The 144,179-nt window shown below is 41.2% G+C and overlaps 4 protein-coding genes across 8 annotated transcripts in view; 1 reads left to right on the top strand and 3 right to left on the bottom strand.

The window, feature by feature from the left end:
• Positions 1 to 1,346: 1,346 nt before the first annotated feature.
• On the bottom strand, positions 1,347 to 55,757 carry LOC136882276 (alpha-tocopherol transfer protein). Of its 4 annotated transcripts, XM_067154827.2 has the most exons (7): positions 55,690 to 55,757; positions 29,226 to 29,374; positions 27,641 to 27,800; positions 20,930 to 21,179; positions 10,967 to 11,077; positions 5,091 to 5,196; positions 1,347 to 1,979 (listed from the first exon to the last, which is right to left on the bottom strand). In XM_067154827.2, exons 1-7 carry the CDS (start codon positions 55,755 to 55,757, stop codon positions 1,828 to 1,830), a joined length of 996 nt encoding a protein of 331 aa, XP_067010928.2. In that variant the 3' UTR covers positions 1,347 to 1,827. The 4 variants fall into 4 exon arrangements, with proteins under 4 accessions (XP_067010928.2, XP_067010929.2, XP_067010930.2 ...); XM_067154828.2 differs by lacking the exon at positions 10,967 to 11,077; XM_067154829.2 differs by lacking the exon at positions 5,091 to 5,196.
• On the top strand, positions 38,908 to 97,533 carry LOC136882274 (solute carrier organic anion transporter family member 74D). 2 transcript variants are annotated; one of them, XM_068229543.1, is made up of 13 exons: positions 38,908 to 39,012; positions 57,415 to 57,607; positions 57,942 to 58,175; positions 58,248 to 58,439; positions 59,093 to 59,233; positions 64,034 to 64,168; positions 67,319 to 67,483; positions 74,150 to 74,345; positions 84,212 to 84,359; positions 87,969 to 88,126; positions 93,694 to 93,797; positions 96,085 to 96,186; positions 96,302 to 97,533. In XM_068229543.1, exons 2-13 carry the CDS (start codon positions 57,523 to 57,525, stop codon positions 96,448 to 96,450), a joined length of 1,809 nt encoding a protein of 602 aa, XP_068085644.1. In that variant the 5' UTR covers positions 38,908 to 39,012; positions 57,415 to 57,522; the 3' UTR covers positions 96,451 to 97,533. The 2 variants fall into 2 exon arrangements, with proteins under 2 accessions (XP_068085644.1, XP_068085643.1); XM_068229542.1 differs by lacking the exon at positions 38,908 to 39,012 and adding an exon at positions 55,725 to 55,994.
• Positions 97,534 to 104,817: 7,284 nt separating this feature from the next.
• Positions 104,818 to 119,421, bottom strand: LOC136882425 (uncharacterized protein DDB_G0282077). Its single transcript, XM_068229486.1, has 3 exons — positions 119,335 to 119,421; positions 115,174 to 115,556; positions 104,818 to 105,317 (listed from the first exon to the last, which is right to left on the bottom strand). The coding sequence occupies exons 1-3, from the start codon at positions 119,419 to 119,421 to the stop codon at positions 104,906 to 104,908; spliced, it is 882 nt and encodes a 293-aa protein (XP_068085587.1). The 3' UTR covers positions 104,818 to 104,905.
• A 19,234-nt stretch (positions 119,422 to 138,655) lies between these two features.
• LOC137496876 (UPF0757 protein YmgG-like) overlaps positions 138,656 to 144,179 on the bottom strand; it is an 11,342-nt gene continuing 5,818 nt past the window's right edge. Inside the window, exon 2 of the mRNA XM_068229314.1 lies at positions 138,656 to 139,298. Coding sequence (XP_068085415.1) covers positions 138,847 to 139,298 — 452 coding nt within the window. The 3' untranslated portion in view covers positions 138,656 to 138,846. The remainder of the gene's footprint in view (positions 139,299 to 144,179) is intronic.

The raw sequence follows: 144,179 nt of genomic DNA on the forward strand, positions 1-144,179 counted from the left end.
AATTTTCGTCCTCAGACTCACATTCACTGAAATCAGACACTTCTTCGACTGTAACATCCAATATTGACACTATGTCTGTATCAATGATCACTTTTCGCGAAAATACGTAAGAAGTACACACACGAGAAAACTGCGTCACATAGCGTATGTATTACGTAACTCCCACAAAAAGAATAAACTCAGCAGGATACTGCGGGAATTTCCCTCACCGGAAGAGTTGAGCGAACAGCTCCTGCCATCTCTGAGAATATTTGGGTGCCTCCTCGGCTAATAAACCTGCGATTTTCGAACGGAACATGTATATGTTTCCACCCGCGAAGAGCTAGAAATTAATATTAGTAATGCCATCATAATTAACAGAAACAACTACCGTTCAACTATCAAAACCAGACCCTTCCAAACATCCCTTACAGAAACTAACCATAATGAGACCAGGAAATAGTCCGAGTAACGCACAATAGTGTTCAGCAAGAAAATGAAGGAATATTGGACCAAGAGGAAAGGTCAACGGTGTTGTATGAGTTGCGCCGTGGTCATTAATCATTCTAGGAACTAGAGGTCTTGTTTGGGAATTCCACAGGGAACATGTCTTGCATTGTTGATGTGTCTCCAGACTACTTCGTTGGCAAGGAATACATGCTGATGTACAGGTCTTTACGTCCTTTTTTAGTGATACATCCTCCAACTGGATTAGACATTTAGTACTGAACCGTTCATTCAACGGTGCTTACTTTGTAAATATACAATGTAAATATTAGGTTTAAGACACTGACAAGGTTATACCGAAAATTTAAATCATGTATATAGGCATTAGTTTTCATAAGGATGACAAGGCCGAATGGCCGCTTTCTGTATTGCTAGACTTGGTTTGTTAAATAATGTCAAATCATTCAAGTAATACTTAAGCGGCTGTTTTAAGTTCAACGGAGATCGACTCAATAAGACACAATGAAACAACGCTGATAGAATGAACATTTGCGACGGAAAACTGTAAATTTCAGTTATTGTTAAAATTAAAAAAGCTTCTTCATTACGCTGATGGAACGTAGGCTTCCCATCACTGCTCCGGGGGTTAAATCTACGATCACTTTAAATAGCGTTTATGCTGGACAAAGCTGGCGTTCAAAATGTTATTTCTGATTCCTTCATATTTTTATCAGCATCACTGTTTGAAATAATTTCATTTGTCATTTATTAATCTTTTATACCCAGGGGAATGCATCAGGCCTCGCCAGGGCACACAGTTTCCTTTCTTTGGCAGTAGCTATGGTTCATTCTTGAGCCCTATCACTTCATAAGGGGTGCATGTCGGGGAAACGTAGGGTGAGACAGTTTTTTTCCTTTTTCACCGGTCATTTTTTATTCAACAAATTCGCTACATTTCATTTGCCTACCTTTAAGAACACCAGAAGCGGCAAAAATCGAAAACAACAACAGCACAGAAAAAGCAAAAGCACCATGGCCTTCACGCGGACGCGGCCCAAAGGAACTAAAATAACAACAACAACAACAACAACAACAACAACAATAATAATAATAATAATAATAATAATAATAATAATAACCAGTAACACCTGGAGAGAAGAACGCAGGAAAAAAACTCAGTGATAGGATGAAGAAATTCTGGGAGAAGAAGAAAGCAAAAAATAGAAAGTCAACTAAATGAGTTCAGCCGCACTTCTCATAACGATAAGAAAATATCTCACCACAATGCACATCCCCTCCAATATTCTCATATTTATTTAACAATTATATTCAGAATTTTAGGCAGATATTCTTCATTTTTCTGATTGTACGTCCACCAGTTGGTGATGGAGATCAATGCGCCTAGTCGACACTCAGCTGCCTGAATGATCCTTCAAAGCCGAACATGTCGTAGTGGGTGCGAGGTTTGCCCGGCCTCTTCCGCTCGTCCACCGTCTTCTTGTCGTCCTCAAGGAACCAACTTCTGTACTCCACCAGCTTCGTCCGCCATTTCTCTGTGGACAGGCACAAATTATTCACATGCTGCTCAAGCGACACTTCGAACTCTGACACAGCCGTATTCCTTCCTTAAACTTTCAATAATAATAATAATAATAATAATAATAATAATAATAATAATAATAATAATAATAATAATAATAATAATAATAATAATAATTGTACAGGGAGGTACACTTCAACCCTGTGCATTTAAATGAAGCGCCTGCAAGAACACTATCTATCACATAAAAATTGAAACAACTAATACAAGAAGTTGGGACGTTGATCAACAGATGTCATTACTAAAGTGATACAGTAATATGTTCTTTTAAGGTTTCCTAAACTGACTGAATGTCTTTTGGGGGGGGGGAGTTATCACAGTTTGCAACAACTATTTCAAAAAATTTGAACTTTTCTCCATATATGTCTCTATTAAAGAACTGATGTCAGGCACTCTGGTGCAAAGTGGAACAACTAGAAATTTAAAGAAATTTTGTGTTTATAGGTTTTCTGAACTGAATTGACTTTCCTTGATTTTGATACTTCAAGGTTTGCAACACTTCTTACTCATCCCGCCAGCTTTGGAGTCTGGCCAATCAGAAATTTTGTGTATTTATTTTTCAGCCAGTCAAACGCTTCTTGTACCTATTTTATCTGCCAATAAAGTGAGAGGGTGTGTCTGGTTTTACTCCAGAGCCTTCTCGAACCTTCCTCTCATGTATAAAAGCTGACGCCTTTTCGAGCTAACTTGTCTTATTGATCGTCGCGTTACTGAGTGTATGTGTTCAGAGAGGAGGCGGGGGTCTCAGTCTTCGACAGGCAGAACATCAGCTAAGGTGATGGCCACCATTTTTCTATCTTATTAGTTATCTGTGCAAGCTGACTCGAGGGGAAGGTTCCAATATTTAACTATGTCAATTTCTTAACTGTAAACTTTTTTCCTTCTCATGTAAAAGTTCAAGTAAGTCATAAGTACTTAAACTGAAAACCGGGGATAGAGAGTGCGTTACCCTCTCGAATTCCCCTTCTTGAGATGACTTTGATTTTGTAACTGTTTTAGCTTGTAAATTGTAACTTAACTTGTCCATCTAGTCACCTCAGTAATTTAGGATTAGCCTCTGCATCGTAGGGCCACAAGCGCAAGTAGGGTTTTAACCTCTTGATCTCAAGTAAGCAAGTGTCCGCCTGCATACATTTAGTTTTGGGGGCCAGTAATTGAATCTGTTGATTTCCATAAAGGCCCAGTAGAATGGGCACTAGATACCCCTGTGTAACAGTTCATTGATATGGTCTTGTAATTGTAGGTTGTGCCTAGAGAGGCCTGAAAGTGTGAAAGTTAATGGTTGCCCTTAGTAAGCTGTAAGGGTCTGGGAGCGTAGTCTCCTTGGTTGAATTTGTAAATCATATAAGCTCTTTCGTGTAAGGTTAACTGGGTGCCTTTGGAAGGCCGTAACTTGTAATGATTTGGAGCAAAAGTTCTCTTGATAATTGTGTAAGTTTAAATATCCTGTAAAAGAAACTTGGGAGATCTTTCTCCCTGAAGGGGTTAGAAAAGAGCCGCAGTGTTCTTGTTGAATAATTGTCAATTTAAAGAGCGATAAGCTCAGGTTCCTAATGTATACGTTTTTTAATGTTACCTACTTTCTTCCTGATCTAACTAACTAGTTCTGTAACTGAAATTCTGTACTCGCAAAGCGAGTTGATTGTAATTTTTTTTTTCTGAAAAGAAATCAAAAGAAATAAACCTTTATTTTCAAAGTTTTTTTTTTTTTTGCTAAGGGCTTTACGTCGCACCGACACAGGTAGGTCTTATGGCGACGATGCGATGGGAAAGGCCTAGGAATTGGAAGGAAGCGGCCGTGGCCTTAATTAAGGTACGGCCCCAGCATTTGCCTGGTGTGAAAATGGGAAACCACGGAAAACCATCTTCAGGGCTGCCGATAGTGGGATTCGAACCTACTATCTCCCGGATGCAAGCTCACAGCCGCGCGCCTCTACGCGCACGGCCAACTCGCCCGGTATTTTCAAAGTTTTAAATGAGTCTTCTGACTGTCAAAGATAGACCCATTCAAGCCCGCACCTTCTTTCACCTCTGCGTTCCACAGAATACCCCGGAACAACAACAACAACAACGATGATGATGATGATAATAATAGTAATAATAATAATAATAATCAGTAGAGGGAGACGAAGACGACAAAGGTTAGACTCAGTTTCTAACGATTTAAAGATGAACCAAACGGGGCCACACAATTAGTTACACATGGAGGATTGTGGCAGCGGTTAGTAAATTCACAGTGGCTTGCAGACTGAGCGCTGAAAGGCGTAACAGTCTATACTTAATACGTATATAGGCATGTATAATAATGTACGCCCCTGTGGTGTAGTGTTTAGCGTGATTAGCTGCCAACCCCGGAGGCTTGGGTTCGATTTCAGGCTCTGCCACGAAATTTTAAAAGTGGTACGAGTGCTGGAACCGGGTACACTCAGCCTCGGGACCTCAGCTGAGAAGATAGGGGTTCGATTCCCACCTCAGCCACCTTCGAAGTAGTTTTGCTTGGTTTCTCACTTCTCCTCCAGGCAAATGCCGGGATGGTACGTAATTTAAGGCCACGGTCGCTTCCTTCCCTCTTCCTTGTCTATACCTTCCTATCTTCCCATCCCCCTCCCCATAAGGCCCCTGTTCAGCATAGCAGGTGAGGCAGCCTGGACGAGGTACTTGTCCTCCTTTCCAGTTGTATCCCCGACCCAAAATCTCAAGCTCCAGGACACTGCCCTTAGCGTGGTAGAGGTGGGATCCCTCGCTGAGCCCGAGGGAGAAACCAACCCTCGATGGTAAATGGATTAAAGAAGAAAGGAAGACGGATTAAGAAAGGAAGAAAGAAAAAGAAAAAAGAATTAGGACGTGTTAGAGTGCAATAACTGTTACATAAACGCATAATTCAGCAGATATGTGTTTCAGGCCCGGTGCTGTCAGAACATTTTTTAAACATGGTTTTCTTATTATGAAAACTCATGGCTGAAATTTTGCTCGGGGGTTTCATTACACCCTGTCGTACAAATACAGTTTGTGGAATAATAATTCATATTCATTACTGTCAACGTGGCTTGTAATAATAACTTACTTTGAATGTCACGTAGGGAAATTTCTTCCCCTCCGTAGTCCACAGGGAATATGGAGCGAGGAAGTGCATCGAATAAGGAGTCAAGACCTCCCGAGTGGATGTGTATCTGTTGGCAGAGCATAACAACATACACGTGATAAATTACATCTACGGTTACGTATTAACTTTACTATATTTAACAGTTCCTAATGAGAATTTACATACATATTGTCCACCTGTTCAATACAATAAAATGTTACCACTTAAATTAAATGTCCTGTCTAATCATCTCTATATATACAACCTGTGACAATAAAGTTCGGTGAATGAAGTCAGAACAGTCGATCCGGCAACACTGGCTACATACAACGTTGCACCTGCGTAACAGCAGGTTTTGATCACCTGCTCCCAATGTTGTTCAGTTGAGCATCGTGTGTGTGCCGTGTAAGACTTGTTTGACACAGTGCGTGTTTAGTGCGTTGGTTCTGAACTGCGAACTGGAACATGAACGACCAAAAGATCAACGTACAGTTTTGTTATAAGCTTGGCAAGACACCGAAAGAAACGCATGCGATGCTGGTACGTGTTTATGAAGATCAAGCACTGTCCTTGAAGTGTGTGTACGAGTGGTTCGCCCGTTTTCGAGGAGGCCGGGAATGTGTTTCTAACAACCCCCGTAGCGGAAGACCGGCGACCACCGTCAGTGACGAAAACATTGAGAAGGTGAGGACATAAATCACGAACGATCGACGATTAACTGTGCGCATGATAGCGGATGAACTGCAGATTAACCGTGAATCCGTGCAACAAATCGTTACCCAGAAGTTAGGGAAGAGGAAAACGTGTTCTCGTCTTGTGCCACATCACTTGACTGACGATCAGAAGCAGGCACGTTTAGAGGCTTCACAGGATTTTGTCGAAACGGCGGATGCGACACCAAATTTATTGAATTGTACTGTCACTAAGGATGAAACCTGTTATCTCAGGTACGGCCCTGAAACGAAACGACAAAGCATGGAATGGCATTCTCCGGGATCCCCTCGTCGGAAAAAGTTCAGAGCCGAAAAGTCACGCATCAAAATGACGCTCATCGCCTTTTTCGATAGTCAAGACATTATCCACAAGGAATTTCTACCTGAGGGAACGACGTTGAACTCTGCACGGTACATTGAAATTTTGACCCGTTTCATGAAACGTCTACGCAGGGTATGACCCAGTAAGCACAACAAGGTTCAAGGTTTTTTTTTGTCCATTACAACGCTCGCCCACACATAGCCAATATCGTCAAATAATTCATGGCAAAAATAGGGGCTGGTGCAACTTGAACATCCCCCATACTCGCCAGATCTCATTCCTCCAGACTTCTCCTTATTTCCACGACTCAAACTCGCTTTGAAAGGAAAGAGAGTTGACGATATTCCTGACATTCAACGAAACGTGATGAGGCTTTTGAGCACCATCCCAAAGGAAGCCTTCTTGCAAAGTTTCCAGGAGATGTATCGCCAATTTCAGCAGTGCATAGTTATGGGAGGGAACTATTTCGAAGGACAGTAAGGTCATTGTCGTGCATTGTTCATCTATGTTGAGAGTACAAGACTATTTACCAAACTTTATTGTCACAGATTGTAATTTGACTGTTTTACACAAATAAAGGACTTAATGAAATAAATACTAGTTTCGTAGTAATCCTGAGATGGTGACCTTTCTATTGATGTATAATAAATAACTTAGCGCAAGGAAGTTACGAGAAATGCTACGGAAAAATTGTATAGCAAATGGTGTGCTTTTAGAACTCACGGTAAGGGAGCCATCCTCTATCAGGAATACACAACATCTCGATTCGTCTTTTATCAGTCCAACATGTGCTCGTCATTTTCCTCCAAATCCACATTTCAGTTGCTTTCAATGAACCTCTTTCCTTTTTCCCAACAGTCCAACTCTCACAACCGTAAACTAGTACACTCCAGACAAAGGAAATTACAAAAGCCTTTCTTGTTTCTAAACTTACAGGGTATTTGTTAAAAGACTTATTTTATTTTGAACGGCCTGTTTAGCAAGAGCTATTCTTCTCCTAATTTCCTGGGTGCATCTTCAAAATAATGCTTCCTAATTAACACAAATGTTGCACTTGTTCTACTTCGGAATTTCCTATTCTTATGTTTGTAATAACTCCTCTGCCAATTTGCTCAAACTAAAATATTGGTTTCCTTATTATTGATATTTAAGTTCGTGACTGAATGGGTTGCTATATTTCTAGAAAATAGAACTCAGAGAATTAGAGTAGGCGAAGCTTTATCGTCCCTGTAATAATTAAGAGGGGAATTCCTCAAGGCAGTATTATTGGACCTTTATGTTTTCTTATATATATCACTGATATGTGTAAAGAAGTGGAATCAGAGATAAGACTGTTCGCAGATGATGTTATTCTGTACAGAGTAATAAATAAGTTATAAGAGTGTGAGCAGCTGGAGGGTGAACTCAATAATATTGTGAGATGGACAGTAAGCAATGATATGATGATAAACGGGGTTAAAAGTCAGGTTGTGAGTTTCATAATTAGGAAAAGTCCTCTCAGTTTTAATTACTGCGTTGATGGGGTGAAAGTTCCTTTTGGGGATCATTATAAGTATTTAGGTGTTGATATAAGAAAAGACCTTCATTGGGGTAATCACATAAATATGATTGTTAATGAAGGGTACAGATCTCTGCACATGATTATGAGGGTATTTAGGGGTTGTAGTAAGGATGTAAACGTGAGGGCATATAAGTCTCTGGTAAGACTCCAACTAGAGTATGGTTCCAGTGTATGGGACCCTCACCAGGATTACTTGATTCAAGAACTGGAAAAAAATCCAAAAAGCAGCTCGATTTGTTCTGGGTGATTTCCGACAAAAGAGTAGCGTTACAAAAATGTTGCAAAGTTTGGGCTGGGAAGATTTGGGAGAAAGGAGACGAGCTGCTCGATTAAATGGTATGTTCCGAGCTGTCAGAGGAGAGATGGCGTGGGAGGACATCAGTAGACGAATAAGTTTGAGTGGTGTCTTTAAAAGTAGGAAAGATCACAATATGAAGATAAAGTTGGAATTCAAGAGGACAAATTGGGGCAAATATTCGTTTATAGGAAGGGGAGTCAGGGATCGGAATAACTTACCAAGGGAAATATTCAAAAATTTTCCAATGTCATTGAAATCATTTTAAAAACGGCTAGGAAAACAACAGATAGGGAATCTGCCACCTGGGCGACTGCCCTAAATGCAGATCAGTAGTGATTGATTGATTGATTGATGGATTGATTGATTGATTGATTGATTGATTGATTGATTGATTGATTGATTGATTGATGTTTCAATGTATCACATAGAACAATGAATATTCTATCTATTTCCTTCTTGGAGTCTGTTACTATGGAAATGCCATCGGCAAATCTAATACTGTGGATTCTTTTCCCAGTTATCTTTATTCCTTTAGAACTTTTCTTTAAAACATATACTGTTTCTCATTATAAATACAAGATGACTCGAAATATCGTTAACACTTGACGAGGCAACACTTACCGGAATAGTGGAGGTAGAGAGGTAGTAACCGACACACATGATTGGCATGGCATCTGGTTTTATTGACACCTAAATCAAGTACACAAAATGACCAACAGATGGCGCTGGACAGCAACACGTCAGGTGCTAATAACCACATATCCTTGACACGACATGTGTTTTACCAAATACACTATAGAGAATACGTGACACTTTGTGAGATATCGCAAGACATTGATTGCCAGCGCACCTACCGGGATGACCTTAAAACTGCAACACCGATCAGCTTATGCAGTGTGAAATGTTGATCTTGGATTTACGTTAAGAAGAAGGTTTTCGTGAAAGTTTAATTTCCCCTGTGACAAAACCTTTTGGAATTACAATCATACAAGCACTGAACCATGTTTGGCAAGGTTTGTGATGTTTTCGGCTGCAATAACTTTGATCTTGTTCATCTATCGACATCTTTCTTCCGCTTTCCTCGAGATAAAACATTGTAAGTAAATTCCAATAAATTTAAAATATTAGAGTACACATCACATTAAGTTTAACATTCAGTTGTCAACAAGCATTGTAATCTTAGATTAATTACATGAAGGAAATTAAAACAAAATACATAAAACAAAAAATATTTTTTTCTACAGCTTTTACCAGATCTGTGGGGTCGTGGGTGCGACCTATGTTGCACATTTGGATTTAGCCCTATTTCGCGGCCGGATGTCCTTCCTGACGCCAACACTATGTGGAGGGATGTAATTTTAGGGAAAAGCCTATTTTGTTCTTGAAGATAGAACTTGAAATGAAGTTGTATTTACACGTCTGATGTATTTATAATGTTAGAAACGGTGGTTCCATAGTGCCTAAAATGCCTGAATTGACGTTAGAACCTGTATTTGCCTATATTCCTATAATTCCTATTTTTATCCCTAAATCGAATAACATGCTTTCAATATATTCAGATAAAGTACAATATTTGCTGACTCGTTTTCAGTATCTTAAACAAAATCTTAAAATCGGAAAACTGTAAACCACACACCCCGGAAAGCCTTAAGAACCTCCTGTAGCGAACACTTCCACAGTCTGTCACGAGCCTGGAGACAGTATCCACTGAAAAAGCTCATTTCATTCTGCGCGCCCGTTTAGTGTGTGAATTATGCCTAAAGTATCAGGATCCAAGTCACCCTTAATTAAAAAGTTACATGAGTTTCCCCATTTCACATCCGATGATATATTCTGTGACGTTTGCAGCAAAGAGGTGAGGGGACCTTTTTTTTTTTTATATATATTTCCACCTAACGACTTATTATCAATTTAGCAAAATAAACGTGGTATATAAATTGATGCCTATTAAAATGCATAAAATTGAAGCTACCTAAAAATATTTGGGAACCTGTTTACAGCCTATTTAGGCAGCTAAATACCATTTTAACACTTAAAAATCTGTGTGGTCTAGTAATTACTATTGCATGTTTCTGTGATGGTTGGAAGTATAGTGGGTTGTCTGAATATGAAGAGAAAGTGTTACAACAAACATAAACACCCAGTCCCCGAATCAGAAGAATGAATTAGACGTGATTAAAATCCACGAACCCGCCGGGAATCGAATCCGTGACCTTCTGACCATTCAGCCATAAATTCAAACAAAACGAAATCATTATTAAGTTTCATTATTTCTATCAGTATTAAAATTCAACTTGTGTAGTTTCAATCTTGCCGCCTGATGCTTAAGGTCGGGCCACTGTCAACATATCTCACAGTTTAGTAATAAAAAAAATGGGAGAAAGCGGAAGTGTCCAGTCGTTACTTATGGTCCAGTATTGTCTATGTTGTATTTGGTTTTATTCACACCGACAACGAGTGCACAGACAGGCGAACAGGTGGCGCTGGACAGCAACACGTCAGTGATGCGGCGTGAGACCCGTGTAAGGTATAAAAGGAGCTGTCGTGAGAGAGGACATGAGATGCGCCTGCAATAGCGCCATGTTGACGTTTCCAGAAAAGGCACTGTTAGTGAAACTAGATTTACTTTATTTTGGTGTCATTAATGTGTGTCAATTATTACCTCTCTACGTCAAATATTCCGTGAAACATTGCCTTGTCAAATTTTAACCGAACTTTGGGTCATCCTGTATAATATTAGAATAGTTTACATATTACCTTATTACACTGGTTAGAAACTCATAGAAAAATAAACACATATAAAGAATTACCAGTGAAATTGGGATTAGAAATCGTGCAGTGCACAATAAATAAATAAATAAATAAATAAATAAATAAATAAATAAATAAATAAATAAATAAATAAATAAATAAATAAATAAATAAATAAATAAATAAATAAATAAATAAATAAATAATACGTACCCTGTCGATCAGCTTCTTCTTCAGAAAGGGTTTGAAGATGGATAACATTGTTTCGACGTAGGACGGGGCGTGAATTATGTGCACGGCCTTTTGCCGTATTGGATAGGCGTTCTGGAAGAGGATAAGAACCAATGAAGTATGATCTCATGTGCTGTACGCTCAAGTCTGTTTATTTCGCATGGTTTCGTGGCGTACTCCCACCACTATGGCACTAGCAATGAATAACATAGGAACCTGTCGGTGTGATTATCGGAATCAGGTGTGCATCTGTCACAATACAGTGAGTTTCTCTCATGGGTCGGCAACAGCCTGCCGTTGACTTACCACGCAACCGCGGCATAGCAACTAGCACGGCAACATCCCCACTGGACATGACATGACAATTAAAATTGTGAAGATTGTATGTGCGATGAAGGATTCCTGCACTCCCGTATCGGTTATTCTGCGTCGAAACATACCCACACAAATAGAACCATGTTTCGTCGAAGAACAGTATTAAGAGTGAATCAATTATTTCGTTATAAACGCTTCGCAACATCCATTTACAAACAACTTACCCGCTTATCATGATGAGGTGGATGTAGTTCGCGCACTGCAGTTACCTCGTATGGTTTCTGTTTTGTAGCTCGTCAAGCTGAGTTCTTCTGAACTTCGGTTTCTTGTCCAAGTCGTCGTAGGGATTTTGATATAATATATCTTATGCCTGGGAGTCATCCGAAAATTTGTGTAACCTGACGCGACACAATCTGCGAAGGAAGTGTAACCATAGCAACCGTGCAGGCTGTGATGTAAGGTATGGGTGGATACCTAGATAATGCTATCTAGTAACCGTGCAGGCTGTGATGTAAGGTACGGATGGATGGCCAGACAATGTTACCTAGTAACCGTGCAGGCTGTGATGTACGGTATGGGTGGATGCCTAGACAATGTTACCTAGCAACCGTACAGGCTGTGATGTAATGTACGGATGGATGGCCAGACAATGTTACCTAGCAACCGTGTAGGCTGTGATGTAAGGTACGGATGGATGGCCAGACAATGTTACCTAACAACCGTACAGGCTGTGATGTAAGGTACGGATGGATATCCAGACAATGTTACCTAGCAACCGTATAGGCTGTGATGTAAGGTATGGGTGGACGGTCAATGTTACCTAACAACCGTGCAGGCTGTGATGTAAGGTATGGATGGATGGCCAGACAATGTTACCTAGCAACCGTGCAGGCTGTGATGTAAGGTACGGATGGATGGCCAGACAATGTTACCTAACAACCGTGCAGGCTGTGATGTAAGGTATGGATGGATGGCCAGACAATGTTACCTAGCAACCATACAGGCTGTGATGTAAGGAACGGATGGATATCCAGACAATGTTACCTAACAACCGTGCAGGCTGTGATGTAATGTATGGTTGGATGGCCATATCCCTGAAACATATTTAGAATCATTTGATTTTCAAAAAAGGAAAATTTGGTTTCTGTTGTTGATGATGATGATGATGATGATACTTGTTTTTAAAGGGGCTTAACAGCTAGGTCATCGGCCCCAAACTTGTTTCTTCTTTTCTGCGATATAGTTTACTTTCTCCTCATTAGTACGCCTTTTTTAAATTTACCTTTTCCTTCTTATTGAGTGAAGAACCCGTTCCTCTCAATTTGACCACGAGTTACTGCATGCTATATTGATGTTGAGAGCGTATAACTGCAAAGTGTGTTATCGATCGTCTAACGACTTCCCTACAAGATTGCCCCAGGGGCTCTGAACTTTGGAGCGTGGGTTGGCGACCACGAGGCCCTCAGCTGAGTCCTGGCATTGCTTCCACTTACTTGTGCCAGGCTCCTCACTTTCATCTATCCTATCCGACCTCTCTTCGTCAACTCTTGTTATTTTCCAACCTCGATGCTATTAGGTTTGCGAGGGCTAGGGAGTCTTTCATTTTCACGCCTTTGTGGCCCTTGTCTTCCTTTGGCCGATATCATCATTTTTCGAAGTGTCGGATCCCTTCCATTTTTCAACCTGATTAGTGTTATATAGAGGATGGTTGCCTAGTTGTACTTCCTCTTAAAACAATAATCACCACCACCACAACCCTACAAGATTCTGTTTTCACATAACTGTCGTGCACAAATGCCCTTCACACTGCACTCTGTACACGTGTAGAGACATGATAAGAATTGTACACCCGAACTAAAACTTCATAACTCGAGAACAGTTGGAGCGACAGACAAACACTTGTTAAAGGTCCTAAGTCAAATGAAAAAGTAAGGGAATTGTCATCCTTGTTCCTATGCCGTGGAGTGGGGAGTGATGAGTCAACGGCAGAGAGATACCGCTCACCCGCCGCCGATCGATGAGAAAACGCACTCTAAGAGCTTTGATTTTGGGAAATTAATTTAATAAATTACTTACACAGTCGCACACAAGCTCACCGGACAAAAAATTATAGTCACCCCTGTAGAAATCATTACAAGCATCATTTAATAACGTGTGGACTTGATAACCACCTGGATACGGTTAGGAAGTGAGTCCAGAAGGTTGTGCAGGTACATCGCAACGAGGTTAAGCCACTGGCTGGGGATTTGATCGCGCAATTCCCCCAAATTGCGGGGACGCTGACGTCGGCGTTTTACGCGCTGTTACAACATGTCTCACGGGTTTTCATTAGGGTTCAAATCAGGTGATTTTGCAGGCCAATCGAGATGTAATAGGGTAGGGGGAGTGTTCATAAAACCAGTCACATATGCGTCCAGCCCGAAGAACTTTGCTGTTGTCATCTTGAAAAGTCAGGCTATCAATAGGATACTCATCATGCGGATGTTGACTGAAAGGCAACACTAGATCATTGAGAATACTTAAATAAACCTGTTGATTCATATCAATGGTTCCCTCAGCGAGCGGGTCCAGCCATGGTACGAGAAACATCCCCAAAGCATCACAGACCCATCTCCGGCTTGAACCTGACCTTACATCCGGGATGACATGTTCCATTTGGCCTTCAGTGCACTCGACGATGTGCGTCATTGGAACACAGGCAAAAACATGATTCGTCAGACCACATTACATTCTGACAGACAGCTACTGTTCACGTTCCATGATTTCTAGGCCATTGAAGACGCGATGTGAGCAATGGCGTCCTGCGAGGTAACAGACTCCCACTGTTCATTGCATGCAGTTCCCGTCGCAATGTTCTCTCGCTAACAGGTTGGGATGGACCTTCATTCACTGTCTGCGGTCATTCCTGTCGTGTTTGGAACCGATTTTGTTTGACAAGCCGTGAAACGCGTCTCGATCCCTCTCAGTCAGGATCTTTTCCAGACCACAATTCTGACGTCGTGTTTCGTGGCCATGTGTAGTACACCACAGCTGGTAGACACACTGAACAGTCCGCTGCGAAACATCAACAAATCCAGCAACTTCACGGGCACGGCCACTCTGTCACATCCTTACACCTACCCATGTTGACATACACTGTCCGTTTGAAACATCAGTGTCTCACTGATCGCTACTCCCCTATGCTTACATAGAGGCAGTGCGCGTGCGGTTGAGCACGGGACTCGTTCGCTGCGTCATCTGTACAGATTTTACGATCCTAATTTTGTGTCTGGTGAGCTTATATATTTCTGTCTCCCTCCCACAGCGATATTAGAAGAATGTTTCAACAGCTGAAATTGAGACCAGGTATAGATAGTGTTAGTAAAGGTTGGTTGTCCAGTTCTATTCCCTCTTAAAACAATAATCACTTCCACCACCATTTGTGATGAAAGACAGAGATTTTTCAGAAAACAGTCGGTAATTGGAGGTGCTGAAAGAACGCATTTAATTCTAACTTTGAATTATCATGCCCCGGAATGTTTAAACGAGCATGGTCAAAATATCTCCATGGGATGGACTCTTAGAACGACAGTTGATTTTCTTATTGTTATTATTTCTGTTAATTTCTACGTAGGTATTATATCATTACGGTACTACATTTAATAAGCTGTATGTCATTTTTTTGCATATTATGAAGTAGGCCTATATAACATATTTTATGTAAACAGAGGCGTAAAAATCATTAGACTCGACAGAGAAAAATTTCCCTAGAAATTGCCCTCACTCGAATTTGTGTCTTAAAAGTCCCCGTCGTTCAGTCAAATACTAATCCGATTAACTAAAATTTTGGTATTAAATAGTACAAACCCAAACCCCATGGCACTACAGCCCTTGAAGGGCCTTGACCTACCAAGCGACCGCTGCTCAGCCCGAAGGCCTGCAGATTGCGAGGTGTCGTGTGGTCAGCACAACGAATCCTCTCGGCCGTTATTCTTGGCTTTCTAGACCGGGGCCGCTATCTCAACGTCAGATGGCTCCTCAATTCTAATCACGTAGGCTGAGTAGACCTCGAACCAGCCCTCAGGTCCAGGTAAAAATCCCTGACCTGGCCGGGAATCGAACCCGGGGTCTCCGGGTAAGTGGCAGGCACGCTACCCCTACACCACGGGGCCGGCTAAATAGTACAAAACCGGGCGAGTTGGCCGTGCGCGTAGAGGCGCGCGGCTGTGAGCTTGCATCCGGGAGATAGTAGGTTCGAATCCCACTATCGGCAGCCCTGAAGATGGTTTTCCGTGGTTTCCCATTTTCACACCAGGCAAATGCTGGGGCTGTACCTTAATTAAGGCCACGGCCGCTTCCTTCCAACTCCTAGGCCTTTCCCATCCCATCGTCGCCAAAAGACCTATCTGTGTCGGTGCGACGTAAAGCCCATAGCAAAAAAAAAAATAGTACAAAGCACAGTGAATAATATCAGCACTGAAGTGGGCTTGAAGCAAAATATCACACAATCACTTCACGGGCGAGTTGGCCTTGCGGTTAGGAGCGCGCAGCTGTGATCTCGCATCCGGAAGATAGTGGGTCGGAACCCCACTGTCAGCAGCCCTGAAGATAGTTTTCCGTGGTTTCCCATTTTCACACCAGGAAAATGCTGGGGCTGTGGTAAGGAATGGTAAAGACCCACCTTATTATAATAGAGAAATAAAAGAGACTAAGAAGGAGGTGCAGACTGGAAAGAAATAGAGTTAGAAATGGCTGTGGAAGTAAGGAGAAATTGAAGGAACTTACTAGAAAATTGAATCTAGCAAAGAAGGCAGCTAAGGATAACATGATGGCAAGCACAATTGGCAGTCATACAAATTTTAGTGAAAAATGGAAGGGTATGTATAGGTATTTTAAGGCAGAAACAGGTTCCAAGAAGGACATTCCAGGAATAATTAATGAACAAGGGGAGTGTGTATGTGACGATCTTCAAAAGGCAGAAGTATTCAGTCAGCAGTATGTAAAGATTGTTGGTTACAAGGATAATGTCGAGATAGAGGGAAACTAAGGCCAAAAAAGTATTAAAATTTACATATGATAACAATGACATTTACAATAAGATACAAAAGTTGAAAACTAGAAAAGCGGCTGGAATTGATCAGATTTCTGGGGATATACTAAAGACAATGGGTTGGGATATAGTACCATATCTGAGGTACTTATTTGATTATTGTTTGGTCAGAGGAGCTATACCAGATGAATGGAGAGTTGCTATACTAGCCCCTGTGTATAAAGGCAAGGGTTATAGACATAAATCTGAAAATTACAGGCCAGTAAGTTTGACATGCATTGTATGTAATCTTTGGGAAGGCATTCTTTCTGATTATATTAGACATGTTTGTGAAATTAATAACTGGTTCGATAGAAGGCAGTTCGGTTTTAGGAAAGGTTATTCCACTGAAGCTCAACTTGTAGGATTCCAGCAAGATATAGCAGATATCTTGGATTCTGGAGGTCAAATGGACTGTATCGCAATTGACCTATCTAAAGCATTTGATAGGGTGGATCATGGGAGACTACTGGCAAAAATGAGTGGAATTGGACTAGACAAAAGAGTGACTGAATGGGTTGCTATATTTCTAGAAAATAGATCTCAGAGAATTAGAGTAGGTGAAGCTTTATTTGACCCTGTAATAATGAAGAGGGGAATTCCTCAAGGCAGTATTATCGGACCTTTATGTTTTCTTATATATATAAATGATATGAGTAAAGGAGTGGAATCGGAGGTAAGGCTTTTTGCGGATGATGTTATTCTCTATGGAGTGATAAATAAGGTACAAGATTGTGAGCAACTGCAGCGTGACCTCAAAAATGTTGTGAGATGGACAGCAGGCAATGGTATGATGATTAACGGGGTTAAAAGTCAGGTTGTGAGTTTCACAAATAGGAAAAGTCCTCTCAGTTTTAATTACTGCATTGATGGGGTGAAAGTTCCTTTTGGGGATCATTGTAAGTATCTAGGTGTTAATATAAGGAAAGATCTTCATTGGGGTAATCACATAAATGGGATTGTAAATAAAGGGTACAGATCTCTGCACATGGTTATGAGGGTGTTTAGGGGTTGTAGTAAGGATGTAAAGGAGAGTGCATATAAGTCTCTGGTAAGACCCCAACTAGAGTATGGTTCCAGTGTATGGGACCCTCACCAGGATTCCTTGATTCAAGAACTGGAAAAAATCCAAAGAAAAGCAGCTCGATTTGTTCTGGGCGATTTCCGCCAAAAGAGTAGCGTTACAAAAATGTTGCAAAGTTTGGGCTGGGAAAAATTGGGAGAAAGAAGAAGAGCTGCTCGACTAAGTGGTATGTATGTCTCAAGTATTATTACTATATTATAAGTCCACCTGTTCAATACAATACATATGATATCAATGACATTTACAATTGTATTGAACAGGTGGACTTACAATATAGTAATAATACTTGAGACATACGTCAACTTCAATACGGAACCAAAATGAGAATAGTTACTTGTAAGTGGTATGTTCCGAGTTGTCAGCGGAGAGATGGCGTGGAATGACATTAGTAGACGAATAAGTTTGAATGGCGTTTATAAAAGTAGGAAAGATCACAATATGAAGATAAAGTTGGAATTCAGGAGGACAAACTGGGGCAAATATTCATTTATAGGAAGGGGAGTTAGGGATTGGAATAACTTACCAAGGGAGATGTTCAATGAATTTCCAATTTCTTTGAAATCATTTAGGAAAAGGCTAGGAAAGCAACAGATAGGGAATCTGCCACCTGGGCAACTGCCCTAAATGCAGATCAGTATTGATTGATTGATTGACTGTACCTTAATTAAGGCCACGACTGCTTCCTTCCCATTCCTAGCCCTTTCCTATCCCCTCGTTGCCATAAGACCTATCTGTGTCAGTGCGACGTAAAGCAACTAGTAAAAAACCTTCACGTTTTTCTATTTCATGCAATTCACTCAAAAGAGAAATTCAAAAATACCAACAATGGACTTTGATATTGATATAGGAGTCTAAACTACGCAGAATAACATCACTGATGTAACGTAAAGTAAATATAACGTGTGTCCTATAATGTACTTTAAACAGACAACAATCCCCTGCAGTAGCAGAAAAAAAGATGTATGATTTTTTTTATTAGTTCAGGCAGTAATTAGTAATGCTACGATGGAAAATATCAAAACTTAATAATGAGTGTAATATATTTTCACACCTCCGTAGTCCAAAATTTGAGCATGGTATATAGGAATTAGGCTCAGATTTTATGTTAGTAGTGGTTAAGTTAAAGAAATAACAAATATCTCTTTCAGGCCATTACTTATTGGATGTTACTTGAAAATGCCGGAGGGCACTTTTGCAATGTGCCTGACACAAAAATGGAAGCACCCAGAAGGGGAGGAGAAAACGAAATAGAACTTCACGTGTTGAGAGGGTATTTCAGCGATTAGAAATAGAGTCAAATTTACAAAGAACTTGGGTAGCACAAGTCCACTTATATCCCCTGGTCGCTACCATACTTGCTTACGATGGTCACCCGGGGTAGTGTAGATCAAAGACTATAGTGTGGCTCAAACAGCGGTCCTCCAGCAAGCTCACAGCAGCCCCCATGAGGACTAGTTTGGCTGCGGATGGGTAGTGGAACACTTTGGGGTCTGTGCAGAACAGCTTGAATTTGAGCACTCTGCTGCCATCTGGTGTGAGCTTGGGCAGCGGATAGCAGAACCTGAAAACAAGTAAAATGGTGAGCACTGTGCACAGAATGTTCACCCTCTCTGGGATGGAAGCATCCACTATTCCTGATGGGAAAGATGTCATAAAGCAATTGCTAGCTCACAACTGTTGTAATTGGTCCTTGATAACCTGCATACTGTAAATGGGACGAAGTTGACATCCCAGCTGGTCCCACACATGTTCTACCTGGGACAGATCTGGGGATCTTGCTGGCTACGGGAGTACCTCAACATCAGGCAGAGAGTTCATAGAGACACGAGCCATGTGTGGACGAGCATTGTCCTGTTGAAAAATGGCATCACAATACTTCCGCATGTGAGGTAACACATGAGAACGCAGGATGTACGTAACGTACCGTTGTGCCGTAAAAGTTCCCTTAATCACTAACAGCCGTGACCTGAAGTCATATCCGGTAACTCCCCACACCATGACTCCCCTGTGCCTCTTCAAAACATTGGAAGAATGGGACCTCTCCGTAGGCCGCTACCATACTTGCATACGATGGTCATCCGGGGTAGTGTAGAACCGCAAGTCATCACTGAATGCTATCCACGCTTCCCGGTTACGGCACCACTCCACACACAGCCGTCTGTGTTGTGGTGTTAACGGGATTGTAATTCCCTGTCTAGTGCGGGATGACACAGAATGTTACAGGGAGTCCATTACTTGGCAGGCGCAGATGTGAAGGGGTTACGATGGGGTTGGTGCGCAGTATGGTGATCCTCTCTTGTGGTGGTCAGACGTGGTCGACCGCAACATTAACAACGATTATGCCTGCCCTCAAGTTCCTATGCAGTGCAACACCGGGCCACTGTCACATCTGGATATTGCACGATTCCAAGAGCCGGCCAAATGGAGACTCGCAATGAGGCCTCTTTCAAACTCTGCCGGGTGCTGTCAGACATTTCCGTGTCCTGCACAGTGACCACTCAACTTCTCACTCTGTTTAGGTACCTTTTATACCTCACCAGCCTTGATAACAACACTAAACACAAACACAACTCATGCACTGTGGTGGCCGTTCAACCTGTCACACAGAATTGCAACTCATAAACGGTCGTCTTGCAGTGAATGGCGTGATGCAATAAAAATGAATGCCAATGTTTCTGCTGTGCGTACTGTACCTGGCAGATCCCAGGGCAACAGCCTCTGTCGGCGTTGCCACAGAGAGTTCGAAACTCTTTCACATGTCCTGGGAGCCTGTCCACATGGTGAATTACTACGCACCTCACGCCATAATGTAGGCAGATCAATGATAGCTAACAAGGTTATAATGTCTGTGAAGAAGTACGCGGTCTCTCCAACAGAGGAAGCAACCGACGCATTGACATTATTACTTTTAAGCCATCCTGTTCTGAAGGCTTCATCATTGATCCAACAATTATATTTGAGACCAACGAAAACCAGCCAGAAGAGGTCGATGCGGAAAAAGAAGAATTTATGGAGAAACAGTGGACCGGTCTAAGCAAAAGTATAAGCTCTCATCCATCTCTGTAATCGGCTTGATGTTAGGTGCTCGAGGAACCATTACCTACAATTTTTGTCAACTTCTGCAATACCTTTGGGCTGAATAGAGTTTTCATCAATAACATCGCGATTACCACACTCAAGAAGTCCATCATGATCTTCAAGAACCATGTTTGTGGACCTCAAATAAATGTTTGACGTACCTCACTCGTTTGCCTACACTTAACATCATACGATCGCGTTATCTACTGTATAATATCAATTATTGTTGTTAAGGTACTCTTTATCCTTGGGCAACCTGCAGCTTTTGCAGGAAGATTGTATAATAATAAAATTCACATATCCGCCAATGAAGTGTGCGTGTACGAAGTTACATTGACATCCAACCATTTCTTCTGGGTGCTCCTACTTTTATTATTTTGTGAAGCCTGTACTACTGCACCTGTCCAATGTAGATGAACTTCCTGGCCAGAGGTATTTGCACGGTGGCGAGATGGCTCATGGTTATTCCTTGCAGATCAAAGACAATAGTGTGGCTCAAACAGCGGTCCTCCAGCAAGCTCACTGCAGCCACCATGAGGACTAGCTTGGCTGCGGACGGGTAGTAGAACATCTTGGGATCTGTGCAGAACAGCTTGGAAATGATCACTCTGCTGCCATCTTGTGTGAGCTTTGGCAGCGGGTAGAAGAACCTGAAAACAAGTAAACTGGTGAGCACTGTACGGACCATGAGAAAAAGGGAGAAAAAATACCTAGAAAGTTTTGAAATGTGGTGTTGGAGGAGATGGGAGAAGATAATAATTTCGTGTGGCTATTTCTAGCCGAGTGCAGCCCTTGTAAGGCAGACCCTCCGATGAGGGTGGGCGGCATCTGCCATTTGTAGGACACTGCGTGTTATTGTGGTGGAGGATAGTGTTATGTGTGGTGTGTGAGTTGCAGGGATGTTGGGGACAGCACGAACACCCAGCCCCCGGGCCACTGGAATTAACCAATGAAGGTTAAAATCCTCGACCCGGTCGGGAATCGAACCCGGGACCCTCTGAACCGAAGGCCAGTACGCTGACCATTCAGCCAACGAGACGGACGACACATCGGGTGACAAACGACGATGTATTGAGAGAGGAAAACTATTCTGAATACATTCAGAGGAACGCCAACTGGATCGGATACATACTTAAGTCACGGGGGGCTCATACACGACGTCATCGAAGGGAGGATCAAAGGAATTGCAGGACGGGGAAGAAGAAGAATTCAACATCTGGATGACGTGAAAGATGGGAGAAAGTACAGCAGACTGAAGGAAGAAGCTGAAAACAGGGAACGTTGGCGTCAGAAATCCTCCGTATGAAGACACGAACCTGCCACTAGGCAGAATAATATAACAAGTACATCATCTTAAAGCTAGTATTTCTGTTTGTTAAGTTTTGGATACCAAGCTATTATCTGGTTTTTACACTTCGGCACATATGAGTGACTCACTTTTAAATTTTGTCTGTTACAGCATCTCGGGAAAAAGGATACAAGTTTTTTCATGAAACTACGTATTTTCTTCTTCTAAACATGCCATCTCCATACGAAGGTTGTGATCCATGTAGCCAGCTGTGATCTCGACAATGAAACATTCAATTATTCATCGTAATGTTCGTACCGTTTCTTCCTGGAGATCCGACTGGGGAAATAGAAACTCCTGAAAATAATTTAGCATTGTACTGGGCAATCACTATGTGAATTTATGGGGATGTCCTTGAGGATCTTGAATGCAGTGGTTTCCCGTTGCCTTTTGCATCCTAATGCTATTGACCAAAATTTGTTTCCTCCGTCAATACCAATCACTCAACATTGATCTGCATTTAGGGCAGGTGGCAGATTCCCTATCTGATTTCCTGGCTTTTTCTTAAATGACTGCAAAGAATTTGCAAATCTATTGAACATCTACCTTGGTAATTTATTCCAATCCCTAACTCCCCTTCCTATAAATTAATATTTGCCCCAATTTGTCCTCTTGAATTCCAACTTTATCTTCATATTGTGATCTTTCCTACTTTTAAAGACACCACTCACACTTATTCGTCGACTAATGTCATTCCACGCCATCTCTCCACTGACAGCTAGGAACATAACACTTAGTCGAACAGCTCGTCGCCTTTCTCCCAAGTCTTCCCAGCCCAAACTTTGCACCATTTTCGTAACGCTACTCCTTAGTCGGAAATCACCAGAACAAATCGAGCTGCTTTTCTTTGGATTTTTTCCAGTTCTCCAATCAAGTACTCCTGATGTGGCAGCTAATCACGCTAAACACTACACTACAGAGGCGGACCATATCATGTATATGCTTAAGAAAACACTGACCACTTTACATATTAAAACTATTAATATGCTCCCACCTATGCTGCCTTCAGTGCCACTAGATGTCACTGTCGCTACTATTTACAAGTCTAACCTGTCAACGGCGACTAGATCAGCTGGTTCTATCAAAACTGAAGCCCAAAACATTGTTTTAAAGCACGATATTTAATAATTAAGTTTATATGTTTTTTGGTCTACTAATTACGCGTTTCTTAGATTAAAATATGAACTGAAATGGTTAAAAACACGTTTTCAAAATATATATTTAATAATAAATTGTTAACTATACTCCGTACGGCTCTACTCCTAAATTGACGTTTTAGCAGATTTTGGCTTCTGTCTGGTGGTTATGCGCTGAAGCATAGACATCCAACCAATCCCCAGCTGTCATTCATATCGATTTATATCGGCAGAGCGCGATCGAAACCTTGTTGCCAACTCTAATATTTACATTCGCCACGTGGTTAATCTATCTCGCTCAGCGTGTATGGTATTCGGTACGGTTCGCGATCTTTTGCATTTTCCTTCAGTAATTAGTGTGTTCTTCATATTGTTGGAGGGTTCCAGTGACTCTGAGATCAGTGGAGTGCTCCCTTTGTAGGCCATAACCTCCTTCCTGTGCCAGCCATTAGCCGCTAGTGATGTGTTATTTCCTCATTCTCTTTTATTGTTAATAATATATTCTCTTTTAGTGCCAGATATTGTTAGAAAGTGTAGTTCTTGTGAATTTGTTTTCAATCCATATTCATTCGTTTTTCTGAGTACTGTATTGCGATGTAAAAGGGCTGTTTATCGCGGTTGTATTGCATCAGCTGTTCCCGCGGCAGTAGCGCGCTGGCAACAGAGGGAAGGCGATGCTCATTTGTTTTGCGAAACTTCAATTTTATTAATTCTCAGACGCTCACGCAGACATTGTATTGAGTACTACTGCCGGGCAAACCAGTTGCTATTAGACAACGATTGTCGCCGAAATAGTTGCGCACAGAAAATAACGTAGGCCTACTCCTACCGATATCGATAGAAATGAAGCAGTGTAATCATGACTTTCCCTGTATCGGACAGCCATTCTATCCAATACAAACTGATATAAAAGAAGTGAATAAATCTACATATTTCATAGTCATACAGCATAACTATTGGATATATAAAGATTGCAGTGCAACAAAAAACACTATTTTCCATCTACCCTGAACCTCTTCCCCCCCACCCCCAAAAAATCCTTACAAAATCTATAACACTTTTTTTTTTCTTGAAAATATAACATTCTGAAATTGATAAACAATGTATATTGTGTTAAAATGTTGATTCGATCAGATAACGTGTTTTCGGAGATGCAAAGGTGCCCAAAATTTGTCCCATAGAAGTACTTTAACGTGCCAGAAAATCTATCGACGCGAGGCTGATGTATTTGAGCACCTTCAAATACCATCGGACTCAGCCAGCATCGAACCTGCCAAGTTGGGCTAAGAAGGCCAGCTTTCCATGGTCTGAACCATTGTGAGAGTGTCTTTGTCATTACAGAGACGGATTTGAAGTCGTATGTTTTGTATTAGTTGGAGTGTAATCAGAATAACTAACAAGATTAACTCCAAAAATACTCAGCTAACTGTAACTTGCAACACTCGAGCCATTGAATTTGGTGTAGCGCTGTATTCTCCCTCCCGGTGACGTCAGCTAATAGCGGCACACGACTAATGAAGAATTGCGCCAAAGTGTGGAGGAAGCCTTTCGTTCCACAACTCCTGAGATGCTCTGCAAGATGTCAATGAGGACTTGGAGACGGATAGAACTCTGCGTAAGCCATGGTGGTGCACATACAGATTCCCTGGATTCATAGGTTTTATATGTAAGTACTTCACTAAAATATGAAACGTATGAAACTAGGGGTACGGGGACTTCTCGGACATCCTGTAGAACGCAACCGCCTTATCGCAATAGTTTCGGGAACACAGCCATTGTTGAATGAAACCGTTACAAGAAAATAGCAGTTTTCAGTTGCAGAGCCGCTCCGCTATAGCGTTCTTCACCAGCACAGTTTCACAAGCGGTACGTACGTATACAAATCCGTCGTCCGCAATCGTTGTATTTCTTGAAATTGGGTTTTCCAATGTAACTCACACCTCAGGAAGGTGCTCAAATACGTCAGCCTCGTGTCGGTAGATTTACTGGCACGTAAAATAACTGCTGCGGGACTAAATTCCGGCACCTCGGCGTTTCATAAAACCATGAACGTAGTTAGTGGGGCGTAAAAACCAATAACTTTATTTGGAATCGAACCCCATTTACTCAGTTAACCTCCTGAGGCTGACTGCATCACGTTCCAGTCCTCGTAGCTCTTTTCAAATTTCGTGGCAGATCCGAGAACTGAACCCGTACCTCCGGGGTAGCAGCGAGTCCAACAAACCACTACACCACAGAGGCGGACTTGGTTTTTGAATAGGTCCTTTTATTCTTCAAGGACAGTTCCAAAACGAAGTTACTAATATCAAATGACATTCAAACATACTCAAATTTATTGTGATTTAAAATATATATTACCACTGATGTTTTACATAAATAATTAATTTATTATGAGAAGTAATACAAATTTTATTATTCATTCTTTTGGGTAAAACTTTACTAACGGGGATGGAAAGGAGAGGTCAGAGCGCACTACGCGAGGCTCCCAAGTTACAAACCTAGCTCTGGTAGCGACATGATCATTGGCCTGGAAATTAGGGACAAGCACAGTGTGTCTCAGAGGCGTCAATTCCAGTTTACAGACTAGAATCCCTGCGAAAGCAGCACATTCTACTTTATACAGTGGAAGAAACTTGAATTAATGAAGAACTATCTCCTGGGAGATCAGCGCATTGTGTTCGATGGCGGACAAAAGTTCAATGACTGAACATTGTCTTACTATCTGCGGCTGACGAGAAGTCGCGGCAACTGGTAGGTATTACACTAAGCTACAAACATCAGTCGTGATGAACAGTGCGTGAAGGAGATGCGTGTTCATTATGCAGTGAATGTGCAGTTAAAGCACAATCGCACTACCACTTTGAAACTTGACAAGAGCGCCTCATTTTGCAAGAATTACGGAACCGATGTTTATTGTCAGGCCTTGAGACTTGAGATTTGCACATGCGTAGTAGCCACGTTTACCCCTCGCACCGCTTGCCACGCATCCATTCGACGACCATAGTACGCTATTGCACTTTCAAACTACGCGGTTTCATTTTACTGATACGTATTTTATACTGTGTATGTAAAACAGAAACCATTAAATTCCACTCTCTCGCCACACGTTCTCTTTTATTTCGTTACAACACTACATTCTTTGTCGGTTTAGAGAAGGCTTTTGATACTGTACCGCATCATCTTCTTCGTTACAACACGGATAAGTACGGTATCCGCGGTTACTTTTGAAAAGAGTGTTCCGGTTGTAGAGCTGAACGGGACACTTAAATTATCACAATAGTTAAAAAATGGGATACCTCAAGGTTCTGCACTTGGTCTTCTATTAATTTCAACTTTTGCCAACGCTGTTGGCCATTCAGTAACACAGTTGAGAATACAAATATGACGTTATATGCAGACGACTTTACGTTATATGTGTGTGTGGAAGATGGTACGTGGGAATTCGTACAGCAGACTAACATCAGCACTGAAGACAATGCCAATTTGGTTAGGCGGAAAAAAATCAATACAGAATAAACTTTAGCAGTTTAGTAAGCAAACATACGTTTGCAGAGAAACGTAAAAGAAGATATAGGTCTACAGGATGGACAGAAGAACTCAGTGAACAAATTAAAAGCTATAAGCAAGAAAACAAAAGAAAACATTATACTGAATGAGTTGAAATACGCTGTTTGGTTGGAATATGCAAATAATAATAATAATAATAATAATAATAATAATAATAATAATAATAATAATAATAATAATAATAATAATAATAATAATAATAATAATAATAATAACTGAGCGAGTTGGCCATGCGATTAAGGGCGCGCAGCTTTGATCTTGCATTCGGGAGATAGTGGGTTCGAACCCCACTATCGGCAGCCCTGAAGATGTTTTTCCGTGGTTTCCCATTTACACACCAGGCAAAGGCTGGGGCTTAATTAGGGCCATGGTCGCTTCCTTCCCACTCCTAGCCCTTTCCTGTCTCATCATCGCCATAAGACCTATCTGTGTCGGTGTGACGTAAAAGCCAATTTAAAATAATAATAATAATAATAATAATAATAATAATAATAATAATAATAATAATAATAATAGTACGCCTCTCTGGTGTAGCGGTTAGTGTGATTAGCTGCCACTCCCGGAGACCCAGGTTCGATTCCCGGCTCTGTCACGAAATTTGAAGAGTCAATTGAGTAGAGAGGGTTTGATTCCCACCACAGCCACCCTCGAAGTGGTTTTCCGTGGTTTCCCACTTCTCCTCCAGGTAAATGCCGGAATGGTACCTAACTTCAGACTACGGCCGCTTGCTTCCCTCGTCATTCTCTATCCCTTCCAATTTTCACATCCTCCCGCAAGGCCCCAGTTCAGCATAGCAGGTGAGACCGCCCGGGCGAGGTACTTGACCCCCTCCCCACTTGTATCCCCGACCTAACGTCTTACGCTCCAGGACACTGTCCTTGAGGCGGTAGAGGTGGGATCCCTCGCTGAGTTCGAAAGAAAAACCAAACCTGCAGAGTAAACGCATTAATAATAATAATAATAATAATAATAATAATAATAATAATAATAATAATAATAATAATAATAATAATAATAATAATAATAACTGAATTCGACGATGGTTCGGAGAAGTACTCACAGGTTTTCCATCTCGCCCTGAAGCGCAGGATCGAAGGGATCTCTGTTGGAGAGCAACTCTGGGGCGAGGCTTTTGACGGAGTAGAACAGATCCACGGACTCCTTCACCTTTTCCAAACTGTTCTTGCGGAATATGAGAGAATTCCTTAAGAACCGGTCATCTGGAAGAGGAATATAACAATCATAATTGAGGTGTTAACATGGGAAAGGTAATAATTAAAAAAATAATTGAAAACAACAGTGCATCAAGTTATCGAGGAAACTTGGCTCAGGGGTGCATCTACTCCGCAAGATTGCCGGAAGCAGCTGGGGTGCAGACGCTAATACTCTGCGTTCTGCTGCACTCACTCTTGTGTATTCTGCTGGTGAATATTGTGCCCCTGTTTGGGAAAACAGCGCTCATACCACTAAGACCGATGTGCAACTCAATGAGACCATGCGGGTTATCACTGGTACTGTTAGATCTACTCCCAAACAGTGGCTACCAGTCCTAGCTAATATCGCTCCGCAATATCTAAGGATGAAAGCAGCTAAGGTAAGCTTGCTCAAGAAGATCACCTCTCATAAGAACTCTCCGTTGTATGATGTCATGCAAGATCCACCAACAACACGTTTGAAATCACGCAAGCCACTCTGGGTTGATTTAGAAGGTATCAATTCTTTCAACATGTCCTACAAGTAGGAACAACGTTGGAACGAACATCCACCCAACAATGCTCACCTGGTTGAAGATCCTACAAAGAAGGTAGAGGGATTCCAACTACCACGCCAAACCTGGTCGAAGCTGAACAACATTAGAACGGATCAAGGAAGAGTGCCCACTTCGTGCATTTGACGGTGGTCTGAAGACTCCACACCAAGTGACACCATGTGGTCTGGAATGGTTGTCAAATTTGGATATTTCCATTTGATTATTTGTAACCTTTTGTGTACTTGTACAACCATACGATATATATACACACCCCCATCAACGCAGTAATTAAAACTGAAAGGACTTTTCCTATTTGTGAAGCTCACAACCTGATTTTCAACCCCGTATGTCATCATACCATTGCCTACTGTCCATCTCACAACATTGCAATCAATCAATCAATCAATCAATCAATCAATCAATCAATCAATCAATCAATGTTCTACAATGTTGTAACTTATTTATTACTTACCTCTATATTCTTGTTAGTGCCAGTATTTATTTTTGTCACTAGCCTGAACAATGTTTTCCTTAGCTTACAATAGGCATTACGAATGAATGAATAAATTATTTATTAATTATTAATGAATGATTAATTAATTAATGATTAACAAGTTACGAATGAATGATCAATTCATGAATGCATGATTAATGAACAAATAAATGATTAATTAGTTGAACGTTCTCCGCCGACATCTACGGAACTCCAGGAGAAATGGTGGGAGCATTTCATGTGGATGAATGAATGATTAATTAATTAATTATTAATGTATGACCTGTATTCATGCATGCATGAAAAAAAGGTATCTGTCTCTCTCTCCCCGTCACGGATAACCACCAACTGCGAAGAGAGCTTTTATCATTTTTCAAACTAAGGTAGTCAGACTTCACTCACCAATGCCATTCGGCAGATGGGGCTGTTTGGAGATCCATTCCTTGAGGTAGGCGACGTCCCGCTCAATGGTGTCTGGGTTCATGGCCAGTTCGTCGTAGATCCGAGCAAGCTGCTCCTCTGTCGGTAGCTCTAGCGTCATCGTTACGTTCCTGATGACCACACGGCAATGTTAGAGAACATCATACACGTTAACAAATTATTCAAATCTGAAGGTTAATAAGTCGAGGGCGCATTTTGGCATATTTTCATGTTTTGCTTGTTTCAAGACAATATGCCCATAAGAAATAAAGGCGATTCATGCCGTTTGAAATAATTGCCAAAGTTTTATACTGCTTATAAATGCATCTATATACGGTGTGTATGTTTAGCCTTCAGCCCGAAGGCTGGATGGATCTTCAACAGCTCGGCCATCAGCTGTCATAGATGGCCTAGGCATCACTGAAGAGGCGTACTAGGGAAATGAAGAGTAAGGTAGTTTCCCGTTGCTTTCCTCACCGAGCCAGAAGTTGCTATTACATATCAGTCTACCAAGCCCACTGAAATGCATGCACCAACCGACCCTATGAGCAACATTTTTTCACCATTCATAGCAGGGACTGGCTGCATAAGGAATGGCATTACTAACATCACTCATACCTCAGTCACCTTCATTTTCTCAAAGCCAAGGATAAAGCTGAGACAGATCAATGAAAGTAACAAAATTGCTCTAGCCCATACCAGAAGACACAGTGCACTGTAAACACTAGGCCCCGCCAGCAAAGGCATCTATATACGGTATTCGCGCATATTCTTGACATACGTGCATATAAATGCATAATTGCAGTTTTTTAATACTCTATACTGATATTAAAATCGGTATAACAATGTAAGCTAACTTCGTTGTGTAGAGGTTAGTTTGATTAGCTGCCACCCCCGGAGGCTCTGGTTCGATTCCCGGTTCTGCCACGAAATTTGAAATGTGGTACGAGGGCTGGAACGGAGTCCACTCAGCCTCGGAAGGTCAACTGAAGAGAGGGTGGGGGGTGGGGGCTTCGATTTCTACCTCAGCCATCCTCGATGTGGTTTTCCGTGGTTTTCCCCTTCTTCTCAGGCCGCGGCCGCTTCCTTCCCTCTTCCTTGTCTATCCCTTCCAATCTTCCCATCCCCCCACAAGACCACTCTTCAGCATAGCAGGTGAGGTACTGGTCCGGCCCAAGGTCTCACGCTCCAGGAGACTGCCCTTGAGGCAGTAGAGGTGAGATTCCTCGGTGAGTCCGAGGGAAAAGCAACCCTGGAGGGTAAACGGATTAAGAAAGAAAGAAAGAAAGAAGACATGTCCCCGAACCAACGTGAGCAGTGAGCCAGTACAGCGAAGGAGCTGGACTATCTGAACTATTGCGTATTTTATGAAATTAATTGTTCCTTTAGTTTAAAAAGTTCCTTATATACAGATTTTACTTTATTTCACTGTTAAGATCTAATGATTTCACTCAACACTTTTAATCTATCGTAGACACACACGACCTAACATTTGATATTTGAAACACTTTTATAGGGAATAGGCGATGTGTCTTACCTCGAGAAATGGAGCTGCCTGCCGGACATGAACGTGCTTCAAGGCCGCCTGGAACATTGAGAACTCGTGATCCCAGACAACCAACTGGTCAAGTGCTGTCGGTATTGCTGGGGTTGACAGCAGTGTCTCTATCGACATTCACACTTAAAGTCTCTCCAGAGAAAACTGTACCGTACGTCAATGAGAATGGTTTTTTTTTTTTTTTTTTTTTTTTTTTGCTAGGGGCTTTACGTCGTACCGACACAGATAGATCTTATGGCGACGATGGGATAGGAAAGGCCTAGGTGGTCGTATTTTAAAGAAAATGTGTATGCAAAGTTGGGGAATAAGTTGCTACAATCTAGGCTGTCAATAATTGTATTCACGCTGAGAAAATGGTAGTTTAGGGGAAGGCCTAAAATGTAATTCTCAAATATTTCTTATTAGAGGTGTAATCGATGAATGCTACATAAGTAAGGTTATATAGTATTAAATTTCCTATTATTCATGTCTTATACATTGTTACCGTATTGACCATGATCACAAAGATATTCATTAATTTGGATTTTTGTTACGAAGTCCATATCAGCGCCGAGTAACGAGAAAATGGGTAAACAATATTTAATGAAAATCGGTATGTAAAGTCGGAGAATAAGAAACTACAGTTTATGGTATAAAATATTTTACAAATCACAGAGTCGAAAGAAAACTAAATGTGAAGGCCTACAATATAGAATGCTCATAACATTGATCAACAATAACATTACATTGACCATTGTTTGTCGTGATGTGCTTTGTGTCTTCTGTTACCCCTCATCTCCGGTAGACAGGATTACTGCTGCGTACAGAGTATTTTTAATTTGATTTACGTCGCACCGACATAGATAGGTTTTATGGCGACGATGGGATAGGAAAGGGCTAGGAGTGCCTTAGGCCTTAATTAAGGTACAGGCCCAGCATTTGACTGGTGTGAAAGTGGGAAACCACGGAATACCATCTTCAGCGCTGCCGACGATGGGGTTCGAATCCACTATCTCTCGGATGCAAGCTCACAGCTGCGCACCGCTAACCACACGGTCAACTCGCCCAGTCGTACAGAGTGTAACAGCCTGTCTGAATATCGATGGGATATAGCTGGGGAGTTAGATAACTTTCTTCTTTAGCATGCCATTCCCCTGGTTTATAAATTTTCTGATACTGCTGGTACGTAACACAGTGGATCATCATAGCATTCGGGCTATTCAATCCCTACTCTGAGGCACTGATTGGAATGAACAGTGTGCATATTTAGCGGAATGATGGCAGATGAGTGTTCATGGCAATCTGCGGCCTGGTCATCCCAGCTCTGGAACTTTGGACTATTAGATTGGCACCGCAATCGAACCGCAGCACTGTTCGTTAAAAGTGATAAAACGTGCGGCTTTCCATTTGATCGAGTATTTTATATATCATTGCTTTTAATCGCTACATTCATACTTACGTTTTTGTAATGACCTATGTTGATTTTAGGTTAGGAAAACCACAGTCAGTCTTTCTGAGAATCCCGTAGCGAAGCACGGGTATATCAGCTAGTCTATACATAGTAATAAAGTCCGTCCGTTTTCTCTGTCTGTTTGAAATTGCTAATCTCAACAATTACTGAACGGATTTTATTCACGTTTTCACCAATAGATAGAGTGTCTATCGAGGAACATTTATGTGTATAATGAGTTAGTACATACACACAGTGGCGGCTGGTGCAGAAAATCAGTTGTGTGCTGTAACCCATCCCCACTCCAAAAAATAAAAATATTTAGAAACATGCCGGTATGGGGTTTTCAAGAGGCTCTCCACTGAGTTTTCAACACTGAACAAACATGCAAACAACCCCAACACATATACACATTCCTCATAAAGAACTATAAAACTATATAATTAAACACACAATAACACCTGCAATGGCAAAATATTCACGATCTCAAACACTTGGTGTGAGCGCGCAAAAACAGAACTTCCCAATGTTACCAACATCATTGAAATAAAACCAGCAACGTCGTAATGCGAAATTATATGTGTTATGTTTTTATAGTGTCATTTATAAACTAGACATTTTTAATTAAAGAAAATCGCAATATCATGTCCTTATTTTGACAACATAGAAAGTACAATTTTTATAGTTCATCGATTTACAAATGTGACTATGGAATAGGCAAGTTGGTAGTATTCTATCCTCTTTGGTATTAAAAGACCTGGCGCGAACAGCTGTACAGTATTTTGTTTTCCCGTTTGCTTTGAGCGATCCCCTCTTAAATACTACGCCGAGTCAAGAGGGTGCCAGCTGCCACGTTCTCATATCGGTCGTAATGCAAGTGTGACTAGCGCTAGTGCTGCCTCTCTGTGGTCGAACGAAGAATCGCTGTTAAGCGATGTCTTGGCTGTTGTTTCCACGGCCTGTCGGAACACATTCTCTTTGTATCGGAAACGTTGGGCACGCATGCGCAAAAGGCAGAGTTCCTGGTTTCTGGCTAAAAGCTCGCTGAGCTGTGATCGCACAGCACCCGGCGTGGAGCGCACCAGTAGTTACCTGGTTGTGAGAGGAGTTGAATAATTTCCTATTCTTTGGCTGATGTCTTTATCAATGCACTGTATTTGATTGTAGATAATATTTTAAACTAATTTATTTTTGCAACAGGCAATGTGCTGCAGCACTTCAGCACATAAGGTACGGCCGCCCCTGCATATACAGAGTGTAGCCGCGATGATGGAGGATGGCAAAATGGATCACCATAGTCCAGAAACGTTAGAGTCAAAAGTTATTAATAATCCAAGTTGTTTAACGTCCATCTGTTCTTAACAGACGCCGGAGTGTCGGAATTTCGTCCCAGCCCACTTGATTTCTTCTTGTGGAGCCACGTGAAAAGCCTTGACACCTGTCAACACTGAAGAGGATCTCTTGGCAAGAATTCTCGCTGCCTGCGACAGAACTTTGTGCGACGATACCATACCTGCATTGACGCAGGGGAGACGCCATATCGAATATTTGTTGTATAACGAGCAGCTTGTGAAACTTGTGAAGGTACACGGACTTAAAGAGTAGAATTTTGCTTAACTTTTGACTCGATCGTTTCCAGAATGTGGTTCCTATCTCAAATTGATCCATTTGCAGTCCTGCATCATCGCGGATACACCCTGTAGGTTGTACGTTAACTGAGATCAAATACAGTAAAGAATACGCGACACTTACGGATTTCGCCTTGCTAAAATGGGAGACAATTCGACGGTGGCGCTCCTAGTGACTTGACCTGAACAAATCGCGCTAAATTCAAATATCAATGGAAATGTATATACGGAAGTGGATAAGTAAATTACGTCTAGAAAGAAAGTGGTATTGAGATATTAACTTCGAAGTTGCTAAAGCAATTCTGGATAAATGAATGAAGAATTATTTAAAAGGTTATTATTCTAATACTGAAATTAGACACATAAACAAGATATGAAATGGGCTGCTGTGAAATGGCTTGATCTTTCATTTATGCGTTACTTTTTTAGCTTTAGCATTCCTGCCTGAACTTTTACGGTTGGATTTGTCTTTTTTCTCATTTAAAAATATTGTATGATGACATTAAGACACTTGTCAATAAAAATATCGGCACATTCCTTACACACATGATGCAATGAATTAACATTTAAAAGCTGGACAATTTTCCTCTTAACATGAAGCCTACTATCAGAAAGAAAAAACTATAAAATTCCGGCTTTAATCTGAGAACAGGGATTAAAGAAAGAAAAGTATGAAAATGTTGTCGATAGTGATGCTTTGAGGAATACTTGCGTACAATTAGAGTAAGAATGTAACATACCCTTGGCTGTATAGTCGACGATTTTTAAAGTCGCTGGCCTGGAAATGATCTGAACAGATCTTATAATTCTTATATAAGCGTAACGTTCCTTCTTTCTTGTACACCTTATCCAAATCGCTTCTGTGACATTTCAAAACCCACAGATCACACCTACAACAACACATCGGTATTGAAGGTTAACTGCTGCACTATACAATAAAATATGCGTATTACATTTTATGCCAGTTAAAATATGGGTTGAGGCGCTGGCCTTCTGACCCCAACTTGGCAGGTTCGATCCTGGCTCAGTCCGGTGGTATTTGAAGGTGCTCAAATACGTCAGCCTCGTGTCGGTAGATTTACTGGCACGTAAAAAGAACTCCTGCGGGACTAAATTCCGGCACCTCGGCCTCTCCGAAAACCGTAAAAGAGTAAGTAGTTAGTGGGACGTAAAGCAAATAACATTAAAAATTAAAATATGGGTCGAGCAGGTCAGAAGATTATGAAGTACTATAAAAATCTCTGTCACTGGAAGAATATATATGCAAACACAATATTACTTACATGTTCTTGTCACGAGGGAACCTGAAGAACGACCGCGCATTTTTCTCTACTTCGTAATTACTGCAGCCAAACACAGCACATACCTTTCCCCTCATGTTGAGAGGAGATATCAAGGAATGACACACACTACTATTTAATTATGTCAGTTCACTGAAAACGCATAAATAACACCAAAAACTTCACACAAAAATACACGTGCTCTTATGAGAGAATCAGTACTGTTCAGGTCTATCCGCTAGAGTGAGCTCCAGTAGCTGTCCCTCGATATCTCGCTCAGTGTCGCGTATTGTCTCTACTGTATTTGATGAGATGTCACGGTTTATGTCAAGCAAGTCATATCACGGCCGACTAGATCCCTCCCTGCGCTCGGAGCTAGCTAGAGCGACGCATCAAGTCGGCCGTGGTCATATACTGTAGTTCAGAATTTGACCGCTAGCGCTGCCTACAAGACGAGATCGCACCATATGAGTTTTGTATCTGGCAGTGAATGGTCGCGCTGAGCAATAATGTAGATTGTGATAAAGTTGTTGTTCTTGTTTCCTTTGCTATTTTATCATGCTTCGACGACGTGCTAATATAGGATGCAAGACGACAAATGCTAAGAGACCGAGCTCGATAGCTGCAGTCGCTTAAGTGCGGCCAGTATCCAGTAATCGGGAGACAGTGGGTTTGAACCCCACTGTCGGTAGCCCTGAAGATGGTTTGCCGTGGTTTCCCATTACCTTAATTAAGGCCATGGCCGCTTCCTTCCCATTCCTAGGGCGTTCCTATCCCATCGTCGCCATAAGACCTATCTGTGTCGGTGCAACATAAAGCAAATAGGAAAAATAAAATGCTAAGAGACTATGCGTACTATGCAATAACGAAAGACAAGACAGTTTAGAGACTGAAAAAACAAACCAGTCTTTGCGGAAAGAGTGACTGAATGGGTGGCTATATTTCTCTGAAATTGCCACAATCACAACCTTAATCACAAGTTTTAGAAAACACACATAAAAGTGTACCTGAGTGCTTTCAAATATTAACTGTCAAACACAACCAATAAAAACGTTATTTTACCAACTATGAAGTTTTAACGACACAACACAAATGTCAAGTTCACTCAAGTGTTCATTTTATGAAAATATGTGTGTTCATGTATTTATTTATTTTTTTTTTTTTTTTTTTTTTGCTATTTGCTTTACGTCACACCGACACAGATATGTCTTATGGCGACGATGGGAGAGGAAAGGCCTGGGAATTGGAAGGAAGCGGCCGTGGTCTTAATTAAGGTACAGCCCCGGCATTTGCCTGGTGTGAAAATGGGAAACCACGGAAAACCATCTTCAGGGCTGCCGACAGTGAGGCTCGAACCCTCTATCTCCCGATTACTGGATACTGGCCGCACTTAAGCGACTGCAGCTATCGAGCTCGGTGTGTGTTCATGTAAGAGTTCCTTTTAATGTTATACGCCATTTTATGCAGCATTTTAAGTTTAATTTTAATGTTAAGGACAATGCAGCTGAAGAAGACATATTATATTATATTATATTATATTATATTATATTATATTATATTATATTATATTATATTATATTATATTATATTATATTATATTATATTATATAGGCAAAATATGTCCCGTTATTTTAACATGTAAAATCGATTTTATTTTTTAATAAATCATAACGTCTATCGAAATGGTGGACTTCTATGAGACAATTCCTTCATGAGCACGCGAAAACCTCTCACGTAGTATCTCAAAACATACATCCGTTCCCCCTATCGGTTAGTTTTTAACTGCTAGGAAAAGAAAGCAATGTATTACCTCAACGGAGAGCAGAGAGTGCAGTGGACTTGCAAGTTGAATCTACTCGCGGCTACTGACTGACTGATAATAATGCACTAGATACCAATAATCGCTGCCCTATCCATGAACTCGATATTCTGAACTTTGGGTCTTCCTGATTAGTAGAAACCACGGTGGTGCACTCGGCGGTATTTTGTTTATTATAATCTGACAGGTCGAGTGGCTCATGTAGAAGAGTGCTGGGTTCAATCTAAACCCCTTTCGATAGTATATCTTACATGGAGGATTGGCTATGGCGCTTCTATCTCAGCCTAGCATTGCTTTCACTTACTTGAAACAGTCTCATCTTTACATCATTTTCCTGTCAACCTCCCTTGACCATTTGTTGTTGTCTTCCGATCTCAACAGTATTAAAAGCTGTTATCAAAAAGATTCCGTTTAAGGGCGTTGCTGCAGCGTCATCATAGTCACAGGACCTCCAGTGTTATGTGACTGTTGATATCGTGATCATAGTCACAGTACCTCCAGTCTTATGTGACTGTTGATATCGTGATCATAGTCACAGTACCTCCAGTTGCATGTGACTGTTGATATCGTGATCATAGTCACAAGACCTCCAGTTACATGTGACTGTTGATATCGTGATCATAGCCACAGGACCTCCAGTGTTATGTGACTGTTGATATCGTGATCATAGTCACAGGACCTCCAGTTACACGTGACTGTTGATATCGTGATCATAGCCACAGGGCATCCAGTGTTATGTGACTGTTGATATCGTGATCATAGCCACAGGACCTCCAGTTACATGTGACTGTTGATATCGTGATCATAGCCACAGGACCTCCAGTTACATGTGACTGTTGATATCGTGATCATAGCCACAGGACCTCCAGTTACATGTGACTGTTGATATCGTGATCATAGTCACAGTGCCTCCAGTTACATGTGACTGTTGATATCGTGATCATAGCCACAGGACATCCAGTGTTATGTGACTGTTGATATCGTGATCATAGCCACAGGACCTCCAGTGTTATGTGACTGTTGATATCGTGATGATAGTCACAGAACCTCCAGTGTTATGTGACTGTTGATATCGTGATCATAGTCACAGGACCTCCAGTGTTATGTGACTGTTGATATCGTGATCATAGCCACAGGACCTCCAGTTACATGTGACTGTTGATATCGTGATCATAGTCACAGGACCTCCAGTGTTATGTGACTGTTGATATCGTGATCATAGTCACAGGACCTCCAGTGTTATGTGACTGTTGATATCGTGATCATAGCCACAGGACCTCCAGTTACATGTGACTGTTGATATCGTGATCATAGCCACAGGACCTCCAGTTACATGTGACTGTTGATATCGTGATGATAGCCACATGACCTCTAGTTACATGTGACTGTTGATATCGTGATCATAGTCACAGTACCTCCAGTGTTATGTGATTGTTGATATCGTGACCATAGCCACAGGACCTCCAGTGTTATGTGACTGTTGATATCGTGATCATAGCCACAGGACCTCCAGTTTTATGTGACTGTTGATATCGTGATCATAGGCACAGGACCGCCTCTTTTACTTGACCTAGTGTTTGAGATGTGCTGGGATACATGTATCCTTCTACAGGGTCTCTAAATGTCTTATCCGTTATCACGGCAATACTCTTTACATTTGAAATCAGAAAACAAGCGGAAATTTTACTGGGCTTGTCATGTATTGGTTACAGAATGCCAATGTAGTATAGCATTACAAGAATTTGCCCTTGCTGTCCAATTTGGACCAGCCAAAGCTCCATTTTCCTGGTGTTCTGTTTGATCACTCGTAGGCAAAGTAAATAGGCAGGCCGCAGACAATGGTACAGCAGATATCTGTAATATTTTACTGTGACAGGTCAATGCTTGTGCGGTAATCCTCAGCGCGACGTACGACAGTGTGTCAGTTCACCGCTTTAGTAATTGTCATTGTGCGAGTAGGACTATAAGGAGCACTATCAGTTCGACCTGGTTTTCAATGGAAGATTGAGCCGAAAGCTTGCACCCTAATAATTTGGAACTCGGGAGGGACTGCTGGTGAGTATGATTTGAAGCTGTTATCATCTAGAGGGTAAAAGCAGGAAAAAAGCTATTATTATTATTATTATTATTATTATTATTATTATTATTATTATTATTATTATTATTATTATTATTATTATTGAGGAAAGCAACGGGAAACTACCTCACTCCTCATTTCCCTAGTACGCCTCTTCAGTGACACCTAGGCCATCTATGACAGCTAATGGTGAACCTGTTGAGGATCCAACCAGCCTTTCTGGCTGAATACCCAACATACATTATTATTATTATTATTATTATTATTATTATTATTATTATTATTATTATTATTATTATTATTATTATTATTATTATTATTATTATTGTTTCGTATAGGCCAGCTAAGGACCAGGACATTCAACTATTGCATTTTGGAATGGGCTTTGATGTTTGCCCAGTAGTTACGCATCCTCAGGCTGTGTTGCTCCTTCCTCTCCTTTGTCCAAAGGGCGCTAGTCTTCTTCGTTGGTAGTCTGTCCTGGAACTTCTTATGTTTAAACATCTTCCTGAGTGCTGTCCGATCCTTTAAGATTCCTTCTGTTATTCCCAGTTCCTGTAGATCTTTATCCACTTCGATCAACCATGGTGACTTGGTCTTCCTATTTTGCCAGTAGCTGAGAATCCGGTTGGTCAATCTGGTAGGATGCATCATGTAGACGTGCTAGGCGTCTCTTCCTTGCTACACTTGTAGAGCTCTTGGTTAGGCCGTCTTTTATAACTGTCCCCTTCCTTGACTGGCCCCAGTATCTTCCTCATTATCGTTCTTTCCCGGATTTCAAGTTTTTCCATGAGTCCCTTCCTGTTGAATGTTAAACATTCTAAAGCATATAAGGCTTCGGGACGGATGACTGTCTGGTAGTGCTTCATCTTAGTATTACGAGAGAGACACTTTTTATTTTAGGTATTCTTGGTCAGTTGGTAGGCCATTTCAAGCCTGTTAACTCGAGTTGACAAAGCTGTTCCTTCAGAGAGATTGGATTCCAACCATTCTACCAAGTACTTAAACCTGTTGGTTTTCCTGATCTCTCCCTGTTCCAGATGCAACGTACAAGGAGATTCACCGATGTTCGTGATGAATTGTGTTTATTATTATTATTATTATTATTATTATTATTATTATTATTATTATTATTATTATTATTATTCGAATTAAATAAATTGCAACGAACCTTCATGCTCATACATACGAACTGTACAAGTCATTATACGCTATCTTGCACTTACATAGGTGGATATACAGTATACCGTGTTCATAAATGTATTAAATAAGTGATTGAGTATATAAATAGATATGAAAGTTGTACACCATAAAACGAAAGATTGCATGATATATCAAAAGTTAATGAAATGAATAAGGAAGAACTTAACTTAAAAGAGGAATTATTTAATAAATTAATAGGACAATTTTCTTCAGAAGCTTAATATCAACAATATAAAAAATTTTCGGGTACATATTATTTAACAAGGTATTTTCTAATAATTGTATTGTAAAGTTATTAAATAACCAGTGGATTACATAGGAAAGAACAGCAACTTTTTTTTTTGTACATATATACATCACCATACGTCTTCATTCTAGACTGTTATTCCCTTCAGCGTTCAGTGCGCGAGTTCCTAACCGCAGCTACAATCCTGTAGATAGTTTCTTGGCCTCATTAGTTATATACCTCTTATCTTTAAATAGTTAGAAACTTTCTTTTTTTTATTTTTTATTGTTTTACAATTGGTTTTACGTCGCACCGACACATATACGTCTTATGGCGACGGTGGGATAGGAAGTAGCTAGGAGTGTGCAGGAAGAGGCCGTGGCTTAATTAAGGTTCAGCCCCAGCATTTGCCTGGTGTGAGAATGGGAGACCACGGAAAATCATCTTCAGGGCTGCCGACAGTGGGGTTCTAACCCACTATCTCCCGGATGTGAACTAACAGCTGCGCGCCCCTAACCGCACGGCCAACTCGCCTCTTAGAGATAAGTAGATGGATAAGCTTGAGTGGAGCTTGTAAAAGTAGGAAAGATCATAATATGAAGATAAACTTGGAATTTAAGAGGACAGATTGGGGCAAATATTCGTTTATAGGATGAAGAATAATGGATTGAAGTAAATTATCAAGAGAAATGTTCGATAAATTTCCAAATTCGTTGAAAATTTTTAAGAAAAAGCTCGGTAAACAATTCATAGGGTACCTGTCACCTGGGCGACAGACCGAAATGCAGATCATTGATTGATTGATTGATTGATTGATTGATTGATTGATTGATTGATTGATTGATTGATTGATTGACAAGAGAGGGTCATGAACTCGCTTTGCATTAGATGCCCTAACATCATAGAGTCGGAAGAAAACAAAATGTAAAGGCTTACAATATCTAAAGCTCATAAAACTGACTAACGATAACTTTACATTGGCCATTGTTGTGATGTGATTTGTCTCTTCAGCTGCCACTCCTCTCCGATAGATGGGATCACTGCTGCGTCCCGAGTGAAAGGTGGTGGTGGTGATTATTGTTTTAAGAGGAAGTACAACTAGGCAACCATCCTCTATATAACACTAATCAGAGAGAGAATATGGAAGGGGTCCGACACTTCTAAAAATGAAGGTATCAGCCAAAGGAAGACAAGGGCCACGAAGGGCATGAAAATGAAAGACTCCCTAGGCCTCCATACGTAATACCGTCGGGGTCTGAAAAGAACAAGAGTTGACCAAGAGAGGTCGGATAGATAGATGAAAGTGAGGAGCCTGGCACAAGTAAGTGGAAGAAATGCCAGGACTCAGCTAAGGGCCCCGTGGTTGCCAACCCACGCTCCAAAGTTCAGAGCCCCTGGGGGCCCTTTTAGTCGCCTCTTACGACAGGCAGGGGATGCCGTGGGTGTTATTCTACCGCCCCCACCCACAGGGGGATTCCGAGTGAAACCGTCTGCCTGAATATTGCGGGAAAGTAGCTGGGAGTTACATTCTGTATGATTGCCTCCTCAACAACGGATACTTCACCTAGGAGTCAACAAAGTCATCGAACACAATATTATAAGTTAAACGATTTATTTTTTCTTTCACGATACGGAGCTTCCTGCCAATACATGTTTTCCGAGCGACCAACCGAGCAAAGGAGGGGTGGCCACGCCTCTGTATTCTGGAGACGGAGAGGAGCTGGTCTCCACTGTCACCAGAATGGTTTTCCGTGGTTTTCCATTCTCCTGCACTAAGGCGAATGCCGGGACAGTTCCTAGTATAGACCACGGCCGCCAGTCCCCTCACCTTCACCGTGCCAAATCTCCTGACCTGAGATTCGTCACCCTCTAGGAGGCCCGCCTCCCCCTTCAAGAATAAATATATTTTAGTAATAGTAGTAGTAGTAGGGGTAGTAGCAGTATAGTAGGCCATTTTAACAATTACAGACAACAGACTAAGGTTGTTATTATTATAACAACTTATTTATTTACATTGCGTGGTTTCCCATTTTTACACCAGGCAAATGCTGGGGCTGTACCTTAATTTAGGCCACGGCCGCTTCCTTCCCACTCCTAGACCTTTCCTGTCCCATCGTCGCCACAAGACCTATCTGTGTCGGTGCGACGTAAAGCAAATAGCAAAAAAACTATTTATTTACATTGCATTACTATAGAAGAGTATGTAGCTGCAAATATAAAAATCTGGACTATATCCACTGCTATATTTATTGAATATTTTCGTTGACTTTCACACCTGTAAATTACCGTGTTCCTGGTTTCTTGGTCATGAGCAGGTAGAAGGTAATAACATATTTTGACCGTGTAGATGGATTTGGGACGGAAAAGTTGAACTTATTATTCCTTTCTTTTTTTTTTTTTTTGCGTAATTATGTTTTTACTTTATTATCACTTGTAATGTTAAGCACTGCATATACTTAAGTTGTGTGTGAATTTGTATATGATGTTGCTTGATTTAGAATGTTAAACTAGTCGTATTTCTTGTACTATTTTATTTCCATGGAGTTGCTTGTTGTACTGTTGTTGTTGGGTAATTATGTTTTAACTTTAATATCATATTTCTGTAAGCGATCACTGCCAATCGCGATATGTTTGTTAGTAATAATAACCTACAGCCTGTTTCCAGTCGTTAGACGGGAACAGGAACAGGAATGAATGGAGCCCCTATCTAGCGGCGAGGATAAGAATTGTGCCGGCTGACGATGCTTGTCGCACTCCTCTGGGGGCAATGATTAATGACTGACTGATGAAAAAAAAATATATTGGATATTCTTGATGGAATTAAAGATGACAGGGAAAGCCAGAGTACCTGGAGAAAATCCTGTCCCGCTTCCGCATTGTCCAGTACAAATCTCACGTGGAGTGACTGGGATTTGAACCACTGAACCCAGCGGTGAAAGGCCGGCGCACTACTGTCTGAGCCGCGGAGGATCCAGAACTAGCACTATGATTGTTAAATCATGTATCGAGTTTATTCCCGTCTTGGCCGATCACTAATGGATGAAGAGTATGAGCTCACACAGGGGTTGTCAGGACAACCAGCTGATCCTCGTGTGCTGAGGCCGCGCGGCTGTGTACGTTCGTGGTAATGACACAATGTTATGTAAATCAAATATGCTCGCCTACTTCGTATTCAGAACAAAGGTTACTACAGATAACGAGCAAGTCTACGACCTCGACAGGTCAGAAAGGGAAACATAACTATTGATCTATGTTGTCGATAGAACATAAACGAGCATCAGCATTAGATTCATCAGAAGATCATCATCATCATCATCATCATCATCATCTGTTTACCCTCCAGGTTCGGTTTTTCCCTCGGACTTAGCGAGGGATCCCACCTCTACCGCCTCAGGGGCAGTGTCCTGGAGCTTCAGACTCTTGGTCGGGGGATACAACTGGGGAGTATGACCAGTACCTCGCCCAGGCGGCCTCACCTGCTATGCTGAACAGGGGCCTTGTGGTGGGATGGGAAGATTGGAAGGGATAGGCAAGGAAGAGGGAAGGAAGCGGCCGTGGCCTTAAGTTAGGTACCATCCCGGCATTCGCCTGGAGGAGAAGGGGGAAACCACGGAAAACCACTTTCAGGATGGCTGAGGTGGGAATCGAACCCACCTCTACTCAGTTGACCTCCCGAGGCTGAGTGGACTCCGTTCCAGCCCTCGTACTACTTTTCAAATTTCGTGGCAGAGCCGGAAATCGAACCCGGGCCTCCGGGGGTGGCAGCTAATCACGCTAACCACTACACCACCGATGCTAAAGATGTAGAGATTCAAGGGGGGGGGGGGGGGAAGGGATGAATACCGACAAGCAAGCATGTAATTCCAGAGTAGATAAGGAAGATAGCGAGCCGCGTTCATTATGCTGTCAGCTTCCATCCGGGAGATAGTGGGTTCGAACCCCACTGTCGGCAGACCTGAAGATGGTTCTCCGTGGTTTCCCACTTCCTCACCAGGCAAATGCCGGGGATGTACCTTAATTACGGCCGCGGTCGCTTCCTTCCCACTCTTAGCCCATCGTGGCCATAAGACATGTATGTGTCAGTGCGACGTAAAATAAATAAATAAATAAATAAATAAATAAATAAATAAATAAATAAATAAATAAATAAATAAATAAATAAATAAATAAATAAATAAATAAATAAATAAATAAATAATCTGATTTTTGAAAATTGTTCACACAGAATATAGTTATAAGGACATAAGTGCATCTCTGCATTGACTCACATTAGCGCTCGAGGCTGCTGGCAGGGACTGACCATCTAAAGCAACTGTCAGCCTCAGTAACACTAATAACTAGGGTCCGATTTTTCTTTGTTTTGCTTTTGTACGTTGAAAACATTACTTAACAAACAAAATAGAGGTCCCCATAATAATAAAAACGTAAAATTAAGCAATTTCCTCAATTGTGCTGAAAGTTAAAGGTCTCGAAAATGTTTCAAATTATGGGTCTTGGATAGCTCTACCAAACTACAAAAAAGATAATAATAAATAAATAAATAAATAAATAAAAATAAATAAATAAATAAAACAATCGAAAATCACCTCCGACCTAAATGCAGTTCCGAAAAAACATTCTAAAATCATTTCTTTCTTTATTCATCTTCTTTTTTTTTATCAAATCCTAGCTTAATTAACTCATTTACACAATTATTTCTGTAATGTGTTCCTTGATTCAATACCCTCAGGCGTTTTTTTGATTTTTGAAAAATGTTCGCACCGAATGTACTTGTAAGGGCTTCAGTGAAACTCAACGAGTTCTCAAGTGAAACAAAGCGATGACTCACATTAGCGCTCGTAGTGGTTCTCAAGTGAAACAAAGCGATGACTCACATTAGCGCTCGTAGTGGTTCTCAAGAGAAACAAAGCAATGACTCACATTAGCGCTCGTAGTGGTTCTCAAGAGAAACAAAGCAATGACTCACATTAGCGCTCGTAGTGGTTCTCAAGAGAAACAAAGCAATGACTCACATTAGCGCTCGTAGTGGTGCTTAAGTGAAACAAAGCGATGACTCATATTAGCGCTCGTAGTGGTTCTCAAGTGAAACAAAGCGATGACTCACATTAGCGCTCGTAGTGGTGCTTAAGTGAAACAAAGCAATGCCTCATATTAGCGTTCGTAGTGCTTCTCATGTGAAACAAAGCAATGACTCACATTAGCACTCGTAGTGGTTCTCAAGTGAAACAAAGCAATGACTCATATTAGCGCTCGTAGTGGTTCTCAAGTGAAACAAAACAATGACTCATATTAGCGCTCGTAGTGGTTCTTAAGTGAAACAAAGCAGTGAATCACATTAGCGCTCGTAGTAGTGCTTAAGTGAAACTCTGTATTGAGCGACTTTAACGCTCGTAGTGGTTCTCAAGTGAAACAAAGCAATGACTCACATTAGCGCTCGTAGTAGTGCTTGAGTGAAACTCTGTATTGAGCGACTTTAGCGCTCGTAGTGGTTCTCAAGTGAAACAAAGCAATGACTCACATTAGCGCTCGTAGTAGTGCTTGAGTGAAACTCTGTATTGACCGACTTTAGCGCTCGTAGTAGTTCTCAAGTGAAACAGAGCAATGACTCACATTAGCGCTCGTAGTGGTGCTTAAGTGAAACAATGTATTGACTGACATTAGCGCTTGTAGTGTTAGAAAAAGGTAAACTGCTAATGTAACGATGGAGAACGATGATTAAGAGAGACTGCAGAAGATCTTGAGAAGGTGCTGAATGGTATGGACGAAGTCTTCGATAAGGAGTACAAGATGAAAAATAAGTCCAAAACAAAAGTTATGGGGTGCAGTCGAACAAAGGCAGGTGATGCAGGAAATATTAAATTAGGAAATGAAGTCTTAAAGGAAGTAAAAGAATATTGTTACTTGGGTAGTAAAATAACTAACAATGGCAGAAGTAAGGAGGACATAAAATGCATATTAGCACAAGCAAGGAAGAGCTTTCTTAAGAAAAGAAATTTGCTCACTTCAAACATTGATATAGGAATCAGAAAGATGTTTTTGAAGACTTTCGTGTGGAGCGTGGCATTGTATGGAAGTGAAACATGGACGATAACTAGCTCAGAAAGAAAGAGAATAGAAGTATTTGAAATGTGGTGTTACAGAAGGATGCTGAAGGTGAGATGGATCGATGAAGAGATACTGAATCGAATTGGCGAGAGGAGATCGATTTGGCTAAATTTGACGAGAAGAAGAGATAGAATGATAGGACACATCTTAAGACACCCAGGACTTGTTCAGCTGGTTTTTGAAGAAAGTGTAGGTGGTAAGAACGGTAGGGGTAGACCAAGGTATGAATATGACAAGCAGATTAGAGCAAATGTGCGATGCGATAGTTACGTAGAAATGAAAAGGTTAGCACAGGACAGGGTGGCATGGAGGGCTGCATCAAACCAGTCTATGAACTGATGACTCAAACAACAACAAAGAAAAGGATAGTAATTTTTAGGAATAAATAAAGAATATATTCTGATACTTTATTACATTTTATTTACCTAAAATTCGTAGTTCATATCCCGAGGATGTTTACAACATGGAGCTGCTCGGGATTTTTCTCATAATACGTATCTTGCGAATATTTATCGCCAAAAACTGTGTTTTATCATCATCATCATCATCTGTTTATCCTCCAGGTTCGGTTTTTCCCTCGGACTCAGCGAGGGATCCCACCTCTACCGCCTCAAGGGCAGTGTCCTGGAGCTTCAGACTCTTGGTCGGGGGATACAACTGGAGAGTATGACCAGTACCTCGCCCAGGCGGCCTCACCTGCTATGCTGAACAGGGGCCTTGTGGAGGGATGGGAAGATTGGAAGGGATAGGCAAGGAAGAGGGAAGGAAGCGGCCGTGGCCTTAAGTTAGGTACCATCCCGGCATTCGCCTGGAGGAGAAGTGGGAAACCACGGAAAACCACTTCCAGGATGGCTGAGGTGGGAATCGAACCCACCTCTACTCAGTTGACCTCCCGAGGCTGAGTGGACCCCGTTCCAGCCCTCGTACCACTTTTCAAATTTCGTGGCAGAGCCGGGAATCGAACCCGGGCCTCCGGGGGTGGCAGCTAATCACGCTAACCACTACACCACAGAGGCGGACTGTGTTTTATATCAGCAACAATTTTGTTGGACGTAGATCATGTTGCTTCACTTTTCTTTCAATTTATCGGAACTCTTTTTCTCCCCTTTAGGCGGAGTCAAAGGATGCATTATCTGTACCTCCTGCATGTCGTGAGAGGCTACTAAGAGGGGAAGAAACAAAAACATATCCATGATTCTATGCTTTCCCGAGTAGTGAGCAAATTTACATTTATATTTTACCCATCTTATTTTGTAGGACACCAATCTATCTCAGATCTTTTACATTCGAACCATCACGACTTTGTCGCCTTTGGCCTTATAAAATTCTAACCTTTTTAGTCGTTTGACACATGTGCCATTTATCTTTACTTTTTAATCGACGATATTATTGTTCTAATTTGCCGTACAATTCCTATTAAATCTCAATCCATGTTAACTTACAGGGTCTCTTATATAAACAGTGTTTGTTCTCTGCGCTACGGCAGCTGCCTCGGTCGGCCGCCCTGCTTTAAGCGTGTATACAATCTTATATGAAATCTTATAAAAGATGCTGGAAGTGTCGTCCGTCCTGGGTTTGTATGTGGTAACCACATTCTGACTGACACGAGTGAGTTCTGTCACTGTAATGTTTCTGATTTCATTCGTAATGTTTTCTTTCAGCTCCTCCAATGTGTAAGGATTTGTTCGATACATTTTTTCTTTCAGTTAACCCCACAAGTAAACATCAGACACTGTTAGATAGCTGCCTCTGTGGATCCGTGGTAGAGTGTCTCGGCCTCCGGATCCCAAGATAGCGGGTTCAAACCCGGCAGAGGTAGTCGGATTTTTGAAGGGCGGAAAAAAGTCCATTCGACACTCCATGTCGTACGATGTCGGCATGTAAAAGATCTCTGGTGATACATTTGGTATTTACCCGACAAAATTAATTAAAATCTCAGCCATAGACGCCCAAGAGAGATCCGGTTTACTCTGTCTGCCATCTAACGGACCTAGAGTAAAACGGAACGTCGAAATTGACGAGCAGACAGTCAGATGGCGTCAAATCGAAATGTCTGCACACGGTAGCTGAGGCCATAGATTATTATTATTATTATTATTATTATTATTATTATTATTATTATTATTATTATTATTATTATTATTATTATTATTATTGTCCGCCTCTGTGGTGTAGTGGTTAGCGTGATTAGCCGCCACCCCCGGAGGCCCGGGTTCGATTCCCGGCTCTGCCACGAAATTTGAAAAGTGGTACGAGGGTTGGAACGGGGTCCACTCAGCCTCGGGAGGTCAACTGAGTAGAGGTGGGTTCGATTCCCACCTCAGCCATCCTGGAAGTGGTTTTCCGTGGTTTCCCACTTCTCCAGGCGAATGCCGGGATGGTACCTAACTTAAGGCCACGGCCGCTTCCTTCCCCCTTCCTTGCCTGTCCCATCCATTCTTCCCATCCCTCCACAAGGCCCCTCTTCAGCATAGCAGGTGAGGCCACCTAGGCGAGGTACTGGTCATACTCCCCAGTTGTATCCCCCGACCAAGAGTCTGAAGCTCCAGGACACTGCCCTTGAGGCGGTAGAGGTGGGATCCCTCGCTAAGTCCGAGGGAAAAACCGAACCTGGAGGGTAAACAGATGATGATGATTATTATTATTATTATTATTATTATTATTATTATTATTATTATTATTATTATTATTATTATTATTATTATTACTGTTAGATCTGGAGAACGAGGGGGAAACAGACCAGCAATGATCACTGTCTGCAAACACTTCCGAGATTGTAAGAAGGGAATCTTCTGCTGTATGAGCAGGAGCTGAATCTTGTTTGAAATCATCCACGCGATTTTTCTTTTTCCCGTTAACTGATGGAAGATTGGCGTCACAATGCCATCTTGGTGCCTCTCTGCATTTACTGTCCTCTTGGAAAAGAAATACGCCCAATTATTCGTCTTGAACTAACAGTACACCAAACATCAATCTTCCTATCATAATGAGGGACGTCATAAACATCATTAGGATTTTCTGCACACCAATAGCGAGAGTTATGACTGTTCATACGACCATTACGACGAAAATACGGTGTTGAAATGATAACTGTCTCGCCATGTTAACAGATGAGATTCAGACTGGCGACTGATGCTTGCCAGGTCAAACAGGTGCGAGCTGCGCGCGCCTCCCATACTACAGCTGCCATAGCGCAGAGTACAGACACGGTGCGTTCGGTCTGAGTTTATGTGAGAGACCATGTATTGTACCCTGATGAGATAGGCCCTAGTTTCATGATTTGATTTTGATATGAGAAATACAGATACATAGAAATATTAAATTAAATACAGTGTCAGTTTTGTGTGGACGGTAGAGTTTCAACATAACCTAGACATATCGCGACTCCCAGTCGCCACAGTAAGCTTGTCATTAAGGGGAAAATGTTTCTTGGTCAGAAGATAAGAGGATTAAATCTAGAGCTCACAACAACAGAATAATGACTACCAGGAAGTAGAAGAGTATATATTTCGGACCAAGGCCGAGCAGATGTATCACCAATACCGAGAATATGACGTGCCAGTTTTTCCACGCCCGAGGCATTTGGTGTTGTCAACGTTACAAGGAAGAGATTTCAAACTAACCGAAGCGGTGTTGACCAATGAGAAAATATGTCACAGGCCCGCAGATAAACCAACATAAGAAAAACTCAGAGTGAACTCTAGTTAGCTTCTCCGATAACAATAATTAAATTATTCCAACCACATAATTGAATAGAGGGGATTTTTGTGATATCATTCCCAGGTTGAATAATTGTAATCGTAATAAATTAAAGTAATGAATTCGTGGAAATGACCCACGCTATCTCGCCATTGGTCGAGATGAGCACGCCATCAGGGACGCCGAGTTAGCGCGCGAAAGGTGGAGGACAGAAATTAAGTGATATTTCCATGATCACCGAACGATAGGAGTTCAGAATACGACACATGAATGTGTATCACCAGTGTATTAAGTAGGATAAAGCAAGAGATCCAAATCCACCTGCATATGCCGATTTAGGATAACCAACCCCCCTCTCCAGGAGCTGACAGCGGATGACCCCGGCGGGAAATCATATCGTCCATAAAAGTCCAGAAGCGGACCTCACATCACTCAGTTCTTACCAGTCACCAGTCGTTATCGGTCACCAGTCGTGTCAGTCGTAATGAAGTAGTTGAGACTCTGACACGTTGACTCTGTAAGTCAGTACCTCGGGACGCATTCGAAGTCAGTTAGAGCTGAAAGTACGTGAATTATTAGGAGAATGAATACGAACAGTGAAATTATCAATAGTACCGAGTGTGTATAATCAGTATAATGTTGAATTTAATGAATGTCATGTGTTTAAATAATAAATAACTAACGGAACGCCGATAGTACCTTTGGAAGGCAGTGTGCGGAGCCTGAAGTAAACACCTCAAGATAGACGGTGAATAACTATCCGAGCAGGGAATTATAGGAGCTAGGCGATTATCAAGACGGCTTAGAAATAAACCAGGAAGTGCCGATTGAAGACGCGATACGCGCCGGTTCAAATGAACGACATTTCGTCGTAATGTGCCACGACGTGTGTTTCGGGCATATATGAAGATTATATTGTGCGAGTGTCAGGGGTCTAGGAGCACCTATAAATGTTTTTTTTTGTTATTAGTATTCCTGTGTAAAATAGTGTAATAAGGTATTAATCATGGGTAGTCACCCAGAAGTGTTTTATGGTGTTAAATTTGTATTGTGCGACATGATGGACGAGTAGATCACCATGGGGCCGTAAGGCCTATATCTCCTCCGCTACGAGACAATGGAATTCTACATAGGAATGAGTACACAATTTTGATATTGGGGGATGTTATCGCGACTAAACGGGGTTCAGTGTAAATTAATTATGGTCCGCTTCCCGAGTCCATGATTTTATTTTTTTGTTAGACGGACGAACTAATTTATATTAACGTAATAATGGGTTAGATTAATTAATTTGAGTATTTGTTTGTTGTATATAATGTAAATATGGGATATATTTCTTTCAATTAATGCATTCTGTTTGTAATACTTTGAATTAAGTTCATTTCAAGTGTTAAATTCTTTTTTTGTGCTAACCCATTTATTTGAATTTCATTCACTGCGGTGATCATTTGTATTTTAATTAGGAATAATTTCTATTAGACAGCCAGATTATGAAAGAGCCAGAGTATGGAAGATTTGTGTTGCGTACGGAAGGTCATTAAAATACTAATAATAATCATGTTTGTGAGTCGACAAAGGAAAGTAAAATAATAATAATAATATGCAAGTTAAAGTATAATAATAATAATGACGGTGCTTCGCGAGTTAGCCAGTGCAAATATAATAATCAAAGTGGAGATGACATGTAGCGTTAAAGACTTTCATTCGCGTAGTCAGTTTGATTTTACGTAAATTTTTGATTTTACGTTTTTGGACTTTAATTTAACCATTAAAAATTTGTTTAAAAGCGATATAGGCACGTGAATTAGAATGGTCACGATATGTTAAAAGCCCAGAATGATTTGAGCCCATATTTAGAGTTGGAAGTCATGAGGGACGAATATCCGGCATGAAATAAATTGAGCCGTATTGTTTGTAATGATGAAATAGATTAATCTCAAGGCCTAAGATGATATAAATGCATATGCCGGTGTTATTAGTGGTAGAATCCACGCACCGATGATTATTTTATGAATTAAATGTTTGAAGAGTTCCGATGAAAAGAAATGGACTTCAAATTTGAAGGAATAGTTTAGCAATCGCCGGCATTGGAGGTATTTGCCCAGCCGCGATGTGCCATAGGTTCTGAGATGTGTCTTGGGAGGACAGGTGTCCCCATATAAAATTAACGGCAGTACGAAGTTGAAGGTACGGTCCCGAATACCGGGTTGTCCCGACTAATATAAAGCAGATCTTAGTGGTTCATAACGGGATTTAACATATGTGACTAAATTCTAAAGAGTGGAAATTAAAATATCATCTTTCCATTTTTAATAATAATAATAACAATAATCATACTCCAAGTGAATCTTGTCTTAAATCAAGTGCTTAGTGCCAAGATAAATCGGAATCGTAAAAGGGGTTATGCGTTAAACATATTAAGAGTGAACTACCGTGTAACAGGCGAAATTAAGTTAAAAAAAAATAATAATAATAAAAACTAAGCTACTTTTTTTTTGAAGAATTAATTTTTTTTATATTTTGGACATAATAATGATGTTGGGAGATGAAATGAAAGATTTGAGATTTTTAACTAATAATAATAATAATAAATAAAATATTTGAAGAAGGAGAAGAAGAATAACCAATGAAGGTACTTTTTTTAATTTTATTTTTTTGATGAAAATAATAAGAGCGAGAAGTTGGAGTATTATAGCAAGGATGATTACGGGTTACGATAATCACGATTTCCACTATTAATAATAATAATAATATTATTAATAATAATAATAATAATAATAAATATTTATGAGGAAGCTGATCATTATATTGTGCGGATAAATTAGTAGGAAGAACGACCCTTCGTTTGAAACGTCGGCAAGGGTTGGCATATAATCATCCCGGATGACAAATGATAATAATCAAAAATAGGATTATAATTGAAATTAATGATAATAATAAAATTAATTGATGGTAGTCAAAGAATATGCTAATGATCAGATAAAGAATGGTAATGATATTATCTAATAATAATAGGAGGATATGCTAGGGACAGTCATCCTGTGTCGAACTGCTCTGAACCAGATGTTGGGTTTTCACGGGGAGATTGTTAGCGGTAGATACGTAAATAACCCACGGACGGCACATGTTTTCATGGTCAGAGCAGAGTAATGAACCTTTCCGTACGTCTTGTCATATTGACAAGTGTAAATATTAAAGTAGCTTTTGAGTTAATGAACTCTACCTGGTGTGTTTGTGAATCTGGAAATAATAGGCTAGAGTTTGTCCGTATTATAAATTCCCGTTTTTTCGAGGCGATAACATTCTTCAAGGTGGGTGTCCGGCTCACCAGAATGTACATACCGGAAGTGTCTCATGTCCAAACGGAACGAGGAGACGACAGTAAAAAGTTACTGTCGTGCCTTCGTCTCCGAAAGAAGATCTCCAGCGGTGAAACGTCCAATCATAAGGATGTGAATTCGATCCCCAGTAACCAATTGGGGCGAATTCACCAGATGTTTTACACTACCAGAGTAGTGAGGTAAAATCCAAGTATTATGTCATTTATTTTTCAGGATTAAAGTGTCCCAATGTAAATTTGTCATCATGTGTAGTATGCAAAATAAGTGAATAAATTGCTCCTCATTGCAATTTCAATAGGAAACAGCTTCCATATCTTTTCATTGTAGTTAGTCCAGTATGCCCATGGAATTTAAGTTGTCACTTCCCAGTCCTATTGTGGAGTCAAAAATTTGTATCCATGAATGAGTCGTCCCCCGTAACCTTAAATTTTCATGCCCCGTTCATCCCTGTGTTCATTTGATGCGCCGATATATAATTTTTTTGATTTTCTTTATATAATTTTTTTTTATCGTTTTCGAACTGATCACCCCTGAGATAAATGCTAGTCTGGGACTCAGGAGGTGGGCGGGTGCAGTATGTGTTGCCTAAAATAGGTCGTAGTACAATGCAGTCCCTTTTTTGCTACCTGACCGAGTTTTGTCTCTCCATTCATTGTCAAATTTCAGAAGCATAATTACAGTTGAACCTAACTTATACGCATATCGAGGGGAAGAGAAGAGACTACTTTTAACTCAGAATTACTTAGAAATCAGACTTACACAATACATCACATATTTACTGAAAAAAACAATGGAATAGACCTACGTGTGTAAATCCTTGCAAATATTAAATAAATTAAGACAGAAAATATTATTTTGAACTTGGTCCAGCCTTAAAGAAATCAGATAGTTTGGCTTGTTTCACTTTTCTTGCAGTAAGAATATAAATCTCCTTTAGCAATCTTAGTAATGAATTCAAAGCATTTTCACTACAAAACTTCGCACTGATGTAACGCCTACACACTTCGATTGCACTTAACACTTCACTCAGTTTAGGTCTCAAGATTCAAGCGCCGCGTTGTTGGCATAGATCAGCAATAATCTCTTCATCCGGTAGTTCTCCACATACAGCCAGATTATCATCGAAAAGCACAAAAGTATCGAATTCTATGCCCTCCGGTAGTGTTACCTCATTGTTAGACAAAACTTCGTCCCCATAATAATCATCAGAGGCAGCCTCTTCTGGTGAGACACCGGATTTGCGGAAACAGTTGCTGGTTGTGGAGGATGAGACCTGCTTCCAGGTAGCCGAAATAAAATCCATGGCTTGTAGGTTCATTTCCTGCATCACTCAGTGTTATTAAATGTTGAACCAGCATTTTTCTGTAATGCACTTTGAATTTTCTTTTGCAAGTTGCTTTACGTCGCACCGACAATGATAGGTCTTATGGCGACGATACTTTGAAATTTGCTGTTGTTCCCACGAAATAAATTCTCATATTCAAACAAATTTACTGCATTTTATGTTGGTTCCGCACCAAAACTGCCCACTGTACTTATCATGTATCTCAATCTTTGGCGGCGTGTCAAAAACAATGAAGGTAGTTGGGGGAGCGAATGGGACTCGCCTTTGATAAGCCGCCAGTAAGTAAGTGTCAACAATTGTCACTCGGCGAAACTCTTTGTGTTCTGTTTCAGCACCGAAACCCGATCGCTCTACTTCCACCTACGCCGGCAAAGAGGAAACTTCGTAAGTACAGTACCGTAGTTTCTTTTTAAGAAGTACATTCTCATTGCAATTACGCAAAACTCAGTTATATTTCACTGACACTTAATACGTATAACAGCGAATTACGTATAAACGGATTACGTATAAATAAGGTTTAATTAACACGCTTTTATATTATATTTTGCCGGGACCTAAAGGAAATTACGTACAAATACGAATTACGTAGAACAGAGTTACGTATAAAGCAGGTTCAACTGTATATAATTATGGTTTAACAACATTAATATTAAGTCATGATTTTCATACTTTACTTTGATAAAGTAAAGAAAGCGTGGACACACCATCGTGATTTGTGAGATCTGGCTGTACTTACTGGTTTCTTCTCTTGTCAGCTGATGTGGTTACGTCATGAGTGGACAAGATGACCTCAGTCTGGGGCATGAACGGACTGAAAATTCCAGTGGTTATGTGAAAGCTGACCGGACTGATAAGAGAGGGGAATGTCAGATTACCGAGGACAGTGGCGTGTTCGAGAATTCGACACTTGAAGAAGAAGAAGATGAGAACATCACTCGTAATTCCACTAAACTGTGCCTAGCTGCCGCTTCCAGTCCATCCTCTGAGGAAGACCCTCCAGAAGAACATGAACTGCTGTCAGACGACACCTCAAAGTACCAGGTAAGTGGTAGACTTCTTTTAGACTTAGTTTCTACGACACGGGTACATGGGAAGAAAAATTGTAAGACTCTTTTAGTGTTTGGGTAGAACGCATGCATCACTGAGAGCATGTAACTGAAGATTATGTTTAATGTCTCAGTTGACAGATAAAAGAGGCGGATACCTGTTGTAAGAAACGAACTGAAAATCTGAAACGTACTTTTCATGAAATAGCGCTTCAAAATTTTGCTAAATATGTGACGTCACCACACACACTCTGTTACAAGATGGCGCTGTGTTGACTCGCGCGCTCAGTTGGAGGTTAGCTGTCGTTGTGAGCACATTGTGGTCAGTTGTATAGAATGACAAATTCAATAATGGAAAAAATTCCGCAAAAACATTCAAAAGTAGGAGTTGAAAAGAGAAAAGTGAATGATGAAGGGAAAAATAGAAATGAAACTAAAAAAGCGTAATAGGCGTTATTATGAGAAATTAAAACAGCAAAAAAAATTATGAGTACATCTACGGAACGCTCAAAACGCTGCGGTCATTACAAAAGTGAAATCCTACCGCCAATGTTTTCCTTAGCGTTGACATTAAACTGGTAAAGAAGAAATGAGCGAGGGGTGTGTTGAAGGCAGGTCACAGGTCATTGGCTATCACGTGGCTCTCGCCTGGATGAGCCGAGTTTAAGTCCCGTTGCAGAGCATTACACTGCAAATCCAGGAAATTCCAAATGTTCTTGAATGTACGCAGCGTTTAGATAAAATGGCCACACAAATACAGGGGACGGCATTTGACGATGTGCTGGAAGAAGTGTTCTTCGTTTAGAAATACTGATACTAATACTAATACTAGAAATACTAATTCATAAAAGAAATCTTATTGTGAACAAGACCAGCGCTCTCTCCCCCTACCACAGTCCCAACGACAAGTTTCCGCTAGCCCAGGCATGAATGACAACTCTGAGTGCATGAGAAACAGCTGTTGCGAACGCTACCCCAGAACATTATCAGACAGCGCAAGCCGTCCAATACATGTATATGTCGCAGGATAATTCAGCCGTTTAAAAAAAAGAAAGCTAGTCTATTTACAATCAGCGGCCCTTTTGTACAAAAATGTCAATTGCTATCCAGTAACGCATGCTTCCTTCGCTAAGGCAGCTACGTATTCATTATGCTGTATTCTGATGTGGGCAGAGATCCATACCGTACGAAGTTTACTCTGGAACCGCATCTTTGGAGTTCATGGGGAAAAGACTTGCGCCCGCGTGCACATGTATTTCGAGCACTGCGCTTACGGCTGGCAATCTTTGACACCCGTGCGCTAACCCTGCGTGGATTTCGATGTAAGGCAATTAGCAGGTGAACGGCCCTCGTATAACCGAATTCGTGGTTGTTTTATCAGTGTCTCAGTTTGTGTGTTGTTGCTTTGTTGGCAGGACGATGACCTGGACGAGACGAGGTGCGGGCTGGGGCCCTTCAAGCCAGCTTGGCTGCAGAAACTGGCCAGCAAGAAGACCTACGTCCTGCTGCACGGCCTCATCGGGATGAACATGTTCGCTCTGGGCTCCTACTTCGTAGGCACCATCAGCACCATGGAGAAGAGGTTCAAGATTCCGAGCCGCACTTCAGGTAAATACAGTGTATTTTAGTAGAGATCCAGCTGTGAGCTTGCTTTAGTCAGATAGTGGGTTCGAACCCCGCTGTCGGCAGCCCTGCGTTCCCATTTTCACACCAGGCAAATGCTGGGGCTGTACCTTAATTAAGACAACAGTCGCTTCCTTCCCACTGCATTAGCCTTCAGTTTCACTTGTATAGAACTATACACATCCCAAATACTTGAGACGATCTACTTGTTCCAGTTTTGTATTCCTGATTCCAACCTACCACCCCACCCCTCCTCCTACTGATATCAAGGTCACTGCATCTTTCTTTTAAGTTCCAAGGTATTTACTTGCTGTTGCAGGAATTATTTCCTCAGCCTGGGACATCGGCTCCTTCTTCTCCCTCCTGGTGTTTGCTTACCTGGGCAGCAGAGGGCACAAGACGAGGTACGTGGCGGCCGGCACCTTCGCCATAGGATTGTCCTGCTTTCTGCGACTCGTCCCACACCTATTATTCGGTCCAGGACAGGACGCCGTGGAGCTCACCGAGGAGTATGGCGCCAGCTTGGTTCTGCTCAACGAGTCCAGTAGAGAAGGTAGTAGGATCGAGTGTGCTGTGAATTCGCTCTGACCTCCTTCCTCCAGTTCACAGCTGCCACGTGTTCCAGATGGTGTCGCCCTCTGCGGGAAGCCCTTCACTGGCCAGGAGGACTGCTCCGATAGCGGAGCCATCTCCATGCCGGCGATCATCCTCTTCATGGCCCACATCATCCTGGGGATCGGCGGATCCATGTACTACACCTTGGGCATGGCCTACTTGGACGACAACACCAAGAGAAGCAAAGCCCCCGTCTACTTGGGTAACATTCTTATCTTTGACAAGAACTCTCTATAACACTTTTTCCCTTTTACAAAGCAGTCATAAGCGAACTGTTGATACGATATAGTCCGCACTTCATGAATGAGATCAGAAGGAGGGATCGCTAGAGAAAGAGGCGGAGATGGTTGTGATGATCGTTTAGCTGCCTGATCAGCAGTCTCATTCCCCATGATACCAGAGTGACTGGGAACCCAAACCAGAGTTACGTAAACACCAGAACGGTAAGGATATATAAGAGATTGGACTGACCAGAGCTATTCCAGTGAAGTGATAATGAATTATTGTATTAATAGCATGTTCGTCTGTATACAATTAAAAATAACCAAGATTTCATACTACATACTACTTTAGCTTCCATTTAAACGATACAGAAGTATAATATTCATGTTGTAAAAGTCTTACTTCTGGTACGAAGTATTTTATGTAGCTTTAAGTGCGTACGTCATGGACAGCTAACTGGTCTGAGCCAGCCAGATATTCTTGAGCAATTAATTATACCTCTATCGTTCATTTTAGGTAATATCTTTATTACCATTGCATTTACGAAATGTTAACCGATCATTCACTCATCTGACTGGTCGAACAAAACGAAGTTCCATTTTGTACTACCAGGTATTGTTGTTTATGTTCTAGCCATTACACAATGTGTCCGCATGTTGGGGCCCACCTTGGGCTTCGTGCTGGCCTCCTACACGCTGTCCAAGTACGTAGACCCGTCTCTTCATCCCACCATAGGCACCAAGGATCCGCGGTGGATAGGGGCCTGGTGGCTTGGTAAGTAACACTCTACATGCATTCAGCATTGCTTCAGATTTGTAATACATATTTATAATGAATTCACAGCAAGAGAAACTAAATACTGAGTGTTGTAACCAAAGGTTGAAATTTACAAACACAACTTTTATTGCTTCACTTTATGAAATTTACACAAATAACTGAAATTTATTTTGAAGCAAAAAGGAATATTGAATCTTGAGAAAAGTCTGTCTTTATACAATATGTACAGGTTTACAGTCTTTATATACACTTCTATCTTGAAAAGATAGTCTTTGTGAATTGACACGATGATAGTCGAGAACTATCTGGCACACTAACATAAATGTCTTTGAGAGTCCTTGTTTGTTGAAGTGCCTGAATTCCTAAAAAGCAAGTTCAATTGATTGAAGAAATTCCACCTAGCGAAACTAAGGGAGCTTGCATAAATTAGGGAATGAAAATGCCTTGTAAAAGAATTACGGAACATAGGCAGCGGAAACAGGAAAGGGAGCGGTGACCAGAGGTGAAACCTCGTACTGCCAGAAATTCAGTCCACCTGGTCGAAGCACATTTTCAAGAGGAGTAGCCTCCGTGCTCGACGTAGGGTGTATTCTGGAGCTGGACACCGGGGCAAGTGGGCAAGTGAGCAGGCAGGGAGCTCCTATTTATAGTACACTCGATGGTCAGGCACGCGCACTGAGGGCTGCGCGTCGAAGCTAGCAGAATGATACACAGGCGCGCGTGCAGCTGGCTGGTGGAGCGAGAAAGGGAGCGCCGGACATACAACACTGAGAGCATTTGAACGCTGGATTTTGATGTGACAACATCCATAAAAACCATCGTACAAAACGTTCCAACCTTAGGGCAACGATATCATATCCTCACACCGGAACTTGTAGCTCCAGAAGTAAAGGTCTGATCGGAATGGAAATATAGGATATGGAAGAAAATATGACACATGTTAAATAGGGGGACTAACAGAGTCTGGAAGGCTTTAAAAATGATGAATTTGAGGAGCAGGATTTTGTTTTCGATTAATAACTCCAAAATAAAAAGGCATAAGGAGGTGGTTGGGAATTCTAAACATAGAACAATTGACACCTTACACTGTCATAAGAAAATTATCCGAATCCCGAGTGAAAAGCATGGTAAAGGAGGGCCCTAAAATTTGAAGTTGGAATTGTTTAAACCAATCGGTCCTTTGATCTCTAAAATAAATATCAATTATGGGAAATCCTTAGAAAGATATTCTAGCCAAGAAGATGATATCACTCTTATCGACTCTGGATGTAAACTCCGACCCATTGCGAAAGACTCAAGCCTCATGCTTGTATGAGTTTCCAACTGCTAAAACTATACTAGCTCTAGGTACTTGCCATTCATGTTAGCTTCCGTATCTTCCCCACATTTAACCATCATCTTCCCATAACCTTCAGTTCTATTTCCAATCCTCGCACTGGTCACACATTACCACTGTCCTATACTTGACGTTGACCCTTACTACAGTGTCAGTCAGACTTTCAAAAAACTTCTTGACAACTTCATTCTCAACTGCATCCTCACAGGGTGAATACACTGAGACTCTTCTCGTCCTAATTCACCCAGTCGCTAAATATATCTAGATGGTGTACTATTCGTTCATTTACGTGCCTAAAAGAAACAAACTAATGTGTTACTTAGATCAGTTCTACTTTCTTTCTTCCACAAGCTCCATTAATATTGATAGTACCCAATTCCTTTGCGAGGTTATTTCCAAGGAGTCGCTGTTCTGTCAAATGGAAGTGGCACTCCGTCAATCCCATACGTCCGACGTTTGCTGAAATCATTCCGAGCGTGGCGAATTGTTTAGATCCAAAGTGTGGTATACCAACAATCGAAGAAAAGGGCAATCAAACAACTAGCGACACAACACCGCAGCCCAGGTCTTCGATTGCTAGCACAACCACCAAGAGATTAGAGGCAATCCCAGCGTGAAATCACGCCAACTACTTAGGAAAGGCCTCGATAAAAACACAAACAAAGGACTGGGAAGCGATGGAATCTGGGCAATGCCAATAGGTCAAGGACCATAACAGAGGGTGGAAAAAAAGGGTCAAAGGATAGAGCAATTCATTTACAATAACACTCACCATCACACTTAAGGACCGAAATTTAATACACTTTAAAGTCGAGAAGTAAAATATAGAACACCAATTAACTAGCTACCAACAAGGTTCATTTTAAAAAAAGGAGAGCTACCACTAAAAGCGTGGTCACAAGCTGGAAGTCTTCAAACTCAACCAATGAACAGACTACAAGAAATGCTTTTCTTTAATTAAACCCAAGTTGAAATTTCAATAGAACCTCATTATAATGTTATTGTCCGAGCTCGGTACATTGTCTTTTTCAAAGAGGATATACAGTAGGGCCCACGAGAGTTGAAGTCTGACGTTTAGCGCCACCGGCGAGAAAAAGTTGACTAACGCTGCCCGAAAATGGTCTGTTGCTATGGCAACGATAACAGAGTTGCAACATTTTAGGACGCTATCATCACGTGGATTGGCTTGCTCTCAGTCACTTTTGTCGTTCATATTCTGACTGATTTCTTTTCTCGATGAAGTATCGTCTTCCTATTGTGTTTATTATACCGTAGTTTATTCCTGAATTGTACAGGTACCGTTAACAATCCGAGTTAAATAATAAAAAAAACTATCAATGTGGGTAGTGTTATTCTATTCTGTGATTAACATGTGCATTTGTTGAGGTTATTGTCAGAAACTGATGATTTTGTTAGTGACTATGAAATCTTTTATATATATCGATAATGTCGTGTTCTGTCTTAAATGCTGGAATTATTAACACTAGCTTAGGAACCGGTCAAGGGTAAATGAATTGTATTAGGCCTAGGCCTACATGTTTTATTAAACACTCAGCCTGTCTGAAAGGGTGGTAGGCCGCAAATGGAGGTAACTATGACAACGCAGCGTACTTCGTAGTTACAGCTTTCGCTGCTCACCTGTCAGACTTCAACTCTCGTGGGCCCTACTATAGTGAGTACTCATTAAAATTTATAATTTATGTGCACCTTCATGGGTGCAGCCGTCCCTACAATTTACCCATTCACTAGACCTTTACCAAATTCTTAGAAAATAATTAAAAGCCAACAGGCCCAACTACCATACATAATTACAACATGGTTTAAAATGCTTTAGTGATCACGGAAGTATTTTAAAGGAAACAATCTATCCGCGTCCCCAAATCCGAACGAAAATATCAAGAAGTAACATAAAGGTAAGCCAAATTTGAATAAGGTGAAGAGCCCATGTCAAAATAAATGAATGTTAACCTTGAGAACCAACCATACGGTTAAACAATAGTATTAAAAGAAATAAACACTTTTCCGTGACCCAGTTCATCACACCAACAGCATCGAATCATCACCCAGCAACCAGCATCCGGACATCACATTGCATATTCACAACATCGACTCACACCGCGACAATGCGCGCTAATCAGAACCGTTATCAAGATAACAAAAGAAGGAAGCATTCCACAACAATGCAATAAAATGGAGGGTAGCTTCAGAAACATTAGCCAACAATCAAAACGAGAGGAAGGAAAATAATAATAATAATAATAATAATAATAATAATAATAATAATAATAATAATAATAATAATAATTACAAAAATCGAAAAGGGAAAGGAAAATTGGATAAAATTAAACCTAACGTACACTTCAGCATTCACTCGGCTGTAGAAATTACAAACCGTTACAGTAATTATTTAAATATTCAGACGCCTTTAGGTGGCTAACTACACATACAGGCTACACAGTTTGTAGAAAAAATTTCAGTTTCTTTTTTTCCACAGGGAAGGATTTAAATTAATAACCTCAGATACAGCAATTTAATTTACCACAGGTCCTGTTAAAAGGGCAGATCATTGAAAACCACATGCTAACAGTTACAACAGCGGTTCTAGTTACACAATTTCAGTAATAAAAATGTTCACTTCATTTAACTTTACAGTGTTGGAAGGCGTCAAGCGAAAAACAGAGGTAATATTACATGCCGAGCCGACATATTGGATTCGTTCACCAGTAAGCTTGAACGAAGCGACGCACTACAATCTCGCCGAGAGAGTAGCCTATATAGGTTATATGAAGTTGGACTTACCAAAGTGATTCATAAGGTAAATACTTCACAAACCTACAACTGTGACAGCAATATTCCCACGGTATCCGGCATGCTCCGACGGCGAAGAGAAGAGGTCACATAATACCTAACTTTTTAAAAAAACTTTACACACAGTTAAATTTTTACAATCCACCGCTAAAGTTAATGTAACGCCGGACAGAAAGCACACGCTAGGGTGGTTTGAAATCACTCACAGCCTCCCTACAGGCCGAAGTACCAGGAGCCCACACCACAAACATCTTGCTAGTAGTTAAGCTGCCGCACAACAACAACGGTTCCAGCGGCTGTCACCAGAGCACGCTGGGAAAACAGTTGACAATCAGTTGGCGAGCCAAACAATACCGATTTCATAACAACAAAGTTTCACCAAAGATCCAATGGTGAGGAAATATCCCACCGTTATTCACAATTTGCTCCCATCAGGTTTTTAAATTCATAACAATTAACTATTTACGGCCAATTGCTGTGTTGTATTACATGGCGCAAAGTTAAGAGATACCGGTAGTTTCCTTTCTTCTTTTAAATTTTCAGGTGTAGCGGTAATTCCACACAGTCCCAATAAATTATACCGCTACAAAAGAATAATTAAATCGATCTTTTCATCATATGGTGTACATAAGAATACTGGTGTTCTGTTCCAGGCTGGGCCCCGCTCGGAACAGTCAGCTGCTGTCTTGCGGCGATCATGCTGTTGTTCCCCAAACATCTCCCCCGAGCAGCGCAGAGGAAGGCAGAGAGTTCCAAGCCCAGAATACAAAGGCAGAAGTCATTTAAAGGTAAGAAAGGATATTGGTTTGTATGGCTGCAGATGGACGTCATATCACACAATAAGAAGCTTGTTCAAAAAATAAAAAATAAACTTTGAAAATACCCTCCAAATGCGAAGTAGTACCCGTTTCCAGTAAGTGGCGCTCCGCTTGTGAAACTATTACGGTAGTTATTGCCCATACATAATCTGTTAATTTGCGAGTTTGTAGAGTAGATGCCGTGATTGTCGAGATGTCTCAATATTACGAGCAATGGCTTTTCTTTTAAACCGCTGAGGCCGAAGAAAGCATGGCAGGTGAAGTTGAAGATGAAAATCTTGTCGACGGTATTGTGTACCATGAATTCCTGTCTGAGGATCAAACGGAGAACCGTTGGTAGTCTTGAGACATTTTGTAGAAAAGCCAGACTTGTAGATAAATAGCTCCTTGAGAGGTTACAAGACATACCTCACCAGTTAACGATGTTGATTCGTGAATTGTACACGAACCCGAAGAGAAAATATGTACCTCCCTATCCACCCTACTCGCCTCGCCTGATCTGGCCTCGGCAGACGCAGTCACCCCTATTTCGCCTCCAGAGCGACTTGTATAAGTGGATATCGCGTCGAGACTGTTGTCTTAATAGAGGAGGGGAGTATGTGTTGCGCACGATCCCCTTGTCGGTGGGGGCGGTAGAATAACACCCACGGTATCCGCTAACCGTCGTAAGAGGCGACTTAAAGGGGCCCCCCAGGGGCTTGGCGACCACGGGACCCTTAGCTGAGCCCTGGCATTGCTACCACTTACTTGTGCCAGGCTCCTCACTTTCATCTATCCTATCCGACCTCCCTTGGTCAACTCTTGTTCTTTTCCGACCCCGACGCTATTAGGTTTGCGAGGGCTAGGGAGTCTTTCATTTTCACGCCCTTCGTGGCCCTTCTCGTTCTTTGGCCGATACCTTCATTTTTCGAAGTGTCGAACCCCTCCCAGTTTTTCTCTCTGATTAGTGTTATATAGAGGATGGTTGCCTAGTTGTACTTCCTCTTAAAACAATAATCACCGGGCGAGTTGGCCGTGCGGTTAGGAGCGCGCAGCTGTGAGCTCGCATCCGGGAGATAGTGGGTTCGAACCCCACTGTTGGCAGCTCTGAAGATGGTTTTCCGTGGTTTCCCATTTTCACACCAGGCAAGTGCTGGGCTTGTACCTTAATTAAGACCACGGCCGATTCCTTCCCATTCCTAGGCCTTTCCTGTCCCATCGTCGCCATAAGACCTATCTGTGTCGGTGCGACGTAAGTCAACTAGCAAAAACAACAAAACAATAATCACCACCACCACCTGTTGCGCATGATCAACGAGACTTTGTACTGTTACAGGGACTGTGTTGGATTTTTACTTTTATGAGGGTGAGTAAATGAGGGTCTTAGCGTCCTTTCACTGATCTGTTTCAGAGAATACCCGTTGAAAATTTAACAAATTGGCAGCAGGTATTGTTGCACGTTGTGTTGTTGTTTGAGTCATCAGTCCATAGACTGGTTTGATGCAGATCTCCATGCCACCCTATCATGTGCTAACCTTTTCATTTCTACGTAACTGCTGCATCCTACATCTGCTCTAATCTGCTTGTCATATTCATACCTTGGTCTACCCCTACCGTTCTTACCACCTACACTTCCTGCAAAAACTAACTGAACAAGTCCTGGGTGTCTTAAGATGTGTCCTATCATTCTATCTCTTTTTCTTGTCAAATTTAGCCAAATCGATCTCCTCTCACCAATTCGATTCAGTATCTCTTCATTCGTGATTCGATCTATCCATCTCACCTTCAGCATCCTTCTGTAACACCACATTTCCACGTTATCGATACAATATTTTGTGTGCCTTAAGAAAGTTCACAAATTTCGAAAATCACTTCCAGTCTAAATATATTTTCGAAAAAAAAACCCCAGCCTAAAACCGCTGGCCCTCCCCGAGTTTGAAGGAAATACTTGTGAGGTTCCCTTGTGAGTTTTGGTCTTTCTTGTCCTAAATCGCTTGTTTATTTACTCGTTTTCCTTTTTATTCAAATCCTAGCCAAATTAACTTATTTACATAATGCCTCAGGCGTTGTTTTGATTTCTGAAACATGTCCACACCGAATGTAGTTATAAGAGCTTAAGTGAAACGCTGCATTGACTCACATCAGCGCTGATCTCTCTCATTCTCCTCAACCTGATGATTGGTGGGTAGCATGACTGTCCTCGTCCAACGACCTTCTATCCTGAGCCAGCTGCTTGATTAGTTGATATGGACGTCGCCCTTTAATGCCATTAAGGAACCCTGCTCTTGGTCGTCCTCTTCTAGTCTTTCCTTCCAGTTCACCTTCAAGCAGTGTGGTGCACCATGATGAATGCCGGAGTAAATGACCTGTCCAACTACATCTTCTTTTCGCGATCATTTTCTCTAGACTGATGGTTTCTTCAGTTCTCTTGAGAACGTCCTCATTTGTTAGCCTGTGAGTCCAGGGAATTCCTAACATTCGACGCCAGCACCACATTTCGAATGCATTTATTCTTTTCTTATCAACCTGTAATAGAGTCCAGGTTTCACAGCCATAGGACACAATGCTCCAAATGAAGCTCTTAATGAAATGCTTTCTTACTGGCTTGGAGGTCAACAGGCTTCTTTTTTTATTGAAAGCTTCTTTAGCCTGGGATATTCGAGAACGGACGTTCTTTCCGCCCCTCCCATCAGATGTAATGATGCTTCCCAAATAACTGAACTGATTTACTTGAGTCAATTTTTCTCCTTCCAACCAAACATTAACATCCTGATAGTGGTAGCAAAAGGCAAACTGCTAATTTAATCGACCGGATAACGATGATTAAGAAAATGATTTTAATTTTTAGGAATAAAAAATATTCTGATACTTTATTATATTTTTTTTTAGCTAAAATTCGTAGCTAATATTCCTAGGATGTTTTCAACAGTGAGGTGCTTGCCTGAAGATTTTTAAACATGTATCACCTACAAAGTTACAAATTTTCAAAAAATTGCAGTTGAACATTATGAAGGAAATGGATTTGAAATCTTCAAAGGAACTCATTTAATTTTTCGTCTCCATTATTTCGGGAATGCAAGGAAAAGAAGAAACCTCTCTCTCTCTCTCTCTCTCTCTCTCTCTCTCTCTCTCTTGTTGCAGATTTCAAAATGACGTTCGCCAAACTGGTGAAGAACAAAGTGCTGGTGCTCAACACGTGCAGCGGTGTGTGCTTCATGTTCGGGTACATCGGCTATTGGATATTCATGCCCAAGTACCTGGAGACGCAGTACCGACAGTCGGCGGCCCGGGCAAGTCTTATTTCAGGTCAGTCTTCTTCTTCTTCTTCTTCTTCTTCGTCTCCCGCTTTTCCCACACCAGTGGGGTCGTGGGTGCGAATTGCGTAGCACATCTGGATTTGGCCTTGTTTTACACCCGGATGCCCTTCCTCATGCCAACCCTATATGAAGGGATGTAATCACAATTGCGTGTTTCTGTGGTGCTTGGTAGTGCAGGTAGGGCGTCTCAAGCCATCTTGTCCAAGGACCCTTAAGCCGTCCCATAAGATCAGCCGCTATCTTGCGCAAGCATCCCTAGGGTATCTCATAAGGAGCCATGTATAACTGCCATCTTGCGCAAGCATCCCAAGGGCGTCTCATAAGAACCTGTGTATAGCAGCCATCTTGCGTAAGCACCCTTAAGGAGTCATGTATAGCCGCCATCTTATGCAATTAGCGTCGAGAGAGGGCTGCTGTAGAATTTTTCTTTTTAAATTATCCGCCACCACATTTCAAAGGTATCTAGCTAAAGATGGCAGCACTGCGGATGACAGGTGACGAATTTACATCTACTACGATAAAGAGGGCAGCACGGTGCTCTCTGTATTAAAGATGGCGGATGGTAGCTGTCGAAAAAGCACGTGAGTTTGTTTCCAAACAAGAGCACGTGGAATTTTTCAATTTGCCGCCACCACATTTCAAAGGTATCTAGCTAAAGATGGCAGCACGGTGCTCTCTTGATTAAAGATGGCGGATGATAGCTAACAGAACTTTTCAAATTGTCCGCTACTACGTGCTTAAGGTAGTAGCCATAAAGAGGGCAGCACGGTGTTCTGTGGATTAAAGATGGCGGATGACAGGTGATGAAATTGCCCGCATGATAGTAGCACAGTGCTCTGTTGATTAAAGATGGCGGATGACAGCTGCACGTGGCTTTGTTTCCAAACAAGAGCACGTGGAATTTACCACCACCACATTTCAAACTAAAGAGGGCAGCACTGTGCTCTATAGATTAAAGATGGCAGATGACAGCTGTCAAAAAAGCACGTGAGTTTGTTTTCAAACAAGAGCATGTGGAATTTTTCAATTTGCCACCACCACATAGAGGGCAGCACTGTTCTCTCTGGATTAAAGATGGCTGCTTGTCGAAAAGCATTTTTCAAATTATCCGCCACCACATTTCAAAGGTAAGTAGCTAAAGAGGGCAGCACTGTACTCTATAGATTAAAGATGGCGGATGACAGCTATCAAAAAAGCACGTAGCTGTCAAAAAGCACGTGGATTTGTTTATCTCGAGCTAGTGAGGTTAAGTTGGTAGCACTAAGGTTTAGGCCCGTCAAGATGGCAGCACTGCCGATGACAGGTGACGAAAGAGGGCAGCACGGTGCTCTGTAGTTTAAAGATGGCGGATGACAGCTGTCAAAAAAGCACGTGGCTGTCAAAAAGCACGTGGCTTTGTTTATCTCGCGCTAGTTAGGTTAAGTTGCTACTACTGAGGTTTAGGCCCGTCAAGATGGTAGTACTGAGGTTAGCGATGCGTTGTTGTCTGTCAAAAAGCACGTGGCTTTGTTTACAAATCTGTCAAAAAGCACGTGGCTGTCAAAAAACACGTGGCTTTGTTTACCTCATGCTAGTTAGGTTAAGTTGGCACTACTGAGGTTTAGGCCCGTCAAGATAGCAGTACTGAGGTTAGCGATGCGTTGTTGTTGATGAGAGCTGTCAAAAAGCACGTGGCTTTGTTTACCTCGCGCTAGTTAGGTTAAGTTGGCACTACTGAGGTTTAGGCCCGTCAAGATAGCAGTACTGAGGTTAGCGATGCGTTGTTGTCGATGACAGCTGTCAAAAAGCACGTGGCTTTGTTTACAAATTCAAATTTCCCGCGGGAGGTGGAGGAGACCTCTGGGAGGCCTCTGGCTGAGGTGGAGGTGGAGGAGGCATCTGGGAGGCCTCTGGCTGAGGTGGAGGTGGAGGTGGCCACTGGGAGCCTGAGGTGGAGGTGGCGGCCGAACTGTCCAATTATACTACTTATAACATCTCTACAAAATCACGTATGTTGCTGCCGTACAAGTGGTGAACAAGAAGAGCGCCACCATTCAGCCTAACGACTAACAATTATAACTTTGTTCAGTTCTAGAAGATGAAACGTGGGAAGACGGTACTAATAAGTACTAAATAAGTACTCTGGTACCAATTTGTAATTATGTCCAAAAACCTTTCGTATCGTATTTTTCACTGAGAAATAACGACCCGGTAATTTCTTCCAAATGCAATTTATTCAGCAAAATTATCTCCTTCGGCTTCTAAATCCCGTGTCTGTAAAAGTTCTTGTTCCTAGAAGCAGAAAAATTGTCTGTGGTCTGCGAGACATCATCGAGGTTTTGGAACTGTTGCTCACGCAAATGGCTATTCATAAACAAAAACAAGTGAAAATGTGATGGGGCGATGTCCGGACAGTAAGGAGGATTAGGTAGAACTTCACAACGAAGTGTGTTAATTACCACCTTGGTTGCTTTCTCCACATGTGGTCTAGCGTTGTCTTGAAGAAGATCACTTCTTTCTTATTGACTAGTGCTGGCTGCTTCTGACGCTAACCATTGCAACTGGGACGAGCACACCTGGATTATGATGGTTTTGCCACGCTCCAGGCATTAAAAATGCACAATACCACCGCTGGTTCACCAAACATAGAGCAGTACCTTCTGTTGATGAATGATGTTTTGTTTGGGGACAAATGCAACAGAACCAGGGGACGACCAATGATGTTTTCTTTTGCGGTTAATGTATAACTCCCATCTCTTGTAGCGTGTCAATATCCGGTCCAGGAATGGGGCTTTCTTGTGACGAGGCAACAATGAAGAGCAAATGTTGAGCTGCTGGAGTTTGGTTTCCGCTGTCAAACGTGAAGAACCCACTTACTGAGCTTCCAAGTCTTTCCAAGGTTGTGCCGATGCAATCGAATGGTTTCCTCCGAGACTATAAACCCTTGCGTAAGTTCCTTGCACGTTTGATGTGGATCACACTCGATGTTCTCCTTCAGCAGGAGATAGCTCCAGGCTCTCGTCACCCGAGGCAAACTGAGTGAACCACTTACGCGCTGTACGCTCACTAGCTGATGCCTCTTCAAACGCGGATGATATCTTTCCAGCAGCTTCTGCTGAACTCATAAAGTAAACACGGTCGTAAAACATCATCGGACATTGAGATGTTCACTTCAGTATTGTAGTTCCTACAGAACTACACTCGGCACGACCGATACGACTGACAACTCTGCACTGACTGACGGTTAACTGGAATGTCAATGCCTGACGTCATCCACACAGGCTTACCAACTCCTAACGTTTGAAAATTTCACTTTTCGTCCCGGAGACACGAATATTTTTGGATACCTGATGACCTCTCTCTCTTATATGAGCTCACAGGACAAAAAAAGTAGTCACCCTAGTGCGCAGCACGCACACTACCTCTACGTGAGCATAGGGCGGTAGCGATCAGTGAGACACTGATGTTTCAAGCGGACAGTGTACGTCAATATGGGTAGATGTAAGGATGTGACAGAGTGGAAACATGGGGCAATCGTGTTTGGCTGTGCCCATGGCCATACGGTGCGTGAAGTTGCTGGATTTGTTGGTGTTTCGCAGTGGACTGTTCAATTTGTCTACGAGCAGTGGTGTACTACACGTGGACACGAAACACGACGTCAGAATTGTGGTCGGAAAAAGATCCTAGCTGAGAGGGATCGGAGGCGCGTTTCACGACTTGTGAATCAAAATCGCTTCCAAACCCGACATAAATTCCTGCAGTCAGTGAATTAAGATCCATCCCAAGCTGTTAGCGAGAGAACATTGCGACGGAAACTGCATCCAATGAACATTTGGAGTCGGTCATCAAGCAAGAGGCCACTGCTCACACAGGCACATAAAACTGCGCGTCTTCAATCATGGACAGTAGCTGACTGACGGAACGTAATGTGGACTGACGGATCACGGTTTTTCACGTATTCCAATGACGCACATAGTCGAATGCACCGAAGGCCAAATGAAGCATTTAATCCTGGATGTGTGCAAGGTCAGATTCACGGCGCAGGTGGGTCTGTGATATTTTGGGGGTGTTTTTCGTATCATGGATTAGCCTCGCTCACTGAAGTAACCATTAACATAAATCAGCATGTTTATTTAAACATTCTGGGTGATCAGGTATTGCTTTTCAGTTACCATCTGCATGATGAGTATGCTATTGATACTCTGATTTTTCAAGTTGACAACAGCAAAGTTTTTCGGGCTGGGTGCATATGTGACTCCCCGGCCTATTGCATCTCGATTGGCCAGCTAGATTACCTGACTTGAACCCCATTGAAAATCTATGGGACATGTTGGAATAGCGGGTAAAATGCTGACATCAGCATCCCCGCAATTTGATGGAATTACGCGATCAAATCCTCGGCGAGTGGCTTAACCTGGATGCGGCGTACATGCACAAACTTATAGACTCACTTCCTAACCGAGTCCAGGCGGTTATCAAGTCCAGAGGCGGAGTTACACGGTATGATGCTTGTAATGGTTTATTCAGGGGTGACTAAATGTTGTCCGTTAAGCTTATATATAGGTTCTCTGAAAATAAGTTACGGAAATTGTAAGAGAACATAGTGTTCTGAAACAAAAATCGATCCTTAGCGTGTTTATTCCTCCTAGTGAAAGCCTACCGTAAAATGCACACAGAAATCTTCCAGTCGTGAGCAAGTTCTGCGTCTGCCTATGCAGAGTGTATCCGACCAAGCTGTCTTGCTTGATAATCTTGGGCTCGCATTCAACCTTGCTAGTAATGGCGTATCATAGAGCACCATCTAATCATTAACCCCGGATAACGCAGCGTCTTTATTATTATTATTATTATTATTATTATTATTATTATTATTATTATTATTATTATTATTATTATTATTATTATTATTATACGCTAAGATGTCCTGAACACACTCGAGTTGCGTACAACATTAAAATCTTCTTCTTCTTCTTCTACTACCACTTTACCCACACCTGTGGGATACACAAAACTGGAATCCTAGTAGTAAAACTACTCCTGGTTTCGAATGAGCACAGTGCATTTGCTTTATGAAGCATTTCGGTAAACACAGCACATTTCGTGCATGACAGTGTGCGCCATACTACAAAATAATTATTGTAATTACATACTCACGTGATGTTACACAGTAGATTTAGTGGTAGTTAAGTAGTGAGTAGTTAGTGCTTAGTTAAAAAATATTCTGTATTTAGGGATGGCGTCTTGCATGTGGACTGGCTATCCGCCCATGTGAGAGGTCACATAGTAGATTTAGTTTGATTTGATTTGTTTATAAATCATCACTTCTGTGGTTATTTTGAATTTGGAATAGGGGAACATTGTAATTGGGCGAAAATCTGTTAAGTTCAATAAATACTTTACTTACTTAGTTACACACTCACGTAACAAAACTTATGTCATAAAAGTAAATATTAGAAGCACATCCTGTGGTAATGACAGGTAATAAAGGCTAAGTTTAGTTAGAACAGAGTGTCGTAAGATACAGAATAATTAAAATTAGATCGTTAACTTATCATTGTGTTTTGGTAGGTGTTAATTAGAAATGAACACCACCATTAATTCCACACATCTTAGTTACGTTATTTAGATTTCTTGGCGTAACAGGCCGGGTATTTCCAGCTCGACTTTAGAGTCCTTAGGCCATTGAGGAGATATGTTCAGTGATAATTGATTTTTGCTAATTGTTGATGTATCGTACATACTGTGAACATCAATATTTTAATTTCATTTTTGTAGTGTATTTTACGCGGCACACGGCATAAACACGAAAACTTACAGGAAATGATGCTTTAAATTTCTCCTTCCCGCTTGTCCACTCCCCCTCCGCTACATGTGTTGAGTCGCGTAGCCTAATGCACACTACTGTATTGCTTGCCAACTGCACAGCACATGTAAACAGCTGATACTGTGCGGTCCGCAGTCATGCGCTCATGTCTGTACTTCGTTCTCTAGTAGAGATTCTGATCATTTCTGCTTGTGTCTGTTAGGTCATCAGCCCAGAGGCTGGTTGGATCTTCAAACAGCACCACCAAAGGTTATGCAGTTATAAGGAAACCCCAAAAACCAATGGCAGCACCAAAATGAGGCGTACTAGGCAAGATGCGGAGTGAGGTAGTTTGTCATTGCTTTCCTCACTGGGTCAGAAACTACTATTGCAGCACGACTGACCCTATGAACAGCAGCGTTCATACCACTCAGATGCACTAGTCGCGCTCTGAATGTCATTACTCAGCACCACCCATACCCCAGCAGCTTCCATATTGTCACAGCCATGGATGTTGACTGGGACTTCGGTGGGAGCTACACTTTACTCTAGCCCCTGCCAAGAGATGGATGCAAAAGTACTGTATCCTTCAAGAAATGACAGCAGGCAGCATTTCTGCGTATCCCATGCATTTTCCATGGGAATTTTTAATGCTAAAATAAACACTCTTCACCGTTAACGTTGTGTCGCGTTGACCACCACTGATAAAAGGCAAAATCTTAAATCTCGGATCGAGAACTGTAGGCAGTGCACTCGGTAGGACACTTTCAACATTGAAGAACTTCCTTTTTACGGTTGGTTGGTTTCTAGCCTCCAGCGTTACAGAGTAATAAGAACATACTATATTTCTAAGAGGACTTCCTCATCCCCCAGGTTCCGTTGGTCTCATCTTCTCTGCGCTAGGAATTATGGCTTCTGGTCTGGTGATCTCCAAGTTCAAGCCACCAGCACGCTACCTGGCCGGCTGGAATGTCATCGTCGAGATAGTAGACGCCATAGGTCACATGTCCTGGGCCTTCCTCGGCTGTCCCGCCGAGGATCTCCACGGCAGCTGGCAACAGGATGGCAGGTAAGATCTAAATTCACGATCCGTCTGTACATCAGTGGTAGAGTGTCGGACTCCGGATGACAAAATCATGGGCTTAAACCCGGCAGAGGTAGTCGTATTTTTGAAGAGCAGAATAAATTTCATTCGACACTCCATGTCGTGCGATGTTGGTATGTAAAAGGTCTGTGATAACACATTTGGTGTTTAGCTGGTAAAATGAGTTAAAACTCACAGCTACGGGGTCAGCGATTTTGTTAAAAAAACTCGGGAGATTGATCTACGATTGATCTGCGTCAGAAATGATCAGATACGTGCCTGCGTTTCCATTTTTAAATGCACAAGAAGTTACAAATATCAATTTCCAGGATTTTTATTCATTTTGCGGAACTTCATTTAATTACAACAGAGCAACGCAATAAATGTTATTGTTTCCGAAATATTCAACTACGACCGCTACGACACTTGCCCATCCTATTGCTGTTATATTTAACCGTTGCTTCTTAGCCGGCTACTTTCCTGACGACTGGAAAATCGCTAACATTGTAACTTTTTTTTGATAATACTAATAAATAAATCATGAATAAATCATATATAAATAAAATTACTCAAAAACTTAATAAAATGAATAAGCATAATTAACCGAAATGTCCGTAGTATGGGCGCCAGAGTTCACCAGAATGGATCCCTCGAATTTAGATAAGAGCATGATAAACTTTATATCCCAGGGCGTGTACATATTGCTGCGTACTGGTACATCTGCTGCAGGCCTTACCTAACCTCCTGAAAACGACTAATTAGGTAGGAACTGCACCTAGGTTCATCAATAACACTGATTCTAAAACAGCTAACTACATTCTTAACAAATTCCGTGCATGAGCACCTCACCAACATACAACATTATACATCTAATACACACATAAAATATTGCTGGAAGACTCCATATTTACAACAACAACAACAACAATAATAATGAAAATCGTGAGAAAACGAAAGCGAGAACTAAGCTACCATTTGTAGATAGTCCGATGAACAATGTACATGTATGAAGATAAATACCCTTCACTGTCTCTATATCAATTCGACTTACCGATTCTCATAATCGGCAGTTATCACATCACACAGATACTGTACCTTGTACTACTGTGTTCACATATTTTAACACTTGTTGTAAAGATATATACACACGTCTGTCGATCCTCAACATATAAATTTATGGAAAGTCTGAGATAGCTTTCACCAACATATAATGCTAGGCCGCCACAAGTGCTACAATACTTAATGCGCAAGCACTCTCCACAATCAGCCACTTTCCACGAACATAACAAGACTACGCTCCACGAACGTTTGAAGTCCAGTCCATTGCAGCCGTGTCATTCCAGTACCGTGTATCAGCACCACTTCCTTCCCGTACAGTGCGTCAGTTGTAATTGTAGTTATCTTCCTTCTCGTTCCTTTACAATCACCTCTACAATCACCCTTACAATGTTTGTGGTTGCCGCCGTATGATCAACCTTTATAGACATCAACATCCCCCTCCTCTCAGATGATACGTCTGGATTAGTGCTTGCTAGCCAATCATGGGTGGTCCTCTTCTCAAGCCCAAGCCCTGAACTACTTCTTCCTCCCAAGACAATAACAAACTCTGGGGTATATTCCATGATTCACCAAACTTTCCTAATGCAACAAAAAGCTCATCTCATCAGGCTGGGATATATACATGACTCATGAATTTCCCGACACAAGTACATCACAACAAACACTGGGGTAGCCATATGACTCATTCAAATTACCAGAGTTATTAAAGCAATGTTTTCCCACTCGTGCAAAACAAATTACTCATACCTACATATGTGGATATCTTCCAGCTTACCAATATAAATGGCAAAATATACAAATGAAATACTGATAATAATAATAATAATAATAATAATAATAATAATAAATCGAATACTGACAATAATATCTCTAACTTCTACATATATTCTGGGGTGTGATATATGTACTATCACATAACGCCCCCTTGGTGAATCGATGATATCACATATTATGATTCACCATAAAACAGAACTTCATACATAACCTTATAATGGCATAACTGCACACATAATTTACTGTAATAATGATATATACATTGCGTCTACTGCATTGTATTCGCACACACGAAATAAATTTGTCCAAACAATAATAATAATAATCTGGCTATATACACACAACTCTGATTGTTTCATATAGCATTGAACACAATCCCTTCTTGCTACTGTACACATACATATAATTGATAATATATACATCCAAGGTGCAGATCCTATCTCTTATATCTGCAAAGGCTATAGATATTAAATGTCACAAGAACCTTATTTTCAGCGGTTAGGAGCCTATAAGCACACTTGCCTATACTACTGTCCACAGTATACGGACCCTAATATAAATGAAAAAACTATACATAAACTTAACATTGGCATCGATAGACGAGGAATGCGTACCGCAATAAAATCTAACTACGTCTAGAATACATTCTATCTCACACACAAACATTCATACCATCCAGTCACACAAGAATCATACAAACTTTCATTCGAAACATTCATAAAAAGGAAATCCCTATTTCTGAAATGCGCGGGAATCTCACAATGTTTACTCTTCCACAAACTCATAATTAATGCAAGCAAACAGATCACATACTTTTTCACACATTCCACATCGCTATCACTCAGCACGTCATTCAAATCATTCACACAACTCTCAGTCTTAAATGAAACATTACGCACTCGCTTGAAAAGACTTTCTTTCATCTCACGCACACTTCCATTCTCACTGACGTTCACTCCATTACAGAAATTCTTACCATAATACACTATAATGTTGCTATCATTACTACTTAATGACCCAACAATTAATCCATCTTCACCACCTTCCATATCAGCTCCTACTTGCACCACTTTCATGCCAACAACACTGCTACTTTCGACTCTCTTATCAGAAGTTTCATTAATCTCAAAGTCACCATTTTCACACATAATGGACCTAACTTTACTCTCCTCACGTACACTTAAATCAACAAAAACATCCTCATGATGTATACTCCGTAAACACTCTTCACTTACTAAACAACCTTCATCAACTTCACAAAAAACTTCACTTTCAATTTCAGAAACTCTACAAGATTATCGATCGCAGCACCGCTATTACCATCACCACTAGCACAAAGTAAGTCATCCGACACATCTTTCTTACTTTCATCACGCCCCCTATTCTCAAAATCTCCCTGAACACAAAACACATGGTCATACAATAATTCCTCTTTCACGTCTACCTCGTAACTTACCTGTTTCATCGCGTGAATAGGAATTTCGGTATCGGACTGCCTATCTGACCCAACTAAGAAGTCCGATTCCGGTTTAAATTACTTGACGTAGCTTGTTCACTGTTATCATGTCTCTGCACTTGGTCTGGAGGTCTTTGATCCGTACGCCCCCTACTTTCTGATTCCCCTTGATTAGGTCTTCTGCCATAATCTTCCTGGTGATTACCTCCCTGATTATAGTGTTTGTTTTCCCTTCCGGAATTACCACCCTGATTCCCTTGCCTAGAATGACTGAAATTCTGATTATTCCTATCTCCCCCTAGCTGATTACCTTGTCTCCCATTATCCCCGTAATTCCTACCTTCACTTTGCCTAGTCCTCCCCTGCCCTTCCAAAGCATCAAACCTCTCTAACAGCTGCTCTAATTCCTTGATCGTAACAATATTCTGCATACATGCAGCTAATCCGACCTTCTCAGGAAAATGCCTCAACATCTGGCGGACTGTATCTCTCTCCGATGCTAGACCTTCAATATTCTGGCTGATCAGAACATGCGCCAAGAAATATTCCGTCATAGATACACCTTCCTGAGGTTTATACTTGCCAAATAGCACGCGATCTCTTTCCCTTGCCTGAATAACTTCACTCCAAAATTTAGAACTAAATTTCTCCCTAAATTCCTCCAAACTCGAAATACCCTGTCTATAAACTTGAAACCAGGATCTCGCTTCTCCAACAAATGCAATATCCAACATCTCATCAACCATACTCCACTCGATCAAACCATCGTCAAGATTCTTGGAAAACCGTTTCTCCGCCGTTTTCAAGAATTCCATCGGATTAAACTGCCGACCATTAAACTTTGGTAATTCAGAGTCCTTCGTACAAGATACGTACCTATTACATATACTGCTACCTACTTGGATTTGACTGATCTCCTGCCTTAACTTCACATGACATGCTTTAATTCCTTCTTCAACTATCATTCTGGCATTTCCTTCTACTGACTTGAGGTCATCTTTTACCGACTTCAGGTCTTTCTCCAATTTCTCATCCTTCTCTTCTATTCGCTTCACTAAAACATTCTGATTGGTTTAATTCTATCTATTTCTTCCACTATTTTTATTCTCTTGTCGCATTCCTTGCTGTTTTCAACAAATTCCTTCCTAACAACATTAAATCGGCATTCGATTTTCTCAGTCAATTCTAAGCATTGAGCTTCTACCTTATTATTGACTTCCTGAATTTCCCTGCTTTGATGGTCAAACTTCTGGTTCAGTTCATCTATTCTACCATTCACAGCACTACTTAAACTATCAATTTTACTAGACAATTCAACACTCACTAAATTTAACTCCTTACTTTGATTCTCAATCTTACTGGACAATTCCGTACTAACTGAATTTAATTCACTATTAATACTGTATATTTCATTACTTAGAAAACTCAATTCACTCTTCAACTCTTTACTCTGACTATCAATCTTGCTAGACAATTCAACATTATTATTATCGATTTTACTGGACAATTCAATATTATTATTATCGATTTTACTGGACAATTCAACATTATTATTATCGATTTTACTGGACAATTCAACATTATTATTATCGATTTTACTGGTAACAGCATTTAATTCAACACTCACTGAATTTAACTCTTTACTCTGGCTATCAATCTTACTGGACAATTCACCCTTCAACTCATTAAGTAGCGATTTAATCATACAGAGCATTGAAGACTCGCCTTGATTCCCTACATTCTGAGTTTGAGACGGGGTACTAGATTCCTCACATATCGTTGCCGATTGATCTTTCTTACTATCAGCCATTTCGCTACTCTCACTTAAATTAGATAAACTCAATGTGGTGGAATTCTTTTGCCTTCTCCTATCCTGATTCATGGTACCAGCAACTTTAACAATCTCTCTACTTCTCAATTTTATAATACTCGACTCGCTACAACATTTCTTCATACTCCAACATACATATCATGTACATATAAAACACTTCACTGACATAGTTTGTAGAATTCCATCCACACCTGACAAGTGCACCTACGCTTATAAGCCTAACAGATGTACCAATCATTCAGCCACACGTTGGGAAGCCAATTGTAACTGATTGGATGATAATAATAAATAAAATCATGAATATAATATATAAATAAAATTACTCAAAAACTTAATAAAATTAATAAGCATAATTAACCAAAATGTCCGTAGTATGGGCGCCAGAGTTCACCAGAATGGATCCCTCGAATTTAGATAAGAGCATGATAAACTGTATATCCCAGGGCGTGTACATAATGCTGCGTACTGGTACATCGGCTGCAGGCCTTACCTAACCTCCTGAAAACGACTAATTAGGTAGGAACTGCACCTAGGTTCATCAATAACACTGATTCTAAAATAGCTAACTATATTCTTAACAAATTCCGTGCATGAGCACCTCATCAACATACAACATTATACATATAATACACACATAAAATATTGCTGGAAGACTTCATATTTACAACAACAACAACAATAATAATGAAAATCGTGGGAAAACGAAAGCGAGAACTAAGCTACCATTTGTAGATAGTCCGATGAACAATGTACATGTATGAAGATAAATACCCTTCACTGTCTCTATATCAATTCGACTTACCGATTCTCATAATCGGCAGTTATCACATCACACAGATACTGTACCTTGTACTACTGTGTTCACATATTTTAACACTTGTTGTAAAGATATATACACACGTCTGTCGATCCTCAACATATAAATTTATGGAAAGTCTGAGATAGCTTTCACCAACATATAATGCTAGGCCGCCACAAGTGCTACAATACTTAATGCGCAAGCACTCTCCACAATCAGCCACTTTCCACGAACATAACAAGACTACGCTCCACGAACGTTTGAAGTCCAGTCCATTGCAGCCGTGTCATTACAGTACCGTGTATCAGCACCACTTCCTTCCCGTACAGTGCGTCAGTTGTAGTTGTAGTTATCTTCCTTCTCGTTCCTTTACAATCACCTCTACAATCACCCTTACAATGTTTGTGGTTGCCGCCGTATGATCAACCTTTATAGACATCAACATCCCCCTCCTCTCAGATGATACGTCTGGATTGGTGCTTGCTAGCCAATCATGGGTGGTCCTCTTCTCAAGCCCAAGCCCTGAACTACTTCTTCCTCCCAAGACAATAACAAACTCTGGGGTATATTCCATGATTCACCAAACTTTCCTAATACAACAAAAAGCTCATCTCATCAGGCTGGGATATATATATGACTTATGAATTTCCCGACACAAGTACATCACAACAAACACTGGGGTAGCCATATGACTCATTCAAATTACCAGAGTTATTAAAGCAATGTTTTCCCACTCGTGCAAAACAAATTACTCATACCTACATATGTGGATATCTTCCAGCTTACCAATATAAATGGCAAAATATACAAATGAAATACTGATAATAATAATGATAATAATAATAATAATAATAATAATAAATCGAATACTGACAATATCTCTAACTTCTACATGTAATTCTGGGGTGTGATATATGTACTATCACAATTGAGAACTACAGAGCTATTTCAATAATATGTGCTCCAGCGAAGCTCTTTGAACAAATACTCTATGTTAGAATATTTAATCATATCAAACCATACGTATCAGAATTTCAGCATGGGTTTTATCCCAAGCGTTCTACTACGACTAATCTTATGAACTTTATTCAGGATATTTCTGATTCATTGAATGAAGGGCTTCCTGTCGATGCAGTTTATACTGATTTTGCAAAAGCTTTTGATAAAATTGATCATGGTATTCTTTTGAGAAAATTATCATTATTTGGTTTATCTTCTGAATTTCTGAAATTAATTTCTTCATATCTATTAGACAGAAAACAGTTTGTATCTTACGCACAAAATACTTCATTCAAGTTCAAAGTTAATTCTGGAGTCCCTCAGGGCTCAAATCTTGGTCCATTGTTTTTTTATTATTTATAAATGACTTACCGAATGTAATAAAATATTCAAAATGCTTACTCTTTGCTGACGACTTAAAGATTTATAAGCAAATTACGGGGTATGATGATGCTATGGAATTGCAAGCCGATCTGAACAACTGTTACAAATGGTGTGTTGCAAACAGGCTTTTTTTCAATATTAAAAAGTGTTTTGTGATCACGTTTTCTCGTAATAAGAATGTGACTGTGAATAACTACAGTATAAATGGTGAGATCTTGCAGAGGTGTAATTTAGTAAATGATCTGGGTGTTATGCTTGATTCAAAACTTTCATTCAACAGTCACATTCACAAAATTACAAATGATAGATTTAGACAATTAGGGTTTATTATTAGAAATACTCGGGAACTTAGCGATGAATATACTTTAAAAATCTTATTCAGTCATCTTGTTAGAAGTAAACTTGAATATGCATGTGTAGTGTGGTCTCCTCAGTACATGTGTACAATTAACGAAATAGAAAAAATAAAAAACAAATTTTTGCGTTATTTATATTTTAAAAAATATAACCGATCATCATATTATCAAAGAGTTTCTTATAGAACTCTATTAAATGAATTTAGTTTAATGCAGCTCAGTACACGTAGAATATTAGCTCAACAGATATTTCTTTACAAGACAGTTAATGGAATATTAGATAACCAAGAGTTTCTTAAAAGAATCAACTTCAATACCAAGGGAGTAACTCTTCGTTTGAGACAAACATTTTACTGCCCCTTCTCAAGCACCTCACATCATAAAAATTCACCTGTTGTAAAAATGTGTGAAGTATATAACAAAATATCTTCAGACAGCAGACAAATAGATTTTGCTTTATCACTTCCTTTATTTTCAAAAATTTTAAAACAATATTTACATTATAATGAATAATTTATTGGAGAAAATTCAGCACTGAAATATGATGTATGTAATGCCACTATTATTTTTCAAATGTGTATGTGTTCGTGTATTTGCCGTTCTTTTGAATATTTTTTTCTCTGCTTATTTGTTTTATCTTCCTTAACTTTAATACTTTATATGTTTGTATGTTTTATTGAAAATATGTTAAAATTATTCTTAATTTAGTCAAGGCAATCTTGGTTTTTTAATTGTTATATATTATTTTGTACATATAGGTAACATTTATATATTGAATGTATTTTGTACCATCCATTGTAATTGGGGATATACCCTGTTATGGATGTATTAATAAATAAATAAATCACTCCGGTTTTTAAAAGTGGAAAGAGGTCTGATGTCAGAAACTATCGTCCGATTTCTATATTACCCACTCTGTCACTCATCTGTGAAAAGATTATCCACCAGCGCCTTCTTTCTTTTACACTTCCTTATATATCGTCCCAACAGCATGGTTTTCTTCCTGGTAGCTCCTGCCTAACTAATCTGGCTGTTCTTCTCCATCGTGCAACATCTGCTCTTAACGCCGGTTCTCAACTGGACGTGTGCTACATTGATATTGCTAAAGCTTTTGATACCGTAGACCACGCACTTCTTTCCTATAAACTCTCAGAACTTTTTAATATCCATGGTCGCTTGCTAACTATCCTGCAGAGCTTCCTCAATACCAGAACTCAGCGTGTGGTTCTTGATGGGTTCAGTTCAACTCTTGTTATGGTACATTCTGGCGTCCCGCAGGGCAGTGTCCTAGGTCCGCTTCTTTTTGTCTTATTTATTGACGATCTCATTAATTCTATATCCTCCGTTTCTTGTGAAATTCTACTATTTGCAGATGATTGTAAAATATTCAAAAAAATCGATTCTTTCGCACCCCTTGTAAGTCGAGTTTTAAGAAATGCGGAAATTATATTCTAGTGCAAACGTTGTATTTTATTTCGAGGCCGACAAAATCGAAAAAGAGGTAAATATCGAATATGACGTTGTTTAATCCTTTATACGAATTTCAAAAAAAAATCTAAAATTGTATTTTAGCAATTTATGTGAAGAATGTTTTAGCGCAAGAACGAAGTTGTATTTTATTTCGCAGGCGAGAAAGTAAAAAAAATGGAATATACCCTCATTTTAAACGTTTAAAATCAAAATTGTGTAAAAGCCCTTCTTAGCACCCCCTTGCAAACATGTAGGGACACATATTAAAAATTTCGTGTCTCTAGCTTTAATGGACACGGCTCAGCGTTTATGAGTCAATCAGTCAGTGAGTCAGTCTGGACGTTGGTTTTTGTATGTAAGATGTGCGCATTTCCAATCAATATGGACAAGAAAATAATTATTAAAGATATGCAAAAAAGAGAATAAAAATTTTTAACTAGCCATTGGCGGACCACGAACCGAGGACCTTCGAGTGGAAACCACCAGACAAGCAGTACTACAGATATCCAACTTGTATATATACTACCAACAAGTATGAAGACTGTTAAATATGGGCCAATGACACAAAGTCTGAGATACGTGTCTCTTTTTTTTTTTTTGACGGAGATGGCCCTCCCATAGTTTGAAGGAAATACTTGTGACGTTCCTTTGTGAGTTTTGGTCTTTGTTGTCCTAAACCAATAGCATTATTGACAATGATAGCAGGTTGACTGTTTCTTACAGCTGGAGCCTCGTCGCGGACTGCAATATGGACTGCGACTGTGGTCCGACGGTCAAGTACGCTCCCATCTGCTCTCTGGACGGCAGCACTACATTCTACTCGGCGTGCCACGCGGGGTGTCTGGAGAGCGCGGTGGCCAACGGCACCAGGGTACGTACTCCTTATACAGCGTTTTTACGAGATAAGTACAAGTATCTTCTTTGCTTCTTATTGGCTGGGCCCTGAATACATATCATGTCAAAATAATGTCCCATCTCTAAAAAAAATTAAACTTTGATGTTTGTCAGGTAGTATTGATGAATGATTTAGGGCTCTGGTGATATTCATTATAATATTTTCCAGTGTGAAAACGTTCGCTTCTTGTACGTAGAACATTTTCACACAACTTACGTATGTATACTACGTGAAGCTGCAGTGCAGTGATGTACTTAGACGTGTTTCTTACACATTACGCATGCACTGGAACTGGAAATAGCAGAACACTTCAAGTACTTGGGAAGTGAAGTGACAGAAAATGAAAGACTGGATTTGAACATTAGTGGAAGGATACAACTGGGGAGTGCCTTTTACTGTCAGGTACGGAGATTTGACCGAGAAGTGAAAGGGGAGAGGCTAGAAGATAGATACAGTGAATTAGGAGGTCGGCATGAGTCAGCCAAGTGGGAGTACATAGAGGAACAGTAACTATACTTTGACAGGAAGAAGTGCCAGCACTTGTACACCACACCCGGGAAACTGGAGCTGGAAAATGATGATGATGATGATGATGATATAGGGAGATTAATATGGAATAAAGATATACCTACCAATGAAGGCTAAAGAAGTAATGTACAAGGGATATTGCTTACCTATAATGGCATATGCGGCAGAAACCTGGACGATGGCTCAGAGAGATGAGAGTAGAGTGCAGGCAGGAGGATGGTAAAGAAGACAAGCAGAAATGAAGATACGAAAAGAGCTAAATGTTCAAAAACTAAATCACAAACTGGAACAGAATGGATCGGGGTAGTTTGGACATGTCAAGCGAATGAAAGAATGAAGACTGCCAAGACAAGCACTCGAAGAACACATGACAGGGAAGAGAGGACGAGGGATGCACTCTGTGGAGAACAGCATAGGACAATGGAATCTGGAACACAGTGTTGGATGAGAAATGGTGGAGAGATGCAATATATGCCCCCATCCGGTGTCAACTGGAAAAGTGGAATTGATGATGATGATTGCCTGAAGCATAGTACGGCGAGTGGTATGACCCGAGGAGTAAATAAAGTTACTACCTATCTCACAAACATCGCAGTCTACTTCAGTCTCCTCCTTCGAACTAACCATTACCTACTTTTTAAAGAAAATAATATTTTACGAACTCCCAGACAAACAAACGAACATGACTTTTATTTACACTGACATGACTCGACCAAGGAAGCTGGTTTAGGCATTCAGCTTCAATAATCGAATTCATCCCTATATTATTCTTTTCGCCTTACACGATGCAACTCTTCAATAGTCTGTATGCCTCCTGGAGTTTGGTGGCTCCTTCTGTGCTGGTCCCATTGTCGAATGCTGATGGTTACATGATTCTTCCGACTATTTAAATTAGAACACTTCAAGATCGTCCCGTATTCTATCTCCGGTTGAGCGTTCCTCGTATTACGATTCTTACCATGTACCGTACATAGACAAGAGCATTTACCGCGCTCATATGTCTTTCTTGCATCACACATTTGTTGCACTAGAACCTAAAGTGTCCACAAAGAAATTGGAATTAGACCCTAATCTCTAATTCAAAAGGATCCATATTGTTTCAATGATTCCTCAAATTGCAATGACAGTAGAATATGGCGAAACAATGACAAACATTAAGACTGTACAAGGCATTTACGATAATTGACCACAGACCTTCACAGAGCATTTCATCGTTAACGTAGGATATTTCATCAAGTCTCCTCCAAGCATTCAGCAGCCAGTGAGTGTCATGTCTCATTTCATCTGCTGACAGCTGTCAATCGACTCTACACGACGTTCAATCAATTGATTGATCAATCAATCAATCAATCAATCAATCAATCAATCAATGATCTGCATTTTGGGCTCTCACCCACGTGGTATATTCCCTTTCAGTCGTTTACCGAGCATTTTCTGAAATGTTTTCAAAGAACTTCGAAATTTATCGAACATTTACTTTGATAAATATTATTCCACTTCATTACTCGTCGTCTTATAAATGAATATTTGCCCCAATTTGTCCTCTTGAATTCCAACTTCCAGTTCTAGATTTAGGAATAATAAGCGAAATTTCCGGTTAGCGAAACTCACACTTCTCTACCTAAGTCAGACAACAGCTTGAAACTTTCCTTAGCTTCACAACAACTGCAGTTCCTTCTCCAGCACCAGCACGATACTAGACGATTCTACCCAGGCAGTGTTCCATCATCCTTTAAATATTTTTTTTAAATATGAGAGTTTTAATATAGTATTCTTACTTCGAATTACGCAACATATAACCCTGACCTTCAAGCAACATCTCTCGAATGTGGCTGCTAAATTCAAGACTAGAAATAATTATCTTCATGGTACATCATGAGGAGCTAGTACTTACCACAGCCTTAGTTCTGTCATATGCTGTTGCTGAATACTGTTGTCCAACCTTACACTAAGAAAATAGATGTACAACTCAACCAAGCTATGCGAATAATTATGGGATGTATTCGGAGTACGAACACAGCATGGCTATCTGTTCTCAGCAATATTCCACCTTCGGCCCTAAGAAGATCAGAAGCACTGCTAAAGGAAAACATTCAACAGAATCCAGAGCCACTCATTCACCAAGATATTGCACAAACAGAATATCAAAGCTTGAAATGAAGGAAAACACCATGGCGCACAGCAGTTAACCTTGAAAGATCCTCCTTCAAAGTTCATGGAAATGCCAGTGGAAGCAGTCTCCAGTAGTCAATACACATCTAGATGAAGACCCTTCTAAGCAAACACAATGATTCGACCTTCCAAGACGTCAGTGGAGGATCATCAACCAGATCCGAACCGGACAAGGCAGATGTGGATATCTGCTACACAAATGGGGATGGGATACCAGTGGTGCCTCTTTGCAGACTGTCCACCACATTGTTGCTGACTGCCCTCTTCGTGCCTTCAGAGGAACGATAACAGAAATCCATCATACATCAGTTGAAGCAATAGAATGGGTCAGAGAACTAGACTTAGAATAGTAAAACTGTACGAGCTTGTGACTGTGCACATTTGTCCACAAACTTTGTATATATGTAAATAATTTTGATTCATCATAGGATAAATAAAATAAACTTCGAATAGAATCTGAATTAAACATGAATATTTAACATTCTAGGAGCCTCCGTGGCTCAGACAGCAGCGCGTCGGCCTCTCACCGCTTGATACCGTGGTTCAAATCTCGGTCACTCCATGTGAGATTTGTGCTGGACAAAGCGGAGGCGGGACAGGTTTTTCTCCGGGTACTCCGGTTTTCCCTATCATCTTTCATTCCAGCAACATTCTCCATTCTCATTTCATAGCATCTATCAGTCATTAATAAATCACTTTGGGCGTGGCGACCCCATCGTACTAATAGCCTATATATATGCTTCATTCATTACATTCCTGACCCGGTCAATGACTGGAAAACAGGTTGTAGGTTTTCGTTTTCATTTAACATTCTGTTGTATAATGTACTGTAATAGATATTAACTGACCAGTTGGTGTATCAGGAGAGCGTATTCTTGTTTCCAGACGTTCAGCAACTGCAGCTGTATTCCGAGCGGGTCCGCGCTGGAAGGGCCGTGCGCTGTGGACTGCAGCTTCAACTTTACCTTGTTCCTCATCACTCAGTGTACCATGTTCCTGCTGGGCTCGTCGGGAAAGGCCGGCAACACTCTCATACAGTTCAGGTACGGCCCATGTGCCTCGATTTTCCTTCTGAAACAGGACTTGAAACTTTTACATATTTTTTTTTAGCACAAGTATGAGTATGAAGGATGAGTTCTCCACCTAATCAATACTTTATTTTACATAGTATCAATGATTTACATAAAAACAGTACCGGTTTTGACCCGTAAATAGGTCATCTTCAGCTGTTAGAGAACTTACTCCATAGCGACTGTACAGAATAAACAGTACTAAAAATAAAACTAAACAAGAATGCCATTAAATAAACCTGATACCGCTATTCTAAAATTACTTAATATTTACATATATACATATGGTACAGTTGTGGATTAAGGGCGTTATTTTCAAATATTACATATATTGAGGCTGGAATCGGATACAGTTCTTGGAGTTGATCAGGAATCACTGGTATTCAGATGTCAGGTTGTCTGTGTTAAAGCCACTATTATGTCCAACGGTTTATGAGATCTTTGAAATGCATTGTTGTGCCGAAAATATTCGGGGGTGTCGTGTTCCTTAGAATAAGAGGTTCAGGGACCAGTTTACGGACACATAGCTTATACCCAGTCTATATCACTGCTGAAAAATACATTACTGAGTGCCACTATTCTAAAAAAATACTTAAAATACAGTATATACATGTGGTACAGTTATGGGGTTGAAGGGTTTCACACTGGTCCCATGATTACCACATATTACAAAAGTTCCGTTTGCTGAGGTTGAAACTGGATACAATTCTAAGGGTTTATGGAGAATCATTGACATACTGGTGTCAGGCTCAGATATCCAATGTTAAATGTCTGTACCATGTCCAACGGTTATTCAAGGTGCATTGTTGGGCCGCAAATATGCGGGGACGTCGTATCCATTAGAATGAGAGCATTTTCTAAGTGAAATATTTCGACCCTGTTCTACAGTATTTCATACGACATATGCGACTTTGGCTAAACAAACATATGCCTCACTCTATCCAATTCAGTTTGATAACATGTTTGCGAAATTAATTACTGGATAGATAGACGGCAGTTCGTGTTTAGGAAAGATTATTCCATTGAAGCTCAACTTTTAGGATTCCATCAAGGTATGGCATATATCTTGGATTCCGGAGGTCAAATGGACTTTATCACAATTGACCTAACTAAGGCATTTGATAAGGTAGATCGTGGGAGACTACTGGCAAAAATGAGTGCAGTTAGACTAGACAAAATCGTGACTGAGTAGGTGGTTATAATTCTAGAAAACAGAACTCAGAGAATTAGAGTATGTGAAGCTTTATCTGATCCTGTAATCATTAAGATAAGTCAATCATTCACTGCTGATCTACATTTAGGGCAGTCGCCCAGGTGGCATATTCCCTATGTGTTGTTTTCCTAACCTTTTCTTAAATGATTTGAAAGAAATTGGAAATGTATTGAGCATCTCCCTTGAAAAGTTAGTGCAATCCCTAACTCTCCTTCCTATGAACGAATATTTGCCCCAGATTGTCCTCTTGAATTGCAACTATATCTTCATATTGTGATCTTTCCTACTTTTAAAGACGCCACTCAAACTTATTCGTCTACTGATGTCATCTCTCCGCTGACAGCTCGGAACATACCACTTAGTCGAGCAGCTCGTCTCCTTTCTCCCAAGTTTTCCCAGCCCAAACTTTGCACATTCTGGTAACCCTAATCTTCTGTCAGAAATCACCCAGAACAAATTGAGCTGCTTTTCTTTGGATTTTTTCCAGTTCTCGAATCAGGTAATCCTGGAGAGGGTCCCATACACTGGAACCATACCCTAGTTGGGGTCTTACCAGAGACTTGTATGCCCTCTCGTTTGCATCCTTACTACAACCCCTAAATACCCTCACAACCATGTGCAGAGATCTGTACCCTTTATTTACAATCCCATTTATGTGATTACCCCAGTGAAGATATGAACACCTAGGTACTTACAGTGGTCCCCATCAGGTATGGTCACCCCGTCAACACAGTAATTAAAACTGAGAGGACTTTTCCTATTTCTGAAACTCACAACTTGAGTTTTAACTCCGTTTATCATCATACCGTTGCTTACTGTCCATCTCACAACATAATCGAGGGGAGCTCCTCAGGGCAGTATTATTGGATCTGTAGGTGTTCTTATACAAAGGGGTGCCAATAAAGCTTATACATATTTCAAGCAAAGAAAAACATGTGTTAACATGACGAAGCTGAATTCACACAAACACAAAATGATGATCAACTTCGGCTTTTCCAGCTAAAACAGTTGCTCAAAATGCCCACCATCGGCGTCGATACCCTTCTGGGTAGCCTACGTTTAACTATTGATCGAGCAAGGTTTGCTAAAGTGTCGACAGTGAATGCAGTACATGCCGTTTCAATTTCTTCCCAAAGTGCTGCCAGTGTAACTGGTTTTCTACGGTTAAGAGTTCCCATAGATAGAAGTCCAACGGAGTTAGGTCCGGAGAACGCGGTGGCATCAGGGTACTATGTGCGTCGCGGCAGCTTGTAGGCACGGCACGAGTAACATATACTACGGTCTTAACAACAAACATTAGACAATGCCAGCTTCTGCGTATTCCTTATTAAAACAATTGTTACGCAGTAGTACTTATTAACTATAGAAAATTGGTAACTAAAACACAATAGCACTGCCACTTTGAAACTTCACGACACCACCTGAATTCGCTAGGGTCAGCGCGGACGGAACCGATGTTCATTGTCAGGTCTTGAGACTTGAGATAGGCGCATGCGTACCCTGCATCGACATGACTTCTCGTCAGACGACTATAGCACGCATGTGGTGGTGCACCATCCTGATGACGGATGTGCGTATCACTTGCTCAGTTACGGTTCCTAGATGACAACCCACACCAAACATTAATTCCAGCTAAATTAACAGCCTTTTCCTCAAAAACGTGTGGATTGTTTGCACGCCAGTAGACGCAGTTATAGCGGTTAACAGTTCGGTTTAAGGGGATATACAATCGGATTTATTTCAAATTTTCAAAAAAATTATTAACAATATTTATTCCCCGAAGCCTCCCCTTTAAAACGGTATATTGAACATTGCTCTATCACAATTATAACTATGCTAAATTTAGATATTTCCCAGAAGTGGCGTGGCATCATGTTGTTCGCCATCTGTCATGGATGGCTGTCTTTCAAAATTTTATGTATGTTGACAATACGTATGGCTCTTCGTATAATATTCCACTAACCCTTGGCATTTTAACTACAAACGGAACAATGATATTTTTCAAAACACAACTACATTTGATGCATGTTCACAAACAGTAAGTTCAAAAAAAATAAGTGGAGACAAGAGAACACCGAATGCATGCTGGCCAACAGGGAAACTTACAATATCTCTCACACTGCATACCTGTCACATTTTAAAGGGAATTGTTTTATAACATACATACCACACTACCAACCGCCACAGAAACACGCAATAGTGATTACTTCACTCCATATAGGGTTGGCGTCAGGAAGGGCATCCGGTCATAAAACAAGGCCAAATCCACGTGTGATAATGTTGACAACTACGTAGCTAAAAAAGCAAGACAGACCATTAGGGGTGCCAAAAGAAGACTGAAGGATGCCTTCAGGTGTGGCGAAGATGATGCAAACTATGGAGCAGGAATATTTTAACTTTAAACTCAATTTCCCGAAGATTTACTTTTTTTGCATTCAGGGATCATTTTCTCAGATTCTGCTCAACCTAAAACAATGAAACCTTCACGATATGTTTACTTAAATGTTTTACATACATGGAAACAATTTTATGTAGATCTGTAGTTTCTTCAAAAAATTATTGGTCATAATATATTGAAAAACGGTGATGAAAAAATTATCAGGTAAAAAAAAGTATTTCTCCCAATATTGCTGTTTAAAACATATTATCGTTTCAGTATACATAGAATAGCTGTTCCCATACAGAGTAAAAAATTGGGTTATGTACCTAACATGGTTCCCAAGAAAATGTTCCTATAACTTAACATTGTGAAGATAGGCGATTTCATATCCCCTTAACTTAAATTGCGCCTCATCGGACCACGCAACTTTCCCTGCGAAGGTCTCATCCTCTCACACCATGTTCCGAAACCACTCAGAGTACTGCATTCTCCGATCAGGGTCATTTTCATTTAATGCATGCAAAAGTCTTGGGATGAAAACTTTCAACTCTGCTGTTTTAATATTTGTACGGCGTATGCTGGTTCTGTTAATCCCAGTCTCACGCGCACATTGCTGTGTAGATTTCTGCGGTGAGTGCTCAAAGCGTTCCAAAACCATATTTACCTTGTAGTAGGTGTACGCTGTGCGTAAGAGGAGACAGAAGTCTTCGGGAGTAACTTACAGTACAGAGCAGTTTAAATGCAAGTGTGTTTCTTAAAAATTTCAATTATATTTTTCTAGCTTAAAATACAACCTGTGACAATAAAGTTCGGTGAATAGTCCTGTACTATCAATATAGATGAACAATGCACGACAGTGACCTTACTGTCCTTCGATATAGTCCCCTCCCATAACTATGCACTGTTGAGATCGGCGATACATATCCTGCAAACTTTGCAAGAAGGCTTCCTTTGGGATGGTGTTCAAAAGCCTCGTCACGTTTCGTTGGATGTCAAGAATATCGTCAAATCACTTTCCTTTCAAAGCGAGTTTGATGCGTCACTTTTCGGCTCTGACCTTTTTCCGACGAGGGGATCCCGGAGAACTCCATTCCATGCTTTGCCGTTTCGTTTCAGGGTCGTATCTGAGACACCAGGTTTCATCCTCAGTGACAATACAGTTCAAGAAATTTGGTGTCGCATCCGCCGTTTCGACCAAATCCTGTGAAGCCTCTAAACGTGCCTGCTCCTGATCGTCAGTCAAGTGATGTGGCACAAGACGAGAACACGTTTTCCTCTTCCCTAACTTCTGGGTAACGATTTGTTGCACGGATTCACGGTTAATGTGGAGTTCATCCGCTATCATGCGCACAGTTAATCGCCGATCGTTCGTGATTAATGTCCTCACCTTCTCAATGTTTTCGTCACTGACGGCGGTCGCCGGTCTTCCGCTACAGTGGTTGTCAGAAATACTTTCCCGGCCTCCTCAAAAACGGGCGAACACACTTCAAGGACAGTGCTTGATCTTCATAAACACGTACCAGCATCGCATGCGTTTCTTTCGGTGTCTTGCCAAGCTTAAAATAAAACTGTACATTGATCTGTTGGTCGTTCATGTTCCTGTTCGCAGTTCAGGACCAACACACTAAACACACACGATTCTCAACTAAACAACGTTGGGAGCAGGTGGTCAAAACCTGCTGCTACGCAGGTGCAGCGTTGTGTGTCGCCACTGTTGCCGGATCGACCGTTCTGACTTCATTCACCGAACTTTATTGTCACAGGTTGAAATATCAGCTCGTAGTCATGTGTAAAATGCTCCTTGCAACAGAGTTCTTAACAGATTCACTTGAAATTTGCTGATAATATAAAACATCAAATATGTAATATAATATGAATAAATACTGTGTAACATGGGACACATAATGTAATAACGTACTGCATTCGGGGCTGTGTTCTGTGTTGCAGGTGTGTTGACGAAGAGGATAAGGCAATGTCTATCGGCCTCAGTGAGTTCCTGCTGTGCGCCCTGGCCTTCATTCCCGGCCCCATCGTGTACGGCATGCTCCTAGGTAAGAACTGCAATTAAGTAATGGACCATTTTCAGTGAAAAGGAGCACCAGTTTGCAGCGTCAGTATTGGTACTTACGTGTCAGTAAATAATAATAATAATACAAGTGTTTGTTCTATCTGTACCTTTAGAATATTAACTGGACTTAAATTTTTTAGTGGGCAGAAATGGTGCCGACTTTCGGCGAGCAAGGCTTTTGACCTTAGGGGGAAAGAGTGCCATTTACTCCCCTCACCCCAACAAACAATCTCCTCCTACATGTTAAGTCCCCTAAAACGTAGAGTTGCTAGTCTTCTGAGGCTGCTGAGGCGTTAAATCTGCAGAAGGTGGTAGATGGTTTTATATCGAGAAACTAGCAGTTTCCCGCTGGCTCCGCCCGCAATGTACAAAGTATGGTGTTGTTCGTTACTATCCTCACGGATGTATTTGCAAAATTTTGAGTTAATGAAATACAGCACATGATCTGCTGTGGTAATAGAATGTAATATTATGTCAACAAAACACTTGAAAATACATCACACAAAGAAATTGAATTAAACTTTCCTTGGAACAACACTGCACGCCGAACTGTTAAAAAGTCCTTCAAAGATCTTAGTCATGGAGACAAATGTACTCCTAACTTTTCTCAGAATCTACCAATTCAAGTAGTTATTACCTCAAAAGAAAGCGCTTGATTCACTGAGTGTTTTTAGACCAAAACGAACTGCGTGCCTTAATTAGAACCAAAGATATGATTGCTTCAATGAGAAAAAAATGTTGAAAAAATGAGACATCAAATAACTTTCTTCAGAATCAACCAGTTTGAATAGTTAAGAGCTGAAATGAAAGAGCTTGATCCACTGAGTGTTCTTAGGTCAAAACGAACTCCGTACCTCAATTAGAACCAAATATATGATTGCTTCAAAGAGATAAAAAATTGAAAAATCAAATAATTTGAGGAAGGCGGAAGTTAAATGACTTATAGTACCTGATGACAAATCTGTGCATGAATACCTTTCAGTTTTAAAAAATGAAGGAAATCGACTGGATAGAATGGCCGGACTGACTTGCTTTAATTTTCATACATTTTTTTTAATATATAGATGAGAGTAGAAAGCGGCATTCCTTCAGAGAACTACATTTCCCAGTGGAGACTGTTCAGGCGGTTTATCTGGTGGTAGAGCTTTTCACATTTCGTAATATACAGTAATAGGACATTTATTAAGAAAATGTATTTATGAAGAAGTTCTAATTATTTTACTTGTGATTATTTTTGATAGCTTCGTACATAAAGCATTCCTTCAAAATATTTAATTATGAATCAAGTTCTATATTTCTGTTTACTTGTGAATATTATTGAAAACTTCGTACATAAGACTCGTTCAAAAATGTGTTTAAGAAACAATCTTTATTATTGCTCTGTGTTTTCTTCTTTTTGTCTGTGAATATTGTTATTATATAGGAATGTTTGCATTGCTAATTGTTCCTCATTGCACATGCCTGTGTTCATGTTAATCATCCCCCCACCCCCCGCAATAATTACCGGAAGTCGTCACGTCTCTGGGCAGGACATTTAAAAGCCTATGTTGGGTTCAATTACGTCCGTTACCGCACCACAGGAAAATGGATAGAAGGATTTTCATTAAAATTTCCATTTAAACGTTGTTCGGATTACTCAGCATGGAGGAGCTTGATAGGAAGCCTAAAACATAAAACTCGATGTACCTCTCTTGGGGTTGGTTTTACAAGGAAATTGCTCGCGAAAAAATTGATTTAACATGTGATAAATCGGAAGAAAAAAATTGCTTTTCCCTCGGTAAAGTTAAGAATGTTAATGTTTTCCGTTAAAATTATTCGCCACAGTTTTGTTTACAGCTTCTCTTTATACGCCCAATACCAACATCTTCCAAAACCACGTCTTTCCATCCAGGAAAATGGCGTCGTTCTTCCATCAATATGACGTATACTGGTTGCTTGGTTACGGCGTTTGTTTTTTTGTCGACGCTTAATTCCTTACGCTAATTCCAGATAGAGCCCAAGCCTAAAACCATATCCAAGTTTTAAAAAATTTCGGAGACTTTTGGAAGTTTGTGAAAATTTAATATTTACTCTCCATCTGAATGCAGCCGTGAAAGGAATGAGTGATCAAACACGAAAACAGTTTGTCTCTAACGACAACCATTAAACTTTTCAATCTGAAGGTGGGCCCAGTAGCAACGCACGGCTGAGGCAACATTTTGAAAACTGTATTTGTTCTTTTGTATGGTTTAGTAAGAATTCACACTGACCGGTGAAGTTTGTGTTTTCAGACTCGGCGTGCATGGTGTGGGGCGAGGTATGTGGACAAAGCGGCAACTGCTGGCTCTATGATGGCAAGAGTCTCAGATTCCTTCTCAACTTCACGGCAGCCGGTACGTATGGGCCCTGTCCTCCTGACTTCCTTCGTTTTACTTTCGTTTTCTCCCACATGTTCTCACTTATCTCAGCCGCGGGACTAATGCCCTTGACGTTCGCTGACTGTTGCAGGGTTCCTTATGTGCGGCATGTTGCTGGACATAGGCGTCTTCTACCATGCCAAAGATCTGCAGATCTACGACGAAGAAGATCATAAACCCAACGAAGAGAAAAAGAAAGAGAAATCCGCTGTTTTGAAAAGTCTGCTAGGAAACTTGTAGCAGCCTTATCGGCGAAAGTTCCTCCTGTCACGTCATCAAAGATGGCCAGCAAGACTCCTAATAAGCAAAGAGTTGAACTGCTCTGTTACTCAGTTGCGTTGAGTCCGAGTGAATTTGATGGCCGGTAAAAAACTGTGAAACATCTCTCAAACCACACTGTCTGATGAAAAGTACCCTGACACTCATGTGTACACGTAAATTAGAGCTAGATGTCACAACGATCAACGCTACCACGATAAAAGGTCAATGAGGGCTCGATATTGTCGTCGGCGGGTGTAGAGACGGTGTGGCCACAGCTGGCTCTACGCCCTTTTTTAGGGGGGGGGAGATAGAGAGGGGTTGCTTCCCACCCTTGGCTGTCGTGAAAATGTTTTTCCATTCTCCTGCAATAAGGCGAATGCTGAGACAGTTCCACCAAACGCCTCACCTTCTCCGTTCTTCAAATCACCTCCTCAAAACTCTTTGGCTTGAGAGAGGGTGTTACCCTCTAAGAGGCCCACCGTACTCCTTCAGAGGAGGAATGAAAGCTCTGAGTAGTACCAGTCGTCGATATTGTTCATTGCTAAGAGATACCTGCAGAATGGGTGGAGCATGAGAGCTTAGAGTCTTCGAACGCGGAATCGTTATTGGTTGTCACATCAGTAAGCAAATTAGTCAGAGCCACTTTCAAGGTGCCCAAGTAAACTGTCGGAAAGGTGACTGTGAAGACACAACCACTACAAACTATGACCAGGTAGGCCAAGTATCTTGACCGACAGGGATCATTGAAGAATGTGGTAAGAGAAGATTGCATGGCATTGTGTGATACCATCATTAACTGTACAACAAGCACCACTACTGAAATACGAGGACTGGGGTTCGAGGCTCAGACATCACTCCACAAACCGCAGATTTCTCCACTATTGGTCCGTGCACGACTGGAGACGCGTGAGTCGCACTGTTCCTTGTGGCAGTCAGTGGTACGGTTTGGGTGTGGTGGACGATGCATTTGGTCGAGGTGGTGTGACATTGTAGGGGCGCTTTTCATGGAGCAGACTTAGTTCTCTCGTAATACTATAGAGCACATTAAAGGAGGAGATATATAAGGACATTTATCCCAACTGTGGATGGTAGAAGACCAGTTCCTCAGTGTACGAGTGTTATCAGACACACTTAAAAACTGGGAAGTAACAGAAAGAAACCGAAAGTAATGGTAGTACGAACGAATATTAAAGAAATCAAGACCGGCATAAAAATTGTTGGCAGCATGATCACAGAGGACAATAGATGCTTGGTGGAAGTGAAGAGAAGGATACCACTGGCAAAACAGGGACTTTTGACGAAGAAAACCGTTTTGAACCAGTAAAACGGTTCAAAACAAAATCCTTTGCAAAGTCAATTGTATGCGGTACATTGTTCTATGGAAGAGAAAGTTGAACCCTGGGTAAACTGAAAAGGAACCGCCTTGAAGCTGCAGAAACGTCGCTGTGTCGCAAGGAGCTGGATGGAAACAAAAACCAACCTGGAAGTTTTAAGAGACTTCTATGAAGGGAGAAGGTTATTACAAAAATAGGTAAAAGAGAGAAGCGAAACGAAACTTTCTTCATTAACATTCTTCGAGGTAAAGTGTTAGGGAAGAAAGGGAAGACGATCGCCAAGGAAGAAGTACTTGGAAAACGTCGAAAAGAGACCAAGATGTGACAGTTACGTGAAGCTGAAAATGACAGAGGAGAGTGGTGACATTCACAAGGGGTTGCCTTTAGGATATGAATCAGTGAATGTTTCACCATGATGATAATCCCGGCCATAAAGAGGGGTCTGTTCGCGACTGGTTTGCCGACAGTAAGGTTCCAAAAAATTTCTGGTTAGCGCAGCCCCACTCTCAATGCTATTGAAACCTCTGGAATTAATGACGACACTAGACTTTCTGTAGAAAAAAAGAGAATGTCCCAGAAGACTGTTCCTGGCTATCCACTGCCCTAGCAGACGTTTATGATAGTTCTAATCTCACACTAGTTTCGGTGAAGATCTGTATTTCCCGCTGTAGAATGGTCTGTCATTCCCCTGGAGACGATCTTCTCCCACACAGTTCCAGCTGTAATAATGTCCACTAAAGTAAGAGTGTACTTTTGATCAGATAGTGTGCAATCGAATATTCGATACAGTACTGAAAGGTGCAGTGTTTCAGGATCATAAGGTATAACAAAGAATGTTGTCTAGAAAAAAATGGACTTTCTCAAAAATCTCTTCTTCCCTGTCCATTGCCCTGGCGGACGTTTGTGATCGATTTACAGCATTCCCACACGATCTGTACGTGTCAGCACTCTGAAGCCAATTTGACCGTCATCAAACTCGCTTTAAACACGAGCATCCAGCTCATAAAGACTTCTTACTGGTTTGTGTGTTAAAGTAAGTGATGCCTCTCCCGCCAGGTGGTGTTAGGCTTACGGCTGGTCATTAGCTCCCCAACAAATATGATTCAAAGTGTGAGAATGAAAAGTACGGAACAGAGTAGACTGTGGTCATCATTATTACCATAAATGTAATGTAAGGGCGTTAAATATAAACGTTGCATAATATTATTGCTGACTGAGGAGCTAACAGTTCATCTGAAGTCCCGTCTTTCCTGTAAATAAAATATGTACAAATCTAATGTGATCACATTCCTCTAAAATGCATTATTATACTACATCTCTTTTTCCACACAGGCGTTATTGTTACAATAATAAACCACCAGTTTTGTAATAAAATACGTAACGTAACATTGAACATTAAGAACCTTAAAATACAGGGTGACCCATTTGGCTACAGAAGGTAGAGAGGTAATTATTGACACACATGATTCGCATGACATGGGGTTTTATTGACACCGAAATAAAGTACACAAGAAGTCGCAAGTCTACCGCGATTGTCTGACCTTATTAGAGATGCTAAAAGACAACATCCGACGGCAATTTCTCACCATACCTACGGATGTATACTGCTGATCGCAACATTGTCCCTTGACTGCAGGTATTGTTGATGAATGACGGCCGACATGCTGAGCATGGATCGTCTTTACTAAACCTCGATTGTTATGCAAATTATTGCTTGTGTATCGTGTGAAGCGCCAAGTGTTGGTCATTTTGTGTACTTTATTTTGGTGTCAATAAAATCCCATGTCATGCCAATCATGTGTGTCAATTATTACCTTTCTACCTCCAGTACTCCGTGAGTATTGGTTCGTCAAATGTTAATGGAATTTTGGGTCACCCTGTATTTCACCTTTGAGACAACCAGAACGCACATGCCTGAGGATCAAGAGCTGTGTTGTCACGAGCAGCTTGAGATCTCTACTAGTAAAATGTTGCCCTCTACAATATTCACCTCTACCACGTCCTCTCGTCCTAACACACCTACAATCTGCCGCAAACCAAACCCTTAATCTCCACTTTCAAACTTCATATTCCGGCCTAAATACTCACTTCCATTTCACCTCATTGAAAACTCTTGTCTGAACCCTATCCCTCATTCCACCCCCACCCCTAACTCTTCTCTTCAGTGAACACTGCAGCATCCAATTAGCAAACAGAATAGTAATGGGAGAAGACAGCTCCAGTACCACATTGTCGGTAACCTCCCATCGCTCTTCCACTGCCAGAAGGATCATCTATCGACTTTTTTCTACTTTGTATCATTTAATTATTTCATATCCAGTCATGCATTTTTTAAATTTCTACTTTATTTTCCCCGATCAGAATCTAAGTATTTTTCGGTAACAACCCTCATCCTCCAGACCAGAAAAAAAAAAGAATAAAAGCAACCAAACACCTCCTGTAAATGATAATGAAATAAAATAAAGTTGAAAACCCGTTAGTCAAGAGGAGAAACCCTCTTTCATCTCCTCCTTCTTCACATCCTTTACCCACCTCCTTCCTCTATCACATCTTCCCAACCCACCCGCATCTCTTGACCAGAGAGAGGGCCTAACCCTCTAGGTGGCCCGTCCCACCCCTTCAGGGTGGGGGTTGAAAACATTGATAGCAGTAGTACTAAAATGTTTTCATTCCACCCCTGAAGGGATGGGGTGGGCCTCTTAGACAGTGACGCCGTCTCTCAGGCCGAAGAGATTTGTATTGGAGAAGGTGAGGGGGTTGGCGGCCGTGGCCTATACTAGGAACTCTCCCGGCATTCGCCTTAGTCCAGGAGAATGGAAAACCGTTCTCAGAACAGCTGATGGTGGAGACCAGCCGTAAAGTCCAGCCCTTTCCCGAATGCAGAGGCGTAGAGCCGTGGCCACCCCTCCTCTGCTCGGTTGGCCGGTCGGAATGCAGACCCACTCTGCATCCACCAACGTGACACCTCTAAAACTCTTCTGTGGTATTTACACGTACTTCATCAACATGCTAAATAATCTTCAGAAACGTTATGAACAATATGGGACACGTGGTGGTACATATACTGCACCAGTTCAGTGTCCTTTGCTTTGGAACAAACCAATGTTTCACTAAAAGGGAAGGCGCAAAGACGGATAATTATATATTATAAATGATATTTTCATTTACATGCCAATGTGGTTTCATTGTTATGAATTATATTTGCTAACATCTCGTACTAAGCTTTGACACTTCTTTTCCCAATAATCGCTTGATACTTCAGCATATGAACGATAGGTAGCAAGAGTGTGCGGTCCTAATTGGGATCTGCCACTGTTATTCGGAGCGACTCACATGACTGATCCAATCCCTAACTCCCCTTCCTATAAAAGAATATTTGACCCAATTTGTTCTCTTGAATTCCAACATTACCATATTGTGATCTTTCGTACTTTTAAAGACGCCACTCCATGCTTCTAATCACTACAGATCTGCACTTAGTGCTGTCCCCTAGGCGAAGGCGATAGCTTCGCCATCAGTTGAACTCTCTCCAGGCCTATGATTTCAATTGAAATCACTAACATGAATGTTTTCTGTGAATTTCCTAAGTAACTGTTTCACATTCCATTTGGAATCACTGTTCTCTTTCCTTTATTTCTCCTAAAATTGTATGGAATTTTGCATTCGTAACTATTTGAAGGGGATTTCCTAGAATTGTCTTTTCTAAGTGTAAACTAAATAAATTTTGGCTGGAAAGGGAATATTTTCTTAAATGATTTCAAAGAACTTAGACATGTATCGAATATCCCCCTTGGTAAATTATTCCAGTCTCTTAAGTTCTTATCTTACCCAAGTGGATAAGCGCCTTTCTCCCCACCATCTCGTCCTTAAACATGGTCAAGTCTCCAATGATATCAATGAATCAATCATTCAACATTGATCCACATTTGCCCAGGTGGCAGATTCCCTGTCTGTTGTTTTCCTAGACAATTTTCTAAATGAACGCAAAGAATTTGGAACTTTATTGAACATCTCCCTTGGTAAATTATTGTTCCAATACCTAACCCCCATTCCTAAAATGAATTTTGTCGCAATATGTTCTCTTGAATTCCATCTTTATATTCATATTGTGACCTTCCCTACTTTTAAAAACACCACTCAAACTTACTCGTCTACTAATGTCATTCCACGCTGACAGTGCGGAACATACCACCTAGTCGAGCATCTCGTCTTCTTAATCCCAAGTCTTCCCAGAATGTACATTAGGCTAGCCCATCTATCCTAAAGTCTGTAGTACACCATCAAATTCAAGACTTAAGCAGAAGTTTTAGTGCTTCACAAGTTTACTTGTAAAATTGCTTGCAATACTTAAAAAGTCTTCAGAAGTCTTGAAAGTGAATTAGAACATGTTCTAATCGGTCAAAAAATTGGCAAGTCTTTGACAGAATTGACCAATGAAATCAGAGTATTAACGGTGCGCGCTAGGCATCAGTAGCGGCTATTGGGGAATTAGAAGTGAAGGGGCAAAAATTGTACAGTCAAGAAAAACTACCCGGTTTGTGGAATCTAGCGGGTGGGGGTATATACATCAAAACCGAAAGAAAATCTACAAAAGGGTAATTTTTTATGCTCTCTGAGCGAATTTCGATAGAGACCTAAAGATTGACTGTTTACCAGCTTAAGTCCGGTAATAATAGGTTTTTTGGCATTTTGATTCAATACTATACAATAAAACTTTCACCAAAGGAACAATATTACACATGTGTTACAAATTATAATCATTATAAAATATCAAAGCCATTTCATATGTATTACAATTAAATAGAAGTACGGAGTGATTATAAAATTAAAAGTAATTTAATATTTGACTACAAACTAACAGACACTAAAGAGACTGCCAAATTGACGAATTGGCACGGCAAGCGAGTGAATGAAATATCACCGTCCATCTGTCTGTCTGTTAGGTCATCAGCCCAGAGGCTGGTTGGATCCTCAAATAGCACCACCAAAGGTTATGCGGTTATAAGGAAACCCCAAAAACCAATGGCAGCACCAAAATGAGGCGTACTAGGCAAGACGAGGAGTGAGGTAGTTTGCCATTGCTTTCCTCACTGGGTCAGAAAGTGCTATTGCAGCACGACTGACCCTATGAGCAACACCTTTCATAACACTCAGATGCACTAGCCGTTCTCTGAATGTCATAACTCAGCAGCACCCATACCCCAGCAGCTTCCATATTGTCACAGCCATGGATGAGACTGGGACTTCGGTGGAAGCTACACTTTACTCTGGCCTGTGCCAAGAGATGGATACAAAAGTACTGTATCCATCAAGAAATGGCAGCAGGCAAATCACCGTCCATAACCTTGGCAAATAAATATACCCCAGTTACCATTCCTCACAGCGCATGCAAAGACTTCACTACTTGCTGTGGCGCTAAAAAAAATAGGTTAGCCACGACAAACACATTTTGTGCGTGTTTTCGCTAAGAATTGTGTTAATAATTAAAGAAAATTATAAGCTAATAAGACAACAGTGCTTGCACAAATTGCTTGTTATAATAATTCCTAGTTTCAGCCGGCTAAAATGGAAAAATATATATATATCCACAAACTGGTGGGAGGGAGGCTGCTCCCCCCCCCCCCACTCGACCGTACTAATCGCCGCTACTGCCAGGCATGTTCGCGGATTCCAGGGAGTGAAAACAACAAAAATGGCTTCGTCTTCATGACCAAGGGATATTTTGTGTGTGTATTAATACTGCTAAGTATGGGGCACATCCCTGCCCATCAGTGGGTTCCTTAGAGTGCCACAATGAAATTAACGAAACGGCAGCGTATGTGGAGACTGCAAGAGAAATATTTCAAGGAAGAGGACGGTAACCTGTAAGTAAATACCATCAACAATGTTCGATTGTTTACAATCTTCGCATATTATTATTATTATTATTATTATTTGTTTATTTATTTCTTAATCCGTTCACCCTCCAAAGTTGGCTTTTCTCTCGGACTGAGCGACGGATTGCACCTCTACCGCCTCAAGGGCAGTGACCTGGACCGTGAGACTTTGGGTCGGGGGATACAACTGGGAAGGAGGACCAGTACCCCCCCACCCGGGCGACCTCACCTGCTATGCTGGACAAGGGCCTTGTGGGGGGATTGGAAGTTTGGAACGGTTAGACAAGGAAGAGGAAAGGAAGCGGCCGTGGCCTTAGTTAGGTACCATCGCGCCATTTGACTGGAAAAGAAGTGGAAAACCACGGAACACCACTTCGAGGACGGCTGAGTAGAGAATAGAACCCCCTCTACTTAATTGACCTCTCGAGGCTGAGTGGACACCGTTCCAGCCGTCGTAACCACTTTTCAAATTTAGTGACAGACCCGAGAATCGAACCTGGGACTTCGGAGGTGGCAGCTAATCACACTATCCACTACACCACAGAGGCTGACATTATTATTATTATTGAATTCCTAATATGTTTGCATGTAAGAAGATATGAATTTCCGTTGCATTGCTATAATTTTTATTCAGTTCATGTGAGCAAATGCAATGTACCATCTACAGATGATGTTATGGCAGTGAATGCATTGCAAAAATGATGTTGTAGGTAACCGCAGTAATCTTTTCCTCATGTAAATAATGCTTTATTGCACATTTCTTTTTAAGGATGTATCCCACTACTAGTCCAAGAACCACAACTGCTGTTTGCTTTTCTTCCATGTTAAAACAAAATGCTATCAAGCCTTGCCAAATCTTTTCAAATGTTGACAAACTTTCACCAATGTGGCAAGATTGGACAATTTTTTCTTGGGGAGTATTTATCTGAAAGACAAATTTGAAGGTGTACAACAGGTGCACCATAGCAAATTTCAGAAAAGGAGGCTGTTTCTGACCCTCTTCATTTCACGTCACATGTCTTTTCGTTTACTTTCGTTTCTTCGGACTTACTTCAAGCTAGTGATTGAGGGTAGCAATAAGGACTGGATTTAAATGTTTGTCAGGTTAAAGTACAAAAAACTTGAGGATGGAAAATCACTATTTACATCTCTGCACCCAAATATACATATTGGAAAATTTACAAGAAACTTATTCAAATAGTAATGTTCGGTGTATGGGACCCCTTAAGATGTAACCACGACCCCGCTGAACATGGTACGTTGCTGGCCCCCTCTCAACTGTGGACGACGTCTTCTGATGAACTCCAGGGGTAGAAGATTCCCTGGTCCACTGTTGCTGCCAAATTCTGGGTTGCCGCCACCGATTGAGATCGGGGGATTGAAGAGGCCAGACCATACTCCTCCTCCACCATGGCTGGGTCTTCCTCCGCTGTGGCCGGAAGGAAATCCGCCTCCGAAGTTACCGGAGAAGCCGGAGCTCTGACTGGCCGCTTGACTTCCGGACACTCCTACGGCAGACCCGGAGAAACCGGAGGTCTGACTGGCCGCTTGACTCCCGGACACTCCTGCGGCAGACCCAGAGAAGCCGGAGCTCTGACTGCTCGCCTGGCTCCCGGAGAAGTGTGGAGATCCACCCCTAGGACAGAAATCATAGTGCTGGTGATTTTGGTGATTTCTTGACGTCATAAAGTCCATGGTTTTGTTTTAGTACAGTGTCACCTTGTACAAAAAGAAAAATCTGTGTGTCCGAAAAGAAATGTACACCATAATTATTTCAATAATTTGAAAACTATAAACCAAACCAAGCCCTACGGCGCCACAACCCTGATGGGTCTTGGCTTACCAAGCGAATGCTGCTCAACTTAAAGGCCTGCAGATTACGAGGTGACTCCCGGTAGTGCTACGAATCCTCTAGTTCAGCCATTTCTAAACTGTCGTCCGCGGACCGACGATAATCCAAGGGATCCGCAATAATAATGTCACGTTCATATTGTCATCCCTGGCTTTAACAATATGAAAGCGAATGTGGCTAGAATGGCATGACGAACACTGCCCTCTCTTGAGGAAGATCAGCTAGCCGAAGCATCATGTGAATCTCCTTTGAAATCCCTGTATCACAACTTCACGTCTCCGAGCGACTTTTGGATCCATGACATCGCCTGTTCCCTATAATTTCTAGAAAGATAATACAGTACTGCATTTAATTCCTTACATAACAACATACCTGTGTGAGTGTACCTTTTTTCGCTCTAACACGAATGAAAACGAAGTACAGAAATAAAGTCAATGCAGAGGCTGACCTTCGGTTCGAGAGACTACGCTTGTAAAATGCTTCGTCTTTGGAAAACAACATCATCCATCCCACTGATCCAACAACCGCTCCTTGAATTTTCTCAAGTAAGTTTCCAGATCCAGACTGCTTTAATTGTTAGCCAAGTGTCACAATGTTTTATAATTGTATGCGTATATAAAGTATGTTGATAAAATGAATTGTATTGCAAAGCCCATATTGTCGATAGTTTCCTTTTTAATGTATAGTCAAGATTCCACCTTTACAATACTTTTTTGTTTGTTTAATTAGCAATTGACAAGTGTCGGGACATGTTTCGTCCTTCTTTTTGGACATCATCAGGCGAAAATACTTGTAAGATGAGTAAAATAAAGTCACGAATACACATTAAAATATGATTCGGGTTACCGAATAAGTCATGTTAAAATTCGAAGAATGGTCTTAAAATGCTGGAGCTCAATTGCTTTTTAGTTCTCTTGAAATGAAGATAAAATTGTTTAACACATAATAGTTCCATTAAAATTCGATGATCGAGCTCTTCTTAAGTTGGCGTGAGATGTGTTGTTGATAAGGTTATGAGTTATGAGGCAGGCGGAATACTTGACTGTAAGCGCACGTACGGAGAAAGATTGTGCCGTAGTTAAATATTCGTCCTCGTCTGCCCAAGACAGGTTAGTCTCGATAGGTGTGTTACAGCTGATTGAACGTGACCAGAATCGTATTTTAATGTCCATTTGTGACCTTGTTTATTTTACTCATCTTACAAGTATTTTCGGCTGAAGATGTCCAAAAAGAAGGACGAAACATGTTCCGACACTTATTAATTGCTAGTTAAACAAACAAAAATAGTATTGTAAAGGTGGGACCTTTGAATGTACCTTAAAAAGTATATAAAGTATGTTTATGTAAATTAAGTTAAATGAAACTTTAAAGGAAAGTAAATATTAGTTCTAAATTTTACGAATAATATCAAACACGATAACATGACAAAATTCTGTTTTTTGCTTTCTAAGTTCGGTATTATGTTCTGTGGCTAGCGGGTTCTTGAACAGGCGTGTAATATGCTCAGGGGACTCAGAGACAAAAGGTTTGGGAAACCCTGGTCTAGGTCATTATTCGTGGCTTTCTAGACCACCGTCATATTTTAACTGTTAGCATTATTAGCTCCCATCGTCGGAATCCCGGGTCGGACTTCCAGCATTACAAGAGTTGTAATGGTGCATGCAGCTCACCTCCAATGGAGATGTGTCTATACGGAGTGTCACCATCTCGCGATGGCGACATGAATTTACTAACTTCAGACCGGGGGCGGTACCTCACCGTCAGACAGCTCTTCAAATGTAATCATGTAGGCTGAGTGGAGCTCTTCGGGGTGATGGGAATTGAAAAATACATCCTACCAAGTATTTAATTTCACACCCATATGTAAATAAACCAGCTAACAAAGCTAGACAGTATGAAATCATTAAGTCACTTCAGAAGTACAGCCCCATCATTTGCCTGGTGTGAAAATAGGAAACCACAGTAAAACTATCTTGCATAATATTAACATGGTTAAGTAACAGCATCTGGCTTTCCCAACTGGGTGAGTAAACCAAGACACACAGCTCCCACCTCATATCACACAAAACAAACGTTCTCTCATATGCAATATTTTCTATTGTCCATTTAGACTCTCCAACTATTATCCCATAGATGATTTAACCTACACCAAATGAACAACAAACAACAAGAAAACTTTTACTAAAAACAGGTTATTCCACTGAAGCTCAACTTGTAGGATTCCAGCAAGATATAGCAGATATCTTGGATTCTGGAGGTCAAATGGACTGTATCGCGATTGACCTGTCTAAAGCATTTGATAGGGTGGATCATGGGAGACTACTGGCAAAAATGAGTGCAATTGGACTAGACAAAAGAGTGACTGAATGGGTTGCTATATTTCTAGAAAATAGATCTCAGAGAGTTAGAGTAGGCGAAGCTTTGTCTGACCCTGTAATAATTAAGAGGGGAATTCCTCAAGGCAGTATTATCGGACCTTTATGTTTTCTTATATATATAAATGATATGAGTAAAGGAGTGGAATCGGAGGTAAGGCTTTTTGCGGATAATGTTATTCTCTATAGAGTGATAAATAAGTTACAAGATTGTGAGCAACTGCAACGTGACCTCGAAAATGTTGTGAGATGGACAGCAGGCAATGGTATGTTGATAAACAGGGCTAAAAGTCAGGTTGTGAGTTTCACAAATAGGAAAAGTCCTCTCAGTTTTATTACTGCGTTGATGGGGTGAAAGTTCCTTTTGGGGATCATTGTAAGTATCTAGGTGTTAATATAAGGAAAGATCTTCACTGGGGTAATCACATAAATGGGATTGTAAATAAAGGGTACCGATCTCTGCACATGGTTATGAGGGTGTTTAGGGGTTGTAGTAAGGATGTAAAGGAGAGTGAATATAAGTCTCTGGTAAGACCCCAACTAGAGTATGGTTCCAGTGTATGGGACCCTCACCAGGATTACCTGATTCAAGAACTGGAAAAAAATCCAAAGAAAAGCAGCTCGATTTGTTCTGGGTGATTTCCGACAAAAGAGTAGCGTTACAAAAATGTTGCAAAGTTTGGGCTGGGAAGAATTGGGAGAAAGAAGAAGAGCTGCTCGACTAAGTGGTATGTTCCGAGCTGTCAGCGGAGAGATGGCGTGGAATGACATTAGTAGACGAATAGGTTTGAATGGCGTTTATAAAAGTAGGAAAGATCACAATATGAAGATAAAGTTGGAATTCAAGAGGACAAACTGGGGCAAATATTCATTTATAGGAAGGGGAGTTAGGGATTGGAATAACTTACCAAGGGAGATGTTCAATAAATTTCCAATTTCTTTGAAATCATTTCGAAAAAGGCTAGGAGAGCAACAGATAGGGAATCTGCCACCTGGGCGACTGCCCTAAATCCAGATCACTATTGATTGATTGATTGATTGATTGATTGATTGACATCAATCTCCATAAGCAAATTTGAAGATTATTCATTCTGACTTGGAGACAGCCCTGCCGGCACAAAAAGCAACACACCTCAGCAGCATATTTGACAAGCCCACACCTCACCGGAATAAGATAGGAAGTGTTCATCTACAACACACCAGGACTTTTAAGTGCATGAAGAAGACAGAACTACAACAGGCGTAACGGGCGCTATAAGGGACCTATCGACACATTTTATTGATTTTAACGTTTTTAATGTTGTTCACCAGGTTTTTTAATCGCATTCTTAAACTACTGTAAGTAATGTCCAGTGATTTGTAGATGTTGCTTTATCTCATGTTCTTAATGCAGCTGAGGATGATCGATACAGATCGAAACCAGTACTGCAAATAGTGTATTTTTAAGCCTATATAGCCTATACTGTACTTTTCATAAGCAGTATTGATTAGGTGTAATTATCCCCCATTTTACAATCGTGATGCAGCGTTGCAATACAGCACTACAGAACAGAAAACTAACGCCACTTTAAACATTCACTTTCCTTACTTTTTACAACTAAATATTTTTTTTTTTCATTTGCTTTACGTCGCACCGACACAGATAGGTCTTATGGCGACGATGGGACATGGAAGGGCTAGGAGTGAGAAGGAAGCGGCCGTGGCCTTAATTAAGGTACAGCCCCAGCATTTGCCTGGTGTGAAAATGGGAAACCACGGAAAACCATCTTCAGGGCCACCGACAGTGGGGTTCGAACCTACTATCTCCCGAATACTGGCCGCACTTAAGCGACTGCAGCTATCGAGCTCGGTAACTAAATCATTCAGATTATCCCGAAGTGGGCGGATGCAGAGAGAGTCTCGGTCCACAAGTGGCCGGTCCGACAGCTCTGCACTCCGACCGGCCAACCGAGCAGAGGAGGGGCCTCTATACCCCTGTATTCGGAGGACGGAGAGGGGCTGGTCCCCAACGTAAGCTGTCCTGAGAATGATTTTCCGTGGTTTTCCATTTTCAGCTCCAGGTAAATACCGGGACAGTTCCTATTCATAGGTCACAGCCGATTACTTTCACTTCCTTACTCAATTTAATTCACCATCATTAATTTTCATTAGCTCCTCAACCGAGGTTGGCGTTAGGAAGGGCATCCGGCCATAAAACATACCGTACCATATAAATTCATACATACAATAATACCGGTAATAATAATTTCAGAAAACTGACAAATGCAGCAATACAAATCAGTCTCTTGGAAGAGATAGCCAACAGAACAGGTTTAAGAATTACTGCAGAAAAAATACATTTTGACCAATATAAAAAATGTTCCAGATTTTCTAATAACAGGAATTGGTCGAATAAGAAAGGTACAGATATTTGCATATTTGGGAGAATTCAAGAATTCAAGAAAATGGTTTAGAAAAATCCGGTGTAGAAGAAAGGATACAGAAGATGGAAATGAAATGGCGTATGGCTTTTAGTGCCGGGAGTGTCCGAGGACATGTTCCGCTCGCCAGCTGGAGATCTTTTGATTTGACTCCCGTAGGTGACCTGCTCGTCGTGATGAGGATGAAATGATGATGAAGACGACGCATACACCCAGCCCCCATGCCAGCGAAATTAACCAATTATGGTTAAAATTCCCGACCCTGCCGGGAATTAAACCCGGGACCCCTGTCACCAAAGGCCAGCACGCTAACCATTTATGAATGAATGAATGAATGAATACTGATCTGCGTTTAGGGCAGTCGCCCAGGTGGCAGATTCCCTATCTGTTGCTTTCCTAGCCTTTACCTAAATGATTTCAAAGAAATTGGAAATTTATTGAACGTCTCCCTTGGTAAGTTATTCCAATCCCTAACTCCCCTTCCTATAAATGAATATTTGCCCCAGTTTGTCCTCTTGAATTCCAACTTTATCTTCATATTGTGATCTTTCCTACTTTTATAAACGCCAAACTTATTCGTCTACTAATGTAATTCCACGCCATCTCTCCGCTGACAGCTCGGAACATACCACTTAGTCGAGCAGCTCTTCTTCTTTCTCTCATTTCTTCCCAACCCAAACTTTGCAACATTTTTGTAACGCTACTCTTTTGTCGGAAATCACCCAGAACAAATCGAGCTGCTTTTCTTTGGATTTTTTCCAGTTCTTGAATCAGGTAATCCTGGTGAGGGTCCCGTACACTGGAACCATACTCTAGTTGGGGTCTTACCAGAGACTTATATTCACTCTCCTTTACATCCTTACTACAACCGCTAAACACCCTCATAACCATGTGCAGAGATCGGTACCCTTTATTTACAGTCCCATTTATGTGATTACCCCAGTGAAGATCTTTCCTTATATTAACACCTAGATACTTACAATGATCCCCAAAAGGAACTTTCACCCCATCAACGCAGTAATTAAAACTGAGAGGACTTTTCCTATTTGTGAAACTCACAACCTGACTTTTAACCCCGTTTATCAACATACCATTGCCTGCTGTCCATCTCACAACATTTTCGAGGTCACGTTGCAGTTGCTCACAATCTTGTAACTTATTTATCACTCTATAGAGAATAACATTATCCGCAAAAAGCCTCACCTCCGATTCTACTCCTTTACTCATATCATTTATATATATAAGAAAACATAAAGGTCCAATAATACTGCCTTGAGGAATTCCCCTCTTAATTATTACAGGGTCAGACAAAGCTTCGCCTACTCTAACTCTCTGAGATCTATTTTCTAGAAATATAGCAACCCATTCAGTCACTCTTTTGTCTAGTCCAATTGCACTCATTTTTTGCCAGTAGTCTCCCATGATCCACCCTATCAAATGCTTTAGACAGGTCAATCGCGATACAGTCCATTTGACCTCCAGAATCCATGATATCTGCTATATCTTGCTGGAATCCTACAAGTTGAGCTTCAGTGGAATAACCTTTCCTAAAACCGAACTGCCTTCTATCGAACCAGTTATTAATTTCACAAACATGTCTAATTTAGCCATGGAGCCGGACATAAGATGGAAAGAGTACATGACATAAATAACTAGGAATATCTACAACAAAAAATGTTTATCTGAAAACCTCAAAATATAACACTACAACTCAGTAGTCAAACCGGAATGCCTATACATGAGTAACAGACCTACTGAAATACAAGCTGAATAAATTAAAGTTCACAAGAACCTCGTTTATCCGGCCCTCATTAATCCAGATCCAAAATTATAATGAATTTTTACTTGTAGAGTATTTCTTATACGACGTCGACTCTTCTTGAATGTATTTTCTGCCAACGATAGTTAAGGACAGGATTTGGAAGTAATTCGGCCACGGTCTATCAAAGGTACCGTCTCGGCTTTCCTCTGGAATTGGGAATGGGAAACCGTGGAAAACCATTCCCAGGGCGGCCGAGGTGAGATTCGAACCCACGCTCTTCTGAATGCAACGCACTATTAATTCACTGACGGTGAATTCGAAAATGAAACCGACCCTCCATCAGAAGAAACAATGACTCATGGAGAGGCAACAATGCAGCTGGACAAACTGATGGCCTATTTAGAATCAAATACAGTCGAGTCTCTACTGTATTTGTTAGAATCCTTGACTGAAACCACACTGGCAGAACTATTGTTTGTAAAACGTCTTCGTGATCGTGCTGCGAGGGCCTATACAAATGTAAAACAGAAAAAAAAAACTCAGAGTATTTTAGTGCATAAAACAGAGTCGTAAATGTGCGAAAAGTGTTCTTATATTTTTTGCACAATTGAACAAAGGGATTAGTGCACAACTTATGTTAATAGATGTACTGTATTTATTTTTTAGTTTTTGCGGATTATCCGGATTTCCAACAATCGGGATCAATTTCGGTCCCACTTAATCCGGATAAACGAGGTTCTTGTGTACTGGAAAGAAGTACAGAACTCTGGAAATCAACAAGTAATGATGAAATAAACCGGAACATAAAAAACGCAGAAACACTATGGAAGAGGTGATTGATTGAATTTTTTGGATCTTTATCCAGAAGGATGACAACAGTTTAAGCCAGAGCCTCTCAAACGCCCAAAATCTCACGCGTGCAGATAGAGGCGCAAGAGCTCCGTGCACTGTGCATCGCTGCCGCTCGGCATGGCTCGGATCAACGCTTCGTCTCTGGGCTACTCGGCTAAGCTCGGCTCAAGTCGCCTATACTCGGCTCAAGTCAGCCCGGATTTGGAGCGCTACGGCGCAAGTGGGGCAGAGGGAGAGAGGCGGAGCGAGCGAGACAGGCGTGAGGAAAGAGAGAGTAAGCGCTATTGCTCCAAATCGAGGAGTGGGGGGTCTGCACTCTGGTCAACCAAGCCAAGTCGTCTTTTGCACCGTGCACAGTGCATGCACCCTGAGAGGCCCTGGTTTAAGCAAACAGATCTTCAAAAGTCTTTGGAACAAGGAGTCAACACCCACCTGGATTCATGAAGTCAAGGAAGATTTGGAAAGAAACAATATAGGAGAAGAAGAAGCAACAGAGGAAGATTTTTAGGAAGGAGGTGTTAAAAAGGGAAGGGAAAGAAAACAGGCTCAAAAGGGTCCGAGAAGAGGAAAGGGAGATATAGTGAACAGATGAAGGAGTATTGGAGGAAGAAGAAGGAACTACAAACGATGAAGCATTGAAATTACCACGTGGTCTCTAGAAAACCGAAACAGAGAAAGAAAGAAATGATGATAATAATAACAACACCGGACAAGTTGGCCGTGCGGTTAGGGGAGCACAGCTGTGAGCTTGCATCCGGGAGATAGTGGGTTCGAACCCCACTGTCGGCAGCCTTGAAAGTGGTTTTCCGTGGTTTCCCATTTTCACACCAGGCAAATGCTGGGGCTGTACCTTGATTAACGCCACGGCCGCTTCGTTCCCATTCCTAACCCTTTCCTATCACATCTCTGTGTCACTGCGACGTAAAGCAAATAATAATAATAATAATAATAATAATAATAATAATAATAATAATAATAATAATAATAATAATAATAATAATAATAATAATAATATAATAATAATAATAATAATGACGAACTTTCACACATCAGCTATGAAACCCTGTATAGGAAAACAGAAAGGATTTCCGACACAATAAGGAAAAGGAGAATTGACTTCAATGGCCACATCCTAAGAATGGGCCCCGGAAAGGGTAACTAAAAGAATATTCGACTATTTCCGTAATAAGAAAACCAAGACGAACTGGTTTAAGGAAACTGAGAAGGGCCTACGAGAGTTCCAAATTACAGAAGAGATGCTTGTAGATGGATCTGCGAAGAAAATAACCAAAGATAAAATAAAGAGGTTTCAGGACAGGGTGAAGCCCAAACGACGATATAGAATTTCTGAAGAAGAGAGGAAGGCAAGATCTGAAAGAATGAAAAAGTACTGGCAGGACAGGAAAACACGACTCACTAACCATTGATAGATCTATCGTACCCCGAAGAGGGTGAAACGGATAATAATAATAATAATAATAATAATAATAATAATAATAATAATAATAATAATAATAATAATAATAATAATAATAATAATAAATGCCTTGGAGAAATCATACTACCATCAGGAATAGACGGTAGTGCCAACGTGTAAAGAGCCACCAACTCCATACGGCACACAAACTAACGTGGAATTGCTTCAACAAGAGAGTCATATCGCGTAATGCAAAATTACGACATCACAAGACAGTTGTTTTCCTACGCCTTAGAAACCATATCACTTGGAGGTCACTCTAAAATTATAGAAATTGAAAAGCAAGAAAGGAGAAATATCCGGAATATGTATGGTCCCACGAGAGAAAACGGAATGTGGATTAAGAGGAGAACAGCGGACCTCTGACAGGTTCACTGACGTACGCAAGAGGCGCCTGAAATTCTATGGCCATATCTATGGAATGGACAGTGACAGACTCAAGTAATCAGCTCAAAGAAGGCCAAAAGAAACTACGGCTGACCTCCAAGAAATTAATATCACGGACGACATAATAGAAGATCGTGGAGCCTGTGGTGCAATAGTATCCAGAGAAACCTAAAAAGAAAACTGGTAGGAAGTGGCCCACAGAACGCAAGATGCAACACAGTGCATTCATGAAGAGATTTTGGGAGGGATAAGAAGGTGAAAACCATCAGGCCAACGAACAAGTTCAGAGGTGCTTTTTGAATGGGCACAACAAAGAAATAAAAATAAGAACAGAATAATGTAGCAACATGGGTACGCGCTGACTTACCCGTAGAATCCAGGGAACTGGGCGTTGAAGCTGCTGGCTTGGCTAGAGGACTGTGAGGCCCCCACTCCACCAGGCCCCACATTCACGTTGAAGGAGTGACTCTGACTGCCGCTGTGCCCCTGGTACGGTCCCTGATTGCCATAGCTGCTGCTGAAACTCCCCGTCGCCGACAGTCCGTTACCAGTAGGTTGAACCCCGAAGCTTCCCGTCGCACTCACTCCGCCGCTGTTAAAACCAAAGCGTGGCTTCACATCGTTATCACTGCCGGGCGTGTTCACGGAGCGGCTTTCCTGTTTGCCGCCGGACGACTCTTCAGGGAAGACTATGGCGCTGTCATCTGTGGACAAAACATTGTCAGCTACACAGAGAAACATCAACAATGGCTAATTATAGACATGATACTGTATAGGCTTTTGGGCTTATGCCGTGTCAATGTTTAACCCGATGAGTGCTACGCCCGCCTATAGACGGGCTGACGCGGCCGGTCCACCAGTGCTACGCCAGTCTATAGACGGTGCGCGAGAATTTTAATTTTTTTGAGTTTCCCGGTTCACTTTTGAGTGCGAATTTGATCTCTGATATGTTCTGCCATCTGTTGGGCATTATGTAGAACTAACTGATCAGAGATTATAGCTTCGGGAAGTAACTTACAGAGCTTTTTGTAGACGTCTGTGGAGTTCATCTGTGATGTAAACAAACATGGCGGAACAACAATTTAGTTGCTTTTGCAGTGATGTTATTTCGGATCACAGAATCTTTTCAATTATTAACCACAGCGGAAAGTGATGATGGAGATAATCATTTTAAGGAATTGCTAAGCGATTTTGAAAGTGAGAGTGCGAAAATGTTGTATGTGAGAGAGAAACAGAGCCTCCTTCTAAATGAAAGAAGAAAAGCACGGTGTGTAAAGAACCTATTTTATCGCTAATTTCGTGGCGGATGGATTACTTTTCTTCACCAGAGTTTCAGGTAACTGTGACAGGCCCTGAGGGCCAAGTAGTGTTTGATCACAACCCAAAAATCATTGACTTTTTAGGAACTTTTGTGGTAGTGGAGTTGGGGCAGTTAGTTGAACAAATCGGCATCACAAACAACCAGTAGAAAACATTTAACTATCACCACATTCCAGGTTTGGAAAGTATTTTAAAATATCAACTTATATACTTCTAAGAAGTTACATGTATTAGTTGCCTGCAAATTTTAGGAAATAATATTATTTTGGGCTCTTTACTGTGTATAAAGATAATGCACGCATGGACGCATAAGTGCAATTTTGTTTTCTCTCAAAATAATATTGAACATAAGTGTAGGATTTTCCATTTGTATTTAGATTTATAAACAACCAACATTTACAAACATTTTAATCACCCCATTGATAAGTAAAAAATTGAGGCTTCTACAAATTTTTTTACATACGAATGAAAAACTCAGCACTGAGGTACCAAACAGTCAACTGGTAACTCAGCACTTAAAAGGTTAAGCAACCTTTCTCGTGGACAGTCGAGATTTTATTCTGATGACGCAGAGCACAGTTCTCTGCGAAACGTGAAGAATTTCACCTTATTTTCTTGACACGGCATAAGCCTAAAAGCCTATACAGTATCATGTCTATAAGTACGGGCCCTGAAAGCATCAATGGCAATGGATAATTCTGTTTAGGCGTAGAAGACGACGCCATTTTGGTGAACAGATTCACAGTCATGGTACTGCTGCAAAGAAGAAATAACTAAGTCACTACGAAAAAATAAAATAGGACGCATTACGTTATGCCCAATAAATAATAATAATTTTGTGTGGCTATTTCTAGCCGAGTGCAGCCCTTGTAAAGCAGACCCTCCGATGAGGGTGGGCGGCATCTGCCATGTGTAGGTAACTGCGTGTTATTGTGGTGGAGGGGGAGAAGTTGCAGGGATGTTGGGGACAGCACAAACACCCAGTCCCCGAGCCATTGGAATGAACCAATAAAGGTTTAAATCCCCGACCGGCCTGGAATCGAACCAGAGACCCTCTGAACTGAAGGCCAGTACGCTGAACATTCAGCCAACGATTCGGACGCCCAATAAATAATTTTCTCTTTCCTCCACAGTGTTCAGAATTGTAATTAATGCCTTCCCGTTGAAATAATAATGAATTGTATTGCAGTTGATGGCCAAAAAGGAATTTACATTAATAACCGTTTGAAATCAAGACAGGTGTGAGGCAAGGAGATGGCCTCTCCCCAGTCCTTTTCAACTGTGTCTTGGAGAAGGTGATAAGGGAATGGCGAAAAGAAATGACTCAGCAAAATATGGTGGTGGTGGTGATTATTGCTTTAAGAGGAAGTACAACTAGGCAACCATCCTCTATATAACACTAATCAGAGGGAAAAATGGAAGGGATCCGACACTTCGAAAAATGAAGATATCGGTCAAAGAAAGACAAGGGCCACGAAGGGCGTGAAAATGAAAGACTCCCTAGCCCTCGCAAACCTAATAGCGTCGGGGTCGAAAAAGAACAAGTGTTGACCAAGGTAGGTCAGATAGGATAGATGAAAGTGAGGAGCCTGGCACAAGTAAGTGGAAGCAATGCCAGGACTCAGCTGAGGGCCCCGTGGTCACCAACCCACGCTCCAAAGTTCAGAGCCCCTGGGGCTCAGCAAAATATGCCGAATGGAATCAAGATAGGACACAAAAAGGCTGGACTTACATTTGAATGTCTTGCATTTGTAGACGACTTAGTGTTCTTCGCTGAAAATCTACAGACTGCCACTACACAGAAAGAGGTTTTGCAATAAACAGCAGAAAAGTCAGGACTGAAAATATCCTTTGAGGAAAGTAAGTACATGAACATAGATCCCAAGGAACCAACATGGACAATGAAGACCAAGTGTGGTGACATAAAGAGAGTCCACAGATTCAAATATCTAGGAGAAATTCTGACTTCTAACAACAGCGAGAAGCCAGCCATCGACGAAAGAGCAAAGAAGATGGAGACTGCATTCAGACTATGCCAGGAAACTTATAAATAAAAATCCCTTTCCTATCAAGCCTAATTCAGACACTATATCATCGTGGTGAAACCTGAAAGACTCTATGCAGCAGTGACAATTATCAGAAAGGGGATTGCCGAAATAGAAAAGAAAGAACGTAAATTTCTGAGGAAAAATCTTGGACCCAAGAAAGCAACAGGAAATATGTTTACCTTCAGTTCGACATCAAATCAAGAGCTGTATGAAAAAAGCGAGAACATACAACCTCGATAAGAAGAATGCGACTGACTTCCTATGGACACCTGAGAAGAATGGGACCGGAACACCTAGCAAATAAGATCCTCATATTCCAGGAAAGAAGAAAGACCCAAGTACCATGGCTGAAAGAAGTTCTGGCATTGAGGAGGGAGAAATTACAAACAGAACAGTGTTCATAAGGAAAATTGAGGAGGTGGCGGATCTGTTAGTAGAGAAACCCAGGAGAACAAGAAGGCTGTTCTCGGATGAGGAACGAGCAAAAGCGATCCAGAGAATGAAGGAGTACTGGCGTAAAAAGAAAGAACATCAACAGTCAAGGAAGTTGTGTAATCGTAACCCTCAGGAGGTTGAAACGATCCTACATAAATAATAATGAGATCACGACATTCATCTTTGCAAAAGGCTGTCAGAGATTCGTGCCTACATCTACAAATCATAGCACGGCATCTTGCACAGATCTTGCCACAACATTCACAAACACAGTCCTTGACTGGTTGATGGAACTTGTCGTTTTACACAACTTACAATGAAAACAATTTATGGCGAAACGTGCAATCAAGTGTCTGAGCTCGACTCCTCTTTGTAGATCACTGCGTTCGTCGAGTAAAATTCGCTCTATATGTCTCTCTTCTTTGCCCTTGATATCTCTACAAACTACAGATAAGTTGACGTAGTTGGTAGCGGCAGGTCATAACGAAGGACCTGACGTAGAAAGGTTCGCATTATTAACTCGTAGACTACACAAACCTTGAAGGTGGATATGTCGAGACACATAGTGCTTTTCTTTCTTCAGAAAAAAAATGCTTTAACTTTTTCTAGTTGCTCTAACTGCTTCATTTTGAGACGTGGCCGTACGATTTCCAGGCAATATGTGAGCACGGGAGAGACTTTGAGATCAAATACTTTTAAATAAGTTTTAAATTATTCGACATTACTTTCACACAGCCTTTCTTTATAGGTCCAGCAGCAACATCTTCCAAAAACATGTCTTTCCATCCAGCAAACTGGTGCCGTTCTTCCATCCATATGACGTACACTGGTTGCCTGGTTACGATGTCTGCTTTTTGTGGACACTAAATTGTGTGGTTTAGTCTTGCATTTGGTAGATAATGGGTTCGAACCCCACTATCGGCGGTCCTGAAGATGGTTTTCCATTTTCACACCAGGCAAATGCTGGGGCTGTACCTTAATTAAAGCAATGGCTGCTTCCTTCCCACTCCTAGCCCCTCCCTATCCCATCGTCACCATAATACCTATCTGTGTCGATGCAAATTGTAAAAATATCGTTATGGGTCTTAGTTCAAGGAAAGCACTACCACTATCATCACTGCCATACCCAAATGGAAAAGTTCCCATTAAGAAAGCAATGATACAAGGCCTGATGCAAATCCAGAACTACATTCCTCACGAGCACAAGGACTTCTACTCACATCAGAAACATTTTCTTGCCAACTTAAGATAAAAATGACGAAGAATAAGAACACTAAAAATCGAGCAGTTTAGATTAAAATATTGATGTTAAAGATATTATTTTTCTTATCTAATTTGTTCTATACAGTATAATAATAATTTCTAGCCGAGTGCAGCCCTTGTAAGGCAGACCCTCCGACGAGGGTGGGCGGCATCTGCCATGTGTAGGTAACTACGTGTTATTGTGGTGGAGGATAGTGTTATGTGTGGTGTGTGAGTTGCAGGAATGTTGGGGACAGCACAAACACCCAGTCCCCGGGCCATTGGAATTAACCAATTAAGGTTAAAATCCCCGACCCGGCCGGGAATCGAACCCGGGACCCTCTGAACCGAAGGCCAATACGCTGACCATTCAGCCAACGAGTCGGACTTCTATACACTAAGAAGCAACAATGATATCAAAATATTAGTTTTTGCTGGCTGAACTTTAATCTTACTCAAACATGTCTTCAGAAAAATTGTGAAAGAAGGAAAGTGTGTTTCTAAGTACTAAAATGTGAGGGTGAATAATAAGTTACGTATTACTTAGAATAATTAGCATATGGAGTTCCATAAAATTTAATTCCAATTAATTCTAATTAATTTTTAAGTTAGGGGTTGTATAGTTTTAAAAGGTCGTAAGTTAGTAAATTTTATAATTAAATGTTAAAAAAGAGGATGTTTACTTGAACGTGAAAATTTATTTGATGTAACATCACTTTATAACTTACCTAATCAGATAAAAATACGAAACTGCATACATTGTACTTCGTTTAGTCTTCACACATTGCTAATATTTTCGCTGAGAACTGGAGCATTTCAGAGTAAAAATAAGAATACAACTTCTTTTAAAAGAAATACGGAAAAATCCTAATGTCTTCTCATTTTGCTATGCGGCCCTTGGAACTGAATGTGTCAATCGAATTGGCCCTATACAGATGAGTTTGATACACCTGGTGTACATCGTGATGAAAATTGGTCCAGGGAGCATATTATGATATTTAGTCTTGGCAAGTCTGGCCCCGCGGTGTAGGGGGCAACGCGTCCGCCTGTCACCCGGCGGCCACGGCTTCGATTCCCGGCCGGGTCAGGGTTTTAATTGTAAATGATTAATATCCCTGGCCTGGGAACTGGATGTTTGTGCCGTCCTTAACGTTCCTTTCCTCACATTCAACACTTTACACTTCCGCAATTACCAAATACACGCAGGTTCCTAACATATGGTGCAAGTAGGGGCAAAAGATCTTTCTAGGTAGACGCCCCGAACAAATAGCATTTAAAAAAATTAAAAAAGACATCAGTGATGTCACTAGGAAATTAACCTAAGACAAGCGATACAACGTTGGAACAGGTACAGTAGATCATTTCAAGTATACGTGAAACTGAATTAAGGTGTAGCAAAGCTAATGCACTGGCGAGCTAGTGGTGAGTGAGGTGGGATGGGAAATGCTACACGATTGTCTACTATCTATTTTACTGCATCGAGCCCATTAAATAATTTTACTCAACTACTCGACTGAAGAGTTTTGTCCGAACACGTCTGGTTACTAAATCACTGGTCTAAACAGCCTTTAAGCAGTTCCTCTCCAATTACAGCTAAATCACTCTACTGAAAGGAGTGTCCACATGGGTTGAGTACTAAATAATTTAACCATTTTGCTAAAGTCTGCAGTCTTATGTCTTGGACTTTGAGATTATTATTATTATTATTATTATTATTATTATTATTATTATTATTATTATTATTATTATTATTATTATTATTATTATTATTACTGAACATTACCTGGTTGTCGGTCAGCCAGTGCCGCTGTTAACACCAGCAGATGAAGAAGCAGTCCGGATCTCGTCATGACTCTGAGTGTCACCCAAGTCTTGGCACACGCTCTGTTAAATAATAAAGCGCACGGCAAGACCTTCGGTAATCCCTGATGGCTCATTGTGTGTCCCCATTTGTTCGCTGGCGGCCAAGGTGTCCTCACTTAAGGACGTATTGAGCATTTCTGACCGGACACAAGTTAGGTCTATCGCAGAAACCATCTTTTGGCAGAGGCGACAGCAGAGAGGGAGTACTCAAGTCTGGTTAACAGAGAATAATCAACATCATCATCATTCACCACCTCCAGCTTCCTCCATAAGCATGTTCCTCCAAATCCCCCCCCCCCCCCCATCTCGCTCCATCTCATCTCGCAGTGGATGTTTTACTTCTCCAGTATCCCCGATTAGCTGTTACCCGCTGCTTGGCTCGCGAGGAATTCGTAATTTGGTACAATTAATCGTTCCTCGGTACTGCACTAAAACTTTATCTGAAAATCCGTAAAATATAAAAATTCACCGAAATATTGCGTTTCAATGACCACAGAACCTCTTTGTAAACCTTGTTTGTGCTGTTACCTTTTGGGGCTAAGATGACCAGGTTACTGGCAGAACTATCTCTGAAACATGCGACAGGGAAATCTACATGTTAAAAACAGTCCCCTCTCAAGTCCAAAACAAAAAATACAAGTATCCTCATAAAAAGAATTCAACTCCTCCTTCACTTATTTTTAACACCGTTAACAAATAAATCTGCCTGTTGCCATTTCTTGATGGATGCAGTATTTTTGTATCCGTCTCTTGGCACAGGCCAGAGCAAAGTGTAGCTTCCACCAAAGTCCCTGTCTCATCCATGGCTGTGACAATATGGAAGCTGCTGGGGTATGGGTGGTGCTGAGTAATGACATTTGCGGCACAACTAGTGTCTGAGTGTTATGAAAGGTGTTTCTCATAGGATCAGTCGTGCTGCAGTGGCACCTTCTGGTCCAGTGAGGAAAGCAATGGCAAACTACCTCACTCCTCATCTTGCCTAGTATGCCTCATTTGGGCTCTGTCATTGGTTTTTGCAGTTTCCCTATAACCGCATAACCTTTGGTGGTGCTATTTGAGGATCCAACCAGCCTCTGGGCTGATGACCTAACAGACACAACAAATAAATACGTATTCCTTTATTTTTCACGTCTGTAACATCTTACTTTTTAAGTTATAAGTACCCTCAAAAAAGAGATTCAACCCCTTTTTCACTTATTTTACCCCCCTCCCCCTTAATTGAATTCGCCGAAAACAAAAATATACCACCGAGCTCGATAGCTGCAGTCGTTTAAGTGCGGCCAGTATCCAGTATTCGGGAGATAGTAGGTTCGAACCCCACTGTCGGCAGCCCTGAAAATGGTTTTCCGTGGTTTCCCATTTTCACACCAGGCAAATGCTCGGGCTGTACCTTAATTAAGGCCACGGCCGATTCCTTCCCGCTCCTAGCCCTTTCCTGTCCCTTCGTCGCCATAAGATTCCAAATACCAACTTTTTACGTTTGTAACATGTTAAGCTTAGGAGATATATGCATTTTAAAAATTCACCAGCTATTTCACTTCTTTTCACTCCCCTTAAGTGGATTTTCCGACAGCAGAAAAAATACTTGTTTCTTTATTTTTAAAGGAGATTCCATGTACCAATTTTCACATCTGAAAGATCTTGAGTTTTGAGATATAAGCGTCCCCATAAAAAGGATTCAACCCATTTTTCACTTATTTTACCCCCTTAATTGAATTCTCCGAAAACGAAAAAATACGTGTTTATCCATTTTTTTTATAGGATATACCAAATAGTCTACCAATTTTCACATTTTTGAACTGTTCAGTTTTTGAGATATTATATATATATAGTTATTTTTAAAATGCACCCCGCTTTTCACTCCCTTAGTGATGGAATATCCAAAAATCCTTCCTTAGTGAGCTCGTACACAGTAATATAAATGCGTCCCCAAAATTTCATTTCTTTATATCCAGCAGTTTTGACTCGGCGATTAATCAAGCAGTCAGTTAGGACACGTTATCTATACAGGCCTATATAAAATAATTTTATATATATAGATGAGCTTCGGGTTGTTGGTCGGTATTTATGTACCGTAAGCGAAATGCCAAATGCCAGTATTTTTATTTCTGTTATATCCGAAACTTGTTTCAGATTTGAAAGCAACACAAAAAATACTGAAGTTCGTTAGGCTTTTTCAATCGTGACATCAGCGTTTTCTCCCCAGTGTCACAGTCAGTGCTTCAGTTGGTAAAATACCCGTATTATCTCCGTATTTGCCAGTACCGCTATAGGAAACCAGCATCGTTAAAACCGGTATTATTGGACGTGCGTACCGGTACAGACGGACATCAACGAAATCCTAGTATAACATCGGTAAAAGCATCCAACCTTAATACTTGAAAGTTAAAATCCACAGCCTGTTTCCAGTTTCAACCGGATCGGGAATTGAATGAATGAATGAAGCCCCTTCTAACGGCGAGGATAGAAACTGTACCGGCTGGCGAAGCCTGTCGCATTCCCCTGGTGCAATGATTAACCCTTGTCTAGTCGCGCGAAAATTATTACGTTACTAGTCGCGCACGGACGAAACGTCCAGGCGATGTCACTCGTCAAAACAATGATCCCACACCCGCACACAGGATGCACGATCGCGCCGAAATGCTGACAGGACGAGTCCAAATGAACAAGGAGAAAGGTATAAGGATGGGGAGACCCACAGTTCAACTGGGAAGTTCAGTACCGTGCAAAATGTAATCGGCCCGGAGGAAATCTCCGTGAGCGACTAATTAAGGGTTAATAAGTGACAGCTGAAATGATATTGGAGAGTATTGCTGGAATTAAAGATGAAGGGGAAACGAGAACACCCGGAGAAAATCCTTTCTCTCCTCCGCTTTGTCCAGCACAAATCTCACATGGAGTGAGCGCGATTTGAACCAGGGAACCCAGCGGTAAGAGGCCGGCGCGCTGCCTCTTGAGCCACGGAGGTTGAAAATACCGGTATAATACCTGTAAAAGCATCCAAGATTAAAAGAGTAAAACCTGAATACTTACGTTTAATATTGAGGATTCTTTTTTTTTTCACTCGCTTAGGTACGACTAGTAAGTAAGGGGCGTACAGCTGGGTAACAACGTCTGACATCTCAGCATGCAACCAGCAGTCAATGTAAGCAATATATGTGGGATTTTCTTGAACCGAACCGTCACATCCCTGCTCTTTACTTGAAAGTAGAAACACCTACATACATTATCATTATAGACTTTTATGCCTTTCAGCGTTCAGTCTTCAAGCCTCTGTGAATTTACTAAACGTCGCCACAATCCTCGATTTGCAACTAGTGTTGTGGCCTCATTTAGTTCTATACCTCTTACCTCGTTAGAAACCGAGTCTAACCATCGTCGTCTTGGTCTACCTCTACTTCTCTTACCCTCCATAATAGAGTCCATTATTCTCCTACGTAATCTATTCTCCTTGATTCGCCTCAGATGACCCCACCACCGAAGCCGGTTTATGTGTACAGCTTCATCCATCCAATTCATTCCTAAATTAGCCTTTATCTCCTCATTCTGAATACCCTCCTGCCATTGTTCCCACCTGTTTGTACCAGCAATCATTCTTGCTACTTTCATGACTGTTACTTCTAACATATGAATAAGATATCCTGAGTCCACCCAGCTTTTGCTCCCGTAAAGCAAAGTTGGTCTGAAAACAGACCGATGTAAAGATAGTTTCGTCTGGGAGCTGACTTCCTTCTTACAGAATACTGCTGATCGCAACTGCGAGCTCAATGCATTAGCTTTACGATGCCTTGATTCAATCTCACTTACTATATTACCATCCTGGGAGAACACACACAGCCTAAATACTTGAAATGATAGACCTGTTCTAGCTTTGTATCACCAATCTGACATTCAATTCTGTTGAATTTCTTACCTACTGACATCAATTTAGTCTTCGAGAGGCTAATTTTCATACCATTCTCATTGCACCTATTTTCAAGTTCCAAGATATTAGACTGAAGTCTTTCGGCACAATCTGCCAATTAAGACCAAGTCATCAGCATAGGCCAGACTGCTTACTACATTTCCACCTAACTGAATCCCTCCCTGCCATTTTATACCTTTCAGCATATGATCCATGTAAACTACAAACAGCAAAGGTGAAAAATTACAGCCTTCTCTAACCCCTGTAAGTACCTTGAACCAAGAACTCATTCTAACATCAATTCTCACTGAAGCCCAATTGTCAACATAAATGCCTTTGATTGATTTTAATAATCTACCCTTAATTCCATAGTCCCCCAGTATAGCGAACATCTTTTCCCTCGGTACCCTGTCATATGCTTTCTCTAGATGTACGAAACATAAACACAACTGCCTATTCCTCTCGTAGCATTTTTTCAATTACCTGGCGCATACTGAAAATCTGATCCTGACAGCCTCTCTGTGGTCTGAAACCACACTGGTTTTCATCCAACTTCCTCTCAACGACTGATCGTACCCTCCCTTCCAAGATGCCAGTGAATACTTTGCCTGGTATACTAATCAATGAGATACCTCGATAGTTGTTGCAATCCTTCCTGTTCCCTTGCTTATAGATAGATGCAATTACTGCCTTTGCCCAATCTGAAGGTACCTTACCAACACTCCACGCTAATTTTACTACTCTATGAAGCCATTTCATCCCTGCCTTCCCACTATACTTCACCATTTCAGGTCTAATATCATCTATTCCTGCTTCTTTATGACAATGGAGTTTATTTGCCATCCTTTCCACTTCCTGAAGTGTAATTTCACCAACATCATTTTCCTCCTCCCCATGAACTTGGCTGTTCGCAACACCACCAGAATGAATTCCTTTTACATTGAGAAGATGTTCAAAATATTCCCTCCACCTCTCCATTGATTCCCTGGGATCTATTATGTAGAAACACCGTATCAACAAAAACATATAAATACAAGGTAGCTTAATTACAAATGTTTATGCACTGGGGAGCAAATAATTTTAGTTTCCACGGAAACAGTTCTTATTCTTTCAATAATATTGTTATTGATATCTTGTTTATTATTCGACTATGAAGATTCTGAACTAATTAAATTTGCTTAAAGCTTCGTGGGGCTTAATAATAATGTATGATTATATGACAAATATTTTATGAGAAATAGTAACATACGAAAGTGATACTTAACAGTAAAATGCAAATAAATGCCGAATAGATTTACATTCAGTTTCAATGAAAAATCCACCATGTTCTGTTTTACTTATAGTATTTAATGCATAGTGGCATATTATTTTTTCAAAAATAGAAATATCTGACACACAAAATGAAGGAACCCCTAAAAGACTTTCTTCTCTGGGGACATTTAACGCCCGAAGTAAATAATAAACGTATTATTGCAGTGCGGTACTGTTCACTGTACGGTCCGTACCTTGATTACATAAGGAGTACGATATTCAACAACGCATGTCAATAATGTCATATGAATCTTCAGTTCAGAACCTTGATAGTCGAATAACAAACAAGATATCAATAACAATATTATTGAAAGAATAAGAACTGTTTCCGTGGAAACTAAAACTATACCTGCTGTGAGGGCTTAGGGGCCTTCTCCATGTCGGAAGTTACACTGCTGTTACAAGAAGAACCAGGTCAGCGAGGTAGTTTTATTTCTGTAACCGAACTCCTTCGATAGCAGAACTGCTGTATGCAACCAACATCCAAGATGGACGTGAAGTTGACTGTCGATGGACATAATCAGATCATTCTGAACTCTCCACCTGGCCATCAGAAGATTTTGCAGTCGCCAGTTTATCAATAAAAAGATTTTGGAGTCGCTAGCCGACCATCAGAAGATTTTGGAATCGCAGCTGATCAGAAGAGTTTGGAGTCGCCAGCTTATCAATAAGAAGATTTTGGAGTCGCCAGCTGACCATGAGAAGATTTTGGAGTTACCAGATGATCATCAGAAGATATGAATTAGCCTAAGAGTGTGTTTGTATGTTTGTGGATGTGTGTGGTTATGGGTGTGGGTGTGGGTGTGTGGGTGCGTTTGTATGGGTGGGTTTGTGTGGGTAGGTGGGTTTGTGTGTGTGTGTGGGTGGGTGGGTTTGTGTGTGTGTGTGGGTGGGTGGGTGGGTGGGTGGGTGTGTGGGTGCTGGGTTTTACCGGAAGTAATGTACGAACGTCATTATGTAACAAATTTCATACATTAGAATATTATTGGGTAAGGGAGGGTTAGAGTGTCTGGCTGTTGTATGGGTGGTACTGAGTTCAATTACGAGCCCTTTTACAGGGTTCTTCTCGCCTAAGGTGGTGCCTGCTCTGCCAGGACTCACACAGCCCAGAATAAATAATTGAGGTACTACTTATGCAATCGGTACAGAGCTCCAGGGGCGAGCAATGTAGAAGGGTGAATTTATCTGGGGCTGATGACCTAGATGTTAGGCCCCTATTATCATCATCATCACCATCATCATCATGAAAAATACCGGCGAAGGATAGCTGCAGTACAGCTGAGATCAGCTTTAAGAATTACAGAAGGTGGCTTATGGCAAACGAATGGAACGATGGCATCAAAGATGTCAGGAAGATTCACGAGGAGAATGGATTAAGCGGCTGATACCACGTTGAAGTTAATTATTAGCTTACGCAGCTTTTGACAGGCCATGGATACTTTAGAAAGTTTCTACATAGAACAGGCAAGCGAGCAATCCGTTATGTGTTTATTGTAATGATGCTGACGATGTACTTGTATGTGAGTATTGATCTACACGAAGAAGATGTTTAGAAGTTGAGCAAGGAGAACTGAGACCAGAATCTATTGTCCTAGTGATGTTACGGAACCTGGAATGTTGAGATCAGATAGCTGCGTAAGCAGAAAGTATTCTACGAGAGAAAGAGAGTGATTTGGATGCTCATGAACGTCAGAAAAGAAGAAACGAAGAAAGAAGAAGCCTGAGTGGGCAAAAGCACGATGCCGCCCTGAAGTAATGCGAGAGCGATTCCGGGGCGGAGGTGCACAACGTGGGAAAGGGTGTGTGGTTTTTAGTGGGTAAGAATCCCACACGCTTGTGGAGTGCGGACCCTTCACAAGTGTCTCATGAAAGATTTTCCACACTCCCTCGTAAAAAAAAAAAAAAAAAAAAAAAAAAAATCATCATCATAATACATTTCATTTAAAATCAACTCAATATCTCCCTCCCACCTTCAGAACCTCATTGTCCTTAAGTTTCTTCGTATGATGATATACGGGCAGGCGGAGGCGACATATTGCACTGGTTGCTCGCCACGCTTCTTGGGGGAGCGAGGTGCTGCTCTCCCAGCCACACAACACTCAAAGCTTTCCTCTCAATTTGTTTTCTGAACGAAATCTGTTGCTATTTAAAAAAGTAGCCCAGTCTACTGCTGTACTAAACTGTGATGTGTCACCCAGATCTCAGGAGACTTAAACCAAATGTAGTATTCTCAATAAATCTAATTTTGACTTTACATGTTTTACACTGTGACAATAAAATTGATTTTATAACTTTAACATGTATTTCTATTTTATGCGTAACATATGTGTGTGTAATTAATCCGTACAGAGATCACATTTACAATTTAAATAAGGTGTTGGCTGACGTAGAATTATACGTTGAGTGAATATCGACGACCTACTTCTAATAACACGTATCTGAGAGTGCACTTCCTATCCAGTAATTTTCTTAAAACTCCTCACGTTTCCCAGCCATATTTGGCTATGCAATCTACCAGAACAATTTTCGTTGTGTTCCTTTTTCCCTGTACACGTGTAAACCATTGAAATCGAACAAGTTGGAAAGCAAAAATCTATAGCATTCAAAGTAGACACAGACGTAGTTCAGGGCTCCGTCATAGGGCATTTTCTGTTCCTCGTGTATATAAATGATATTGTAAGTAACTTACCCTGCAGGTCAGCACTCTATGCAGATGATATCGCTGTCATAACAAGTGGTACGGAGTCAACAAATGTGGAAAATAAAAGGTTAGGGATGCTACAGAAATCATCCAATTGGTTGCAGGATGATAAACTATATTTGAATAGTAACAAGACAGAAGTTATTTCTTTTCACTTAAGTAAATGAACTTTAAATAAGAATGAACATAGTTCTGTCAAGTTATTGCGAATACATTTGGATTCTAAGTTAACCTGCTAGGTACTCACAAAAGTTACGTAAAAGACTGTCTACTTTTTACTTCGAAGGCTGAAACAGTCAGTTAATAGCAATCAGATGTTGTGTGCATACTATGCTTTCTTCCATTCACGTTTGTCATACGGTACTATATTATGTGGACATTCGACAGACGCACAAGATGTGTTTAAGTAGCAAAAGAAGGCAATAAGATGTATAAAAGGAAAGGCCGTGTAGGCCTATGTTTCAAGAACTTGCTAGTATGACTCTCCCATCACTATACATATTTCATTGCATTCTTAATTTAAAAAAAAAAAAAAACTCGATGATCTGACATCTCGTAGAAATATTCATTCATCATCATCATCATCATCTGTTTACCCTCCAGGTTCGGTTTTTCCCTCGGACTCAGCGAGGGATCCCACCTCTACCGCCTCAAGGGCAGTGTCCTGGAGCTTCAGACTCTTGGTCGGGGGATACAACTGGGGAGAATGACCAGTACCCAGGCGGCCTCACCTGCTATGCTGAACAGGGGCCTTGTGGAGGGATGGGAAGATCGGATGGGATAGGCAAGGAAGAGGGAAGGAAGCGGCCGTGGCCTTAAGTTAGGTACCATCCCGGCATTCGCCTGGAGGAGAAGTGGGAAACCACGGAAAACCACTTCGAGGATGGCTGAGGTGGGAATCGAACCCACCTCTACTCAATTGACCTCCCGAGGCTGAGTGGACCCCGTTCCAGCCCTCGTACCACTTTTCAAATTTCGTGGCAGAGCCGGGAATCGAACCCGGACCTCCGGGGGTGGCAGCTAATCACGCTAACCACTACACCACAGAGGCGGACAATATTCATTCATACGATACATAAATGCCTGCTGTCATTTCTTGATGGATACAGTACTTTTGCATCCATCTCTTGGCACAGGCCAGAGTAAAGTGTAGCTTCCACCGAAGTCCCAGTCAACATCCATGGCTGTGACAATATGGAAGTTGCTGGGGTATGGGTGGTGCTGAGTAATGGCATTCAGAGCACGACTAGTGCATCTGAGTGTTATGAAAGGTGCTGCTCATAGCGTCAGTCGTGCTGCAATAGTACTTTCTGACCCGGTGAGTAAAGCAATGGCAAACTACCTCACTCCTCATCTTGCCTAGTACGCCTCGTTTAGGTGCTGCCATTGGTTTTTGGGGTTGACTTATAACCGCATAAACTTTGGTGGTGCTATTTGAGGATCCAACCAGCCTCTGGGCTGATGAGATTTACCACACGTTAGATTGATAAAGACAATACACTTATAAATATAATGGGAATAAATTGTTCAATAAGCTGCCAACCCAATGGAAAGATATGTCCTTAAGTAACTTCAAGACATATCTCAAAAATGGCTGTTATTAAACAGTTTTTAGCTGTTGGCGGAGCTGCAGAGGATCATACCAGCCTTCGGGCTGAATACCCAACATACACATACATCACATTATGAAGAAAAAGTAACGCTATTGTCGAGCGGCGAATATGAAAGTTAGCACCTTCCTAAAAGGTAGATAACACTGGTAGGTTTGATCAGCGCCAAAGACAAATAGCCCAAAGTGTCATGATATGTTTTCATTTTATTCCCCATATCCGCCGCTTGACAACAGCGTTACATTTTCTTCATATTCTGATGAAAATGAAAATCCACAGCCTGTTTCCAGTCTTTCGACCGGGTCAGGAATGGGATGAATGAAGCCTCCATCTAGTGGCGAGGATAGGAATTGTGCCGGCTGACGAAACCTGTCGCATTCCTCTGGGCCAAAAATTAATAACTGACAGATGAAATGAAATGATATTGGAGAGTGTTGCTGGAATGAAAGATGACAGGGAAAACCGGAGTAACCGGAGAAAAACCCGTTTTGTCCAGCACAAATCTTGCATGGAGTAACCGGGATTTGAACCAGGGAACCCAGCGGTGAGAGGCCGGCGGTTGAATATACCGGTATAATACCTGTAAAAACATCCAAGATTAAAAGAGTAAAACCTAAATACTTACGTTTAATATTCAGCATAGCCTCGATACGGCTAGGTTTACTAATGTGACCCATGCTTGTGAACTTTCACTCTGGAATCTCTCTCTTCATAATACACAGGGTGGTAGGAAACAACGTGACCTTGAACGTTAGAGGGTTGGTCACACTGATAAATAAACGAAAAAATAATGAGATATCTTGCGCGGTTGAAGTTAGCCAATCAGATCGCTTCGCGGGCGACTTCAGATGGGCTTTGTGAGGCGGTATCGCTAAATCTGCACGCGGCCGAATTCATAGACAGCACTTATACATAAGTGCCCCTTGTAAGCCAGGTTTCATTTCATATTACCTACTTAAGTGTCCCACTTATTGCTATTATTATTATTATTAGGTTCGTTACGACCCCTGACGATCACGAGTGACTTGTTCGGGACGTCTTCTTTCTTCTCTCACTCCTCCTCTTTCTCTTGGCTTCCGTGATCTGAATCTGGATCCTGGTGTCTGTCCATCTGTGACCTTCCACGAGCTTTTTGTATTTGGACATATCCTGTACTGTCATCAGTAAATTAACTTTGGTTTTACGTAATCTGCCAAGGGTTATTCCTTTTTTTTTTGCTAGGGGCTTTACGTCGCACCGACACAGATAGGTCTTATGGCGACGATGGGATAGGAAAGGCCTAGGAGTTGGAAGGAAGCGGCCGTGGCCTTAATTAAGGTACAGCCCCAGCATTTGCCTGGTGTGAAAATGGGAAACCACGGAAAACCATCTTCAGGGCTGCCGATAGTGGGATTCGAACCTACTATCTCCCGGATGCAAGCTCACAGCCGCGCGCCTCTACGCGCACGGCCAACTCGCCCGGTGGTTATTCCTTAAACTTTCGTTTTTTCCCAAGTCCTCATCACGTTTTTCAAAACAAAATTAAACAATAAAAGGGACAACCCATCTCCTCGTTGGACTCCTGTTTCAACATCAAATGGTTCAGAAAATTCCCCTAAGAATTTAACCTTTGACTTGGTGCCTGTTAGTGTTATTATTATTATTATTATTATTATTATTATTATTATTATTATTATTATTATTATTATTATTATTTTGCTAATGGCTTTACGTCGCACCGACACAGATAGGTCTTATGGTGACGATGGGATAGGAAAGGCCTAGGAGTTGGAAGGAAGCGGCCTTGGGCTTAATTAAGGTACAGCCCCAGCATTTGCCTGGTGTGAAAATGGGAAACCACGGAAAACTATCTTCAGGGCTGCCAACGGTGGGGTTCGAACCCACTATCTCCCGGATGCAAGCTCACAGCTTCGCGCTCCTAACCGCACGGCCAACTCGCCCGGTATTATTATTATTATTATTATTATTATTATTATTATTATTATTATTATTATTATTATTATTATTATTATTATTATTATTATTATTATTATTATTATGTCCGACTCGTTGGCTGAATGGTCAGCGTACTGGCCTTCGGTTCAGAGGGTCCCGGGTTCGATTCCCGGCCGGGTCGGGGATTTTAACCTTCGTTGGTTAATTCCAATGGCCCAGGGGCTGGGTGTTTGTGCTGTCCCCAACATCCCTGCAACTCACACACACCACACATAACACTATCCTCCACCACAATAACACGTAGTTACCTACATATGGCATATGCCGCCCACCCTCGTTGGACGGTCTGCCTTACAAGGGCTTCACTCGGCTAGAAATAGCCACACGAAATTAATTAAATATTATTATTATTATTATTATTATTATTATTATTATTATTATTATTATTATTATTATTATTACTTAAACGTTAACTTTGTGGGATGCGAATTTACATTGATAGAAAGCTTCTGGATGTGTAATGTTGATAAATTATTGTACCTCTGTCGCAACTTAACAAGAAGAGGGTGGATTCGCTCGGCGTGTGTTTGTCACATTTCGGACGTGCAGACCTTCCAAGTTTCCCGTTAACACATCCGAAAGGAGTGTGTGTGTGCGCGTGACCGGAGAACTGAGTGGGCATAGTAACGTCCTACCACAATGGGTACCTCGGTACAGTAACGTCAAACCACAATGTGTACATGACTGTATCTTGGTAGATTAGATAAATACTATTGGTGTAATGAAGGCCATTAGGCTAAACCAATGATGATATATACAATTAATAGTACCATAAACAATGTTGTTGTTTGAGTCACCAGTCCATAGACTGGTTTGATGCAGCTCTCCATGCCACCCTATGCTGTGCTAACCTTTTCATTTCTACGTAATTATTGCATCCTACGTCTGCTCTAATCTGCTTGTCATATTCATACCTTGGCCTACCCCTACCGTTCTTACCCCCTACACTTCCTTCAAAAACCAACTGAACAAGTCCTGGGTGTCTTAAGATGTGTCCTATCATTCTATCTCTTCTTCTCATCAAATGTAGCCAAATCGATCTCCTCTCACCAATTCGATTCAGTATCTCTTCATTCGTGATTCGATCTATCCATCTCACCTTCAGCATTCTTCTGTAACACCACATTTCAAAAGCTTCTATTCTCTTTCTTTCTGAGCCAGTTATTGTCCATGTTTCACTTCCATACAATGCCACGCTCCACACGAACGTCTTCAAAAACATCTTTCTAATTCCGATATCAATGTTTGAAGTGAGCAAATTTCTTTTCTTAAGAAAGCTCTTCCTTGCTTGTGCTAATCTGCATTTTATGTCCTCCTTACTTCTGCCATCGTTAGTTATTTTACTACCCAAGTAACAATATTCATCTACTTCCTTTAAGACTTCATTTCCTAATCTAATATTTCCCGCATCACCTGCCTTCGTTCGACTGCACTCCATTACTTTTGTTTTGGACTTATTTATTTTCATCTTGTACTCCTTACCCAAGACTTCATCCATACCATTCAGCAACTTCTCGAGATCTTCTGCAGTCTTAGATAAAATAACAATATCATCGGCAAATCTCAAGGTTTTGATTTCTTCTCCTTGGACTGTGATTCCCTTTCCAAATTTCTCTTTGATTTCCCTTACTGCCTGTTCTATGTAAACATTGAAAAGGAGAGGGGACAAACTGCAGCCTTGCCTCACTCCTTTCTGGATTGCTGCTTCTTTTTCAAAGCCCTCGATTCTTATCACTGCAGACTGATTTTTATACAGATTGTAGATAATTCTTCGTTCTCGGTATCTGATCCCCATCATCTTCAGAATCATAAATAGCTTGGTCCAATCAACATTATCGAATGCCTTTTCTAGATCTACGAATGCCATGTACGTGGGCTTGTCCTTCTTGATTCGATCCTCTAAGATCAGACGTAAAGTCAGGATTGCTTCACGTGTTCCTACATTTCTTCTGAAGCCAAATTGATCTTCTTCCAACTCAGCTTCAACTTGTTTTTCCATTCTTCTGTAAATAATACGTGTTAAAATTTTGCAGGCATGAGATACTAAACTAATGGTATATAAAGCAGAATGTCTGTCTGTTTCTTATACAAATCCATACCGATCCACCAATCTGAACCAAATTTTGTATATTTACCTTCTAGGACTCTGGGGGTAACCCTCTCTGCAAGAGATCTTAACAGCCCTCTCCATTCCCTGTATATAGGCTCCTTGGCACACTAACATAGACTAATCTAGCCGCAATAGAGAACTTGACGTACAAGGACGAGACAAACCTCATGTTAAGCCTCACGACGCGAAGAACAAAACCATGTTTTAAGGGCCTAAAACCAACTTTCGGGATATTTGATGCTTTTGATACTGGCCATGTGTTACTGTGAATTGTCATTTTGTGACATTGGCAGCACTACGTACATTTGTATGAAATAATGTCGGATAGTCATTGTTGCATTCGCGAGTCTGAGTATCGTATTAACGAAATATGATATACTATGTTAAAGTATTTAACACCTGGCGACCTTGACAGTATATTTCTGGCCGTGTAATAATCCTATGAAGGTAAAATAAGAGGTGGTGGTGGTGATTATTGTTTTAATAGGAAATACAACTAGGCAACCATCGTCTATGTAACACTAATCAGAGATAAATAAATGGAAGGGATCCGATACTTCGACAAATGAAGATATCGGACAACGGAAGACTAAAGGTCACGAAGGGCGTGAAAATGAAAGACTCCCTAGGCCTCGAGTGCTCTAATACGGTCGGAGTCGAAAAGAACAAGTAAGTGTAAGCAATGCCAGGACTCCGCTAAGGGCCCCGTGGTCACCAATCCACGATTCTAAGTTAAGAGCCCCGGGGGCCCCTTTTAGTTGCCTCTTACGACAGGCAGCGGATACCGTGGGTGTTATTCTACCGCCCCCACCCACAGGGAGGTAAAATAAGAGAGAGAGACCAACTTAAAGACATGGCTGCTGTAAATGTATTATTGAAAGCAGTTACGTCGTTTATTTACAAGAGCGTTCAACATATTCCAGAACAAGATTGCTGAGGAAAATGTGACGCAGGAATATGTTTTCACCAGTTTTAAGCTGCTCGATCGACTGTTTACACTTTAGGAGAGAATCCTTGAAGCTCGACGAATCAATGAAGACACCGACGAAGACGAAGCTGCGGAGTATCTAGAAGTCGAATCATATCGAGAAAAGTGGACAACAGTGAAACTGATGAAAATACGAGAAGTTCAGTGAATATCAAATATCGTGTGATGTTTCTACAACAAGATCGAGTGTTTCTCAGACTAGTAATAAATAAATCAAACTGAACGCAACGAAAATGACATCAATGAAGAGTTGAGGCGCATATAGCAGTGGACTCTGGCTTAGAATGCAAAGTAATTTGGTTATTATGAAATGTCGACTAGCCCGTTCTTCTGTAATGCAGTGAAAGTAACATAAGATCTAGGGGTTCTGATGGGCCATACCCGTAGCAACCGTGTACAGGCTACAGCATACTTGTTAGTAATCTAACCCATTACTGTCTAAAAATCCATGCATTTAGAGTGAAAGCATTGAAGTCACAACCCAAGCTGATTGAATTTCACCGTAACTTAAAGACATTGTTGCGCATTACCTCAGTTGCTTAGAGCGTCGTGCTAATAAAGCGAAGGTCGTGGGTAAAATCCCCCCATGGGCCAATTACTTTTTAACACTCGACTAGAAAAAGCCCTGTTACATAAATAGGACAGATCATCAGCATAGGTTAAACTAAACGGTAGATCGCAGAAAACTATGCTAAATATCGCTTGCGAATCGAGGAATTGGTAATTGGAATGCATCACCTGCACCTGTCTTAGAGCCTTTTCCCAAAATATCTAAGATGCTTCAAGAATAGACTGTAGCATTCTGTAAATTTCTACGTAATGGTGTCATGTTTTAATGCACTGTAAATTGTAGTATTGAGGCATCTGAATTGTTTTTAAAATTTGTGTGAAACTGTATACTTACTCATTGATCAGCTTAAAGCTAGTCATTACCGAGCTCGATAGCTGCAGTCGCTTAAGTGCGGCCAGTATCCAGTATTCGGGAGATCGCGGGTTCGAACCCCACTGTCGGTAGCCCTGAAGATGGTTTTCCGTGCTTTCCCATTTTCACCCCAGGCAAATGCTGGGGCTGTACCTTACTTAAGGCCACGGCTGCTTCCTTCCCACTCCTAGCCCCTTCCTGCCCCATCGTCGCCATAAAACCTATCTGTGTCGGTGCGACATAAAGCAAAAAAAAAAAAAAAAAAGTAATTCATTCCTTTTCTCCGCAAACCGCACCTGCAAATCCCTACAGGAGCATGCCAAGTAGGAATACAGGAAATGTAAATGAACACAGAATAGTTATTTAATATACTCAGTCACAAGTACACTAGTTATAAGTTTTAAAACTTGTAAATACATAGGCTCAGTCCCCGCAAGGAAAAGAAGACATTTAATACATTTAGAAGACATTCCCTGATAATTATATAAAATACATACCCCCCCCCCCCCAATGCCACAACGGCCACGAAGAACCTTGGCCTCCCAAGCGACCGCTGCCCAGCCCGAAGGTCTGTACATTACGAGGTGTCGTGTGGTCAGCACGGGGAATCCTCTCGGCCGTTATTCTTGGCTTTCTAGATCAGAGTCGATACTGACCGTCAGTTGGCTCCGCAATTCTAATCACGTAGGCTGAGTCGACCTCGATCCAGCCCTCAGACCCAGATACACATCTCTGACCTGGCCGGAAATCGAACCCGGGGCCACCGGGTGACAGGCGGACGCGTTGCCCTCTACACCGCGGGGCCGGTCAAATACATGCATTACTTAAATTAAATATTAATTCTTAAAATAATGTGTATATACTGGTCCACTCTTTTTTTCTTTTTAAGTTGCTTTATGTCGCACCGACACAGATAGGTCTTACGGCGACGTTGGGATAGGAAAGGGCTAGGAGTGGGAAGGAAGTAGCTGTGGCTTTATTGAGGGTACAGCCCCAGCATTTGCCTGGTGTGAAAATGGGAAACTACGGAATCCACAACTTAGACTGAACTCTAAAACTGAGTGCTGAATTTAGTCATACAAAAATTACAGAACACGTTTCAACCCTTAGTCGGACATCTTCTGCTAGTTTTAAACAATTGAAAAGACATCTTGAAAGCTACACATATTTTTTTTAAACTGTACAAGAATGTGACCCGTTGTACGAGAAGGGACCTAAATTCTGGTTTTTCATTTTTGAGATTTATTTATTTATTTATTCACGAAGCACAAGATACAGCTACACTGAGCCAATATCACTTTGTTGTTTGTGGTTCTAAAATTGTAGTAAGATACTGAGCATTTTAAAACAGGGTTCATGCTTTTAGGTGCAATACTTCAGAATATATTAATTATTGACCGTTCCTATTAAGAAAACTGTATTTTGAGAGAAAAAAAAAGCAATTGCAGCTTTCGCTAATTTTCTTACTAATTGTACAAAGTTTTCATGACATTGAGTGGTGAAGACTCATAGCTCGCGCATCAAGTCAAAACACAGAAATGCAATTTTTACACATCAGACACTTTTACTAAATTTAAAGCGCAGGCAGATTTTATCCACAGCGAGGTCCGGGACAGTGGCCGTGGAACCGGGCCCCGGATGCATTGACCGCTACTCTCTGCCCCGTCTCAGCTCCCTGGACACCTCCATGTACCGCTCCTCTGACTCCTCCGAAGAAGATCGCCGGCAGGTTACCCTCAACCAGTCCATCGATCACTCCTCCTGCTCCTCCAGCCAACACTCCCATCGTCCCTCCAGCAACACCTCCAACAGCTGAGGATGCAAACCGCTGTCCTGGTTCACCCGCCACGATACCGCCGACCACTCCAGCGACACCGCCCAGCACCCCGCCGACCGCAGCGCCGCTACCACTAGCGGCGGCCTCTGCAAGTCCTCTTCCAGATCGTCCTTCTGCAGCAGTCGTGGAGTTTCTTCCTGTCCTCAGACTGTCTTCGACAGAATTCGTGTCCGGTAGTTCATTCTCCACGTTCTTCACAGGAAGCGCTAAAAGGGAACAAAGCAAACATAATCACTTCATTTTTCAAATCCCCGAATGCAGTAGCTTCTAGAGTTCTCAAATGAAAACAATTGTTGTTTAGGCAACATCCACGGAAAGTGATAGTGAAATGTTTTCCCGCATCTCTCGGCCAGATAAAGGGCAGAACCCTCTAGGTGGCCCGCCCCACCCCTTCAGTTTGGGAAATGAAAACTGCTCGTATATGTATGTCAGGTGCTTAAGAGTAACGTAAACTTATCACTTTAGTGGTTGTTGCGGCAATATTTTATTTCATACTGTGGTGAATTTACAGGATGGCCGTTAACATTTGACGAGACAATACTTCACGGAATATTAGAGGTAGAGAGAGGTAATAATTGACACACATGATTGGCATGGCAAGGGTTTGTTTTGACACCGAAATAAAGTACACAAAATGACCAACAGATGGCGCTGGACAGCAACACGTCAGTGATGTGGTGGTAGTGGTGATTATTGTTTTAAGAAGGAGAACAACTAGGCAACCATGCTCTATATAACTCTAATCATAGAGAAAAAATGGAAGGGATCCGATACTTCGAAAAATGAAGATACCGGCCAAAGAAAGACAAGGGCCACGAAGGGCATGAAAATGAAAAGCTCGCTAGGGCTCGATTACTCTAATACCGTCGGGGTCGGAAAAAACAAGAATTGACCAAGGAAGGTCGGATAGGATAGATGAAAGTTAGGAGCCTCGCACAAGTCTTTCTTTCTTTATTCGAATCAGAAGTACAATAGAATAATACGACATTTAAAAGAAACAAACTATATACACAAATATATACAAGTAAAAGGTCTACAACAATATATGTCATACAGATTCGGCCCAAAATTTGTCTACTTCAAGGGCATTTGGATTAGCCAGCATCAAGTCTTCCATTGTGCAGTTTGATGGACACAAGGGACAACATAGCAGGTGTTCAGTTGTCTGAAGTTCACCACAGTCACAAAAGACCGTATCGATGGGGAAGTTCCATTTCTGTAGAGTCGCTCTGGTTTTACCCACTCCAGATCTAAGTCTGTTTAAGGACCTCCATGTCAACCAGTCCTCGGTGTGACCGGGAGGCAACACTTCCCGTGGTTCTATCCAGGTAAGGGGAAGCAATGCTAGGACTCAAGCTAATGGCCCCGTGGTCACCAACCTATCGAAAGTTCAGATCCACTGGGGCCCCTTTTAGTCGCCTCTTACAACAGGCAGGGGATACCGTGGGTGTTATTCTACCGCCCGACCCAAGGTGGATGTGTACGTATGTGTGTGTATGGAGTTGTGTCGTGAAATATATCAACATTTTGAAGCTGTCAACTGTCCACTAAGGTACCACAGTGGTCAACGTGGTCTTCTGGTCCTGGATGAATGAAGGTAATACGGACTTTATGATATACTGTGATATTAATCTGTAGGAAATGGATTAACCTGTATTTTTGAGTGGATGGGTGCGAAACCACGGTGCTCCAATCAGACGCAGAAACAATTCAACAAGGTTAAGTTTGGTGTTCGCTGATTCATAATCTCTTTGACTATTCGTGTTTATGTTGCTGTGAAACGGAGTTCAACCAATCAGAGCCGATTTGTAACACAAGAGTGGGGAAAGTAATTGCAGCAGGGACGTCTCGTCTTTAAGGATCACACGAGCGCGTGAACACCCTGACGATCCCGAACATTTGTAGTTTACACGATATTATATGTTGAGAACAAGATGTTGTGAACTACAAAGTTGAGCGTATTGCATTGCTTGAAGGGTATGGCAAACAGGAGCACAATTCCTGTGTGATCACGGTCCGCTGATCCGCTTCCAGTGCTTTCTCTCAAATCCCAAAGAAGGCAGCATATGTCGCGTAGTTCGTGACTGCTACAACGGTGTTTGTTAATTGACCAACCACGTGGGCGCGTGTGTGTGACAGAGAGAAATATAATGACGTAGGGAGACGGTGAAACCCGATGTCGGCATATAACACCAAGCGGTCTGCTCAAGGCTTCACATCGCCATCCGACGGACGAATCACCATCGATATTATCGTATGCCCTCACTCCATCTGAACACTGGGGAGAGGTTTTGGAATTGAACTCAGGCTTTTGCCATGGGATCTAGTGATTAGAAATTCTATGCCACCACCTCCTACCGGCCAACATTCTGATGGTGAACACTTTCTCCACCAGCTGGACTCGAACCGGCTAACCACGGTGTCAGATAATATAGACTTCATGCCTTTGATTGATTAATTGATTGATTGATTGATTGATTGATTGATTGATTGATTGATTGAAGATCTGCAGAGGAAATGAATCTGGCAACAGAGCAATTCGTGGCCATTGCCACGTTGATTCATTAAGGGTGGTATCGAACAAAGTATCAAAAGTGGCAGTGAATCAGTAAACAGCTGATCGTGTTCTGTGATAGCCGAATAAGTTTGAGCATTAACAGTTCAAGATTTGGAGTAATTTTGCTGATAGAAATAAAATTCTTTGTACAAAACCGGTATAAGATTGAAGTTATCTTCTTATTATTATTATTATTCTCAATCTGTTTACCCTCCAGGGTCGGTTTTTCCCTCGGACTCAGCGAGGGATCCCACCTCTACCGCCTCAAGGGCAGTGTCCTGGAGCTTCAGACTTTGGGTCGGGGATACAACTGGGGAGAATGACCAGTAACTCGCCCAGGCGCCCTCACCTGCTATGCTGAACAGGGGCATTGTGGAGGGATGGGACAGGCAAGGAAGAGGGAAGGAAGCGGCCGTGGCCTTAAGTTAGGTACCATCCCGGCATTCGCCTGGAGGAGAAGTGGGAAACCACGGAAAACCACTTCTAGGACGGCTGAGGTGGGAATCGAACCCACCTCTACTCAGTTGACCTCCCGATGCTGAGTGAACCCCGTTCCAGCCCTCGTACCACTTTTCAAATTTCGTGGCAGAGCCGGGAATCGAACCCGGACCTCTGGGGGTGGCAGCTAATCACGCTAACCACTACACCACAGAGGCGGATAGATTGAAGTTATATGTGGGAAAATTAAATATTACGTCATTCAAATCGCACCTTCTACATGAACTTCAATTTATTATCATTGAGAAGTTGAATCAAATGTGTTTCATGAAAGAATAGTAGCCTTGAGAATCAGTGCTTGATCAGCATGAACTTGCTGCTCAAATTTGTTGGAAGATTGATCCTCGGTCACACACCGACTGCTGTTTCCGCAACTCAAATAGGTAGGTAAGGGTTATTCTGCCCGAAGGCAGGTCCGAACCTCCGCAGAGGTGTTTACGTGCGGTAGGGTGGCCAGTTCCTTTCCGCTCCTCCATTCCCTTACACCCCACCAACAGCGCGTGGCAACCCATCCAACTCCTGACCAAGCCCAATGTCGCTTAACTTCGGAGATCTCACGGGGTCCGGTGTTTCAACACGGCTACGGCCGTTGGCATAACTCAAATAGAATGACTGCCAATTAAACTTCGATGAAATTTTCATTGACTTCCGTGTAGCCGGACATAAGACTCCCTTTCAGTTGTGTTCAGTGTATTGATTTGGTGGTGGTGGTGATTATCTATCTATATATTAAAAGTGTTTACAAAAACCAGCTTTGACAAATCCCTCCGTCCGTTCTACTAGACCAGTTAGCTTCATTTCTCTTTTATTCTCTTGGGAATCATGATATATTGATAGGTCTCTGAGTTCAGCCAAATTTGAGTAATCATAAAATCAAATCATTAAATGATCGCTCCAATAATTGCAGGCGAAGGCTTACCCTAACCCGCAATACATTCTGTACTTAGCAGGTTGCTAAGAGACTAACACTTCCATTAATATTCTGATATATGCATATGTCATTGCATGCAGCCATCTTTGGTTACTACCTGTCAGTCAAGCCAGAGAGTATACACTTCCTCTGATCACGGAAGAGTACCATTCCCTGCTCGATATTCTTTGATCCTCTAACCTTTCCCAGCAACAGATGGAAGAGTGTTCTTAATAACTTACATGCTGTTAAGAGAAAAAAAAAAAATCTACGTGCAAACAGATTCCATCATGACATATGCCTTAGACATTATCTGGGAACACGTATCGAAGTATAACCTAGCTGCACTAGAATGAGAGAAGGCCATGCATCTTAAAGAATGCTCTCTGCCTTGCAAAAATAGTTGCTTCGAGTCTCGAGACTAACCTATGAGCTCACAAAACAACCGTTCTATATAGAAAAACTGCAATTAAAAATACCACTGCCTTCTACGACACAGTAGCAAGCTTTACATCAAGAACTTTAGGATTTTAAAAAAGCGAATATATGGATAGGTTTTTACCAAACAGACGATATGATGTCGTCAGAATGGATGAACTCTTACCACGAACTGTGGCATACAGTAACGCGCTTGTTATCAAATGTTCATCAAACCATTGAAAAGCACTATGACTACGACAGAAAATGAAGACGAGTTATCTGACCTATTCATGACGAATGCTGCACGGGTCCTCTTGTTCTTTGTTATTTTATTTTTCAATCTGTTTTACGTCGCACCGATACAGATAGATCTTATGGCGACTTGGGGATAGGAAAGGGCTACGGGTAGGAAGGAAGCGGCCGTGACCGTAATTAAGCTACATTCCCAGGATTTACCTGGCGTGAAAATGGAAAACCACAGAAAACCATCTTCAGGGCTACCGACAGTGGGTTCGAACCCCCACTATCTTCCGGATGCAAGCTCACAGCTGGTGGTGGTGATTATTGTTTTAAGAGGAAGTACAACTGGGCAACATTAATAACATTAATCATAGAGGAAAAAATGGAACAAGGTATCAGCCAAAGGAAGACAAGGACCAGGAAGGGCGGGAAAGACTCCATACGTCACACCGTCGAGGTCGG

This window comes from Anabrus simplex, chromosome 10 (assembly GCF_040414725.1).
Source record: "Anabrus simplex isolate iqAnaSimp1 chromosome 10, ASM4041472v1, whole genome shotgun sequence".
NCBI classification, from domain to species: Eukaryota; Metazoa; Arthropoda; class Insecta; order Orthoptera; family Tettigoniidae; genus Anabrus; species Anabrus simplex.

Bases quoted from the DNA above. Each gene is read 5' to 3' on its own strand.
- LOC136882274 (XM_068229542.1), top strand. From the start codon at position 55,725: ATGAGTGGACAAGATGACCTCAGTCTGGGGCATGAACGGACTGAAAAT. The intron at 55,995-57,414 runs GTAAGTGGTAGA...CTTTGTTGGCAG, and splicing joins ACGACACCTCAAAGTACCAG to GACGATGACCTGGACGAGAC. The intron at 59,234-64,033 runs GTAAGTAACACT...GTTCTGTTCCAG, and splicing joins GATAGGGGCCTGGTGGCTTG to GCTGGGCCCCGCTCGGAACA.
- LOC136882276 (XM_067154827.2), bottom strand. From the start codon at position 55,757: ATGCCCCAGACTGAGGTCATCTTGTCCACTCATGACGTAACCACATCA. The intron at 29,375-55,689 runs GTAAGTACAGCC...TGTGGTCATCAG, and splicing joins GCTGACAAGAGAAGAAACCA to GAACGTAACGATGACGCTAG. The intron at 21,180-27,640 runs GTGAGTACTTCT...ACTTGTTTTCAG, and splicing joins CAGGGCGAGATGGAAAACCT to GTTCTTCTACCCGCTGCCAA.
- LOC136882425 (XM_068229486.1), bottom strand. From the start codon at position 119,421: ATGGAAGAACGGCACCAGTTTGCTGGATGGAAAGACATGTTTTTGGAA. The intron at 115,557-119,334 runs GTAATGTCGAAT...GTCTATAATTAG, and splicing joins TAAAGAAAGGCTGTGTGAAA to CCATTGTTGATGTTTCTCTG. The intron at 105,318-115,173 runs GTAAGTCAGCGC...TTTCTGTCCTAG, and splicing joins CAGTTCCCTGGATTCTACGG to GGGTGGATCTCCACACTTCT.